Source organism: Coregonus lavaretus, assembly GCF_964263955.1.
Source record: "Coregonus lavaretus genome assembly, chromosome: 10".
Lineage (NCBI taxonomy): Eukaryota > Metazoa > Chordata > Actinopteri > Salmoniformes > Salmonidae > Coregonus > Coregonus lavaretus.
In genome coordinates this window covers 45442483-45558135 of record NC_139997.1, presented here as the reverse complement: position 1 = coordinate 45558135, position 115653 = coordinate 45442483, and the positions used below count along the sequence as shown (strand labels likewise).

The window sequence follows — 115653 nt, the reverse complement described above, 5'->3', positions numbered from 1 at the left end:
GACCCACTCCAATTCGCATACCGCCCCAACAGATCCACAGATGACGCAATTTGAATCGCACTCCACACTGCCCTTTCCCACCTGGACAAAAGGAACACCTATGTGAGAATGCTGTTCATTGACCACAGCTCAGTGTTCAACACCATAGTGCCCACAAAGCTCATCACTAAGGACCCTGGGACTAAACAGCTCCCTCTGCAACTAGATCCTGGACTTCCTGACGGGCCGCCCCCGGGTGGTAAGGGTAGGCAACAACACATCTGCCACGCTGATCCTCAACACGGGGGCCCCTCAGGGGTGCGTTCTTAGTCCCCTCCTGTACTCCCTGTTCACCAACGACTGCGTGGCAAGCACGACTCCAACTCCATCATTAAGTTTGCTGACGACACAACGGTGGTAGGCCTGATCACCAACAACAATGAGACAGCCTATAGGGAGGAGGTCAGAGACCTGGCAGTGTGGTGCCAGGACAACAACCTCTCCCTCAACGTGAGCAAGACAAAGGAGAAGATCGTGGACTTCAGGAAAAGGAGGGCCGAACACGCCCCCATTGACGGGGCTGTAGGGGAGCGGGTCGAGAGTTTCAAGTTCCTTGGTGTCCACATCACCAACAAACTATCATGGTCCAAACACACCAAGAAAGTCGTGAAGAGGGCACGACAATGACTTTCCCCCCTCAGGACACTGAAAAGATTTGGCATGTGTCCCCAGATCCTCAAAAAGTTATACAGCTGCACCATCGAGAGCATCCTGAACGGTTGCATCACCACCTGGTATAGCAACTGCTCGGCATCTGACCATAAGGCGCTACAGAGGGTAGTGCGTACAGCCCAGTACATCACTGGGGCCAAGCTTCCTGCCATCCAGGACCTATATACTAAGCGGTGTCAGACTGCTGAACAATTAATCAAATAGCCACCCAGACTATTTACATTGACCCCCTCCCTTTGTTTTTACACTGCTGCTACTCGCTGTTTATTATCTATGCATAGTCACTTTACCCCTACCTACATGTACAAATTACCTCGACTAACCTGTACCCCCGCACATTGACTCGGTACCGGTACCCCCTGTATATAGCCTCGTTATTGTTATTTTATTGTGTAATCAATATTTATTTATTTTACTTTATTTTATTTAGTAAATATTGTCTTAACTCTATTTTCTTAAAACTGCATTGTTGGTTAAGGGCTTGTAAGTAAGTATTTCACGGTAAGGTCTACACCTGTTGTATTCGGCGCATGTGACAAATAAAATTTGACTTGATTTGAATTAGATGAAAACAGTACTGGTTTATTACGTTTTTCAAATTCAAATGTATTTTCCACGTAGATTCCACGTCATAATAGGTTGACAAATGACGCTGAAACAACGTTGATTCAACCAGTGTGTGCCTAGTGGGTGAACACACAAAGGCACGAGTTCTTAACGTGATAAAAATATGTACTCTCTCAGCGCTGTATGTGTATCTTCTAAGCTACAATGAGCTACAGTGAATAGTTTACTATAGGAGCCTTGTGGTAAATGTACGGGCATGATTTGAAAGCTCATGGTCCAAAGGCTCACACCCAGACCCCCACCATGCTACCAGAAGACATAGAAGGCTAAAGCTGCCTAAAACTCTAGCCCTCCAGGATATATTTCTGAGAACACAGGGGGGCAGAGGAGTGCTAAAAACATCTTCAATCCACTACTCTAAGAAAAATAAAAAAATGTCCTCTTCCAACCCCCACTCTCCTACCCTCTCCCTGGCACAGCAACCCGTCACATCTTACATGGTTGCCAGCTTTGCAACACTGAAAAGGCTTTTTCAATTTTCTGTAAAGTTGAGAAAACATCCATTAAAAGATCATAATTTGTATACAATTATCACACATTGCCCCTCCCATCCATCTTGCATGTGAAAAGCATTTTTGGTCATGTGAATAAGAAGGCGGAAACCTTTTTAAAGAGCAGTCTACAATCCATTCCACACATTCAGCCAGTATGTCTATTTAGTAATTATTCATTAGAAAACATTCAACGTCACAGTCAATTTCACACTCGGCAGTCAAAACACAAAAGAGATTTGGCCTATTTACTGCAAGGAGGGCAATGCTGAGGGGAACGACAGAGCAAGAGAAAGCGCAACAGGGGGTGTGGGTGAGGGTTGGGTGGTGGTGGGGGGGGGGGGGTGTATTTGTCTAATCTGTGAACCCAAAAGCAAGTATTTAATATGACAATGAGCCGACTATAAGGAGAAGTAATGGTCTCAGACTTGTTGAGCTATGACACCTATAGTTATCATGAGGAAAAAAACAATGGAATATATTTTTTAGTCTTCTGATTTCATTACTATCGAATTGTTATTCTGATCCTCAAGGAAGGTGGGTAACTGGGTTAGGGATGTGGAAGGGGTGGGGGGTTGATTTCTCCCACCTTTGAGCCACTCTTTATTTTGCACTCTCCTCCCCTCCACCATCTCTCCCTCCGATCTCCTCCCAGCCCATCATCATATTAAACCAATGAGACAGGTGAACAATATCATTGAAGGCTCCCCATTTGAGATGTCAGAATCAATCTGACAATACAGAACCTCCCTTTCTCCCCTCCTTACCATAAACTTGGGAACTGGAGCCTTCTTATCCACATTGAAAGTGAAAATGTCTTGACATTCCATTCTCTCTCTCTCTGTGTGTGCGAGTACGCACATACATGCTTGTGTGAGAAAGAGTTTCTCTTTACACTTGTGTTTGACACACTCTTAAAGCGTTGACAACAGAAGGACCATTAAATTATACACATTACATTTATTATTTCCTATATTGCCAAGGTTCTTTCCAAATTGATATCAAGTTTGCACACTACTTCCCTAGTACACCTGACCACCCTGTTCCAGGCCTAAAATACTGAGCAGAGACAATTGCTCTGAGTGGTATTGCTGCATGCCAGGCCTGCCCCTGGCGCTCTGCCCATGTGTTGGTGCTCTGTTGGTATTAGGATGGGCAGGCCGGTGGTACGCCTCAGAGCGTAAGGCAGAGACTACAGCCATTCAGGGGGAATCTGAGCTGAGGAGAACACTCGGCAGATAAGAAAATAACTCCAGGGCTGCAGTCCAAACTCAAAGTAGACAGCCTTCGGCCCTAAACCCTCAGCCCTTGAATGGCGTTTTATATCGTCACATCCGAGTGTACCTTAAACATCCCTTGCCCAAGCGAGGGAGAGTGATGTTTGGAGAGGCAACGTCCTTCGTGGGGAAAAAAACTATAGCTATTAATGTACCTAGCAAGCTAACGTAGCTAGCTAGCACTCCTGTCAGGTAGTTAGCTACCCATAGCTGGCAAGCTAGTTTTATAGTTTGGTCATTTATTCCAATACATTTCAGAATTCCATATCAACTCCACAAGTGATCAAAGTTCTTCACTCGCTCCGTCAAGCTAAATCGAGGGACGAGGGGGCAACGTTTGTGAATTGGACCTCCACTTAAGATGGCAACTGCGTCCGGTTTGAGGGATGTGGAGAGAGGTATGGAGATAGAGAGAGAGGGATTTGGAGAGAGAGGGATGGAGAGGGATGTGTGTGAGAGAGAGAGAGAGAGAGAGAGAGAGAGAGAGAGAGAGAGAGAGAGAGAGAGAGAGAGAGAGAGAGAGAGAGAGAGAGAGAGAGAGAGAGAGAGAGAGAGAGAGAGAGAGAGAGAGAGAGGAGAGAGAGAGAGAGAGAGAGAGGAGAGAGAGAGAGAGAGAGAGAGAGAGAGAGAGAGAGAGAGAGAGAGAGAGAGAGAGAGAGAGAGAGAGAGAGAGAGAGAGAGAGGTGTCTGGGAGCACAAATAGGGGCTGAATTACAAGGGTTAAGGGATAGAAATAGATGTGGATAGAGAGGAATGACACAAGCAAAGGTGGAAAATGAACAACAAGACACCTACATTTAATGGCAGGCTAAAGCGGATTGTCCCAGGCTCCCCACTTTGGGACAGGATACTGTTACTCTGTCACAAAGTGGCCATTAGGCTCCTGAAAGAGAGCACTTCTCATGGGCCACAGACTGACACCACACATCACCCAGGGCAACACACACATGTTTAGGGGGCTCCAGGTGTCCAGAGAAACCTGAGCGTCACGGTTCTGTATCTCATCCTACAATGGTCCCTTTATATAGCTTAAATTATAGAGATCAAATACAGCATACTATAATGTGGTAGAAAACAATACTGTATACAGTATGTATTTTACCACTGTATTAGATATTTAAAAGAGTCTGGCAAAGGTTGAAGCTTCAGATGGTTGGTCTTCATAAGTGGTGAGCAAGGCACTTAACCCTAATTGCTCCTGTAAGTCGCTCTGGATAAAAGGGTCTGCTAAATGACAAAAAATTAAAAAGTAAAATAACATTGGGGAACAGTCATTTTTGCATGTGCGACTTTATCAATATGCCGTTCTATCAAACAGAGGGGAAGCACACAGACACACAAAAAAACACACACTGCAGAATTACCTCACTCATCTCCAAAGCCATGTGAGTCATGGTTGAATAGGTCTTGTAATGGATCAAACAACTTCCAACTATCGTCCCCGAGTTCACAGTAAAGGGGAACTCTCGTCCTGGGGCTGTTCTAGCAACCGAGCAGTCCTCTCATTCTAGAGCCACTTTTAGCCTCTGGCGACTCAGACACAGGTATGTCCCTTTGACCGTATCACCTCACTGTCACACTGCTTTCCTCTGTCCCTCTGACTCACATGCTCTCTGAAAGAACTGGCCAGGTTCTGGGGAGCGGTTCGTGGGGAGTGTCTCAGTGTGGACTAGTACTTCCTGCTGGAGTGTCACTCCGGTCCTGTCCATACTGAGACCATACTGAGTTAGTTGGCTCTGGAAGCTCTAAGATAGTTAATCATTCATGAAGCCTAGGCAGGAAAGTCTCATTCAGTGCTTCACCTGAGTGTCCACTGACACATACAGTGTGTGTATGTGTGCAGGCTTGCGTGCGTCAGTGTGTGTATAACACAAGGATGCAGAAACTCTATCTGCTCCAAGCCCCCCTCCTCATCCTCGTCCTCCTCCTCACACAAAATTACAGTGCAGGTATTGTGTTACTGATCTTTGATTAGGCAGATACATTTCTGACTAATTACAAACCACTCATAAATACCAAGGTGAAGCTACAGTAACGGGCCTGTTGGGATGAAACTATTGTCCTCTCAGTGCATCTTAAAGCTGCTGTCAATACCAGCCTGTGCTGCAGTAAGAGGGACATACAGTACTATGCTGGCTTTCCCTGTCATCTTTAAACAATATATATCAAGTTTGTTCTCATTTTCATTCAAACAGATCATACATGATTTAACTAACCATAAATAACATTGTTATCCAGAACGATTATTTAAGATGAAGAAAAAACGTATTGATGACCACCTTCCCTATCTTGTAGATTAGTACTAAGTAATGTGTTGGGTTGTGACAGGCTTGTGGGAAGCATAACATTGCCCTCTCATTCTGACTGTTTAAAATGTAAAGTTGAGCATCCTGTAAACATTAACATAGGCATCTTGCATTACAGCCACACTGATTAAACAGAGAGGAGACATTCAAAACAAAGAACATACATTTTAGCCACTACTGAAAATTAAAACAGAAGAGATAACTTGACTCCCACCATATCAACTTAAGTTATATTCTTTCCAAACAATGTTACATAGAGGCTTACATTCCCAGAGACTACTGTAACTTTTAAGGTAATTTATGGGAAACACTGAACCATTTTGAGCAGTTCATTTTCTCCCTACCAAACACCCACCCATATATTCACAATCACACCACACGTCCTGTGCACCCTGCCCATCTAGCCTGTGGTGAGGCTTGTCTAGCCTTAACAAGCTTTGTGCTACCTACCTACAGCTCTCTGATTTAGCATGAGTCCCTGTAAAATCCAATTACACCAGAGTCAGGGGGTTGATTTTCCCATTACAGATTTCATGCTGTGTTTGAGGGCTACGATTTGATAACCCCACACATAACCCCCCTTGCCCCTCTCTCATACATGAACTCTAATTTTCTACTCTTCCTGACACTTTATGTCTCTGTAATGGGGGGAACAAGCGGTATCCCTTAGTCATCAAAGTCCACTCCAGTCAAGCGGTAAGGTCATCATCTGTCCTACCTTACTCTCATTCTATCGTTCAATGAAATGGGATATCAGAACCCATACACACCAATGTTTTTCATTGTTCTACCTTATCATCAATAGGGGGCAGCAGTAGCCTAGAAGTTAGAGAAGCTGGCCTTTAACCGAAGGGTTGCCGGTTCAAATCCCAGGGCGTTGTGCCCTCGAACAAGGCACTTAACCACTAACCTTCGCCACACAATACACACACATCTCTTCCTGCAGCAGGGCACCAATGTACCCAAGACCCCCCACACACCACAAAAACACAGGTAAATACACATACACACACACACACACACAAAACCAGCTACACCAGCATATTAGGTAATATGTGCCTGGGGATGGAAACAGTGACCCCTTAACCTCTCAGAACATCATGGGTTAAAAATCAGACCAATTACAGCACAACTCTGCCTCCTTAAAGGGCATGGGACAAGGCATCACAGGATAGCCAAATTAATATTCACCTGCTCAATTAGTCCCATACGACTCAACATTCAACTAATGCTTTATTTATAGGAGCAAATAAATAGCCGAGGACAGAGCTGGACTCTAAAGGTCAAGACTAGCCAGGTTACTGTAGTAGCCTTCTGAATCTCTGCCATGTTCAGTGAGCAAGAGACGTTCTGCTAGGATACCATGGCCAAATGCATACAGCTGATAATAAAGTAATATAATGATAATGCAATAAAATAACAGTATTCTAAAACGCAATCATTTAGGTTAAATGCAATTTCACTGAGCTACAGTATGGAAATGCAGCTCGGTTTGTTTAGAGATAGTGGAGAAGGTTATTGGAGATATTGAAAAATTGTTCAACATGCATTGAAAATCAAATGACAAATCAAATGACAAATATCTTACCTTTGAGTACATGTACATGGTTTTATATAATGTGCTTAAAAAGGAGGATTCTTCTGGACAGGTTGTTCTGACAAGTCCAGGCCGATAGAAGCTGAATCAGATCTGGATAGGACAGAGAAGGAGGAGGGCAGCTCAGCTGTGTGTTAAGGGATGCTTGCTGAGAAGTGGGAGCCTGATACAAGGGCGAGAGCAGCTCTATAAACGTTAAATTAGGACACACATCCTTACCTATAGCACCTGGATTTATGGACATCCCATAATGCAACAGCCCTTGCAAACTGGCTGTCATGGTGTCCTAATTTTCTTCTTCTGTTTTTTTTAGGTTGGCCTCATTCCCTGTAACATTCTGCAGAGAGCACTAGACAGAATGCCTAGCAGACATAGACAAATCTCCAATGTGATAATATATTATTGCAATATACATAGAATCATACTCTGTGTAGTAAAAAGGCACACACTGTCATTCTAACACTTCTCTGGCTGGAACTCTTGATAGTACGCTTAAGGTTGCAGTATAGTCTACATCAGACTGATAATGATCCTACACAATATACAGTTGCCTAATCATTTTCTGCTGGCTGCTGTTGATAACATGTCATCTCTGTACCAAAAGTAGGCCTATGTCAGGTGGAGGGGAGGGGCAAGTTGCACAACTCAGAGTGTGTTGGCATTATTAACTTATGGGAAATACTTGTTCTGATGGGGGGACGGGGACGACGACGACGACTTTCCCATTCCATTAATTGACAGTGCTACAAAGTATTCAAATACAGGCATTCGAGTGGAGGGTCTAGGCCAGTGTTCCCCAACTGAATTTGGCCCGCGGGTGGGTTTATTTGCCCCCCTCCCCCAAGTTTTCTGAGCAAAGAAATTGGAATTGTCATTGTTGGCCATAAAAGACTGTAAAAACACCAGGAAATCTGCTCCAAGTGAAATCTGTTCCCAAGTATTCCCACCCATAATATAAAGACACGTGATCGTATACAAATGTAAGCAAGGTTTGAAAATATGATGTTTTAGTCAAACATTATATATGTTTGGGCTTCTTGCGGTCAATTTGGAGTCTACAAATTATTTGTAATTCTGTTCCGGCCCCCTGACCATCCGCTCCAGAAAAAGTCGGCCCGCGGCTCAATCTAGTTGATGGTCCCTGGCCTAGGTTATCTAAATACTTGTTTAGCGGGATCATTATAAGATCAATATCTGCAAACTGTTTAGTCCCCTTCCCTTAAAATGACCATCATTCCCACCTGTCTATGTTGTTTGCTGCTTTCACTGGTGTAGGCTCTGTCGCAGCCGGCCGCGACCGGGAGACTCATGGGCGGCGCACAATTGGCCCAGCGTCGTCCAGGGTAGGGGAGGGAATGGCCGGCAGGGATGTAGCTCAGTTGATAGAGCATGGCGTTTGCAACGCCAGGGTTGTGGGTTCGATTCCCACGGGGGGCCAGTATAAAAAAAAAAAAAAAGATGTATTCACTAACTGTAAGTCGCTCTGGATAAGAGCGTCTGCTAAATGACTAAAATGTAAATGTAAATGTGTTTATTTCACTGCTATCATTGCGCCTCCTCGAACACCTTCCGGGAAGGTCCTTCCCGCTGCATCCCATCAAACCGCGCGATCGAGCGCGCGGGGTCAAAATTCGAACCAGACAGTGACAGTGGTGCTGATGAACAGCTCCTTGCAGAGTGCAGTGGACACACTTAGGCAGTCGGGTGACAGAAGAGGGAGTTTTGAAACGGTTTGGAAGGTTAATGAATGGACTCAAACTCAACGTTGATTCTTTCAGAACAGGTTAGCAAGGGGTTGTTTACACAGGTGTTTTTTACATTTCATGTAACGTATCTGATATCTAGCTAGCTAGCTAGCTCAGTAAATACATTTCTCATACTAGCATTGGGAGCTAACTTGAAACGAGCTACTGTAGCTAGCAGTCAGGTATGGGTCAGGTAACTAACGTTAGTTGAAACAGCTACGTAGCTACTAGTGTAAATGTAAAGCTAGCTGTATCACTGTGGTTAGCTAGCTAGCTGTTGTCTGGCAGTGTGCCAGGTTTGTCAAGTAATGTTAGTTAACGGTGGCTATTTCTGCGCCAGCATGACAGCGATATTCAGAAATTCTGAAAGTAATGTTAACTTTAATCATTCATCACACCTCATCACAGGATTTCAGGTAAAACTATCTAATGATACATCACCAGGCTGTCACCGGTCTGAATTAACTCTGAAAAGCTTGGAACCTTCAAGTTATTGTTTGCTAGGAGCCTCTCTCTCGCTCTCTCTCTCGCTCTAATATATCTTTATTTCACCCCCCCCCCCCTTCTCTCTGTGTGTCCCCGAAAATATGCAGAAAAAACCCCATTACAATTAATAATTGTTGGTCTGAATGGATATGTCAGAGCCCATCAGCTCTGTTTTTTCAGCTCTGTTTCACTGTTGGGGGGGGGGGGGGGGGGGGGGGGGGGGATCTATCCCTGGGTGTCTGGTGGAAGGGACTTCGGAGGGGTAGCCTCAAAATAGATACAAGGGGACACTGCTTGTAGAAACCCTTGGGGGAGGACTTGCTTGACTGCCTGTCTAATTTGTACTGGTAAGCAAAGGTGGTGGACACATCGTTCACACATCAAACACTTCTTCCTAGAGTGGAGAGAGTAAAGAGAGTAAAGAACAGCTTTTCTCCTCATCAATCAGAGCTTAGCTACATCAGCTACGTTATTGCTCAGTGCACTGGACCTGCTTGTCTATAGCCTTCTCGTTGTGTTTATTTGGAGTTCACCTAGCGACATTGTTGACAGGGAAGTAGGGATTTTTATTCAGGGAAGTAGGGATTTTTACGTCAGAAGGAATCATTATTTTGTGCTAGCTGAATTGAGGGGTATTCTTTGTGGCACTGTTACATGGATGTTTCCCTCAAAAAGGTTTGTGTTTTTTCAGATTTTATGTTAAGTTACTTTTGAAGCAATCAAGTTCAGAGATTGTTTTCAGTCAAATTGTCCTTGAATGAACTACAGTCACTTTTTTCATGCTGAATATTCTGTTCCCACAGTAATGTAACTTTATTGTAATGTTCTCACTGTAGCCTAATTTCTTATGTTTCTTAACTAGTTTCTTAACTTATAGCCTATGGCTCATTGAATGAAAACCAGATCAGCTCTTCAGTCATTAGCCTACTTACAATGGAGTTAATTCAACACATTGACCAAAACCTGACTGTCAAATTAACCACAATCAAACTTGTAATTGTATTGCCTATTACAGTTTATAGACCGTGTTTTCACATTATAGAACTTATAGTTATTAACCATTCCCTTTCTGGTTTGTGGGCATGACACTGACCACACAGGGTCTCTAAGCAACACTTTGTTTTTATCATGTGACTAAACATAAGAATGGGCCAGTTCATTTTGCATTGCCCAGTGCACCAGGTGGGTGGAGAGCTCATTTAAGGACCAATGTAATGGTCTAAAATGTGTAAACTCCACCCACCCAGGGCACCAAGCCACGCAAAATGAACTCGCCCAATCTGCCTACTGATAACAATGTGTGGGTGGAGCTCAAATGTTACGTTTGTAACTGTGAAAAATAAGATTCCCCACGAAAGACGAACTATTGTGAACTAACCTAACCAAATGTAAGACGAGACTGATGTCATTTTATACGCAAAAAAAAAGAAGCTTTATAAAGGCAGGAGCGTGCATGTTATTTTAATGTCTGTTTAGAAGAGTCAACAGTATTAAGCCTGCTTTCCAGGCTCTTGCTCCTCTGAGGGAGTCTCCTTCACTAGAGCGGTTGGCTGTAGCGCAGAGGGTCTGGTGGTGACAGAGAGGCAGATGGTTCTTGTTTAACTCCCTTGACAATTAGCTGTCAATCAACCAGATTAATGCAGGCTCTGGTCATCATGGGGGTGGAGTGGAGTGGTTGGGGACAATCAGGTAACAGCCCTCTGGAAACAATAGAGCCACGTGCCGCAGGGCTGGGGACTGTCGTTTGAATGACTAATGATTATTCAACGGCCAGACCAACTGTTACAGACAATGTGCACAGTGTACCCGACCCTACTCCATACTGAATACTGTGGGGGGGGGGGGGGGGGGGGGGGGGGCTATGTATTTGTGATTCAGCCAATGGAGCAGTGGGCACCTGATGTTACATTACCTTATTTTTGAGTGTCTGGAACTGGAAAGTAAATCGTCATTGAAATAAAGGAAAGGGCCATTTGTGCAAATGGAGTTTGTAAAACTCTGTCAAAAAATAAACTAAATCAGAGAAGACACGCGATTCATGGGTTGCACCTTCGTCACTCGGTCGCATCGTTGCCATTGTTATCAACATTCTACAGATGCCGCAGCATATTCAAGCAATCTATCAATCAATCAAATGTATTTATAAAGCCCTTTTTACATCAGCAGATGTCACAAAGTGCTATACAGAAACCCAGCCTAAAACCCCAAACAGCAAGCAATGCAGATGTAGAAGCACGGTGGCTAGGAAAAACTCCCTAGACAGGCAGAAATCTAGGAAGAAACCTAGAGAGGAACCAGGCTCTGAGGGGTGGCCAATCCCCTTCTGGCTGTGCCGGTTGGAGATTATAACAGTACATGCCCATTAAGGCCAGATTTTTCTCCAAGATGTTCAAACGTTCATAGATGACCAGCAGGGTCAAATAATAATCACAGTGGTTGTAGAGGTTGCAACAGGTCAGTACATCAGAAGTAAATGTCACTTGGCTTTTCATGCATTGAGTAGAATGCTTAGCTGGGCATCAGTCCTAAAATGAACATTTAAAAACAATATTGTGACGAAACGTGCACCATGAATAAAGTTTCAGTCTGTGACCTTTCTATAAACTGAGGGCTGCAGGGGTAACTTAGCTCCCTTACAGTAGATGTTAAGCAGCTCCTTTGTCTGTCGATCAGGCTGCTGACCACTGAGCTGTCCCAGCAGACTGAGGAGCTGCTGGGGGACATGCAGTCTCTGTCCTGGCTCACCACCGTGGACGTACCCAGGCTGCAGCAGATGGCCACAGGCAGACTGGCCTTCAACAACACAGGACCCCAGAGCAGCCCACTGGAACTACACCCAGGTTCAGACCAGCACAGCAACATGAATACAGCACTAGGACATGACACCATTGTCCCTCCCCATAGCAACATACAGAACAGTTATCTTGGAATGAACTACCTCAACAATGAAAATGGAAATGTAAGTATTCCAATAGGTTCTGTTTTTGTTTTGTGTTGTATTTGTCTTCGTTATTTTTAATCACCCATGTTCTTCCCTTCATATGTGTCTTTATCTTTCAGATGACAGGAGGGTACCCAGGAAGTGGTCTGCCTGCCTCAGGATACCAGTCCTCCCCAGCCCACTACTACCACTCCCCCCAGCAGGCCTACAGCCCAGCTCAGGCTGTCCAACAGGTAACATCCACAGAAATGTTAAGGAATGTTTCTGAACTCTTATGAACATAAGAGTTTATGACAGAGAGATGCATAGAGTATTTGTCTGCATCTCTCTATAACTCGTAATTAATGCAAGGAGGGCCTAATATGTCTCTTGGTTTCCTTTTTCCCAGCATTCCTCCAGCAGCCTGTATAACAGCCCCTCCTACCATAGCCATAACCTGTATGAGCAGCAAGCAGCAGGCATGAGCATCACCAACCCCCACAGCAACCAGGATCTCCTACAACAACCCAATGCCTTCCCCAAACCTATCTACTCCTACAGGTAGTGCAGACTAACACATTCACTTGGTCATTTTACATTGACATTTAATCGGTACAGTTTTAAAACAGTTTGTAAAGGGACTATCAAAAAGCAGACTCAATTTGAACAATTGGAACTGAGCAAAAATGAAAATGGATGATATTTGACTGTTTTCACCAGCTGCCTGATTGCTATGGCTCTGAAGAACAGCCGTACAGGCAGCCTCCCTGTCAGTGAGATCTACGGCTTCATGAAGGAGCACTTCCCTTACTTCAAGGTGAGGAGCAGGGAGATGCCTCTTTACACACATGAGATTATCTGGGCTCATGGAAGTTTGGGAACATCAGCAACATTGTATATTATCAGTATGTGTTTAACTGATGTATGGTTCTCCACCATACAGACGGCGCCTGACGGCTGGAAGAACTCTGTGAGACACAACCTGTCTCTGAACAAGTGCTTTCAGAAGGTGGAGAACAAGCAGGGAGGCTCCTCCTCCACTCGTAAGGGCTGTCTGTGGGCCCTCAACCCAGCCAAGATCAACAAGATGGAGGAAGAGATGCAGAAGTGGAAACGCAAGGACCTGACTGCCATCCGCCGCAGCATGGCCAACCCAGGTGAGGATGGTAGAGCAGACGTGAAAAGACTAGCCATATTGTAGCAATTAGCCATTCTAATGAACAAACAGCACATAATGCTTATGTACATTTTACATTTTTTAAATTTTAGTCATTTAGCAGATGCTCTTATCCAGAGCGACTTACAGTTTTAGTGAGTGCATACATTTTTCATACTGGCCCCCCATGGGAGTCGAACCCACAACCCTGGCGTTGCAAGCGCCATGCTCTACCAACTGAGCTACAGGAGGCCACTGAGTGTTCAAAAAATTAAGAGCACCTTCCTAATATTGAATTGCAACCCCTTTTGCCCTAAGAACAGCCTAAATTCGTCAGGGCATGGACTCAAGGTGTTGAAAGCGTTCCACAGGGATGCTGGCCCATGTTGACTCCAATGCTTCCCACAGTTGTGTCAAGTTGGCTGGATGTCCTTTGGGTGGTGGACCATTCTTGATACACATGGGAAACTGTAAAACCCAACTGCATTGCATTTCTTGACACATAAACCGGTGCGCCTGGCATCTACTACCAAACCCTGTTCAAAGGCACTTAAATACTTTGTCTTGCCTATTCACTCTCTGAATGGCACACACACAATCCATGTCTCAGTTGTCTCAAGGCTTAAAAATCCTTATTTAACCTGTCTCCTCCCCTTCATCTACACTGATTGAAGTGGATTTAACAAGTGACATCAATAAGGGATCATAGCTTTCACCTGGATTCACCTAGTCAGTCAAAGAGCAGGTGTTGCTAATGTTTTGTACACTCAGTGTAAACTCATTGTTTACAGCTAATGTTCATGTCTCTCAGATGAGCTGGACAGGCTGATCACAGACCGACCGGACGGCTGCCGGAGGAAGCCTTGTGACCCCAGGATGACGTGTCTCCCCTCAAACCCCTGTGGTTCCCCTCTGTCTGGGCATCTGCAGGAATCCCTCCCCTTCTACCTCCAGGCCCAGAACCACACCCTCCTAGGAGACCCCAGCTCCCCTGTTCCCGGGCGGACCCCTCCCCTCCACGCTGTCCCAGACTACTCCCACAGCCCCTTCATCCAGCAGCAGCCCTACAGACAAGCCAACAGCCACAGTCTGTACAGCCTCCACCCTGATTTCACAACAGAGGTGGACGCTCTGGACCCCAGTATCATGGAGTTTGCCGGTGGGTTATTATGAGGATCGGAGGGATGTTACCATATGTTTAAAATGAAAATGGCATATTTGTTGAACACCTTTATCAAAACAGATAGTCTTGAGCATAACTGTCTGTTTTAACCCAAGGATGATTTGGTTAATGATCTGTTTTAACCGGTTATAATGTGTTTGTTTCTGTCTCTCAGGGAGCCTATGGGAGGGGATGAGAGAGGAGGGCTTCAGCCTGGAGACTCTGAGTACCTTTAACCACTCTCCTCTGTGCCTGTCTGACTGTGAGCTGCCTGGCCCCACCACTGGACAGCCCCTGGTGGACCTAGAGGTTTCAGGGCTGTACACCACCCTGGACCCGGCACCTGCTGTCCCCTTCCAGTACATCACCACCACAGAGGCTGGGGGCCAGGCCGTCGCCCTGCTCTGACTTTGACTGTGAAACACCAATATACACCAGGACAGATTATATGAAGAACACTGCTGTTGAACCTGCATGTCCCCACACCTACTGTATGAGAATCCTGAACGTTCCCCCACCTGACAGGATGTCTTGCCCCTTTTATGTCTATCAGATGTTTTTTTTAAACTGATTTCTGTTTCTCCACCAAAGCACTTAAGAAGCACACAAATCAGCTAGCATAGACATGTTTGATTGGGTCTATCAGATTTTTAGAGTGATGAGTATATAGTGTTTTTGTGTGTGTGATGGTTTGGAGGTAAAATGCAATGCCACTTTATTTCTACAAGAGCTGGAGTCAATGTTGTGAAGGTTGTCATCTGTGAAGATATGTAAAAGGTTGTCGGGGAAACTCATCTGTCATCTATTTCTTGTGGAGGAAAAGTCTTATTGATTTACTAGCTTGTGCAAACAATAATTTTTATTTTACCGGATTTGACTGTGGTATTGTAGCTTGATAGTCTATGTTTGTAGGACTACAGTACTGCTAGGCAGGCATTATCTCAGTGGTTTCTGTTTTGTTCATTTGTATTTATTTACATTGCTCTGAGTATATGCTCTAAAATTACTCTTAAAGCCATGCCTTACAACAATAATTGTATATTGTAATATAGAGGACTTTTACATGTTAATGTATTTTAGAAATACTAAACATTTTTAACTAAAGATTATTTATGTAAAGGTATTACAGATATGTTAAAAGCCTTAGCAGATTCACCTGTTTTAAACTGACAATAGACTCCTGTGCCTACAAGGTATTTCTCTAACTGTAAACATTTTCAGAATAAATATTTTCAGATGCCAGATTTCTTGCAGGTTTTTCAGTGTTGTACTTATTCACACAACGCACACAGTGCTGCTGAACTAGAATTAAACGTATGATGCAAGAGCACCGTCTACTGTCAGTCTAGGGTATTACAACAAAGTGTATATTTTCATAGCCATACCGTACCAGTGGTGGCTGGTGGCACTTTAAATCGGAGGATGGGCTCATAGTAATAGTCTGGAATGGATTGGAATAATTTGAATGGTATCAAACACACCAAGCACATTTCCATGTTTGATACCATTCCATTCCATTGACTCCATTCCAGACATTATTATGAGCCGTCCTCCCCTCACCAGCCTCCTCTGTACTGTACATATCCTAAGTACCATTTGTAAAAGGTGTTGTATAATCCGTATGTAAACATAATGCATAATAATGACAATGGTACAATTAGGCAGTATGAGGCCAATGGTTTTAAGTTAATTGTCTTTTATATTCTTGTTCCTCCCTCTCCCAAAAAGTTGTTTACAATTTATGTAACTCCTCCCTCACCTTCCCTGCAGGCTTTATTCCTATTGGATGACTGACTGTAATTTGAGATACAATATGCCCCAGCAGGTTTAACCAACTCAACAACACCTGTTATGATCACAGGAGGTTGGTGGCACTTTAATTGGGGAGGACTGGCTCGTGATAATGGCTGGAGCGGAATGGGTGGAATGGTTTCCATGTGTTTCATGCCATTCCATTTCCTCCGTTCCAGCCATTATTATGAGCCGTCCTACCCTCAGCAGCCTCCATTAGTTATGATACTGATGATTTGTCGCCACAGATGGTTTGTTTACGTTTCTACCGTTGTGGCTAGATGGGGTAGGCTTACAACAGCCCAATCTAGTGGTCGCGCCGGGGACAACAGTTGTTGACAACCGTAGCATTGTAGCTAAGCCTAACCCTAACCCTTTTCCTGACATTAACCTCATTCTCCTAACCTGCTACATTAATTCACCTGCGTTAGTTCTGCTGCCTTAATTACTGGTGTTTTTGAAAATTACTGCATTATTCTCTCAATCAGGGTTGAACCCAGAGCTTTCCTAAATGTGGTTGTGTGCAGTGGAGCTGATCAGGCTGAATCAACAGAACACACTGTTATTGTAGCACATCCACATTCTCTCTTGGGACAGTTAGATCTGTGAAGATGGCAGAGCAACAATAACGCTCAAACCAGGAACAAAACAAGTCTATTTGTAGCCCCGTCTGAGTTATAGAACTGGTTCCAGACTCAATTATTCTGAACCAGAAAATATACGGCCTTTTGTTATTAAAATGCTTACTGTTAAAGTAGTAAATTTTTTATGGAATGTAACTGATTCTGTGGAACCTGTTATTTTATAGCCAAGGTAACGGTTTCACTTTTTGACCAATACCAGGCCGTCCATTGCCAGTATAGCAGCTAATGTGCTATGCAGTGCTTATTTGAATTCCCTATAGTTGTGCTCTGCATCAGGGTTAAAAATCATATTTATAGATTAATTAATGGACATTGTACTCTGAGTTCCTCCTGATGAAGTCAAGGGCCACCTGCATTATGCTGATTGAGGTACTTTCTGTCCATCTGGATCATGCATACCATTGGCTGGCTCTGGCTGCTTGGCCTGTCTACTGCACCCCTGGTGGGCTCTGTTTTGTAAGTATTGCTACTCTGAGACCTGCGGTATCTATGGTTCTGAAACAAAATGGTTGACATTCATCACCAAGGTGGATGTTACTGAACACATAGGTAGTGGATGAAGTGTGTTACAGTATATGCATGTGTCAGTGTCTGTGTTCATGTGTGTGTCTGTGTCTGATACAGTGGCTGCCCGAGAGTGCCCACTTCCATGCGCTTTCGGGAAAATGCTATGAAAACGTTAAGACACATTGCTGCCGACAACGGGAAAACCATGCCCCATGGGGAACTAATTGCCAATAAACAGGTGAGACTGTATAGTTCATGTGGTGTGTGTGTGTGTGTGCATTCATGTTGGAAGTGTTTATCTGAGACCATCTGAGATCCTCTTGCTTAGCTTAGAACTGTGTTTGTGTATTCACAACACTTGCTTGGGTGTGTGCTTTTCCCATATTTTTGAGGCAGGAGGATCGTGGTAGGATCCGAGATCTCTCAACTCCTCATTATTGCAGAAGCACTATTCTCCTGTGGTTTATATGGAAAGTCCATTTTGCTCTCATTATTCTGGTATCTCATTAGCTCACCATCTCGATTCAACCAGTGCATCCTCTCCTCACAGTTCTGAAATTGAAAACCTTTGAAACCTAGAGTTGGGCCCTTCGTATGATCTCTGTGTTTGTATGGTTTCTGCCTCAGGTTTGCCAATGCCTTCTACTATGGCCTGGTCCTCCTGACCTCTGAGCTACTCCAGGCAGGAGATGTGTGTGGTTGTGAGTGATAGATGGTCTGCATGTTACTCTTTAAAAGGTTGAAACTTCCCTTTTGATAGTCACAAGCAGAAACTCCTACACCGCTCTAACAATGAAACATGTAAAACAGTCCTGCAAGCCTGCTTTTCTAGTTTCTTTTCTAGAACCTTTGACTTAATGTAAATGTTTTGTACCTCCAGTCATCACCCAAGGTGCCAAGATTGAGCCAAAGTGCGACCTGGAATGCAAATACTTGACGTTAGACGATAACAAAAAGCTACTGGGGACCACCTTAGCTGAATTTCCAACAACATTTAATGCATTTATTTACAGTAGATACAGTTCATCAAAGTAATTCAATGGAATGGAAGCTTGTGTTCTGCTGATATGTTGAGTGTGGCTCAATTAGTAGAGCATGGAGCTTGCAACGCCAGGGTTGTGGGTTTGATTCCCACGGGGGACCAATACGAAAAAGAATATATATATACAAAATGAGTGGGACATTCTGTATCTGTGCGGCCTTGTCTGTTTATTTTTTGTTCTGTCTCTGCAGGACTTTTTGTGATGTTGTTTGTGATCGATCAGATTGGCAGGAAGAAAAGCATGGCGATGTGCATTCTGCCCCTGTACTCTTGTGTTGGGAGGTAAATGCTCTCTTCACCTTGGCCATGTCCCAGATTTCAGAACCTTGGTAATCAAGGGCATTAACTCTTAACTGACCCAGTTAGTCCCTGATTGGCTGTAGAGACTACTCCCTTCTTCATTCCTGCTCTGCTGGCATCTCATCTCTCATACTCCCTCTCGCTACGGGTTGCTCTCACAGTTCATCTTCATCGCCAGAGCCTTCATCACTGGGGGATTCCAAGTTGTTTTGTCTGCACACCTGAGGTAAGCATATTTACATTTTTCCATCTGTAGATACTTGACATCTCAGCTTCTGCTGTTGAGGACATGAGGACGTTTTGTAGAAACTATTCTTCCTGTAGGTATATTCCACAGCCACCAGAGCTCAGGGTGCCCTCCTAACTCCCTTTATGGCACATTTAATAATGATAATGATCTAAGACATCCTGCCCCCTCACCGAGGGCTCCTCAGCACTGCTAACCTCCAGCTGTTTTGGCCCATACAGGCGCTGCTCAAGAAGTCTGTGTACCTGACACTGTCTGTGTACTGCATCTGCTGCCTGCTGGCCACAGGAGCGTCCGTGCTGTTGCCCATTGAGACCACAGGCTGGGCCTGCAGGAGACTAGTCAAATCACAGCCGGTCAGGAGATGACCAAAAGCCAGACGTCAAGTGGCTCTGAGGTTTCACCAACACATGCCAGCTATGGATAATCCTATAACAGCTGACGAGGACAATAGGGTGGGCTAAGGTGTTGAGAGCAATGGATGGGACTTGATTATTCCCACTTCAGTCTTTTCAAGTCATGTCCCATGGATGCCACACAAAAGGACATTAAAGATGGGACAGTTTACAAACTGGAACGCCACGCAGACATTATTGGATGGGAATAGACCTCTGTTACAGCACATTAGCAAGACTACACTTACATTTGCACACCAACATTTTTGAACGGGACTTTGATGATTGAGTATTTATAGATATTGTATGACCTGAGAGGCAGTGGAAACCTTTCAAATTTATATTAATTAATGATAATTATTTAGCGATAATTATTTAAATAATTTAAGAGAATGTAGATGGCAATAATAAATTCCTCCACATCATTTTCATCATTGCAATACAATGGGTGCATATCTGTGCAGGTGCAATATGACTTCTAAGATTTGTGTACTATTGTTCCTTGCTTGAAGTTTTCATTAAAATGTGCAAATAATATGAATATCAATAAATGTCATGATAAATATCCTTTGGTTTCTGGTGAGTGTAGTAGTCTAGTCTGGCCAGAGTCACCTTGACGACATTGGCCCAATGATAGCGCGCACGCAAACCGAAGCAGCCAATCATAAGATCCGGCAAAGTGTCAGAACAGAAGCGCATGTCATTTCTGCTCCGCATGCAACCTGGCTGCGATGTGTTTTGTTTGTCTGCACAATAAAATGGCATATGGCACAGATGGATGCAATTGCACACTTGCCTTTACAACTATTTACAAATGACTATTCTAAAACGAACTGTGAAGGATGGGCGAGGCAGAAGCCGGTGATGGATTTATCAGGATGGTGAAATCAGAGGCAAAAAATATTTAATGCGATCCTGAGCGTTTTCTTCTGTGCTGTACAGGGTCAATCTCGGCCCAGAGCAACGCGCCTTCCTTCCCCCCATTCAAAGGGCTCGCCTCCTCCGTAGCAGTAGCCAGCCATGGCCCTGGTAACCCTACAGCGCTCTCCCACCCCGAGCGCAGCATCCACCGCCAGCACCGCCACCACCAACGCGGGGGAGGTAAGTGAAACTGCGGGAGTTGTTCCGTACATAGGCGGAGGAAACGCCGGGGATGCGTCCGATGCTCACGTCCCTCATCCACTAGGCCCAACATTGCAGAGTACGCTTTCAGTTGTCAATATAATATTTTGCAATTTAGTGACATCTTTTATTTAACACGGCAAGACTGTTTTGTATGGACATCATTTAATAGACTTTATGGAATCCATCTGTTTAGAATGGTGAAATAGTCCAGCCCCGCGTTATTAGCTTCTAAACAAAATCTGAGCCGGGGATTAGTTACCAGAACAATGCATTAATTGCATGTGGCAGCATTTTATTTCTGCCTTCAGTTTGTGTGGTTTAAAGACAAATAGGCGTTTATACAGCTAGGTACTTTAATTAAAGCATTATCTCAGGACTTTGCATATATTTTTAAGTAATGACATTTGTTTAAATTCCTTGCTTCAGTTTGCATATGGAATATACTATAGAGTGAGATTCATCAGAATTGTGCAGCTACCTGCCTAGTGATGTGCGCCATGACATCATTAGCGAGTCAGGGATGTTGCGGTTGGTACCCGCTCCTTTCAAGGGTTTAAATCACTGTCAAAATACTGCCGTGGCAGGTGTGAGTTTTATATTTAAAAACATATGAGATCATAGATAGTGACATGGTATGGCCAGTAGAGAGCACTGATACACTGTATACAATGCAAGTGTATTGCACGTTTAAAACCTAATGTAAAGCATCTCCTTCTTCATGTCCCATAAGTTCAGTTTAAACATACTGTGGTTCATCACTCTGATTTTGCTAATAAAGCATATTATGCATTTGTTTAGACCATGACTTTCAAAAGCGAATGAATCCATCATTGCTTGAATTCCTGTCGAAGCAGGCAGTTGCGCACAAACACACACATGGCTGACTGCTGCAGAAATGATGTCATACTAATTACATCATTAAAGATACTGCTGCAGAAATGATTTAAAACTGAGTTGGTGACCTACTGTATATAAACCTGTATACCTCTCATTTATATCTGAAAGTATCTAGATTACAATTGCTACAAGTGACTGATTTTAGTTTGAGCTGTAGTATTAAATAGCCTCTTCGGCATCAGATCCACAGATCAAGCACAGTCTAGGCCTATGTGCTCTTTTCAACACTGTAACCTGTCATGGAACGCAGAGAGAGCTTTATACAGGTCTCTTACTTCATGCAACAAACAACAACCACTCTGCCCTCTGTCCTCAGGGAGGTACAGCATTGCACTCACTGCTACTGGTACAGAAGGCCCAATGTCTAGCCTATATTTAGTTACTTGTCCACAGATCAAAAGCATCACTTAGTGATGGTCTATATAGCCATAACTCTAAAGGAAAGGAATCTCTCTGATGTCTCCACCAGTCGATGGGAATCTTCTCAGTCATTGTACTATGACATTGTGATGAGGTATGGTAGCAAGGGGAGCATGGAAGGACATAACAGGGCATACGGGTCATGTGCTGCTGTTGCGCAATCCATGCTACTGTACTGTCTGCACAGCCTTGATGGAAGGGTTTCTGGTTCATGTTTCTAGTGGGCCTACAGTGTATGTAACATTTCTCGCTGTCTTTGTCTTGCAGGAATTAGGGCGTGATGATGACCGGAGAGCAAATCAGAGGTAAGCCTCCCCCTCCCCCATTCTCTCCCGAAAAAACATATATATTTTAATCTAGAAAAAGTAGTTTGTTTGTTTTCAAAGCACTCTTAAAGTACAGTGACGTGATCTATATGGAAAACATTCTTGCCCTCCCTAGGTGCCTGGCTAAATGACTATAGGGCTCTATGTCCAGCTGCATATTGGGGGTCGAAGGTCAGCTATTATATTTCCCTGAGAAGCTGTGCATGCACATGCATTAGGGGATGCAGTAATGTATATTAAGGATCTGTTGTGCTCCATTTGGGGGAGGGGTTGGTATACATTTATTTGGCCAGGAAATCTGTGTGTTTCCCAAGGCCTATGGACATTGACCCCTGACCCTGGTCCTGGTGTCAGTGGGAATTCCAGGACTGGCTTACAGTAGGAAGCCACCAGGAATGTCCTGAAGAAATAACATGGACACTGGTCCTGAATTACACATATTGTAGGCCTATGTAGGTAAATATGAATAATATATTATTCCTGCATTAATGTTATATCCATTAAGGAGCATAGTATAACTATTATTCAATTAATGAGCGCTTGCAAAAGAGATGGAACATCCCACACCATTGCAGTCCATGACAGTTCACATGGAATGTCCCCATCAGGGGACCAGATGTAGGCCTAGTTGTGTCAAGGGTAATAACAGTGATAATGGTCTAACCCTCAGTTACCATTCCCATTAACCGCCATTATACATTCCAACAAACCAGAAACACTATCCAGCTGTATTGCAGAGCTGGAAGTGAATAGCACAGGTGGAATCCTCTACTCAGCTACAGCAGGATGTGATGTCATGGTGTTGTGCCGGAGCTTGTTTTGTTCTAGAGTTTCTTCTGTCAGAGTTTCTTGGAAAGAGAGTTGATAATACCTTTTTGGCCATGCTGTTGTAGTAGGCCTAGTGTTGGCTGCACACTAATTTCTCTAGTCCAACCTGGCTGGGCCAGGGGGGTCTCAGCCTTACACAACAGCTTCCCCCATCTGGTAGACATGACACACACAGTGTGGGTTGAGATTATAACATTGATAAGGTAGATTAGATTCTTGGTGGTACATGGCAGATAGAGGAATGTTTGAAAGGTGGTATAGAGAGCGATTTTGATTATGTAAAATCTTGCTTCAGAGCTGCTTCTGCCTGCAAAAAAGGTAGGATGAGAAGGTAAAAACACAACAAATGATTGATATGAGTGGTTTTGCATCATTGCATTCTATTTTTTAGTTAAACGGCTAAAGCAAAGACATTTAACTTGATAGTGATAAATAGTCACCAGAGAAATGCTGTAGGGCGGAATAGTCACACCATTGATTATTGAAGAGTCTGTTTTTGAAGTGGCCCAGTCTACATTAGAGCTGCTCCTCTTGTCCTCTCTCAGACCCAGTGATGTCAGCGAGTCTGCCTCTCTGAGGGCCATACTGTATCAGTCAGGCAGAAACCTGAACCACATTTACCCTCCAGCAGCCCTAGGTTGTCACAGTACCCTGCCTGCCTCAGCCAGAAAACCCAAGCACCAGACAGGGTTATGCAGCAGCCAAAGGGAGGTGTGTGTGTGTGTGTGTGTGTGTGTGTGTGCGGGCAGACACTTTTAAAGGGAAGATCTCCTTGGTGTGTGTGTGTTGTCTAACTAGCAGCTTGCGTAAATTGCTTGACACTGGCATTGGATATGTGTTCTGTGAAGGAGTTATGGTTCATACAAAGTTAAATATGCCACTCAATGTGTAGTTTCCTTTGGCTCAGTGACTCATCAGAGATCCTTTGGGATCTTACACGTCAAACAGCCTCCACTCACTCTACAGATGTGTGCTCTGTAGACTGAAGCTGAGGCAAGCTAGATTCCCTGCCACCCAACCCAGCCAATGTTTTGTGTCGGGAGTTGCGGAGGGAGTTCTGATTGCTCAAGTGCGCACTGTGAGGAGGAGATAAGCTGCTGCTAATGGTCGGGGGTTGAGGCAGGAAGCAGAGCTGAACAGACACAGCAGAAGTCTGAAGTCTGATCCTCACAACCCAGACGGGCAGGAGGGAGAGACGGACGCACCAGACCAAGACAGGATACATCATCAGACTAGTTGAACCCTTCTGCACCTTTTTACAGGGAAAAAAGAAACCCAGGGCAATATCGGTTATTATGCTTTGGAAACCAAATTTGTTTTTGAGGCACAATTCTTGTGAATGTATTTTTTGCACGTGGATGTACTATGAAGCTATAAGGGTGGAGGAGATGTTGTGAAGAAGCCAGTAGACACCAGAGAGCTACTGAGGGAGAGATCCAGTAACAGCATCAGGATGCATCTTGTGGTGGAGCCTTCACAGGAAGCCGTGCTTACCATGCTGCCTCACTTTGTGGAGAACGCAGTCCTGACTCAGAGAGAGATCTGCCGAATGTAAGTCCTCCACTCACTCAAGGAGAAGCAATCCTGAGTGTATCTCTCACTGGCATTATTACCTTGATAAGAGGTAGCACAATGGCGAAGATGGTTTGAATGGTTGAAACTTGTAAGTGTGCACCCAGTATTTTCTGTATTAGTCATTGGTATAAAAGTGTAACATTTTATTTTTATAGCTCTGTGGGTTTTTTTCCAGGGTTGACAACTTATTTTTTCTTATACATAAATACAAAGTGTACTTTAATCTTACATTTGATCGTACTGTTAGAATTGCTTACAGGTATTGTTTTAATGGCTGTCTAGATTTCTTCTTGAGTGTTCCTTTTAGAAGTCTACAGTTCACAGCTGTCTTACGGTGCGTTTACACGGGCAGCCTAAGTCTGATCTTTTTCCACTAATTGGCCTTTTAACCAATCAGATCAGCTGTTTTGTCAATAATAAAATACATCAGAATTGGGCTGTCTGTAAACGCAGCCTTAGAAACATAGGGACAGGCTCTGATTGTTCTCAGTAATAGTGTAATGGACGGATCAACAGTAGCTGGAGCCTTTTCAATAAACCTCTCTCTTTAGGTCTATACATCCATCTGTGATTGATATTCAGTACATCCCATTTACAGTACATCAGCCATTTTGAAGATGAGCTATTATGTAACCAACTGATTTTTATATGGTACCCCACCCAACTCTGACCTCTTGACTGAGGCCACCCTCATCATCATCATCCTCCTCCTCATCTTTTCAGGACATTCTGAAAATGAACAATGCTACGTAATGATAACAGCGGGGCAGAAACAAAAGGTCTTGTGACGGACCCACTCTGTCATACCAGGCTTTGTTTGTGGTGGCAGAGCGAGCAGGCAGGCTGCCTGTTAACAAAGCCCAGCTCTGTTCCTCCTGGTCAATGTTGTGGCCAGCAAACGCCCAGCTCTGTTCCTCCTGGTCAATGTTGTGGCCAGCAAACGCCCAGCTCTGTTCCTCCTGGTCAATGTTGTGGCCAGCGAACACCTGGCTCTCTTTCTCCTGGTCAGTGTTCTGTCCAGCAGACGCCTAGCTCTGTTCTTCCTGGACATTGCTTAGTCCAAGGAAAACCTAGCTTTTATCCGGGGGTGGTCAGTGCCTCCAGCACATGGGTTAGGGCAGTCAGGAGAGCCCATCCCTGGCAAGAGAAGGGAGAGATGGATGGTGCTGGCTGAAGAGGGAAAGGCAAAGGAAATATTTCAGTGGTGGGCACAATTATCTGCCCACCGATAGGTGAGGAGACCTAACTACGTTCTGTCAGTTCATTAAGGTCAGGAGACCTAACCACGTTCTGTCAGTTCATTATCTGAGGGAAATATTTCATAAAGGAAAGGTCTGCTCACATTTACTTACTGATGAGTTCAGGAACATCCTTTCCTTCTAGTCACTGAACCTTGGAAAAGCAATTAACAGCCATCCCACCCTGCCTCTTCTTCCCACTGTAGCTCTGCTCTCTGATTCTACCCTCTGTGCATTCTACATCTCCAGGTCATTTGTCTCCATTCCTGGAGAAAAATAGCCTCACTCATTGACAAGTGAGAAGATTACTGTGGGTTGGACAGTTAATTGAACCACATCAGCCTTAGGAGAGTCTGCAGCAGGGCATCCACATTCCACCTGATCATTTTCAATGGATGTTTTGCCTCCCTGAAGTGAACGCACCGGTGATTGCATAGTCTGTCAAAGACATCATGGAAAGGAAAGTAGGCTATGGCTGGGTAGTTTTGTGACAACAGACATACTGTTCATCTGTAGATCTACTTAAATGGAGCACAACTAAACAGGGAAGAGACACCAGGCAGGTGTAGAAAGGAGTGACTATTTCAAATGTCCTCTCTGGTCTAGAGTAGAACGCCATACTACTTACTATAGGTACTGTGGAGTGCAGTGTGCAGTGTGCCACAGACCGTGCTTAAACTGTTGAAGCAGTACAATGATTTGTCCAACACGCTATTCAGATATGCTGATGATCTGTTGCCTATTTTCAGTACAGTATGTACTCTTTCTTTCACTTCTCTAATGAATGCTTCCCCTTCTGTGTGCTACAACATCAAACCACTAGAAACCCTATTTCCCTGTCTGTCTGTCTGTCTATGTTTCAGCCTCAGCGAGAGCTTCTTCATGGTCAAAGGAGCTGCCCTCTTCCTGCAGCAGGGCACCAATGCACAGGGACCCAAGACCCCTACACACCACAAACACACAGGTAAATACACTGGCACGCAACAAACACGCACTGGACCCATTGTTCAGTGAACCGTGACAATGCCACTGCTAAAGTTCTATGCAAAGACAAGGTAATATTTGCTGAGGTTGGCTTGGCCTTTGTGGTTGAGCCTGTATTCAACCCATATTCACTGAAGGATTACCTGGCCTTTGACTGCCCTCGAGGCAGGTACTTGTCTGCTTTTAGCTTTGATATGGTTGTCAAAGTAGGTCCAAGTGTGACCCTAGAGCCTTCCTAGTAACCCGGTGATGTCACACAAAGAAAGGGAGAAGACAAACCACACAAAAAGGGGCTTTGTAGATCCTGCTTGTTTGATTTTCCCATCAAGATGTTACATAAACTCATCAAGCTGGACAAACCAGCCTGCAACGCATCTGATGTTACCACAGTGGTGTGTATACGTACGGGTAGGCCTATGGGTGTGTACCTGTGTGTGATGCAGCATGTCTCATAACAGGGTTGTTGTTGAGATTAGTTAGATGGGGGAATGCTATCACCTCATTTGGAGTCCAAACACACCCCTCCCCTCTCCTCCCCTATGATATGCAGGTTAATCACAAGATCATCACCAGACGTTCAAGTCAATGTTTAGCTCTGATAAACCTGGCATGTATTTATCTGTGTGTTTACGCAAATGACAGACTGTTTCTGCATGTTTGTATCGGTTTAGCCGAGAGTTGTCCTTGAGATTAGATGTTCTGGTACACCATTCCCATTTATTTTCATGTCTTGTCATGAGATGTTCAGGCTCTGCTCTGCCATGTGTAACTTCAGTACAGACGTGTTGTTGTGACGGGTATTGGATCACCCTGCAGGTGGGCCTAATCAGAGGTACCAGTCTAAGTAGGGGCCTGGATAGCCGAGCTGGACACAGTTATACAGTATGTCTGATTAGGTAGATAGGTTTGCTTGATCTGGATTATGGTATGCGGTTCTCTTCTCTCCCAGGTGACTTACCTCGACACCTGCAGGTCATGATTAACACCATCCGCTCTGAGGACCGCATTAAACTGGTGAGTCAAATCCCCATAAGGTACATCTAAGATGTACATACCATCCATTTTGATTGACACAGATGCTACACAGTGTAACCTATTCCTCCTGCTGTTCCCCAGGCTGTACGGTTAGAGAGTGGTTGGTCTGACCGTGTACGGTACATGGTTGTGGTCTACACCAGCGGTCGCCAGGACACAGAGGAGAATATCCTGCTAGGGATGGACTTCACCGATAAGGACAGGTACCCGTCTTTCCTCCTTAGCCAGCAGTAATACAATACAATGTGGTTTGTTGTTATCGTAGGGTAATAATCTATTCCGTTGCATTATTCCTAGTAAAAGCTGCTCTATCGGGATGGTGCTACCACTATGGAGTGATACGAAGATCCATTTAGATGGAGATGGGTAAGTGCTACTCTTCTTCTTCTACATACTGAGTGTACAAAACATTAAGCTATTTCCATGACAGACTGACCAGGTGAATCCAGGTGAAAGCTATGATCCCTTATTGATGTCACTGGTTAAATCCACTTCAATCAGTGTAGATGAAGGGAAGGAGACCGGTTAAAGAAGGATTTTTAAGCCTTGAGGCAACTGAGACATGGATTGTGTATGTGTGCCATTCAGAGAGTGAATGGGCAAGACAAAAAATGGAAGTGCCTTTGAACGGGGTATGGTAGTAGGAGCCAGGCACACCGGTTTGTGTCAAGAACTGCAACGCTGCAGGGTTTTTCACGCTCAACAGTTTCCCATGTGTGTGAAGAATGGTCCACCACCCAAAGGACATCCAGCCAACTTGACACAACTGTGGGAAGCATTGGAGTCAACATGGGCTAGGATCCCTGTGGAACGCTTTCGACACCTTGTAGAGTCCATGCCCCAACGAATTGAGACTGTTCTGAGGACAAAAGTGGGGGGCTGCAACTCAGCATTAGGAAGGCGTTCCTAATGTTTGGTATACTCAGTGTATACCCTCACATACAGTACCAGTCAAAAGTTTGGCCACACCTACTCATTCCAGGGTTTTTCTTTATTTTTAAAATGTTCTACATTGTAGAATAATAGTGAAGACATCAAAACTATGGAAACCTGTAATGCATTTCAATTAACAGGTGTGCTTTGTTAAAAGTTAATTTGTGGAATTTCTTTCCTTCTTAATGCGTTTGAGCCAATCAGTTGTGTTGTGACAAGGTAGGGGTGGTATACAGAAGATAGCCCTATTTGGTAAATCTTCTGTATACCACCCCTACCTTGTCATGAAGCTGGTTGAGATTATGCCAAGAGTGTGCAAAGTTGTCAAGGCAAAGGGTGGCTACTTTGAAGAATCTCAAATATAAAATATATCTTGATTTGTTTAACACTTTTTGGGTTACTACAGTGAGGGAAAAAAGTATTTGATCCCCTGCTGATTTTGTACGTTTGCCCACTGACAAAGAAATGATCAGTCTATAATTTGAATGGTAGGTTTATTTGAACAGTGAGAGACAGAATAACAACAAAAAAATCCAGAAAAACTCATGTCAAAAATGTTATAAATTGATTTGCATTTTAATGAGGGAAATAAGTATTTGACCCCTCTGCAAAACATGACATAGTACTTGGTGGCAAACCCTTGTGGGCAATCACAGAGGTCAGACGTTTCTTGTAGTTGGCCACCAGGTTTGCACACATCTCAGGAGGGATTTTGTCATACTCCTCTTTGCAGATCTTCTCCAAGTCATTAAGGTTTTGAGGCTGATGTTTGGCAACTCGAACCTTCAGCTCCCTCCACAGATTTTCTATGGGATTAAGGTCTGGAGACTGGGTAGGCCACTCCAGGACCTCAATGTGCTTCTTCTTGAGCCACTCCTTTGTTGCCTTGGCCGTGTGTTTTGGGTCATTGTCATGCTGGAATACCCATCCACGACCCATTTTCAATGCCCTGGCTGAGGGAAGGAGGTTCTCACCCAAGATTTCACGGTACATGGCCCCGTCCATCGTCCCTTTGATGCGGTGAAGTTGTCCTGTCCCGTTAGCAGAAAAACACCCCCAAAGCATAATGTTTCCACCTCCATGTTTGACGGTGGGGATGGTGTTCTTGGGGTCATAGGCAGCATTCCTCCTCCTCCAAACACAGCGAGTTGAGTTGTTGCCAAAGAGCTCGATTTTGGTCTCATCTGACCACAACACTTTTACCCAGTTCTCCTCTGAATCATTCAGATGTTCATTGGCAAACTTCAGACGGGCCTGTATATGTGCTTTCTTGCGCAGGGGGACCTTGCGGGCACTGCAGGATTTCAGAGTTTCACGGCGTAGTATGTTACCAATTGTTTTCTTGGTGACTATGGTCCCAGCTGCCTTGAGATCATTGACAAGATCCTCCCGTGTAGTTCTGGGCTGATTCCTCACCATTCTCATGATCATTGCAACTCCACGAGGTGAGAACTTGCATGGAGCCCCAGGCCGAGGGAGATTGACAGTTATTTTGTGTTGCTTCCATTTGCGAATAATCGCACCAACTGTTGTCACCTTCTCTCCAAGCTGCTTGGCGATGGTCTTGTAGCCCATTCCAGCCTTGTGTAGGTCTACAATCTTGTCCCTGACATCCTTGTAGAGCTCTTTGGTCTTGGCCATGGTGGAGAGTTTGGAATCTGATTGCTTCTGTGGACAGGTGTCTTTTATACAGGTAACAAGCTGAGATTAGGAGCACTCCCTTTAAGAGTGTGCTCCTAATCTCAGCTCGTTACCTGTATAAAAGACACCTGGGAGCCAGAAATCTTTCTGATTGAGAGGGGGTCAAATACTTATTTCCCTCATTAAAATGCAAATCAATTTCTAACATTTTTGACATGCGTTTTCCTGGATTTTTGTTGTTATTCTGTCTCTCACTGTTCAAATAAACCTACCATTAAAATGATAGACTGATCATTTCTTTGTCAGTGGGCAAACGTACAAAATCAGCAGGGGATCAAATACTTTTTTCCCTCACTGTACATGATTCCATATGTGTTATTTCATAGTTTTGATGTCTTCACTGTTATTCTACAATGTAGAAAATAGTAAAAATAAAGAAACCCTTGAATGAGTAGGTGTGTCCAAACTTTTGACTGGTAGTGTAAATATACATGAAACTTTACACAAAGGTACGGTATGTGTCACAGTACATCACACAGACATCAAGCTGCATTCAGTCATACAGTCGACCATGAAGTATCTCTGATCGTTTAGCCCGTTCAAACAGCCCAGCCCTGTAAGTGACGCCGAATGAGTTGCTCTGCCCTCCAGTGGGCAGTCCAGTCAACTACAGGCATTTTCATCCCTCCATGTGGCAGACGAGTTCTTGCTGAGCTGTTAGTCATCCCGCTCTGTGCTGGAGGAATGTTCCATTGGGTTGTGTCCTGAATAGTCCCCTAAACCCTTGTAATTCAGCCCCTATTTGTGCTCCCAGACCTCTCTCTCTCGCTCTTTCTCTCTTTCTCTCTCTATCCATGAACCTAATCCTTTATCCTCCCATCTTCTCTCTCCTCAGAGGATTTAGTGTGACCACAGGAGGACGATCGCATGTCTTCAAGCCTGTTTCTGTGCAGGCCATGTGGTAAGTGTCTGGTTTTTTGATTTGATACTGTGTTTGGGTACTTCAAAATATAATTGTCTGGTGACCTTATATTCCCTGAAACCATATAGTGACAGTATTCTACCACGTTGGTTCCATTTTAATATCAACTATCAATGAGCGGAAAACCATTAACCAGTAGATTCATTATTCAGGCTGGTAACGCTTTGATACTGAAAACCTATTGACAGTGTTGAGTCCATGCACCATCTACTGGTCAATAGATGTCAGTACCATTACAATGTGCATGCACTTTTCTTTTCATTCTCAGCAGACTCATAATTTTCTCTGGGTTTGACAGGCCTTTAAATGTGCTCTGAATTTCCTGCCGTCATTAAAAAATCTATTATCAAAAGACTGACTCTCTGTATAATCAGATAAGTGTAACAGCTTCTGAATAGTTGCTGTTGTGAACCTGTATTATGACTGAGAGCTTCTTCTACCTGTGTGTCTTCAGGTCTGCCCTGCAGATCCTCCATAAGGCAAGTGAGGTGTCTCGCAGGCACAACTACTTCCCCGGGGGCATGGCCCTCACCTGGATGGGCTTCTATGAGAGCTGTATCACCTCTGAGCAGAGCTGCATCAACGAGTGGAACGCTATGACTGACCTGGAGACCATGCGGCCCGACTCACCTGCCATGTTCGTCGAACGGTAAGACCTGAATCATCTGGTTTCGTAAGATTCAGTTAAATTGTTTTTCCTATGATTCATTTCAATTTACAGTTGCACTACCTTCTGAGATTGGTAATCTGTCCATCAGATTCATCAGGGTGTTAACCGGGCCTTTTTTGTTTAAATCAAAAGTGATAAATGTGTTGGTTACATTCATAATTGAATGTATATATTGACTTATGTTGTGTTGTTCAGGCCAACGGAGAGAGAGAGAACAGAGTGTGCAATCAAAGCTAAACTACGCAGCATCATGATGTTCCGTGACCTGGAGAATGTCACTTCCAAGGAGGTATGTGTCTCCACTCACCAGGCTTTGTAGGGGCACACAGATCGGTTTGTTGTGACAACTAATTCTGCATGGTATAAGTCCCATAGTGCAGCCTAATACCGGTTATATCCCCCCCTCTCAGATCCGTGTGGAGCTAGAGCAGCAAATGAGCTGTAACCTGAAGGAGTACAAAGAGTTCCTTGACAACGAGATGCTGCTGATCCTGGGTCAGATGGACAAAGCCACTCTCATCTTTGACCACCTCTACCTGGTGAGAACTTTTCCCTAACTTTACATCCTAATTGTCTCTTTGTATCCCTAACACTAACTAGTAACTACAGTCCTCCTCGCTAACCTCTGAACTACTGCCACAACTCTATTACTGTAACCCTGGTGTAGTTAGTTAGTTTGACCTTTGTAACCTGATGGAGTAAGTTGTCTTGATATTCATTCCTCTGTGTTTGTGTCTTCTCTAGGGCTCGGAGTGGAATGCCTCCAATCTAGAGGAACTACGGGACTGTGGGTGAGTGGGAGTCTCACAAACACTAAAGCTATGTCTCTAGAACTGCTCCCTAACCACCACTGCTCCCTAACCACCAGCCCTGGCTCACGGACATAGTGTTGTATTATTCTGTATTCCCATGCCAAGGACAATAATGTACAGTATCGGTCAAAACTTTGGACACTTACTCATTCCAGGGTTTTTCTTAATTTGTACTATTTTCTACATTATAGAATAATAGTGAAGACATCAAAACTATGAAATAACACATGGAATCATGTAGTAACCAAAAAAGTGTTAAACAAATCAAAATATATTTTATATTTGAGATTCTTCAAAGTAGCCACCTTTTGCCTTGATGACAGCTTTGCACACTCTTGGCATTCTCTCAACCAGCTTCATGAGGTAGTCACCTGGAATGCATTTCAATTAACAGGTGTGCCTTGTGGAATTTATTTCCTTCTTAATGCTTTTGAGCCAATCAGTTGTGTTGTGACAAGGTAGGGGTAGTATACAGAAGACATCCCTATTTGGTAAAAGACCAAGTCCATATTATGGCAAGAACAGCTCAAATAAGCAAAGAGAAACGACAGTCCATCATTACTTTGAGACATGAAGGTCAGTCAATACGGAAAATGTCAAGAACTTTGAACGTTTCTTCAAGTGCAGTCGCAAAAACCATCAAGCGCTATGATGAAACTGGCTCTCATGAGGACCGCCACAGGAAAGGAAGGCCCAGAGTTACCTCTGCTGCAGAGGATAAGTTCATTAGAGTTAACTGCACCTCAGATTGCAGCCCAAATAAATGCTTCACAGAGTTCTAGTAACAGACACATCTCAACATCAACTGTTCAGAGGAGACTGTGTGAATCAGGCCTTCATGGTCAAATTGCTGCAAAGAAACCACTACTAAAGGACACCAATAAGAAGAAGAGACTTGCTTGGGCCAAGAAACACGAGCAATGGACATTAGACTGGTGGAAATCTGTCATTTGGTCTGATGAGTCCAAATTTGAGATTTTTGGTTCCAACCGCCGTGTCTTTGTGAGACACAGAGTAGGTGAACGGATGATCTCCGCATGTGTGGTTCCCACCATGAAGCATGGAGGAGGAGGTGTTATGGTGTAGGGGTGCTTTGCTGGTGATACTGTCTGTAATTTATTTAGAATTCAAGGTACACTTAACCAGCATGGCTACCACAGCATTCTGCAGCGATATGCCATCCCATCTGGTTTGCGCTTAGTGGGACTATCATTTGTTTTTCAACAGGACAATGATCCAAAACACACCTACAGGCTGTGTAAGGGCTATTTGACCAAGAAGGAGAGTGATGGAGTGCTGCTTCAGATGACCTGGCCTCCACAATCCCCCGACCTCAACCCAATGGAAATGGTTTGGGATGAGTCGGAAGGCAGAGGTGAAGGAAAAGCAGCCAACAAGTGTCAAGCATATGTGGGAACTCCTTCAAGACTGTTGGAAAGCATTCCAGGTGAAGCTGGTTGAGAGAATGCCAAGAGTGTGCAAAGCTGTCATCAAGGCAAAGGGTGGCTTTTTGAAGAATCTCAAATATAAAATATATTTTGATTTGTTTAACACTTTTTGGGTTACTACATGATTCCATATGTGTTATTTCATAGTTTTGATGTCTTCACTATTATTCTACAATGTAGAAAATAGTAAAAATAAAGAAAAACCCTTGAATGAGTAGGTGTGTCCAAACTTTTGACTGGTAGTGTATGTCAGGTCATTGTTGCATCTTTCCTTCAAAAGACCTACCAATACAGAAAGGTCTGTTGAAGGAACACTGATAGCACCACTGAATGAGATGCTGCCCCACTGCAACGCCACCACTCTTGTCAAGAGGGCACAACAGTGCCTCTACTTCCTAAGGCAGCTGAAGAAATTCAGCATGCCACACCAGGTCCTCTCCAAATACTTCCACTGCACCATCGAGAGCGTCCTGACCAGTTGCATCGCGGCCTGGTACGGGAATTGCTCCGTTCACTACGGCAAGGCCCTCCAGCAGGTGGTGAAGAGGGCCCAGTACATCACTGGGACCGTGTTCCCACCCATCCAGGATATTTACTTGAAACAGTGCCTGAGGAAGGCCAGCAGCATCGTCAAGGACACCACACACCCCAGCCACGAGCTGTTCACTCCCTTATCGTCGGGCAGACAGTATCGGAGCATGAGGTCTGATACCATCAGACTGCCGAACACTTGATCTGGACTGATCACTGGCACTGATTCTCTGCACCTTAGTATACATGCACTCACATACCCACACACACAGATATACACTGAGTGTACAAAACATTAAGAACACCTGCTCTTTCTATGACATAGACTGACCAGGTGAATCCAGGTGAAAGCTATGATCCATTATTGATGTCACCTGTTAAATCCACTTCAATCAGTGTAGATGAAGGAGAGGAGACAAGTTAAAGAAGGATTTTCAAGCCTTGAGGCAACTGACATATGGATTGTGTATGTGTTCCATTCAGAGGATGAATGGGCAAGACAAAAGATTTAAGTGCCTTTAAACAGGGTATGGTAGTAGATGCCAGGCGCACCGGTTTGTGTCAAGAACTGCAGCGCTGCTGGGTTTTTCACACTCAACAGTTTCCCGTGTGTATCAAGAATGGTCCACCATATATTGGGGATTGGAAATGATGCAGACAATTACATTGATGGAAGCTACAAGCTATCTGAAGTATTAAAGCTGATATACCCCCTATAAACATTTAATTAAAAAAATAAATATGGTCCACCACCCAAAATACATCCAGTCACTTGAGACAACTGTGGGAAGCATTGGAGTCAACATGGGCCAGCATCCCTGTGGAACGCTTTCGACACCTTGTAGAATCCATGCCCCGACGAATTGAGGATGTTCTGAGGGCAAAATGGGGGAGGGGGATGCAACTCAATATTAGGAAGGTGTCCTTAATGTTTTGTACACTAAGTGTACACACATCCACATTATTTGTTTTTGTTGTTGCATTATCGAGAAGGAACCTGCAAGTTAGCACTTTTTGTTGGACAGTGTATACCATGTGTATCCTGTACATACGACTAATAAAACTTGAAACTTTTTTTTTTCTTGATGCAGTGTGGGCTACATCCTCAACGTGACCAGGGAAATAGACAACTTCTTCCAGGGCACGTTCTCCTACCACAACATCCGGGTGTTTGACGAGGAGGCCACGGACCTGCTGGCCCACTGGAACGAGACCTACAACTTCATCGTCAGAGCCAAGTGAGTGCCTACTTGTCAAACAAACTAAACCCTACTTCTCGAACAGCTAACTAAAACACATGTCTTGCAGCATGTGAAGTATTTACCGCATAACATCAATAAAGGAAATGTAGGGTTATTTTATACACTAAAACTATGTGGAAAGCCTAGTCACTCTGGAAAATACTTATTCTAAATGCACAGGGTTTTAATGTAAAACATATTATTGCCCCACAGGAAGAACCAGTCTAAGTGTCTGGTCCACTGTAAGATGGGTGTGAGCCGGTCAGCCTCCACGGTCATAGCGTATGCCATGAAGGAGTATGGCTGGACTCTGGAGAAGGCCTACAACTTTGTGAAGCAGAAGAGGAGCATCGCTCGGCCCAATGCTGGCTTTATGAGGCAGCTGGCCGAGTACGAGGGCATCCTGGACGCTAGGTGAGTCCGTCAGGGTATACTGGGGTACTATACTGGTATATGCAGGTTTGTTCCAGTATATAACCAACTATGCTACACGAGGAGTTTCTGCCATTCATTCTCACTCCACTGCAGTCATGAGGTATTGGTTAGTGCTATCCTTGGGACGTCCCTACCCTAAACCACTACCCTTACCCTAAACCACTACCCTTACCCTAACCATAATCCTTACCTAACCTTAATTTCAACTTCAATGGGGTAGCATCAGAGTTGGGACATCCCAAGGGTAGCAAGGACCCTGAGGTATTTAACTTCATTATGCTCAACCTAACTCGCTGCCTAGAGGTCAGGTCAAATGTGACAGTTAATTCACCACAGTAGCTGTCTAGAGGGGGTCAGCAAAGGTAAGCAGTCTAAGGTTATTAGCGTATTATTAGGTTGGTAGAGAGACTGCAGATCAGTGTGACTGAATTATCCTTAAAAAGGCTTATTAGTGGCTAAGTATCTCGTTAAGTACAGTGAGGGGAAAAAAGTATTTGATCCCCTGCTGATTTTGTACGTTTGCCCACTGACAAAGACATGATCAGTCTATAATTTTTATGGTAGGTTTATTTGAACAGTGAGAGACAGAATAACAACAACAAAATCCAGAAAAACGCATGTCAAAAATGTTATAAATTGATTTGCATTTTAATGAGGGAAATAAGTATTTGACCACTGTGCAAAACATGACTTAGTACTTGGTGGCAAAACCCTTGTTGGCAATCACAGAGGTCAGACGTTTCTTGTAGTTGGCCACCAGGTTTGCACACATCTCAGGAGGGATTTTGTCCCACTCCTCTTTGCAGATCTTCTCCAAGTCATTAAGGTTTCGAGGCTGACGTTTGGCAACTCGAACCTTCAGCTCCCTCCACAGATTTTCTATGGGATTAAGGTCTGGAGACTGGCTAGGCCACTCCAGGACCATAATGTGCTTCTTATTGAGCCACTCCTTTGTTGCCTTGGCCGTGTGTTTTGGGTCATTGTCATGCTGGAATACCCATCCACGACCCATTTTCAATGCCCTGGCTGAGGGAAGGAGGATCTCACCCAAGATTTGACGGTACATGGCCCCGTCCATCGTCCCTTTGATGCGGTGAAGTTGTCCTATCCCCTTAGCAGAAAAAGACCCCCAAAGCATAATGTTTCCACCTCCATGTTTGATGGTGTTCTTGGGGTCATAGGCAGCATTCCTCCTCCTCCAAACACGGCGAGTTGAGTTGATGCCAAAGAGCTCCATTTTGGTCTCATCTGACCACAACACTTTCACCCAGTTCTCCTCTGAATCATTCAGATATTCATTGGCAAACTTCAGACTGGCATGTATATGTGCTTTCTTGAGCAGGGGGACCTTGCGGGCGCTGCAGGATTTCAGTCCTTCACGGCGTAGTGTGTTACCAATTGTTTTCTTGGTGACTATGGTCCCAGCTGCCTTGAGATCATTGACAAGATCCTCCTGTGTAGTTCTGGGCTGATTCCTCACCATTCCATGATCATTGCAACTCCACGTGGTGAGATCTTGCATGGAGCCCCAGGCCGAGGGAGATTGACAGTTCTTTTGTGTTTCTTCCATTTGCGAATAATCGCACCAACTGTTGTCACCTTCTCACCAAGCTGCTTGGCGATGGTCTTGTAGCCCATTCCAGCCTTGTGTAGGTCTACAATCTTGTCCCTGACATCCTTGGAGAGCTCTTTGGTCTTGGCCATGGTGGAGAGTTTGGAATCTGATTGATTGATTGCTTCTGTGGACAGGTGTCTTTTATACAGGTAACAAGCTGAGATTAGGAGCACTCCCTTTAAGAGTGTGCTCCTAATCTCAGCTCGTTACCTGTATAAAAGACACCTGGGAGCCAGAAATCTTTTTGATTGAGAGGGGATCAAATACTTATTTCCCTCATTAAAATGCAAATCATTTTTGACATGCGTTTTCCTGGATTTTTGTTGTTATTCTGTCTCTCACTGTTCAAATAAACCTACCATTAAAATTATAGACTGATCATTTCTTTGTCAGTGGGCAAACGTACAAAATCAGCAGGGGATCAAATACTTTTTTCCCTCACTGTATGTCTGTATAAAGCTTCCGAGTGGCGCAGCGGTCTAAGGCACTGCATCTCAGTGCTTGAGGCGTCACTACAGACCCCCTGGTTCGATTCCAGGCTGTATCACATCCAGCCATGATTGGTAGTCCCATAGGGCAGTGCACAATTGGCCCAGCGTTGTAGGCTGTCATTGTAAATAAGAATTTGTTCTTAACTGACTTGCCTAGTTAAATAAAGGTAAAATATTATTTTTTTAACATGTACTCTGTACATAATATGGTTATTCTAACCCAATCACTTTGTGCCTCAGTAAACAGCGTCACAACAAGCTGTGGAGGCCCGAGGGAGGGGAGGACAACCCAGATGAGGCGTCTGGCCAGTGTTGTGGTGGAGAGGAGACCCCCGTGGAGGATGAGGCCTGGGGGGGAGAGGGCTGCGGCGCCTCGCCCTGCCAGGGCATGGGCCTGGAGGTGGACGCCCTGGACCCTCTCAACTACAACTACTACTTCAGACGGCTGTCGGACACGGCCCTGGACAGCGAACCCTCCACCCCAGTGCGCGGCCCTCCCCTGCTGGGCATGGAAAGGGTGTTCATCGAGATCGAGGATGTGGAGAGGGACGCCCTTCTGGAGGACGAGGGCTTCCCCATGGCCCAGCTGGCTCTGCCTGGGGAGGGCACCGCCGCCCAGACCTGTGGGGGCCGCCTGGAGCCCCTGGAGGACATGAGGCTACGTCTGGAGTTCAGCACGGTGGAGGAGGAGGACGAGGAGGAGGTGCAGAAGGAGGAGGCGGAGATGGCCGCCCTGGCCCGGACTCCTGCAGGAGGAGAGGGAGCGACGGAGGACGAGGAGCGGAAGGATCAGGCCAACGTGAACCGCTTCAACAACGAGAACGCCAACAACAGTAACCGTCTGGCTGCCAAGCGCAGCTGCCCCGCTGCCTTCGACGTGAGTGGGACAGTAATTAGCTACCTGTATATATAAGAATTTTGATGTAACAGTTCGGTTACTTTTAACTTGAACTGGCTTGGGGTTAGGGTCAAGATATTAAGCCTATAATTGTAATGCTGTAAGTGTAGTGTTTCTGTCATTATTTGATCCCATTTCATTTCAGGGATCATCATCTTATAGGTGTCATAATCTGTGTTTTATTAGCTTCGAGACCTTAATCAGGTAATGTCCTTGGTCCATTAACCTGTCACTCTGTCTGTGCCTGACCATGCATTCCCACTCGCTCTCTATTTCTTCTGTTTAGGACAGTGCTAGCACAGGAAACCCTTACAAAGTGAAGCCCTCCTACCAGTCGTGTAAAGACTGCCTGCGTCTGCCACCAGGGCGGCGCTGTGAGCGCCCGGCAGGAGGACGCACCCACCGCCTTAACCCCACACGCCACTGCGGGGTGGTCCCCACCATCTCCATAGACCCCCCTGGCACCCACTTCGCCAACACCCCCACCCCCCACTCCCCCTGTGCCCTCCCTGCCACCATTGCCCGCCTGGAGGCCTACCGCCAGCGGCTGGTGTCGCCCATGAGCTGCGAGGAGCTTCCCCGAGACAGACACTGCTCCCTGGAGACTGAGGACATGGACGAGCTGCAGGAGGAAGAAGAGGAAGAGCAGGAGCCAAAGCCAGGCAGGGAGGCGGGGACAGGAGCCATCACAGAGCTCACGTTTATGAAGCTCAGCTTGGAGGGGGAGAGGCCAGCGGGTCAGCCTCCTGGTGTGGAGTTGCAGTCTGCTGGGGTGGAGATGGAGCCTCCTGGTGGTGGAGTGGAGACACAGCAGGAGGCCCTGGCCCAGCTACAGAGGACAGGGCTGGAGCTGGGGCGGGTGAGGCAGAGAGCAGAGCAGCTGGAGAGGCTCTTAGGCCTGGCCATGGAAGGTCCACTCTCAGGGGCTGGGCTGTCTGACCAGATAGACCTGAGCTTGGCGGTAGAGGAGATGGAGATGGAGGGGGATGTAAGGGTGCATTCTAAAACCCCCATCCCCTCTACCAGCTGTGCAGTCACAGTCGCAGACCCCCAGATGAACACCACCCCAGTGTCGTACCCCCAGTGGTCCACCCAGACTTGGACCCCTGTGTCCTCCCCCCACGGCTCCACCCTCACCCGGAGCTCCAGCAGCGACAGCCTCCACAGCAACCGCGGGGGACACCCAGACCTGGTCAGGCCGCGCACCCAGGAGATAGAGACCCGCATGAGGCTGGCCGGCCTGACCGTCCCCTCCCTGCTCAAACGCTCTAGCTCCCTGGCCAAGTTGGGAGGCCTCACTTTCTCCACAGAAGACCTCTCAGACCTGGCTGATGATCAGGCCCAGCTGTTCTCCACCGTGCCCCCAACCCTCTGAGCCTCCATCCACCCCCTGAAGCTGACTGTGTTTCCAGTGTCTCTCCTCCAGACAGGTTCCATGTGTCTAAACTCCAGACAGTGTCAGAGCAGAGGGAGCAGGTTTGAAGGAGAAGGGATACATTTGCCAGGTGTGCTAGAGGTGTCCTGGAGACATGCCTGAGACATATTAGCAGCATGTTGGCTGGAAGAAAGAAAAGTAACTAAAGAATTCCTATTCCTATTATAGACTGAGTGTACAAAACATTAAGAACACCTTCCTAATATTGAGTTGCACCCCCCCCTTTGCCCTCAGAACAGCCTCAATTCGACGGGGCATGGACTCTACAAGGTGTCGAAAGCGTTCCACAGGGATGCTGGCCCACGTTGACTCCAATGCTTCCCACAGTTGTGTCAAGTTGGCTGGTTGTCCTTTGGGTGGTGGACCATTCTTCATACACACAGCAAACGGTTGAGCGTGAAAAAACCCTGCAGCGTTGGAGTTAACACTCAAACCGGTGCGCCTGGCACCTACTACCATACCCTGTTCAAAGGCACAATCTTTTGTCTTGCCCATTCACCCTCTGAATGGCACACATACTCAATCCATGTCTCAATTGTCTCAAGGCTTAAAAATCCTTCTTTAACCTGTCTCCTCCCCTTCATCTACACTGATTGAAGTGGATTTAACCAGTGACATCAATAAGGGATCATAGCTTTCACCTGGATTCACCTGGTCAGTCTGTCATGGAAAGAGCAGGTGTTCCTAATGTTTTGTACAGGCAGTGTACATGTACTGTCTGTTTATCAATCCAAATAAGATCTACTATTGGAGAAGAACCACTCGAAGGAGCTCAATGAATGTGTGCAACTGAGCCTCTGTTTTGATTCATTCAACATCTCATGTGCCCCTGAGCATCTCGTGCCCCTGTGCATCTCATGTTTCCCTGAGCATCTCGTGCCCCTGTGCATCTCATGTTTCCCTGAGCATCTCGTGCCCCTGAGCATCTCATGTGCCCCTGTGCATCTCATGTGCCCCTGAGCATCTCATGCCCATGAGCAGACTGACTGTTGAAGATTGAATCCTCATTTACTGTACATTCCTCCCTTGTTACAAGCTGTTTTTGTGTCACCGAACAACTTAATCATATGAGCATCTTCCTGACTCTTCAAGCAAAGCATCTCAAGACTATTTTGGTCCAATACTGTTTTTGTTGGCTTGCCTCCTCAATGACTGGCTCAACCAGCCCTCCTCCATTGAGGTACTTAATGTAATAATGTCTTGAGAAGTGGTCAAAAGTCCAATCATAAGTCTAGTGTTACACAAGGTGTTCTCGTCGTGACTAGAGCTTCCTCATGGGGATCACGCATGCTATGGATGATGGGAAGAAACACAGTTAGAGAAGAAATATTGACATTTTCTCCTGGATTAATTTCTGTTTCTTTGAGGTAGTTTAGAGGGAGTATATAAACTTTGGTTTGGTTTAGTTTTGCCACAGCTGGACTTTCACCACCGCTGTGCAATGGCAATAGGTACAGTAGTTCAATGATCTGATTGAGAACTCATCCTCATGCTTGTATGGTTTGATAGGATTTGTGGGCAACTGAAAGAGTTCAAATGGTTTTGGGACAGGGTTTTACAACACTGCATTAATCTACTGTACCACTGATAATCCTCTGCCCCCCCCCCCCCCCCCCCCTTCTCTCCAGACCAGCTGTAGTCAAAGCCATAATGTGTCTGACACCATGACTTTCTTCCATCATCCCTTCATCACTCTCAAAAGGCAATCAAATACAGTAGGTCAAGATTTTCTGACTGTTTAGCATTGGCATCAACATTTATCTTCTACATGCTAGTACATACTCTCCTCCCCTTTCTGTTCACACCTTTGTGATACTGCACAGTAGATGTAGAAGCTTTGATAACCGGCTTTATTCAACTGTCATTGTGCCACAGCAACAGAGTAACATTGGACTACCTTTCTTTGTACTGTTAAAAAAACTCATACATTGATCTGCATAAGCTATACAAGACAACACCTTTGACTCTCTGAAGGCCCAGGCACAACAATGGTACTATGAAGTGGCCACTGAGTCGTTGCTATACATTGAAGCAGAACTACTGTTTGAACAGCTTGTTTTTGCTCTCCCATTTAGTGCCAGACCTGGGAGTGTCCCAGCAGTGTCTGTGATGTCTGCAGCAAAGCCTAATGTGATTTAGCTGGAGCTGTTTGGGGCAAAAAGAAAGAAGCAGCTTTTCTCAGCTTTTTACATTCGCATGGCAACGCTAACAGCCAATCTAGGAAGTTGGGACAAAAACAAGCTGAGGCGTCGGAACAGACGATTATCTATAGTTGCTCAGAAAGGGGTTATAATTCTGGTTTCTGTGGCAGTCTGTAGAGAGAATATCACTAGCTACTAGGAATTGATTTGTTTACAGCAGATATGAGGAACTTCCAAAGCTGTTGTAGAGCAGCAGTACAGTATGACAGGCCACTGACATCATCCCACATGCTGTATGACCAATGTTCCATTAACTTATCTCCTTTGTTTATCAGTTAGTGTATTTATTTTGTACATGTTTTAATTGTATAATATAATATGCAGGTGGTTGAGTTCTTTGTGGCCAGCCTAAGCTTACTTTGCCACACGGGTATTATTATGCTTTGAAAGTTGTTTTGTCTGTTGTAACTACTGCATTTGGCATGTTGAGTGTGCAAGGATAATGTGTGATGATGGCAGTGTGTGTGCAGGCGCATGCATATATTAAGATTTTATTACCACCATGGTTGTAATATGAGTGCTATGGGAAGATGGGAAAGGTGTCTGTGTATGAGTGCAAAATAACTGTTACTCCTTGAATTATACGTCATTGTCACTGATGCAATGCCCTATACTATACATCATGTAGACTGGATTGCTCTGGATAACAAAGAAAATGAAAATCACTCTTAATCAGCTGAATATCGCGGCATGTGTTACATTAGTAACTGTTGTTAGTAAGTGTGTGTTACTCAGAGGGTCTGGTCAAAGCAATTTGTATTTAATTTAGGTTCAAGCCACAGTAATGGCTTGGGTTCTGTGGTCAGTGAACACTGGGTGTGTTTAGACAGGCAGCCCAGTTCAGATTATATTTTTTTCCACTAATTGGTCTTTTGACCAATCACATCAGATATTTTTCAGAGCTAATCTGATTGGTCAAAAGACTAATTAGTGAAAAAGAAAGATCAGAATTGGGTTACCTGTTTGAACGTAGCCCTTGTGGATTTTGAGTTACTGCACTGTTTGCCTGTGTTCACTGGTGGGTTTTCAATTATCAAAGAGATTCCCACACAGGTAATAATGATTTGAATGGAATAGGGATTTGTCTCAAACTACCCCCTGTCCCTTCACTTTTAATCCAGTTCAGCCTATCAGATGTCTACCACTTGAGGTTAGTGTGGTCACCATTTAGGCGAGATCATTTGGGTTTGCGCTTTATTCAAACCTACTGTTATACTACCTTCTTGTGGCTGTTATAAGCATGATGTAATTTATGACATAACGGGTTATAAAAGTTTACAGAATATCCTATAATATTATAAAGAGTGGAATTCGATCTTGAAAGTTCAACTTTTTATTTCTTGATACTGTGATGGGGTTATGATGACATTATTATAGAAGTTATGTTTGGTTGGCCAGTTGTGCTCAGCTTTAGGCCATGCTCATAGCAGTGAACAGTAGGCCATGTGGTGGATTTAAGTGCTGTCAAAATGAGCGTCTTCACCAAATACTCCATCACCACTGATGCTATGCTTAAAGCTACTGCACTAGGTTTGATTGTTTGCGTCATTGTTTTGATTTTGTGTTTTTATATTTCTACATAAGTGCCTTAACCTTGGCCTTAGCTCTGGCTGTCCTAACTGCATTGTAGGCTTTGCAGAGTCATTGTGACTGGAAAGGCCACTTGCCCTCTGCCCCCAAAATAACAATCCTGATGCCCCTTGTAAGCTACGTCTTGGCTCACACAAACCCACAAAGTACACATGTTCACACACAAGCTCTCACGCCACACTTGCATATGCTTGACAAGCTCATCAGTTGCTAGGGTGATCTATTATTGAGACCAAAGTCTGAGGGGTTTATTTAGACAAATAAGCACAGAACTGAGTCTTATATCTACATTCCCAGGCATCTTAGGGTTCACCTGCCCTTACTGACAATCCTTTAACTGGTCAATGCTTTGAGAGTGTGATGGAGAAAGCTGGATATAGAGACATAGGAAGAGGGGGATACTTGCAGTAGTTCATGTCAAGAGTACAAGTTGCCATGTTTCCTTGATGTTCACCCCTTACCATAAGATGTTTTTGCATATAAGCCAAGGTATGAATGAGTGAAACCGCCTAATACATACATAATCAAGTTGAGTGATTTTTGTTACATTTGTTTTTGTACTTTTTTTGGGTGTTTTCTTTTTTTAAGCTGTGACTTATTGTTTGCACTGGCTATGTTGTGTGATGCCTTTTTTCTATGATATTTTGTTTTATTTTTTACATTTTGTTAAAAGGATGTCCAGTCAATGTGTATCATGGAAATAAATACTTTCCTATTTTCTGGCCTGTACTGGATCATACTGCACACTGAACGGAGAGGAGACCATCCATCATCTGACACTACATGCACATAGACCATTGGTTCCCAATCTTTTCTGAATCACACCTAGGGTTGCAAATAAATTCCATGGTTTTCCAGAAATCCTGGTTGGAGGATTCCGGGTTTCCTGCTTATCCTCTCCTGGACTCTTTTCTTGCTCACAGGGAACAGCAGTATCTGTTTGCCTTTGGCCTTTTGCACGGCCTTATTAGTTAACAACACAAGGCAGAACTCTTATTGAGTTAGTCAAATTAAGTAATTGTGACATTACGGGATGGGCAGGGAGGAGAATGGGAGCAGGAGGAGACTGGTGACAGTGGAAGAAGGATCCCTCCAACAAAAATACTCTGTAGTCCTTCAGGGCAACAGGCTAGACAGGCAGGCCTGCCGCTTACACAACTCAGACGGGTGAGTGCCTCCCTAACTCTGCTCTGCATCTCAGATGACATGAAGCAAATGCTGTAACATTATGACAGACATAGACTTTATGCATAGGTTACATCAATTCTAATTGAGCTTTGTTTGTTGATGTGTGAAAGTAGGATGAGTGTGTTCAGTGTTGCCCTTTTATTAGACAAAATTGTGTATTTGGTTGAATGTAAAGATAGTCAGGTGATGTGTTGATAATACTGGACCTGGGTTTGGGTTAAACAGATGAGGAGCAACGTTAGTCTCAATTCTCTGGGCTATTGACCAGAGCAGCATATTATTTGATGATATTCTGAGTGACACACACATTTTTGCATCCACGCGTCAGTCAACTTGGTGCATGTGCCTCAGTTGTTTATGTCATGATGTAACTCCTGGGTAAAGAAATTGACACACTCAACCATCCACTACGTCCATGGCCATGATGATTCAGAGCTATATTCAACTCCATGTTTGCGCCTCAATGGGCTGTTCTGAAGTTGGCCACAAAGGTATTTGTGTAGTTATCTTTTTATGGCCTACCACATATGATTGAATAGCAGCCTTTATTGTTACACTAGGCTCTGCATAGCGGTTACCTTTTTTACCTGTTCTCTTATTCGCTCTTTTGAATGGTGCATCATACTAGGCACTTATTTCCATAAGGGCCTGGGACTGTTTTTGTTTCAGAACAGTTTATGTTGGGACTTTCGGGAGTTGCTAATAGTTTGTTCTCTTTGAGTCACGTCTCTCATAAATGCTCGGTGTCCTCGCAGAGAAACTAAGGGAAGGAGGGAGGATATTTGGTTGAGGCTGTTGTCACAGACGCCTCCCACAGTTGCCAGCTGCTGCCATGAGAAGATCCTCGACCCTGCACACATCCATCTCAAAATAACCCCTTAGATACAAGCCGGAAGGAACTCTGCAATGCGCATATATATAACTCAAAAACCCAACCTCAGACAGGCAATTGCTTTAAATGAGAATGACAGATCATATGTGAATTTGGTTGGGTCGCCCAAAAAGTTAGATATTGCATCTTTAACATACATTCATTGTAAGTGATTATAAGTTCTTATTTCATAGAAATCTGGAAACACTGGGCAGTTACTTTGATAGCTGAAGGTTAAACGTGTTTAACGTGTTTAGATCACTTACTTCACTTAACAGCTGAGCCTAAATCAAACGCAAAAAATGATCTCATAGCAAATTCTACCATTATTAAAACATTGATCACTGCAGGCCTGGGTTTAATGCAGTATAACTGATATTGTCTGGGGGGCTTACTGGAATAGTGTTTAATATATAAGTAGCCCTGGACAAGTGGCTCTCAGCACCACTTAAGCCTGAAATAGCTGAAGAGGCAGCGGGGTAGGATTAGGGATGCAGGGTCAAGAGGTTCAGTCACCTGTCTGTCCTCAATCATGCCTGGAACATGGAAATGGAATTAAAGGCTACTGGATGTCTTCATTTGGTTTCCTTCAATTATATGTTTAGTCACTGTCCATGTTGTAGTCTACTAAATCAACACCCTATGAAAATAAAACATGTATTGCTACATTTGTAGGCAAGGCAGCAGCTACTCTTCCTGGGGTCCAGCTAAATTAAGGCAGTTATACATTTTAAAAACATTACAATACACTCATAACATATTTCACAACATATTAAGTGTGTGCCCTCAGGCCTCTACTCTACTACCACGTATCTATAACACAAAATCCACGTGTACATGTGTGTATAGTGCGTCTGTTATCGTGTGTTTGTATGCATGTGTCTATGTTTGTGTTGCTTCACATATGCTGTTAAGGACATGGTATCACATTTCTGTGTCATAGAGACAGTTACTGTGATGACACACAGTGAGCATTCACATCCAATAGGCCTATGCACATTTCAGAAGGTTTCGCCATGGTGTAAATGCCAAGTGTTTACTACAGACAATAAACCGACCTTGTGATCGTCATTTGAGGACATAATACTTCGTATTTTTGTTTGTAACCTAGAACTACTAAGAAACAGCATGCCATTTTAAAGCCTGTTGAGCTTTTGTTCCTCTCAAATAATCTCCCCTCGGCCATCCATCACATCAGTCGTAAAACTATGTCCTGACCAGTTCCCAGACTGACAATCCTGTTCCAAAGTCAAAACCCTTGTGACTCTGATCTGTTTTCCAGCTGACCTTTCCCTGGTCCTCGTTGTCATAACAATCATAAACAATCAATTGGTTTAATTCTGTCTAATGCCTTACTGTAATATTCGAAGAGTGCGCTTAGATCATGCTCTTACTGTAGATATCTCAGTATGCCTTACTGATTTATTTTCAATGGGAAATGGGCATTGGTTTTGTTCTGTTCATGTTCCAAACAGCCCTCAGTGTTTGAACTTGGCACCAGGCTGGTGACTGATCTATTATCCCAGTTGTCCTGTTTCCTTTTTGGCCCTGGCCTGTGACTCACCGGTGGCAGTGAGAGCCACTTTAATTATAGCGCCACAACATTCCAGCAGGACAGAATGAGGAGAGATAGAAATAGTTCACTGGAGAGAGTGGGGTGGGGTGGGGTGGGGTGGGGAGAAAGTAATATATTTTATTCCTATCCTATCTTCAATTTATATACAGAAATATGGAAAGTGAGAGAGAGAGATAGGGGGTGAGCGAGTCAGACAGGGAGAGGCTTGGCACAAGGCCTTCTGTCAAATTAAGAGATAGGCAAGCAGCATGCTACTGTTCACTCTGAGTCGTTCCTTGACCACTGCTGTGTCTTGACGTGTATCTCTCTCCTCCTATAGAGAAGAAAAAAAGAACATCAACCAATGGGTCAGAAACTTAACAAAGTGTTGGAAAAGGAAGGAGTCTCAACAAAAGCCTCCAATGGAGGTGAACAGTCGAAGCAGGGGGGAGAAGAGGGCCTTGAGGCACAGTCGGAGCCCAGTGAACAGGGCAGCGGTAGTCGTAGTGATGGGACTGGGAGCTATGGTATAGCAGAGGGACTTAGTGTCAGCAGCAGCCTGGCCACTGAGCAGGCTGCTGCCCTGACAGACACCCTCAGTAAGGAGCCAATGAGCCCCGCTCTAGGCAAGGAAAAGAGCCCTTTGACCGCGGGGGGAGGGAACGAGGGAGGGGACAGAGAAGACAGGGCTGTCACACGTAATACAGACAAGCCAGAAAGTATCCTGAGCTCTGAAAGGAGCACACAGCGCTCAGAGCCCAAAACACAGAAGAAAGCTGCGGATAGTAAGAAAAGGGTGAGTACTGGGATAGGAGCTACAATGGAAGGACAAGTGAGAAGTAAATACCCTGCTGGTGGTGGGCACAGAGACTCAGATACAGAGGACATGACAGATAGGTCTAACACAGAGGACTTGATCTCAGAACCTACCAAGGAGGACTTCGTACTTCTGGAGAAGGATGAATCGTGGATATCGTCTGATGTGAGCAGCGCGATTGCTGATAGCAGGGACAAAGAGAAGGAAAAGACACAGTCTTCTGTAAAAATAATAGTGGAGGAGGATACGACTTCTGCCGCTGGTGTGGATATATCTCAAGACCTTCCAATGTCGCCTACTGACCCACAGAGGAACGTTTATTCTGCTGTGGATGATCACAGGCTCAGTGAGGACAGACTTCGGAGAGCTTCAGGAAAGAAACACCAGGAATCACCTTTGGGCAACGAAACAAACAAAACACAGAATTTGCCACAAGTAACACGGGATGAGGATACAAGCAGCACTGTAAACACTTCTTGTGTTATTTCCAGTAAAGGCAGCAGTGGTTGCGAGGCACAAAACCAACGTTCACAAACAGACTGTTCGGAAAGAGCAGATCCACATTTGGCTGAACCGGCAGGCATCGGGTGTCCCCCAAAGAAGGCTGAACGAACTGAAGCTGTCAAAGCTATTTCAGAGAAGGAGTCCAGAATTACTGCAGTTTGTGATCTCAAAACAGGCATTCAAGGCAAAGAACCAGCCCTCTTGAGTACTGAATCAACTCATGCCAATTCCAAGTCAAATGATATAAATAATAAATTCCCTGATGATAAAGACTGCACTCGTGATGATTTGGTCTTATTGAATATAGAAGAAGAACGTGATGAGAAAACAGAGGCATTATTCGCGCTCAACACAAAAACGAAGCTAGACAAACGCTGGGAAAAGACAGATCCCGTTAAGAGGGGTTCACAAACTGATAAAGAGCAGAAGGCCACAGCCACAGTCCCAGATGAGCATCCACAGGTAAAAGACACACAGAGAAGGGAAGTAAAAAGAGACTGTGTCACAGACAACAGAATTGGGCCATGTGAGTCAAATCAGTGTGAACCTGAAGTACACATGTCATCTTCAACAGGTGTCCCAGGATATCTAAAACCACCACATCTTCCTCAGCCTCCACCAAGGCCAAAGGCCAAAGGTACAGACATATGTGGGAAATCTATTCATTCACAAATAGGTGTAAAAAAGTTTGATAATGTAGAGAGCAATGATGGTAGTGTCTCCTTGCAACAGCAAACTACAACTTATACTGGAAAAGCAAAAGCAGTATCCTCTTCCACTGACACATGCACCTCCATCACCAAGCATCGACATTTAGGTGATGAGCAGTCTCAGAGAAAGTCTGCCTCGTCCTCATGCTCATTAGAACAATGCAATGTGATTCCCTCCCCTCCTCTGTCTGTGCCAACTCTAGAGGATAGTGATGGGCAGAGCCAGACTGTTCCCATGCAGAGGGAGAGAGAGCCTGTCTGTTACACTCATGTCATCACCCCACCACCCATCACTCACCTTCTGCCTGAGAGGGAGATGAAGAACGCAGTGCCAACACAACATAACAACAGTATGGATTTCACCCAGCCAGAGGACAGAACGACAGGTGCCTCTATAGATCCTTCTGTTCCAGGGGAGAGGCCTAAACCGAAGGGGCCTCCTCCACCTGTCCCAAAAAAGCCCCAAAATCCCTTCGTTAAGATTCCAGCAACAACACGCTCTATGGATGAACAGAAAAGAGGTGATGATTATCACCACAAAGAGGAGAAGAAGAAGAAGAGGAGGAGACATCCACATCAAGTCTGCAAAGGAAATGCTTACGACACAGCTTCTCGGGACATGTGTGTGTTATGGGACGACACAGGTTCTGCTTACACTGTACCATCCAACGTGTACACGCCAGATAATTTTGATTCAATGGATGATTTTCCACAACGACAAAGGGCACCAACTAGAGAGGAAAAGTATAGAAATATCATCGATTTTGATGCTTGGGCAAGAATGGTCAAACTTGCTGCGGAAGAGGAGAAACCAAAACAACTTGACATGTTGGACGGACGACCTTTTTTGGAAAAGCAGGCTAAACTCAAAGGCCCACCTCCTCCAGTACCCAAAAAGCCCAAAAAGCCATTTGTTCCATTAGAAACGGTTCCAATCTCAGAGGACATAGCTTGGCCTTCAGATGACGAGGAGATACGAGAACTAGAGCTGGCCTTGTGTGAGAGAATGGAAGATGAAGACGATGACCCTGAACCCCAACCTGACACGGTCAGCACAGATGTCCGTTGGAAGAACCTCAGTGACCACAGTGACCGTAGAATCCATAGTGGTCTTGGTGAGCGTAGTGATCGTGAGTCTGTGGCTGAGCTTGAAACTGAGACATACAGGCCTGTGGCTGAGCTCATAAAGGAGACCAACCAGATGCACCAGAGGATCAGGCATGCAGACCGGACAGAACTCCTCACGGCCAAGTCCATGATCAGGCACGCAGACCGGACGGAACCCCTCACGGCCAAGTCCATGATCAGGCACGCAGACCGGACGGAACCCCTCACGGCCAAGTCCATGATCAGGCACGCAGACCGGACAGAACCCCTCACGGCCAAGTCCATGATCAGGCACGCAGACCGGACAGAACCCCTCACGGCCAAGTCCATGATCAGGCACGCAGACCGGACGGAACCCCTCACGGCCAAGTCCATTGACAGGGCTGTGGACCTGGGCCAGAGCCTGAAAGTATCACAGATGAAGAAGGCCTTCGATGTCACTAAGAAGCCAACTGAAAAACCACCAGAGACAAAGCCTGAACCCAAAAAAGGTAAGAAAGTGCTTTGGATCAAATACTCTCCCTGTCTGTCTCTTTTATCTATATGTCTCTCCCTCCCTCCCTCCCTCCCTCCCTCCCTCCCTCCCTCTATATGTGTGTGTGTGTCTCTCTCTCATTCACACACACACAAAAACGCACACACACATCCATGTGAGGAACTTGAGTTATAAAGAAGCTATTTCTGTCAGATTGCAGTCTGGTTTTGAGCACCACTTGCAAGTCAATGAGTCACACTTGTCCTTTGAAACTATGGAGCGTACTGTACGCATGAGAACGTGTTAGTCAGGCCTTTGGGTTCAGTCGTACTGTACATAGAACAGTCCTGTGTCCCGTGTGGATCAGTTCGTAAAGCATGACGCTTGCAACACTAGGGTTGTGGGTTCCATTCCCATTGGGGACCAGAACAAAAAAAGTACACAAAATGTATGCACCCACTACTGTAAATCGCTCTGGATAAGAGCGTCTGCTAAATGACTTAAATGTAATAGAGTACCACAGTATGAGTCATAATACCCATAAAACCTAGAGGTCAAACAGGGAAATGGTTCCAATCGTTTTTCCGCCATTCATTTTTCCCATAGGGGATTTTTAAAACACTTAAAACAAGGTCTGTGTTTCGTGTAGGCTTACCCTGGCATGACATTTGATAACCATGTAAATCTCTAGGACAAGGTGACTTTTATCAATATATTCGCCTGTATTTACCCCCCCCCCCAAAAAAAATGAAATGCTACAATTTTGTGAACTGTCTTGTGCTTGTTTTAAATTGACACAATACCTGCTGGCAAAGGTATCAGCTAGAGATGACATGCAGGCGCTTGCAGGGATTTGTAGTTTTGCATGATGTCTACTTTGATGCTAGTTAGCATTTTCGAATCTGAGAGTAAATAGAGGCAAAATATATTGATAAAAGTCACCTTGTCCGAGAGAGATTTACATGGTTATCAAAACGTCACGCCAGGGTAAGCATACACGAAATACAGCCCTTATTTTTAAGTGTTTCTAAAATCCTCTATGGGAAAAATGAATGGTGGAAAAACGGATTGGAGCATTTTCCCTATTTGACCACTAGGTGTTATGGGTATTATGACACCTCCACTGTGGGGTTCTATTGAACAAATTTACATTGACCAAGTGCAAACATCTGAGAAATGTGGTAAGCAGGATAGCATGAATGAATAAATGTGGAGCTGCCTGCCCTGCCATTCTCAGAATCACCACTTGCAGGCGCACTAAACAAAATAAAGGCCATTAGGTGACATTCAAGATGAGTATTATTTTCCTTGAAAATAATGGCACATTTTGTACTATTTTCTTTTGCTGTTGGTTTTGAATTAGCTGTCTTTGGGGTTATTGAAGTTTAACTTTATGTCCAATCTAGCAGGGCATGGGTTCAAGTGGGCAATTAAAAAATAAATTAGGCTAAGTCTGTAGCCAATACTCAATCATTTCTGAGACCATTGGCATTGGGCAAGTTCGTTTAGCATGGTCCGTTTCCCCAGGTGAGTGGAGATTTAACCTAAGGACCAATGGAATGGTATAAAATATGCAAACTCCGCCCACAACGGCACCGGACCTTGCAAAACGAACACGCCCATTCTTCCTCAAAAATTCTGTCCATGATCTAGGCAGTTTTTTAAAATTATTATTATAAGCCTACTTGTGACAGTGTTGGTGATGCTTTCATAGACTCACTTAATAATTTTCACTGGAGCAAAATGCTATTTTTTTTTATTAAAAGGGTATCTTTATCATATAAATAAGACAATTGTTATCCTAGAATTCCTCGTATGTAAGAGGCGGGGATGGAACAGGGCGTTGCTTCCGGTTCATAGAAGTGGAGTCTGGAGGGAAAGAAGAATACTCGAACGGCAAAACGAGTGTAACAAGGAAAATACTAACGGACGAAGGCTAAACTACCATATTCATGTTTTCATATTGATTACCTCGCGTTCACGGAAAATTTCGCATAGATTTAGGAGGTAAGGAAAATAGACCGGTCTGTATTTGCAGTAAACATCTTGCTGCTAGCTAACCTACCCGGCTGTGCACCGTTTATGAATGGTAACAGCCAGAGCCATGGATAAAATATGCACTTTTGTTATAATAGCTCGCTGGCGGTGTCTATCATGCTCCAAATTCTAGCCGATAGCATCTTCATGTAAATTAATGAGCATCTTTATCGATGCATTTATTAGACAACGCTTTAGCATGTCTTTGTTAACCTCATTTATTCTCCTGGGTGTTGATCTGCCTTTGAAAATCATTACTAATGAATTGCACATAAGGAAGTAGCTAGCATTTTTTCTAGCCACACAATGCATGGCTATTGTCCACCTTTACAGCGTATGGAATCAAGAATAGCCTGCCTAGCTATGCTCTATGGTCAAATTTTTTGGTTTATTATTACACTGTACTTCAATTTCTGCTTTGACCAATCACCTGTATTAATCAGAAGCATACATGCAGATTACAGCACAGGACCCAGTCATCTAGTTAATTAAATAATAGCTAGCTAACGTTACACATTGCTTAGATAGCTAGCTACATGATCTGTGGTAGCTGCTGTTAACAACGCGGGTGTATTTAAACACACTAGCGTTGCTTTCAATTGTATTGGGTTGCACAAAAACAGTCCGCGGGAAGCCAGAAGTTAAATACAATTCCATTTCAACTTACTGTGCCAGTGGGCAGAACGGTTGGTCATTATGACGGGGGAATTTGATACAAAATATTTAAAGGATCATATTATTAAACAGACTTTCCAAACGTTGGTCTGTTGTAGACCCACTTCTTCTCCGCTTACCTCATGTCAAAATAATAGTCCTGCACATGCGCCATAAGATGTGGACAAAAAAGGAAAAACTTGTTTTGACATGAGGTAAGCAGATAGGAAGTGGGTCTACAAAAGCCGCGTTTGTAAAGTCTGTTTAATAATATCATATTTTAGATATTTTGTCTCAGAAGGAAGTGGGTCTACAAAAAACCCACGTTTGGAAAGTCTGTTTTAATAATATAATCCTTTAGATATTTTGTCTCAAATTCCCCCCCCCCCCCCTCATAATGACCAACCTTCCTGCCCACCGGTACAGTAAGTTGGAATGGAATTGTAGTTAACTTCTGGCTTCCCGCAGACTGTTTTTGTGCAACCCAATACAATTGAAAGCAACGCTAGTGTATGTAAATACAGCAGTCTGTGGCAGTCAATTGTGTGTCCAATGATGTGCATGATGTCCAGTCTAATAGGTCATAAACTGATAATAGATGCCACTGTGGTGGGGTTGTCTCAGACTGATAACTCTAGTCTAGAATTGAACTGTCTACTGCACCTCTTCTTGCCAGGAAAGAGTAAGCATATGGCCTACCATTGACTGACCACAATTTATCATTTTGAACACAAATGCATTAATTTGGTTAGATAATGTGTCCTTTAGTCTACCTCCCAATACCTAGGGCCTACTATAGCAAATGTTTTGGATCACTTGTATAAATTGATCATGATCTGTTTCTATGGGTTTAGTTGCATGATGTAGGATGTATGCACACATGACTGTAAGTCGCTTTGGATAAAAGTGTCTGCTAAATGGCATATTATATTATTATTGTTATTATAAATTAAAGTCTATCAGGGGTGAGAAAATACATGATCCACCTCTGTTTAGCAGCAGAATATATTTGACTCTAGAACTTGCTGACAGACATAACTGTGACCTATAGATGCCATAATGTTGTGCATAGTAAACGTATGTATGACCCTTCCATTCCAGTTAGATGCACAGCTTCAACTGTGACTCGATAAGATAAATGGAAGGGTGATTCCATGTCTCGGATTGAAGTACTGTGAGATATGCTGTTCAGTCAGTAAAAGGATGAAGAAGACCATAGGGGTGCTGATATGTATGTTGGAGTGGTGCTACCCCAGAGTGGTGCTACCCCAGAGTTAGTGGTCCTCTGTAGCTCAGCTGGTAGAGCACGGCGCTTATAACGCCAAGGTAGTGGGTTCGATCCCCGGGACCACCCATACACAAAAAATGTATGCACGCATGACTGTAAGTCGCTTTGGATAAAAGCGTCTGCTAAATGGCATATTATTAGTCCTTTATGTGCCATTCTGCTCTCTGGAAAGTAGGTGATCATGCTGAGGGAAATTAGGCATGTGACGTGTGGAGCACATCTTGTTGGACGGTTCATGTATGTGAGAGGAGAGCCTCTCCAAAATGAATCATCAGGCCTGAAACTAAAAATGGAACAACGTGTTCTGTTTGTCAAACCCTGCATGTCCTTCTCTGACTGCATGATGCAGTTGTAGTAATGCAGGTGTTGGTCATATAGCCACAGTATCATAGGAATAGCTTATGTCCTGTACCCAAGGCTTTGACCCAGGAGGATATTTGAACAAACAGGATATTTTAACACTTGCTGTGTTAATGGAGGTTCCTGCTCCAAGAGAGATCGACGTGTGACTAGGAGGGTCTTCAGGACAAATGGATGCTATCCTATGTTTAGGCTAATATGATTTATATGAAATATAAATAAATAATGTATTATTTGTTCACTGGCCCCATTTCTTCAGAAGGATGCAAACCCATGACCTGAGTATACTGTATGAGTTGGGAGATGGGCTTGGTTGCGCTCAGTCAGAAGAATGTAACGCCGTAGCTCTAGAGCGAGGACAGCCCATTGATACATGTACCAGCTCCTTGTATAATAAAAACGACCTTGATTAAACACCTTTTATAATTGAAAGACCATCTCTTCCCTCCGCATGTAGTATACTCTGATTAGTCTCTTCACCACAGGGACAGCTTCTGTGTTATTCAGACCAGTTCTGTCTGTACTACCATTCAAAATGAGAGCTCAGAGCTCCCAACAACAAACTATCAGATTCTACCCAGTGCTTACATCAGGTCAATTGATAGGCTATTCACTGCATTCTGGTTATCCTTACAAGATTGTGAGGTCATCAGTGAACATTCTGAATAGATGTTGAAGGTAGCAGCATCTGGGTTAATACTAGCGCTGGGAATTGCCAGGGACCTCACGCTACGATATTATCACGATACTTAGGTGCCGATACGATATGTATTATGATTCTCACGGTTCTGTATGTATTGCAATTTGATGTTCCAAACATATTGCTCACTATATTTCTGCTGCAGAGATACTACAGAGAGCATGAGAAAATGAGTTTTGATATGTAATTTAAATAAAAGTGCTGAAAACATGTTGGCTCACTGTTTAAAAAGAAGATGGAGAACGAGCTATAGTATGAAAAATACCGGAATTTTGGTGTAGGTACAGCCGACCAACGCTATGTAGCAAAAAAGCGTTTTTATTTTTTACAAATCGATACTTTGGGTCAGTTTATATATCGATTATAATATTGTTCAAAATTAATATTGCGATATGTAACTGTATCGATTTCCCCCCCCCCCCATCACTAGTTAATAATAAAAGTAGAATGACTGATGGCGAGCATTTCCTTATAGTCTTGTCTATTATCACTGTCTGCCATGCACATTGTGACCACCATATGGGCTAAAGGAAGGATATAACTTCTGCATCCACTTCCTGTTAAGGAAACAAAGCTACGTCTGCAGGAAACCATCAGTCATCAAAAAACAACATCCCATATGAAGGATGGTGGGAGGATCAAAATTAATTGAATCCAAATGCCAACAAGAGTGAATGTTTTTATATGGGTGGCACACTGGCAAAATGCCTACTGCACACTGTACAATATCTCCTCAAGAGGATCCACCAGGTCAAGGTTTCTGATTTCAAGGTGCTGTATTGTGGCTATGCGCTGCTTTCTGTTGGGGGCTATGGGAGACCGACACAAAGAAGCCTTTGATGCTAAACTGTAATTGATTAAGCTCTTCCTGCAGTAGGATGAGCTCTTCTGATTGGAGCCTGCTCCCTGTGAGGCGTGATGGGAATCTATCATCTGTTGTTATGGAAACCGAGCTATACGCTAGCTAGACTGAGCTCTCGTGGAACTTTGTGGCCAGCTTATACCAACATTTAGCCTGCCAAAGGGAACATTTGGGCAATGTGAATAAAGGCTGGCTAAGTAGGCTAATAAGAAGGGCAGTGGATGTTGAGTTTGTCAAAATAACTAATCTTCCTAGGTTCATAGTTCATACACACAAACTCAGCCAGCACCTCATTTGATCAGATGCACAGAAAAGTAGACTACAAAGTCTGCCTCAATTCTGACTGGGAGCCAGCTCTGCCATCAGGCTTGGGACAGCTTAGCCGTGCTCTACCATTTTGAGGCAGAGATGGGGATAAATCTGACTTTATGAGACATTAGTGAGTCAATGGCAATGTCCTATTAAGCTTTTAATGTGTGCTCTGGCTGGAGTGGCTTCACATCAACTGAGCCTCAGTTTGTGTAGTGAACGGTGGCCACACCAGTTAGTTTTTAGTGTAATGTACACTCATAAGAGAGGGTCTAAAGATACATTTGAAGTTTGTAATATTTGTAATGAACAAATACATGTGAAGTAGTGCTGCTGAGGTGTTTAAAGTAGCTACTGAGAGGTCTGTCATAAACTGTGTCACTATCTATCGCCTTTTGTACACTTAACTACATGCCCTTAGTAACCCTGTTCTAGCATCTGTCTGACATCTCTCCCTGACTGTCTCTCCTTCTGATGGCAGATATGTTCAGGCGAGTGGTACGAGCGAGTAAGTTCCGTCATGTCTTTGGCCAGGCACTGAAGAATGACCAGTGCTATGACGACATCCGCGTCTCCCGGGTCACGTGGGACAGCTCCTTCTGTGCCGTCAACCCCAAATTCGTCGCCATCATCATCGAGGCCAGTGGGGGCGGAGCCTTCCTTGTCCTCCCTCTGCTAAAGGTGAGTGTGTCACTGTCAGCCAGTCAACTAGGCATCGTCATGGCTCCTCCTGTCTCATCAGCTTGGAATACTTCCTATCACTGTTGGCCTAGATCTCAGTATTAGTTACATTCAATCGCTCCATTCTGTTTCAGTGTGATTGGATTATTTGTTATTTCCTACGTTTTTGATTACTGACAGAGCCTATATGCAATCATGAAAATGAGACCACAAAATTAGATTACCATGCTATTTTACCATGCTGGATATGTGTATGTGCCAATCAATTCAAGATCTTTTTAGCAGAATGTGAGGGTGCACTGTAGTTTCACTGCAAAGGGGCTTGCCCACCTTTCGAACGACCACCAATTTCGGGACAATAGTGCTATATGCTGAATGGGTTTTAGATAACATTTCTAGGTGGTTTAATTCTAGTGACAGAAAAGTGAATATGAAAGAAGCTCCCAATGCCGGGGATTGATCAGTCTGACTAGAGAGCGGGTGTTGTGGGGGTGTATAGGGGAGATGTGTGAACAGCCACACAGCAATTGTCTGTGTGTGTCTCCTCTCCTCTCCTCTATTCAGTACCAAAGAGCTTGCCGCTGCTGTCAGCAGATTTTACCGTATATGGCTGTCCAGCACTTTGCATGTCAGGCTGCCCATGGCTCTACGCTGACCTTTTTGAAAAATGTAGGCGCACGCAAATACATTTTTTCTAGGCGCACTCATGCTCCTACACGGAACAAAAATATAAACGCAACATGTAAAGTGTTGGTCCCATGTTTCATGAGCTGAAATAAAAGATCCCCAAAATGTTCCATACGCACAAAGATCTTATTTCTCTCAAATGTTGTGCACAAATTTGTTTACATCCCTGTTAGTGAGCATTCCTCCTTAGCATTCCTCCTTAGCAGCAGCCTCTCTAGCGGTAGCAGCAGCCTCACTAGCGGTAGCAGCAGCCTCTCTAGCGGTAGCAGCAGCCTCTCTAGCGGTAGCAGCAGCCTCTCTAGCGGTAGCAGCAGCCTCTCTAGCGGTAGCAGCAGCCTCACTAGCGGTAGCAGCAGCCTCACTAGCGGTAGCAGCAGCCTCACTAGCGGTAGCAGCAGCCTCTCTAGCGGTAGCAGCAGCCTCACTAGCGGTAGCAGCAGCCTCTCTAGCGGTAGCAGCAGCCTCACTAGCGGAAGCAGCAGCCTCTCTAGCGGTAGCAGCAGCCTCACTAGCGGTAGCAGCAGCCTCACTAGCGGTAGCAGCAGCCTCACTAGCGGTAGCAGCAGCCTCACTAGCGGTAGCAGCAGCCTCACTAGCGGTAGCAGCAGCCTATCAAACTGCCTGCATTGGAATTTACTGTTACATATGTCTTGTTCTAGAACTGACCGCATTCCCCCTGGGGGAGAGGCCTGTGTATGGGGAGTCTAATTAGTGAACTTACTCGGTCAACAAACCCAAACTATCCCTCCCTCCCTTGATCTGTATTGTTACCCCTCCTCCTGGCAAGTTGTTACCGTGACAACAAAAGTAATGTCAGATGGGGAGAGCATGTTAGGCCCCAGGAGGTCAGACCAGTGATTAGATTTCTTCTCACATCCAGCATCTCATAACTGAGTTTTGAGCCTGATATTTCTATCTTTTATTAATAGCTGGTCGAGAGAAACACTGAGAAAAAGTCAGCATCAGCATAGCTGCAGACTTAACGAACCATTAACTACAATACATACATACCTCATTCATACAGTAATGTATAAGCTATCTCTATCCCTTAGCCAAGTACAGATGCCATAGCTCTGACTCTGGGGGGCGGACTGATTTCTTTATCAGGATGGGAGAGAAAAAAATGCTGAGGTCAGCAACAGCCTAGCCAGGGACCGGGCTAGTCACAAAGCCCTTTCGTGACGTCAGGCTTCAGATCAGTCCTGTGATGTGTACTGTCAGTGTCAGCTTGGATTAACCCACAGACAGAGGAGCAAAGAGAAAGAAGTGGGTCCTTCTCCTCTCATCACTCATTGATCCAGTGGACAGCAGAGGTCAAATGCTGACCCCCAGGTTCCTGATGTCACCTCTGATTGGATGGTCTTTTTTTTGTAAATCTTTTTTTTTAGGGGGTAGATCATCTTTAGTATTGCAGATAGATTGTGGCTTCCATCAATGTAGTTGTTTGCATCATTTCCAGTCCATCATATTTGTAAAAATATATTTTTGGTATATTTTATTTGATAATTTTCCACCTAACCCTACCTCCCCTCCCCTAATTGGAGTAAACTAATGGACAACAATACTTAGGCTTCTACTTCCAGTTTATACATACTAAACTCAGCAAAAAAAGAAACGTCCTCTCACTGTCACCTGCGTTTATTTTCAGCAAACTTAACATGTGTAAATATTTGTATGAACATAACAAGATTCAACAACTGAGACATAAACTGAACAAGTTCCACAAACATGTGTCTAACAGAAATTGAATAATGTGTCCCTGAACAAAGGGGGGGTCAAAATCAAAAGTAACAGTCAGTATCTGGTGTGGCCACCAGCTGCATTAAGTACTGCAGTGCATCTCCTCCTCATGGACTGCACCAGATTTGCCAGTTCTTGCTGTGAGATGTTACCCCACTCTTCCACCAAGGCACCTGCAAGTTCCCTGACATTTCTGGGGGGAATGGCCCTAGCCCTCACCCTCCGTTCCAACAGGTCCCAGACGTGCTCAATGGGATTGAGATCCGGGCTCTTCGCTGGCCATGGTAGAACATTGACATTAATGTCTTGCAGGAAATCACGCACAGAATGAGCAGTATGGCTGGTGGCATTGTCATGCTGGAGGGTCATGTCAGGCTGAGCCTGCAGGAAGGGTACCACATGAGGGAGGAGGATGTCTTCCCTGTAACGCACAGTGTTGAGATTGCCTGCAATGACAACAAGCTCAGTCCGATGATGCTGTGACACACCGCCCCAGACCATGACAGACCCTCCACCTCCAAATCGATCCCGCTCCAGAGTACAGGCCTCGGTGTAACACTCATTCCTTCGACGATAAACGTGAATCCGACCATCACCCCTGGTGAGACAAAACTGTGACTCATCAGTGAAGAGCACTTTTTGCCAGTCCTGTCTGGTCCAGCGACGGTGGGTTTGTACCCATAGGCGACATTGTTGCCGGTGATGTCTGGTGAGGACCTGCGTTACAACAGGCCTACATGCAATCTCTCAGCCTATTGCGGGCAGTCTGAGCACTGATGGAGGGATTGTGCGTTCCTGGTGTAACTCGGGCAGTTGTTGTTGCCATCCTGTACCTGTCCCGCAGGTGTGATGTTCAGATGTACAGATCCTGTGCAGGTGTTACACATGGTCTGCCACTGCGAGGACGATCAGCTGTCCGTCCTGTCTCCCTGTAACGCTGTCTTAGGCGCCTCACAGTACGGACATTGCAATTTATTGCCCAGGCCACATCTTCAGTCCTCATGCCTCCTTGCAGCATGCCTAAGGCACGTTCACGCAGATGAGCAGGGACCCTGGGCATCTTTCTTTTGGTGTTTTACAGAGTCAGTAGAAAGGCCTCTTTAGTATCCTAAGTTTTCATAACTGACCTTAATTGCCTACCGTCTGTAAGCTGTTAGTGTCTTAACGACCGTTCCACAGGTGCATGTTCATTAATTGTTTATGGTTCATTGAACAAGCATGGGAAACAGTGATTAAACCCTTTACAATGAAGATCTGTGAAGTTATTTGGATTTTTACAAATTATCTTTGAAAGACAGGGTCCTGAAAAAGGGACGTTTCTTTTTTTGCTGAGTTTATATACATTTCATGGACATGGGACATTTTACAATAGTTATCTATTTTTTTATTTTTTTATCCCACCCTTCAGCTACCCTCAACCCCTCACATCTATCTCTAAAAACCATCCAGTCTTTTGCTGTGATGTTTCACAAAAGTTCTGAACCTTTCTATTCTCATAGTTTACACAGATTCTAAATTTAAGATTAACAACTTTACTAAAAGTACTATAATATTATTGATCAACTGACCATGGCTTTTCAAATCACCCAGCAATGCTATTTGCAAAGATACTGTAGCTTTAAGTAAATTATGTGATTATTATTTTTAAGCCATTCCTTAACCTGCGACCAAAAACAAGCTTCATATGGGCAGTACCAAAACAAATGATCTAATGATTCTGTCTCTTCGCAGCAAAATCTGCAGAGCTGGGATGGTTGTATCCCCCTTATACATTCTATTGATCAACTCTATGTGAAGGAGATGTGTCGCGCTGCATGAGGCAAATGGTGAAGCTGGTTGAGAGAAAGCCAATCGTGTGCAAAGCTGTCATCGAGGCAAAGGGTGGCTATTTGAAGAATCTCAAATATAAAATATTTTGATTTGTTGAACACTTTTTTTGGTTACTACATGATTCCATATGTGTTATTTCATAGTTTTGATGTCTTCACTATTATTCTACAATGTAGAAAATAAAGAAAAACCCTTGAATGAGTAGGTGTGTCCAAACCTTTGACTGGTACTGTAAGTATAACTTTTCAATGCCTTAATATTTAATAATTGTCATTGTATATGAATGGTATTTTTTAGGAATGTTAGCCTGCGGAGTTTGTAAATGACCACGTACACTGAGTGTACAAAACATTAGGAACACCTACTCTTTCCATGACATAGACCGACCAGGTGAATCCAGATGAAAGCTATGATCCCTAATTGATGTCACTTGTTAAATCCACTTCAATCAGTGTAGATGAAGGGGAGGAGACTAGTTAAAGAAGGATATTTTAAGCCTTGAGACAGTTGAGACATGGATTGTGTATGTGTGCCATTCAGAGGGTGAATGGGCAAGACAAAAATACTTTGAACAGGGTATGGTAGCAGGTGCCAGGCGCACCGGTTTGTGTCAAGAACTCCAACGCTGCTGGGGTTTTTCACGCTCAACAGTTTGCTGTGTGTATGAAGAATGGTCCACCACCCAAAGGACATCCAGCCAACTTGACACAACTGTGGGAAGCATTGGTGTCAACATGGGCCAGCATCCCTGTGGAACGCTTTCGACACCTTGTAGAGTCCATGCCCCGATTAATTGAAGCTGTTCTGAACTCAATATTAGGAAGGTGTTCCTAATATTTTGTACACTCAAGGTATAATCCTGCCTTGGGGTTTTGATTATCGTAAAGAATATGAATGAAAGTGCTGAAAGAAAGTAATAGTTAAGACATGCCAGGCATGTACATGAACAATGCCAGGCATGTAAATGATCTATATTGTGTCACAGAGAGTACATTCTGTCCCCAGTATTCATTCAGTGGTGCACCGCTGCTACTAAAGTGTTGCCGCCACACCCAACAGTTTTGGGGATGGTAAAAACGCTTTCAGTGGAAACTTCATTGACTAAAACCAGACAAAGTTTGTAGAAAAGATCATTGACTTATATATTTTTTTATAATGTAATCTTTGAGAACAAGAAATCACCAAATTATAACCAACAATTATGAAACCAATCAAATCAAACAATGAATTTAGGACTGTATTACCGACCAGTCACGAAGGGCACAAGCCCAGGGGCCCCGATTGGGGTCCCCATTGATTTTGTTATAATGTTTGAGCATAAGAACATAAAATTGGCCATGGCCTCCGCGACCCCCTCCCCTTTCCGCGACCTTTGCCACCACTGCTAAAAAAGTTATTTAGGGAAACACTCGAGTAGTGTGTGTATATATAGATGTCCTTTAACCTAACGTTGTATTTGTATTCCTTCACAAGCCAACTCTTGGTCTTTGCCAGTAGGACTAGGGGCTCGGGGCTCACAGTTCACCGTTTCTCCCGTCATACTGAACCTCCTCTTTCTCTCTCCAGACGGGTCGCATAGACAAGGCCTACCCAACAGTATGTGGTCATACAGGTCCTGTCCTGGACATAGACTGGTGCCCTCACAATGACCACGTCATCGCCAGCGGCTCAGAGGACTGCACGGTCATGGTACGTACAGCTAGTTTTCACTGCTTACATCTTTAAAATGGTGACACTATGTTCAAGATGTCTTGGCCCAAGTATGAATACCTACCTACTACACATGTTTAGACTCTGTATGTGCATCTTACCTAATAAAGGAAAGCTCTTTACCCCATAGATATTTTGCAATGAACTCTGTGACATCTCTAAATAGGCCCAGTGTCGTCCAGGGTAGGGGAGGGAATGGCCGGCAGGGATGTAGCTCAGTTGGTAGAGCATGGCGTTTGCAACGCCAGGGTTGTGGGTTTGATTCCCACGGGGGGCCAGTATGAAACATTTAAAAAATGATGAATGCACTCACTAACTGTAAGTCGCTCTGGATAAGAGCGTCTGCTAAATGACTAAAATGTAATGTAAAATGTAAAGAAGACTATGAGATCGACGTGGGATCAATAGCCCTGTCTGTCTGTCAGTGTGCTGCACATGCTAGTGCTGCAGCCTCAGCCTCCCTGGTGTGCTCTATACACAAAGCATGTGTCATAGCGTAATCCGATCCACAGCCATAAGTGGATGGTGGGGCGTTGAGGTCATCCTGTCAGAATGTCTTGTGTCCTTATTTGGTCTTAGACAAATTAAATAATGTCTGGAGCAAGAGGTTGACAAGTCCACAGAGAGGTCCATACAATATTTGATCTAAATGTAGTTTATATGATACGATAGACCTTAAAGATGGAATACTAAAACATTTTAGAAAGGTCTGCTCTCTGAAACATATGTTATGCAGGTGAAATATGAAATGTTATGCAGAACTTATTCCTTTCTCATCCTTGTTTCTGCCCCCATCAGCTCTCTGCTGCCACCCTTAGACTAAACACTGTTAGTACATACTGCTAACATTAGACAAGCACATCCATAGTGTACTGACATCTAGCTAAGGTTGATTGTCTCAAGGGGTTGAGGAGAATTTAACTCTAGTCTGTTTGTGTCCATAGTTATAAATGAGAAAATGGCTATAAATGAGTAGAAGGCAATGGTATCATGACTAACTTCATCTCTCGCTGTCTCCAGGTGTGGCAGATCCCAGAGAATGGGCTGGTCACCCCGCTGGCTGAGCCTGTGGTGGTGTTGGAGGGACACTCCAAGAGGGTGGGCATCGTCACCTGGCACCCCACGGCCCGGAACGTCCTCATGAGTGCAGGTAGATACAGGTTTAATACACTGCTCTCACAAACAAATACACAGTTACATTTTCAGTGACATTAGATTGTCTGCAGGAGTATGCCACTTTCAGGATGGAGTTCATTTGTCACAACAGCTCTGAGAATAGGCATTGTATATATTTTCCACTCTACTGTGGGACTGCACTCTGCTACCAGGCAGTGGCATGTGGATTTTGACTGTTGTTTATATGTGTCTGTCCCACAAGGCTGTGACAACCTGATCATCATCTGGAACGTGGGGACGGGCGAGGCCATGATCCAGCTGGAAGACATGCACCCTGACGTCATCTTCAGCGCCTGCTGGAGCCGCAATGGAGCCCTCATCTGCACCGCCTGCAAGGACAAGAATATCCGTGTCATTGACCCCCGCAAGGAGAAGATCGTGGCTGTGAGTGGGCTGGGGACTCTGGGGGAGATATGTTGGCTGGATATGCACTCTTACTGTAGCACTCTGTCTCACACACACACACACACACACACCCTCCTACCAACACATGTCATTGGTGCTGAAACATGCGATCCTCTCTGACAGATGTGTTGTGTTTCAGGAGAAGGACAAGGCCCACGATGGAGCACGGCCCATGAGAGCCATCTTTCTGGCTGACGGAAACATCTTCACCACCGGCTTCAGCCGCATGAGCGAACGGCAGCTAGCCCTCTGGAACCCTGTACGTCACCTCCAACCGGACACACACGGAAATCTGTCAATGTGCCCTTGAGCGAGGCACTTAACCCTAATTGCTCCAGGGTCGCCATTGATAATGGCAGACCCTCGCTGTGACCCCACTCTCTGAGGGTGTCTCCGGGAGAGTTGGGATATGCAAAAAAAACACATTTAAAATTCACACGAGTAAAATAGGACATATATAAGAACCCACCAAATTATTATTTATTATACACATACAGACAGACAGACGTTCATGCACTCATAGATGCACATATCCTTATCTAACCACATGAAATGTATTTTTTGTTTTGACAGAAAAGCATGGAGGAGCCAATATCAGTCCACGAGCTGGACACCAGTAATGGAGTGTTGTTGCCCTTCTACGACGCAGACACCAACGTAGTGTACCTTTGTGGGAAGGTGAGGATGATATACAGTGGGGGAAAAAAGTATTTAGTCAGCCACCAATTGTGCAAGTTCTCCCACTTAAAAAGATGAGAGAGGCCTGTAATTTTCATCATAGGTACACGTCAACTATGACAGACAAAATGAGAGAAAAAAATCCAGAAAATCACATTGTAGGATTTTTTATGAATTTATTTGCAAATTATGGTGGAAAATAAGTATTTGGTCAATAACAAAAGTTTCTCAATACTTTGTTATATACCCTTTGTTGGCAATGACACAGGTCAAACGTTTTCTGTAAGTCTTCACAAGGTTTTCACACACTGTTGCTGGTATTTTGGCCCATTCCTCCATGCAGATCTCCTCTAGAGCAGTGATGTTTTGGGGCTGTCGCTGGGCAACACAGACTTTCAACTCCCTCCAAAGATTTTCTATGGGGTTGAGATCTGGAGACTGGCTAGGCCACTCCAGGACCTTGAAATGCTTCTTACGAAGCCACTCCTTCGTTGCCCGGGCGGTGTGTTTGGGATCATTGTCATGCTGAAAGACCCAGCCACGTTTCATCTTCAATGCCCTTGCTGATGGAAGGAGGTTTTCACTCAAAATCTCACGATACATGGCCCCATTCATTATTTCCTTTACACGGATCAGTCGTCCTGGTCCCTTTGCAGAAAAACAGCCCCAAAGCATGATGTTTCCACCCCCATGCTTCACAGTAGGTATGGTGTTCTTTGGATGCAACTCAGCATTCTTTGTCCTCCAAACACGACGAGTTGAGTTTTTACTAAAAAGTTCTATTTTGGTTTCATCTGACCATCCAAATGCACTCTAGCAAACTTCAGACGGGCCTGGACATGTACTGGCTTAAGCAGGGGGACACGTCTGGCACTGCAGGATTTGAGTCCCTGGCGGCGTAGGCTTTGTTACTTTGGTCCCAGCTCTCTGCAGGTCATTCACTAGGTCCCCCCGTGTGGTTCTGGGATTTTTGCTCACCGTTCTTGTGATCATTTTGACCCCACGGGGTGAGATCTTGCGTGGAGCCCCAGATTGAGGGAGATTATCAGTGGTCTTGTATGTCTTCCATTTCCTAATAATTGCTCCCACAGTTGATTTCTTCAAACCAAGCTGCTTACCTATTGCAGATTCAGTCTTCCCAGCCTGGTGCAGGTCTACAATTTTGTTTCTGGTGTCCTTTGACAGCTCTTTGGTCTTGGCCATAGTGGAGTTTGGAGTGTGACTGTTTGAGGTTGTGGACAGGTGTCTTTTATACTGATAACAAGTTCAAACAGGTGCCATTAATACAGGTAACGAGTGGAGGACAGAGGAGCCTCTTAAATTTCTGTGTGAGCCAGAAATCTTGCTTGTTTGTAGGTGAACAAATACTTATTTTCCACCATCATTTGCAAATAAATTCATTAAAAATCCTACAATGTGATTTTCTGGATTTTTTTCCCCTCAATTTGTCTGTCATAGTTGACGTGTACCTATGATGAAAATTACAGGCCTCTCTCATCTTTTTAAATGGGAGAACTTGCAAAATTGGTGGCTGACTAAATACTTTTTTCCCCCACTGTACTTGTTAGAGATGCATTGTATTTCCTAAGTCCCTGTCTTATCCCCCAAACCCAATATTGTCTCCCATCTGGATGGAGGATTAGTGACTTCGATCTTTCTGGGTGGATTTCACAGGTTTTAACAGTAACCTCTCCTCTGTTCAGGGTGACAGTAGTATCCGGTACTTTGAGATCACGGACGAGGCTCCATTCGTGCACTACCTCAACACCTTCTCCAGCAAGGAGCCCCAGAGAGGTGTGGGCTACATGCCCAAACGAGGACTGGACGTCAACAAGTGCGAGATTGCCAGGTAACAACCGTACACTCGGTGTGATAGCTTTGAGAACTTCTCCTTTTGTCCACTAGAGGGAGGACATGTTGCAGTATTTGAGAGAACAGTCCCAATGCCTTTGATTCTGCGGCTGTACATCCTCATCATGTTTTGTCTATTTTACTTGCAGGTTTTATAAACTGCATGAGAGAAAGTGTGAGCCAATCATCATGACAGTCCCCCGAAAGGTTTGTGTCTTTTACTCTTTGAATATTCTTTGACATTGATGCTGTAGAAAAGAGTGCAATTGTTGTCTAAATCGGGCAATATTAAAGAATAGATTACCACCACTGACTAGAGTACAATCCTAACTGATACCATTCTATCCATCTATCCATCCATCCCACACATTCAGTCAGACCTGTTCCAGGATGACCTGTACCCGGACACAGCAGGACCAGACTGTGCCATCGAGGCGGAGGACTGGTTTGATGGGAAGAACGGCGAGCCCATCCTGATCTCCCTGAAAAACGGCTATGTCCCCGGCAAGAACCGCGACCTCAAGGTGGTCAAGAAGTCCAATGTCCTGGAGGGCAAGCCAGCCAAGAAAGCAGCAAATACCTCGCCTGCCCAGAGCAAGGCCTCTCCACATCCATCTATAGTGAGTAGGACTGGACACTTTCAGTAACAACTGTCAAGATATATTAAGACAATATAGTGAATAAAACTGTACTTTTAACACAGCCAATAGACAAGATGTGTTAAAATAAACCAAGAAAATCAGCTACAGGAACACAGTGAATAGATTTGATTCTCAACAATTTGATATCAGAACAGTACTGGAACATTTTCTGCTATGGCATTTTAGCCACCAGATGGTTTGTGAAACAATGTATCTTGTCATTATTTAACTGGAAGTTCTTTCTATGCTTTATTGCAGCAAAATGAAGGGAAACTGGAGGAGCTACTGCAAGAGGTCAAGTCGCTCAGGGACCTCGTCACCCTACAGGACCGTCGAATTGCCAAACTGGAGGACCAGATGTCCAAGGTCGCCATCTAAGACTCAGCCCCCCGCTCAGGACCATTCATTGATTGGGAGATAAAGTGAACAGGGCCAGTTACTGCCAAAATATGAGAATTCGGCTTCATCATTCCGCTTGGCATCTTCCCAGCGACGATCCCCAAGCACACATTCCAAGATGAACTTTGTTTTTTTATCATCATGTGTACCCCTCACACTTTCCTCTAAAATACTTAGAGAAAAAACTGTTGCAATTCATAGTCTACCTTTTTACTGGGGATGAAATGCATTTAAATAACTGCCATTGTTTTGGTTGACGGAAAAGTCTTACCATTTTGTTATTGTTTTAAGTTGTGGTCAAGAATATTCTGATGTGAAGTTTGTACTTACTGCGATACTCTCAACAATACTATGTAGCCACCAGTATTGCCATATTCCCTTGATTTTTGTGCTGCCAAATTTTAATGGTGTGTGTGTGGGTGGTTGTCATTTATTTTGTGTCTTTTCTCCTGTTTTGCATTCCAGTTACAGACTATAGGGTAATATAATGATTTAGTCAAAGAGAAGGATTATCTTCGAACCAACGTAATCTGTTACACTGTTGCAAAAGGAAGAGAAAGAAATCAGAGTTTTTCCACCACGCCAGCTGCTCGTATTAAGCATCAGGTCACTGAATGTGAAGGAAGTCCTCCTGACGATACTGTTAGCTCTTCTGGGTGTAGATTTTAACAGTGGGGGTATCGGGAGGCAGTGGCGTAAACTGCAGCTCTCGCTGGTGTAAATGTAGTGGTGCCTCTGTCACGCTGTGGATGGTATTAGGGGTCAATCTGATGTCCCCCTCTCTGGTGCATTTTGTGGCATTGGAAAGGGACCACTCTCTCAGCATTTCTTTCACTCGACCATCTAGTTTATATAGTTCGGTGCATGCAATAAAGATTTTACACATGGAAATGTCTTCTCCACAATAAATCCCTTAAATTCTTTCTTTGCACTAACTTCTCTTTCTGCCTTTTTCACCTCTGTCCGTCTTCCTGGCTTGAATGAAATTAGCCACACACTGAAGCAGGCAGAGCAATGCACAGTCTGATGCTAGACAGATCTCAAGTAGATTTTAGAAACAATTATGTGAATATACAGTATAACATTGTATCTTTGATAATGCCACATAATCTGAAATTATCATAAAAAATGACAACTAGGACAATTCAAGATTCCAATAATTAGTCTAAGTACAATCATGAAAGGTCCTTTGGTCCATCAGCAGAGCGCCAGTGGCACAGTTTAGAGGGGAAAAACATTAAAAGCATAGAGTAGGGGTTTTCATTGCCTTGGCGGGCCCATAAATATGTCATTTTCTGTTCCTGGCTTCCTGTCCAGACAGAGGCTGCAGCTCCTGTGCTTCTGGTTGGGGGCTGTTCTCATCAGAAAACATGGAGGGAAGGGGAGTCAGAGAGGCTGTGTCTGGCATCCAGACACACCGGGAACCAGTGGGCGGATAAAGGGATGAACGTGGACTAGGGGGAATTTGTAGATTAGATGGAGTTAGATGAAAGGATAGAAGTGGAGGGATGTTCAAGGAAGATGAGGTGGATTTGGTGGGAACTTGTTTTTTTGGGACATGTTACCTACTTGATATGTTTTAAGCTACATTAGATTCAAGTCCTGCTAATATAGCATTTACATGAGTTAATGGATAAGGATTACTGAAAGGCTTACTAGGACACATTTCACTCCTTTATTTCCCTTCTCTTGATCACTCCTTTATTTCCCTTCTCTTGACCACCCACCTCTTCAAATCTTTTGCTGGGAAAACGGCCAGTTTGAAGGTCACTATGTGGGGTAAGTGTCCTCTTTTGTAGCTGTGTTTGTGTGGCTACTCAACTTTATGTTGTGTGTTAAACTTATTCTGGTGTCAGTATCAAATTCCCATGCTGTCTTTGCCAAATAACATTTTGAACAGTTTAGGTCCTTTAGGGGAAATATAATTTGTTGTTGTTTTTAATGGATCAAATGTCATGTTTGCCAATTTAGTGAATATAGTGCTCAAACTCCATGCAGACAATATTTTGCTTTACAAATCATGTGTGATGTAGTGTGATGAAGTACGCCTATGGCAAGAAAAACTGTCAGCCTGCAACTAAACTAGTGGTTGTGATTAATACATGATCTCTGAGACAACTACCTCTGTGAAGGGGGTTAGAGAGAGCCCAGAGCAACATCCGAGCACTGAAAGGAGCTGGTTCACCAGTGACTCACAAGAACAGGAAGTGGTGGTTTTCATGGAGACAGGTTTCAATACTTGCTGTCACATTTCCATTCTGTCACTGCACAGCAATGAGCCTGGTTACAGGACATCTGTAGTTTGCACTGCATAACAATGAGCCTGGTTACAGGAGGTCTGTAGTTTGCACAGCAATGAGCCTGGTTGCAGGAGGTCTGTAGTTTACACTGCATAGCAATGAGCCTGGTTGCAGGAGGTCTGTAGTTTACACTGCATAGCAATGAGCCTGGTTGCAGGAGGTCTGTAGTTTACACTGCATAGCAATGAGCCTGGTTACAGGAGGTCTGTAGTTTACACAGCAATGAGCCTGGTTGCAGGAGGTTTGTAGTTTACACTGCACAGCAATGAGCCTGGTTACAGGAGGTCTGTAGTTTGCACAGAAATGAGCCTGGTTACAGGAGGTCTGTAGTTTGCACACATAGCAATGATGCTGGTTACACGAGGTCTGTAGTTTACACTGTAACTCTCCCAAGCACCAGACGCTCTCCATTATCAGACTCCAGACATCTAGCATCTACCATAGAAGGACATATCTGAGACACCACCATTCCACTTAAATATTACTCAGCACCTCAGACACTTCTGTTGATAATTCTATGTCTAACCCACTTCAACTATCATATGAGAGAGTGGGCCTTTGGAAACTTTGATATTTTCCAAAGTATGATGTGGACTGTGATTTTTTTGGGGGGGGGATGTAATGAATTATCTACTATTGTGTGGATAAATGTCTGCTGAGTGTAGTTCTCTGAATTTCACATTCTTAGAGCACAAACTACATTTCATCTTGATGTTCTGGTGCCGTTTCGGCAATTTAAAGTATTGATTGGGGACTTTTTTCTGGAGGAATGTAACTGTGTTTCTGGGTGATTTGTGATGTTTTATTTGTGCATCCCATGATTGTATTTTTGTATTTTAATGTGTAAATGTTTGAGTGTAATGTGTATATTTATGTTGTATATACAGGGCACATTTGTAAAAAAGACCTAGGTCTCAATATGTTTTTCCTTAAAATGAATAAATACAAAATAAAAACTGTCCATAAATGCACTGCAAATTGAATCATATTATCCCCTAAACAATTTCAAATGAGGGAAAGGTAACAAACCATCTAGGCATCTCTGGGCTTGTCAGTTTCACACTTGAGTCAGTGTGAAAAACGCAACTTCTGCAGAACAGTGCACATTTCCTGTTTCTTCATATCAGGTTGAGAACCCTGTTGTGCTTCTACCATCAGCTCGTCAAGGCATGCCAGCATGTGCTTAACTCCAGCATCACCAATTTGAGCCTTATATCCTTCCACGTCTTCTACTACGCTTCCCCATCAGTGAGGTAAGACTTAAGAATTACTGACAGTAGGTGCCTGCGACAATAGAGAGGTTTTGAATACTGGATGTTGTGTGTAAAATGAGCCTTTTTCATTGGTTCCAGAGTTTGAAGATTTTTGCTTTTCTTGAGGTGCCTCAGATTTGTTTTATTCTTTAAATTATTAATTTTTATTTTATTGATGCTACCAAAGTAGTTATATGTACTTTAAGTCGCATTATAAAGCCTATGATACCTTTGAGTTCCTGTTTCATCCGTTACATGGGTGTGGTGCTAATTATGAGTAACATATTGTTTCACCATGTCATGCTGACGATGTCACCACCCACAGTGGCATGTCGCTTTGTCACAAACAACGGTTTCCTAAGGCCAGTTAGAACATCCATTAGTTGCTCTGCATGTCAGCATTGATAGTCTGCTTCCTGACGCCCCTGCCATATAGCAACAGATCTACGGATATCATTTGATATCCAATCGCATACCACATTCAAGCAGTAATGTGTGTACTGATTTCTCATTTCAGAGTTGGCACCATGATGTCATGGTCCAACAAGGTGTATCCTGTTCTGTTGTGGAGCCTGTTTCTGTTGTCTTCTGAGGGATCTCAGAACCTCCCACTCACAGAAGACAGAGGCAGTAAATCCACTGCACCGCCCCTGGACTCCACAGAGTCAACCAGGCCTCTGACTTCTCCTTACACACTGGCTCATCATGGCCCAGACAGTATCTTTACACCAAGACCCTCAGAGTTCACAAACAGCTCTACTATCATGGCCTCTGTTACCCAGGAATCCTTTGATAAACATGGTGATATGAGCATCAATACAGCAGCAACACAAAAGAGCGGTTCTTCTATGGTGGAAAACCATGAAGTGATGTACAACAGCAGTACCCAGAGCAACTCACTTGCCCCTGGGTTAGGCACAACAACATCTCACCTCCCCACCGACCAACCCACCAGCCAGACGTCCTCTTCCCATGGGACATCTAGCAGATCTGACGTCTTGTCTCTTGGGTCTAACTCCACCACCACTCCCAGCTCTACATCCATCACAGGACCCTCCTTCTCTGGACCACTCTCCACCACAGGGCATAGCTCCTCTACCAATGAGTCATCCTCTGCCACCTCCACCATGGGGCCCTTATCCATCTCTGACCTCAACACAATCACTGAACTTAACACCACATCTGAGGTGTCCTCCACCACTGGGCCCTCCTCCACCTCTGGACCTTTCTCCAACATTGTCTCATCCTCCACCCCAGGGCCTAGCTCTACCAATGTCTCATCCTCCACCCCAGGGCCTAGCTCTACCAATGTCTCATCCTCCACCCCAGGGCCTAGCTCTACCAATGTCTCATCCTCCACCCCAGGGCCTAGCTCTACCAATGTCTCATCCTCCACCCCAGGGCCTAGCTCCACCAATGTCTCATTCTCCACCCCAGGGCCTAGCTCTACCAATGTCTCATCCTCCACCCCAGGGCCTAGCTCCACCAATGTCTCATCCTCCACCCCAGGGCCTAGCTCTACCAATGTCTCATCCTCCACCCCAGGGCCTAGCTTTACCAATGTCTCATCCTCCACCCCAGTGCCTAGCTCTACCAATGTCTCATCCTCCACCCCAGGGCCTAGCTCCACCAATGTCTCATTCTCCACCCCAGGGCCTAGCTCTACCAATGTCTCATCCTCCACCCCAGGGCCTAGCTCCACCAATGTCTCATCCTCCACCCCAGGGCCTAGCTCTACCAATGTCTCATTCTCCACCCCAGGGCCTAGCTCTACCAATGTCTCATCCTCCACCAATGAGACTTTCTCAACCACTTCTCTACCCATCTCCACCACTGACAATTCTACCAACTCCTCTTCTGGGGTCCTGATATCCAAGATTAACACAAAGAAGTTCCCCATCTTGACCACCAAGACAACGACCACCATGACAACGTCACTTTCTAAAAAAGACATTGATCCATCAGGGGGAGGGGGTCTGCCCTGCTCTCCTACCCGACGGGATGGTCTGGTGAGCCAGTGTCTGATTGCCATTGCCTCCCTGGCTGCAGTGGCCACCTTCTTCATGGTCAGCTGCATCATCCTCTGCACCAAGTACTCCTCCAGGAAGCACCGCTACAGAGTGGGCACAAACCATCGGGGCACAGAGATGGTGTGTATCTCTGCCCTGCTCCACGATGACAATGATCCCCATTGGAGACCCCACATCCCCAAGAGCAACGGAGCCCTGCTGCATGGAACAGAGTTGGATAGTGACGAGGAGGGGGGAGATGATGTAACCCTCCACAGCTTCCTCCCAGACAATGAGCAACGACCAGAGTCTAGAGTCTAGATATGCAGACAGTGTCAGACTGTGTCACACTGTGTGAAGTGCTATATGGTCCAATTACACAGGGTACACAACTCCAAGCCTGAAGGTTAATGGTTATCCCAGCCATCTTAAAGTTTATCAAGGGTAAGGATTAAAAACAGAGACTGTGGGGGGCGTGTAAAACCTTTGTAGTTTTACTGCTTACTCTGGGGTAGATGAGGACTTTTTTTCATTTGATGAGACTTTGAATTGCACATCTGACTGGTCGACTGCTATCAATATACAAACTGTTGCTCTTAGAATATATTTCAGCTTCCTCTTTGAAGTTGTTGGTTGGGCCTCGCTGCACATCCATCTACAGCAACCAGTAGAGGAAGAGACAGAAACCACAAATGGAGAACCAATGATACGTTACTTTGTTGTGAGGTGTTTACAGCAAATAGTGACCAAGTTTGGAAAAGTCAGGTGGTCAATCATCCTCAAACGTAATGCAACCCAATGCAGCCTCTGAGTAGTTCTGAGTGAGATTGAGTTTTTGCACCATTGCACTGACATGATTCTGTTAATAGTGAAGTTCCCCTAACAGGATGAGAACAGTGATGTAAAAAAGGTTTGTTACACGGACAGTTTACTAGAGATATTTAGGATTCTATAATTGATTTATAGACCTGGAATTAAAGTTCATGTTATTTTTAAAGAGAATCGTTCCCGCACATACACACTTACAGAGCTATAAAAAAACCTGGACTGCTTATGATGACTCACTGTTCGTTTTGTCACTGGGTGCATGGAGCTATTTTGAGTTTTACGTGGTCAGAATGTTATAGCCTTCAATGTTCTGAGTGGAAATACATGATTTAAATATATATATATATATATATATATATATATATATATATATATATATATATATATATATATACATTTATATATATAAAGTACCAGTCAAAGGTTTGGACACACCTACTCATTCCTGGATTTTTCTTTATTTTTACTATTTTCTACATTGTAGAATAATAGTGAAGACATCAAAACCATTAAATAACACATATGGAATCATGTAGTAACCAACAAAGTGTTAAACAAATCAAAAAATATTTTATATTTTAGATTCTTCAAAGTAGCCACCCTTTACCTTGATGACAGCTTTGCACACGCTTGGCATTCTCTCAACCAGCTTCACCTGGAATGCTTTTCCAACAGTCTTGAAGGAGTTCCCACATATGCTGAGCACTTGTTAGCTGCTTTTCCTTCACTCTGTGGTCCAACTCATCCCAAACCATCTCAATTGGGTTGAGGTCAAGTGATTGTGGAGGCCAGGTCATCTGATGCAGCACTCCATCACTCTCCTTCTTGGTCAAGTAGCCCTTACACAGCCTGGAGGTGTGTTTCGGGTCATTGTCCTGTTGAAAAACAAATGAAAGTCCCACTAAGCGCAAACCAGATGGGATGGCGTATCGCTGCAGAATGCTGTGGTAGCCATGCTGGTTAAGTGTGCCTTGAATTCCAAATAAATCACTGATAGTGTCACCAGCAAAGCACCCCCACACCATCACACCTCCTCCTCCATGCTTCACGGTGGAAACCACACATGCGGAGATCATCCGTTCACCTACTCTGCGTCTCACAAAGACACGGCGGTTGGAACCAAAAATCTCAAATTTGGACTCATCAGACCAAAGGACAGATTTCCACCGGTCTAATGTCCATTGCTCCTGTTTCTTGGCCCAAGCAAGTCTCTTCTTCTTATTGGTGTCCTTTAGTAGTGGTTTCTTTGCAGCAATTCGACCATGAAGGCCTGATTCACGCAGTCTCCTCTGAACAGTTGATGTTGAGATGTGTCTGTTACTTGAACTCTGTGAAGCATTTATTTGGGCTGCAATCTGAGGTGCAGTTATTCTAATGAATTTATCCTCTGCAGCAGAGGTAACTCTGGGTCTTCCTTTCCTGTGGCAGTCCTCATGAGAGCCAGTTTCATCATAGCGCTTGATGGTTTTTGTGACTGCACTTGAAGAAACTTTCAAAGTTCTTGACATTTTCCGTATTGACTGACCTTCATGTCTTAAAGTAATGATGGACTGTTGTTTCTCTTTGCTTATTTGAGCTGTTCTTGCCATATTATGGACTTGGTCTTTTACCAAACAGGGCTATCTTCTGTATACCCCCCTACCTTGTCACAACAAAACTGATTAGCTCAAACGCATTAAGAAGGAAAAAAATTCCACAAATTAACTTTTAACAAGGCACACCTGTTAATTGAAATGCATTCCAGGTGACTACCTCATGAAGCTGGTTGAGAGAATGCCAAGAGTGTGCAAAGCTGTCATCAAGGCAAAGGGTGGCTACTTTGAAGACTCTAAAATATAACATATATTTTGATTTGTTTAACACTTTGTTGGTTACTACATGATTCCATAAGTGTTATTTCATAGTTTTGATGTCTTCACTATTATTCTACAATGTAGAAAATAGTAAAAATAAAGAAAAACCCTGGAATGAGTAGGTGTGTCCAAACTTTTGACTGGTACTGTATATATATTGTGCAAACCACTCATAATTTCTCTTTATACATGCTTCAGAAAATATGTATCCTTGCGAGCAATTTTATTTATTTGTTTTCTGCAGAAAAGCTTGTTCTTGTGGAAGTCTTGTTAGGTCTTGATAACAAAACCATCTGCCTTGATGTACAGTGAGCCAAAACATAAACTGTATGAAGTACATCAAATATGGTCAGGATCAGACGAATGTGTGATGAAATGTCCTTTACAATGTGTTAAATAAGTCTGTAACCTTCTGTATTGAGTGTCTGTGTAGAAAGTCCCAGACGTTCAGCAGATGTTTCTTGTGTCCTTGTATTGCCATAATAAGTCATAATACAAAGATATCATTGCTAAACCCAGACCCCCCTTCAAACCTCTCAAGCCCTCAGATGTTTGACTTCATGAAAGGCTTTTCTTTTTTAATTTTTCCTAGAGACACCACATGTCCAGTCAAACACAATGAAGAGGCTGCACAATTTAACTGAAAAGTGATCACAAAGGACTGGAACAAATGAATAGATCATAACAAAACTGTAAAGAAATGACAAAGTGATATTAAACAAAGGGCAGCTGGCTAATGACTGTGTCTGTGGTGATTCAAGCCAGGTGGCATTTCAGTTTTTCAAACATGGACCCTCTAGATTTGTCACTATAAAACTATACCCTATGGTTTGTAATATGCGCCGATATTTCCCTTTGTTTTACTATGTACTCATAATAAGTAGATAACACAAGCAAGCAGACCAAATAAAAAGGCTGGTTTATTTTTTACATGCTTTCAAGGCCCCTTTCTAACATCAATATCAAAGTTATTTCTTTGCAGAAGCAGAGATTTACATCTCAGTCCACATGCTTCATACACATCAACAGGCTGTATATTATAAAACTAGAATCACATTTTCATGCCAGGGAAAGCTGACTCTGAGGGATGTTGACAGAGATTATAAGACAAATGGAATCATAGACCTGACACTAGACTAGAGTATGTACTCTGTAACCACCTCACTTTCATTATGACCAAATAAAGGTTGGCTAGTCTTGATGAATCATCTCAAACATTCTGAGCTGTAGCTGTGTTTAATCTATACACAATCATATCTCTCTGCGTGTGCACACACACACGCACGCACGCATGCACACACACACACACACACACACACACATTCTCATTCTCTCTCTCTCTCTCTCTCTCTCGCTTGCTAGTTCTTTCTCTCTCTTAATTGTGGCTCCACATTGCGCGTGTTTAACTACTGTGATGGAAATTGTTATGTTTGTGCTTTTATAATAACCCATTTCTGTGTTCTGTTTGTGCTTTTATAATAACCAATTTCTGTGTTCATGCAAGTGACTGATTGAACGACTGGGAGAAATCCTCACTGTAGTATATGTAATTTGGCAGTACGCTTAGACCCTTGTTTTGAGAACGATTCCATCACACTATACTCCATAGAACACCCTGCTCATTGTTTTTGGCAAGGCCCTCAGCACGTGCCCCAACACCCCTACCCTCTTATTGGTGGTATGTCCACACAGAAAAGATTAACCCCTTCCTGTGAAAGACAATCACACTGTGGAGCTGCATGTCTGTTAACGTGGCTGGTCTGCTGTAAGTCATTAGGGTGTCAGAGGTACAGTGTGCCATAACTTTTGCCATAACTATAACCACTTGGGATCGTCACTATACTCTTAGAAAAAAGAGTTCCAAAAGGGTTCTTTGGCTGTCCCCATAGGAGAACCCTTTTTGGTTCCAGGTAGAACCATTTTGGGTTCCATGTAGAACCCTCTGTGAAAAGGATTCTACATGGAACCCAAAACAGTTATACTTGGAACCAAAAGGGTTCTACCTGTAATCAACAATGGTTCTTCAAAGGGTTCTCCTATGGGGACAGCCGAAGAACCCTTTTAGGTTCTAGATATAGATAGCCCCTATCTAGAACCTAAAAGTGTAGCTTCGGTGTGGAGAATGTGTATAATATGGGAGAGTGAGTAAGGTACAGTATGTGATAGAGTAAGGTATGTGACAGAATAAGGTATGTGACAGAATAAGGTATGTGACAGAATAAGGTATGTGACAGAATAAGGTATGTGACAGAGTAAGGTATGTGACAGAATAAAGTATGTGACAGAGTAAGTGCAAGGGGCCTTGAAAGCATGTTTATTTTTTACATGCTTTCAAGGCCCCTTTCTAACATCAATATCAAAGTTATTTCTTTGCAGAAGCAGAGATTTACATCTCAGTCCACATGCTTCATACACATCAACAGGCTGTATATTATAAAACTAGAATCACATTTTCATGCCAGGGAAAGCTGACTCTGAGGGATGTTGACAGAGATTATAAGACAAATGGAATCATAGACCTGACACTAGACTAGAGTATGTACTCTGTAACCACCTCACTATCATTATGACCAAATAAAGGTTGGCTAGTCTTGATGAATCATCTCAAACATTCTGAGCTGTAGCTGTGTTTAATCTATACACAATCATATCTCTCTGCGTGTGCACACACACACGCACGCACGCATGCACACACACACACACACACACACATTCTCATTCTCTCTCTCTCTCTCTCTCTCTCGCTTGCTAGTTCTTTCTCTCTCTTAATTGTGGCTCCACATTGCGCGTGTTTAACTATTGTGATGGAAATTGTTATGTTTGTGCTTTTATAATAACCCATTTCTGTGTTCTGTTTGTGCTTTTATAATAACCAATTTCTGTGTTCATGCAAGTGACTGATTGAACGACTGGGAGAAATCCTCACTGTAGTATATGCAATTTGGCAGTACGCTTAGACCCTTGTTTTGAGAACGATTCCATCACACTATACTCCATAGAACACCCTGCTCATTGTTTTTGGCAAGGCCCTCAGCACGTGCCCCAACACCCCTACCCTCTTATTGGTGGTATGTCCACACAGAAAAAATTAACCCCTTCCTGTGAGAGACAATCACACTGTGGAGCTGCATGTCTGTTAACGTGGCTGGTCTGCTGTAAGTCATTAGGGTGTCAGAGGTACAGTGTGCCATAACTTTTGCCATAACTATAACCACTTGGGATCGTCACTATACTCTTAGAAAAAAGAGTTCCAAAAGGGTTCTTTGGCTGTCCCCATAGGAGAACCCTTTTTGGTTCCAGGTAGAACCATTTTGGGTTCCATGTAGAACCCTCTGTGAAAAGGATTCTACATGGAACCCAAAACAGTTATACTTGGAACCAAAAGGGTTCTACCTGTAATCAACAATGGTTCTTCAAAGGGTTCTCCTATGGGGACAGCCGAAGAACCCTTTTAGGTTCTAGATATAGATAGCCCCTATCTAGAACCTAAAAGTGTAGCTTCGGTGTGGAGAATGTGTATAATATGGGAGAGTGAGTAAGGTACAGTATGTGATAGAGTAAGGTATGTGACAGAATAAGGTATGTGACAGAATAAGGTATGTGACAGAATAAGGTATGTGACAGAATAAGGTATGTGACAGAGTAAGGTATGTGACAGAATAAAGTATGTGACAGAGTAAGTGCAAGTGAATTCAATAAATTCCGAAAGGCCTTGATAGAGTTATTGTTTAGGAGGCCCAAAATGTTTCAGAGGGTTAAGTGCATGTAAGACGACAGAGGGAGTAAGCCAAGTGACAAACAATTTATCCAATAAAATGTCTGCGGTTTGTCAAGTCGCTGTCCGCAGTTAAAACCCAGAGCGGTGATTTTCTCCTCACTCTGAGCTCAGCCAGCCTGCTGCAGTGTTGACTCTGGCCTTGAGCATCCAGAACTGGGATCGGAGAGCTGAGTTGAGCCGAGCCCTTAGGCCCTGCCCCCACATCACATTAGACTACTGCCTAACAAGAACAATCTGTGTGGAGCCCAGGAGCCCAGGAGCCCAGTCATTTTCTGGGAAGCAAGGCAGCCAGAGAGGGAGGAGGGGAGGAAAGGAGAGGAGAGGGGGAAGGAGAGGAGAGGGGGAAGGAGAGGAGAGGGGGAAGGAGAGGAGAGGAGAGGGGGAAGGAGAGGAGAGGGGGAAGGAGAGGAGAGGGGGAAGGAGAGGAGAGGAGAGGGGGAAGGAGAGGAGAGGAGGAAGGAGAGGAGAGGAGAGGGGGAAGGAGAGGAGAGGGGGAAGGAGAGGAGAGGAGGAAGGAGAGGAGAGGAGAGGGGGAAGGAGAGGAGAGGGGGAAGGAGAGGAGAGGGGGAAGGAGAGGAGAGGAGAGGGGGAAGGAGGGATTTGTACCGATCGCAAAGAACTTAACGTTTTGTTTCTTTCTGTGCCGGTCAGAGAAACCTCCAGTCTGAAATCTGAAACTGTAGAATTACTGTTGGAGGAAGTGAGTCAGGCACATTTTCCCGTCCTCTCAGTTCATTTTCCCATCCATTTTCCTCAAACTCTAAAGCATCCACAGTTCTAGAGGAGCCTTTTCTGTGTGTGACCACTTCTGTAGGTGGTGAGTACAGACACTTTTATTTATTCACTTTATTTTATTATTCTTTCTTTTACTGTACATTTAACCACATAGGGTTTATTTCCAAAAGAGAAATAACGTTCTTATCAAATATGAGTTAACTTCAGTGGACAGATGTGACCTCACATGACCATTGGATTGCAGTGCAGTTTAGCTACTGTGACTGCATCATGACTTATGTCTCCAGGCTAGCAGCCCGCCAGCATGGAATCAGGATTGTTCAATAGAGTGCTCCAATAGGAGATTCTCTGAGACCAATGGGTTTCCCATATTTGCATGAGATTGTGCAGATAAATGTGTGGTGAACAAAGCTTTTATTTTTAAAAGAAGGTATAATTTGAAGTCGGACTAAGTCTTGTATTATTCAATCGTTTTAAAATGTTTGTATGTCATTGGTTTTCCACACAATGGCTGTGCTAAATGCATGACTGTTGAAACATGTCTGGTCATGTCCATGCATCTCAAATGGTATCTTGATCACTTCAATAGGGACTAATGCGTCTGTAACCATTATGTGTGCGCGCATCCGTGAATGTGTGTATGTACAGTGGGGGGAAAAAGTATTTAGTCAGCCACCAATTGTGCAAGTTCTGTAGGTTCAAGGCCTGTAATAGGTACATGTCAACTATGACAGACAAAATGAGAAAAAGAAATCCAGAAAATCACATTGTAGGATTTTTAATGAATTTATTTGCATATTATGGTGGAAAATAAGTATTTGGTCAATAACAAAAGTTTCTCAATACTTTGTTATATACCCTTTGTTGGCAATGACACAGGTCAAACGTTTTCTGTAAGTCTTCACAAGGTTTTCACACACTGTTGCTGGTATTTTGGCCCATTCCTCCATGCAGATCTCCTCTAGAGCAGTGATGTTTTGGGGCTGTCGCTGGGCAACACAGACTTTCAACTCCCTCCAAAGATTTTCTATGGTGTTGAGATCTGGAGACTGGCTAGGCCACTCCAGGACCTTGAAATGCTTCTTACGAAGCCACTCCTTCGTTGCCCGGGCGGTGTGTTTGGGATCATTGTCATGCTAAAAGACCCAGCCACGTTTAATCTTCAATGCCCTTGCTGATGGAAGGAGGTTTTCACTCAAAATCTCACGATACATGGCCCCATTCATTCTTTCCTTTACACGGATCAGTCGTCCTGGTCCCTTTGCAGAAAAACAGCCCCAAAGCATGATGTTTCCACCCCCATGCTTCACAGTAGGTATGGTGTTCTTTGGATGCAACTCAGCATTCTTTGTCCTCCAAACACGACGAGTTGAGTTTTTACCAAAAAGTTATATTTTGGTTTCATCTGACCATATGACATTCTCCCAATCCTCTTCTGGATCATCCAAATGCACTCTAGCAAACTTCAGACGGGCCTGGACATGTACTGGCTTAAGCAGGGGGACACGTCTGGCACTGCAGGATTTGAGTCCCTGGCGGCGTAGTGTGCTACTGATGGTAGGCTTTGTTACTTTGGTCCCAGCTCTCTGCAGGTCATTCACTAGGTCCCCCCATGTGGTTCTGGGATTTTTGCTCACCGTTCTTGTGATCATTTTGACCCCACGGGGTGAGATCTTGCGTGGAGCCCCAGATCGAGGGACATTATCAGTGATCTTGTATGTCTTCCATTTCCTAATAATTGCTCCCACAGTTGATTTCTTCAAACCAAGCTGCTTACCTATTGCAGATTCAGTCTTCCCAGCCTGGTGCAGGTCTACAATTTTGTTTCTGGTGTCCTTTGACAGCTCTTTGGTCTTGGCCATAGTGGAGTTTGGAGTGTGACTGTTTGAGGTTGTGGACAGGTGTCTTTTATACTGATAACAAGTTCAAACAGGTGCCATTAATACAGGTAAAGAGTGGAGGACAGAGGAGCCTCTTAAAGAAGAAGTTACAGGTCTGTGAGAGCCAGAAATCTTGCTTGTTTGTAGGTGACCAAATACTTATTTTCCACCATAATTTGCAAATAAATTCATAAAAAATCCTACAATGTGATTTTCTGGATTTTATTTTCTCAATTTGTCTGTCATAGTTGACATGTACCTATGATGAAAATTACAGGCCTCTCTCATCTTTTTAAGTGGGAGAACTTGCACAATTGGTGGCTGACTAAATACTTTTTTCCCCCACTGTATATGTGTGTGAAAGTATACACTGAGGTAAAGGGGGATACCTAGTCAGTTGTACAACTGAATGCATTCAACTGAAATGTGTCTTCCGCATTTAACCCAAACCCTCTGAACCAGAGAGGTACGGGGGGCTGCCTTAATCAACATCCACATCATCGGCGCTAGGGGAACAGTGGGTTAACTGCCTTGCTCAGGGGAAGAACGACAGATTTTTACCTTGTCAGCTTGGGGATTCGATCCAGCAACCAACGCTCCTACCCACAAGGTGAATGGGTGATAAATTATAATGCACTCCCATCCCCCCTTTCCTGAAGAATGCAATGGCTCATGTGGCCCAGCTTGCACACAGATGGAGTGGAAAAAGTGGGTGAAGGAGTGGGTCGGCTGGGATGATTTACAAGAACCAGGCCAGCAGTCTACTCCAGGGCCACATTCAGCAAGGCACAACTGTGGAATGTTCAGACATAAATATATTGTGTAGAACAGACCTGCCTCTCTGACATGTTGATTAAGGATTCATGACAGCTCTATTCATGACATTTCTATCTGCAATGTTCAGTTGGTTTAAAGTTTGGCTATTCTCTGTCATTGCGAAAGTAAGTGGAGGTCCTTCTTGTTATTGCTACCATACACTGTGCAGGGCTGTTTAGTTGATTGCTTTAAGCCAAATTACATTTCAGGGAAATAAGAGGGTCATGATGTATTTCCGGGAACCAGCATGAAAAAGAGCTGCTCACCAATTTGACAGCTCCAATGCAGTTACACCTCCAACATCGACTTAACAAAAACAATGATCTGCTGTGCAGTTTGCAGTTACTGTGGGTTAAGTCGAATCTGATTGAATTCAGGCCTTTATGTGCGTCTGTCTGTGTGCGCGCAAGTCATGTGTGCATTGTGTGTGTGCCTGCGTGTGACATGCTATGATTGGAATCCAGACCTTAAATCCTGCCTGCCTTTCATCAGCTCTCAGCTGCTGTCTGGGTTTTAAAATGCCATTTAGGGCTCTACAGCTATGGACATTTGATCAAGAATAGAAATTACTCATAAGGTATTTTCATTCATTGTTGATGAGTGAAGCCTTTACAATGTATTGTGCAACACTCACAAAAAGCTCTAGGTGTTAGCTGTCAATGTTAGACACAAGAACTGCTATATGAATCGAAACACCTCTGTCGATCGAAATCTGTGCAATTTAATAACAGTTAAAATGCAAATTGACAACAGTCACAGCAGCACTGACTGTATGTTCTTGTTTTGTTTTCTGCAAGTCCTACAGGAGATGACATTCCTCATGGCACTTCATCTGATTGGTCTGTCGGTGATGCTGTGGTCCAGCAGCCCCAGTCTGGCCACACCCCTCCCTTTCAACATTTCATTGGAGGGCAGTGCAGAGGGGGAGGAGCTAGACAGCTTCATTCCCACCCCTTCCCCACCTGCCACCAGTGGCCCCACCTCAGAGTCCTCAACCACCTCACATGGCTCCACCCACGTAGAGCACTTCCTGCTCAGCCAGATGGTTCACTTCCTGCAGGAGAACCTGTTCCTCATCCTAGTTTTCTTCACCCTCTTCATCACTATCTTCCTCATCCTCAGCTGTGCTTGCATCATGAGCCGCAAACGGAAGGTCAATGCCTACTACCCCTCGTCCTTCCCCTCTACGATGTACGTGGACCAGAGGGACAAGACCGGAGGTACCAAGCTTTTCAACGAGGTGCCAGAGAAACCCTCCAACGGGCAGCAGGCTGAGCCAGTGGACTCCAGCAAGAAGCTCCATCATGACATCATGAGGGCAGCCAAGAACCTCCGCACTCCCTCCAAGCCTCCCCTGGGCGAGCGAGAGGGAAAAGACTCCACACACATATCTGCAGCCGCAGAGAAAAGTCCTGAGGTGAATGTTCAGGCTGTGGGAGAAATCATAGAGAAAGACAACGAGCCATCGAATCCACCTGAGCTGAGTGAGGAGGAGGTATGCCAGCTCTCAGTCAGTGAGGCCCAACAGAGCAGCTGCCCTGAGCAGTCAGAAATCCTTCCAGAACAGACAGGCCTAAAAAAGGATGATGAGTCACTCACAGGAGCTGAGTCTCCATCTGGCCCAGGGCACTCACAGGCCCAGTAGGAAGAGGACAGGCAAGAGGACTCCACTGTTAAGCTGTCTATTCCGTTGATCACTGGAGAGAAAACAGCATTTTAGCCATGCTCTCGACACTATGTTTGAGCTCAATGGTTTGGACCAATTTTGCATGAGTGACTGACTATCTTTAAGGTCTTTGGATTTACCAAATGATGTCTGTTCAGTTCTGTGTAATCATATACTTGTTTTACTTCTGTTTCCCAGTAGCCATCTTTCAATGTCTCTCTCTAAAGGGTTAACGCTATGTAACCTGCCATCTTTCAATGTCTCTCCCTAAAGGGTTAACACTATGTAACCTGCCATCTTTCAATGTCTCTCCCTAAAGGGTTAACACTATGTAACCTGCCATCTTTCAATTTCTCTCCCTAAAGGGTTAACACGATGTAACCTGACCATACACCCCTATATATGCTGTCTTGTTTGAGGTTTCTGTGTTGTTTTTATTTGTATTTGTAAAATGGCCAAAGTAATGGTGCTGCCTTTTGTTTTTCTCTCTCTCCATTGGTAGGTTAGTGAGGTGTTAATCCTAGGTTAGAGATCATTTTCAGGGCAATTTGTAGTTGCTTTTTCTTGAAGAACAAATATGGATAAGTACAGGGTAAGTTAGCCTCTTTTAGAATCTTAGAGTGAAATACTTACACACTCATCTCTAACATGTAGGCTTATCATTCCTGAACAGTCCCATTACAAGTCAGAATGTTGAACAAACTTTATTTAAATGTACTTTACCTGTTGTCCGCCGATTTTGTCCTTATCAAATCAAATTGTATTTGTCACATGCTCCGAATACAAGAGGTGTAGACCTTACAGTGAAATGCTTACTTACAAGCCCTTAACCAACAATGCAGTTAAGAAAAATAAGTGTTAAGTAAAAAATAAAAAATAATTAAAGAGCAGCAGTAAAATAACAGTAGCGAGGCTATATACAGGGGGTACCGTTACAAAGCCAATGTGCGGGGGCACAGGTTAATTGAGGTAATATGTACATGTAGGTAGAGTTAAAGTGGCTATGCATAGATAATATACAGAGAGTAGCGGCAGCGTAAAAGAGGGGGTGTGGGGGACAATGCAAATAGTCCGGGTAGCCATTTGATTAGCTGTTCAGGAGTCTTATGGCTTGGCGGTAGAAGCTGTTAAGAAGCCTTTTGGACCTAGACTTGGCACTCCAGTACTGCTTGCCGTGCGGTAGCAGAGAGAACAGTCTATGACTAGGGTGGCTGGAGTCTTTGGCAATTTTCAGGGCCTTCCTCTGACACCGCCTGGTATAGCGGTCCTGGATGGCAGGAAACTTGGCCCCAGTGATGTACTGGGCCGTACGCACTACCCTCTGTAGTGCCTTGCGGTCAGAGGCCGAGCAGTTGCCATACCAGGCAGTGTTGCAACCAATCAGAATGCTCTCGATGGTGCAGCTGTATAACTTTTTGAGGATCTGAGGACCCATGCCAAAGCTTTTCAGTCTCCTAAGGAGGAATAGGCTTTGTCGTGCCCTCTTCACAACTGTCTTGGTATGTTTGGACCATGATAGTTTGTTGGTGATGTGGACACCAAGGAACTTGAAGCTCTCAACCTGCTCCACTACAGCCCCGTCGATGAGAATGGAGGCGTGCTCGGTCCTCTTTTTCCTGTAGTACACAATCATGTTGGCGGTAATCTGATACAAACTATCCACAGAGAAGCGTTATCAACCGGACTTCAGTATGCTGGTCTGTATATTTAATGTGACAAACACTTGCACAATATGACAGAGCCTAACTGAATCACAGACCGAAAGGCAAACACTTCCAGCTGATTGCAAGGAACCTGCTTCGGTTGACAACTTTCGGTTACATTTGGCTATTTTTTACATATTGTGCATCATGTGAAATGCGACATCTTTCAGACTGATATCCATGGTAACAGTCTAATGTTTAGACAAAGGTTAAGTTCACCATGAGCACCTCATGGTGCAGCATCTGCCACAACTTGAACTCAGACAGTATGTTTCCTACATTAAGGGAGGTATTTTTGCATTATAACACCTGTGTTTATTGTTTAGTTACTTAACTGTTTATCATTTCTCTTTAAACATTTCCATTAAAGGGCCAATCCGGAGTTCAAACAATAACAAAGCCGTCACCCCACCATTGGTTTTGGTAAAGAGCTGAGAGATGGGGCTTAATAAATAGAACCACTCTCAAATTCATAGACAGAGCTATGGATACAAGGACTGAACATCCATGAGCTCAAATTGATAGCTTTAACCATGTTTAGAAGCTATACAGTGTTTGTTTACATTGACTTTGTTCACAAACATTGGAGTAAAACAAGTGTATATTTCGGGTTTTGATGGGGTGCGACAGTTGAACTAAGCTCATGAAGCATTTGTAAGTTACATTCATCAAGAATCAATGGCTACATATCATTAATTTAAAGCTGCAATATGGAACTTTTTGGGGCGACCTGACCAAATTCACATCTAAAAAGCGGCAGATCTGTTCTATGCCTTTCATTAAGTTTAGTTTGTCTTTTACTTTCGGTTTTGTACAACAGCTTCAAACACAATATTTTTTGTTACTTAAAATGTAAATTATTTCCCAGCGGTTTAGATGGTACAATGATTCTCTACACTTTACTTGCTTCTTTTGTCACACACTGAAATTAGGCAAACTATTACAATTTTAGCAACCAGGAAATGGCAGAGCAATTTCTTCAGAGTGCACAGTCCAAAAGTGGATGTAGCAACTCTGGATTGGCCCATTAAGGGACAACAGTTGCTCTGCTGCAGACCCAGGTCCTGTGACAGAACTTGGGAAAGCACCCAACACAGCGGTCTACTCTACTGGTACTGTTCCATTACAATACAATACAGGCTGGTTAGTCCTGTGTGTGTAGTGTGGTTAAAAACATGACCTGGCACACAACCAAGCATTTTTGTAGAAGTGCTGACTAATGGAGAGTAAACTGTGGTGTTCTGGTTTCTTAATTTTCATAGTGTTCTTTGGTTGAATACAGTAGAATTTGTGAAGACAGTAAAGAGAGCAGCATTCTAAAATGTGTTGTGTGTTTGAGTTGGTATTTGATAAAAGCAGAACCACTATCTGAATTTATGGATGAAGTCAGAATGTATTTACATGGCTCTGGATAAAGTATGCCAATGATGCCATCTAGTGGAGAATAAAAGCATTGCTCTAGTTTCTGGTAGTCTGCACACCGCTAACAAATACCTCAAAGCTGATTACAGAGACTTTGCATGACTAAAAATAAACAGATATAACATACTACATACACGTACTACTTTATTAAATTTGCATTACAACCAGGAAGCCTTTTGCCTTCTGGTAGGCCGTCATTGTAAATATGAATTTGTTCTTAACTGACTTGCCAAGTTAAATAAAGGTTAAATAAAATAAAAAGTCTGAAATGTCACTAAAGAATCCAAATAGATACCTTAACAGTTTGCTACCATTTTACATCTTCCGACTTGCATTTCATCATCGCCTTTCCAAACATTTGTACTACATGGGTGTTGATGGGATACCTTTAGAAGTCTTATTCAATACTTCCACCACTGCATACAGAATCATTTCCCAATGGAAAACACCCCCAAACCATGACAAAATAAAGCTAATAAAAACAAAGCAAACTTATCTCGGCTCACCTCGCATTTCTCACTCCTGAAAATAAGGCTTACTTTGTACCAATCACCCGATCAGTGCCCTTAAATTGTGCGTTAACGTGACAGGCTACAGAGTAAAGATTGGGAAACCACAGATTGCCACAGGGGCCTGGTGTGTATACTGTGTTATCTATGTACGTTGTATGGGGGGACATAACCTGGACTCATATATAGAAGGATGGAGGAGTGGGGAGCCAGGACTACATTTGAGTGTCCCCTTGGCAGTAGGGTGCAGGACAGGGGTGTCCAGGACTACATGGGAGAGCCCTCCCTTAGTTGCTGGCTTTGACAGCCTCAATCTTGCCATCCTGCTGTTTGAGACGGTAGTCATGCAGGGCAGCTTTGATGGCATCCTCTGCCAGCACTGGAGAAAAAGGCAAGAATTTCAAATAGTTGTAAAAGATGTTAAAAAGGCACGTATGGTTTAGAACTTCAACTTGTTAGACGGGGCAGAACAGTATTAGATATTAGACTGAAATAAGGGCTTACTGGAGCAGTGAAGTTTGACCGGTGGAAGACTGAGCTCTTTGGCAATGTCCGTGTTCTTTATTGTCAGTGCTTCGTTAATCTGAAAGCCAAAAAGAGGGCAACGTCCACCAACCAATAAATAAACTCGATCCATCCATGATATGTAATGAAAGGAAAAAACAAACCGTGGTGGAAATGACTTGAATTGAGAAATACAAAACAGAGCAACAACAGAACAGTAAAACAGGAAGCAGAGGAAGTGTCATGGATGCAGAATGTTCACTCACAGATTTGCCCTTCACCCACTCCGTTACCAGGGAGCTGGAGGCGATGGCTGAGCCGCAGCCGAACGTCTTGAACCTGGCGTCCACAATCTTCCCCTGATCATCCACCTCAATCTGTAGATGAGTCACTTTATGCAACAGTGTCTTTTGTCCACATAATTGAATAAATAAACAATGTTGTAACATTACTAAATACATACTTGGTAACTAAATAAATAGAGCACGCTGCTTCTTGCTAAATCCTATCTGTGCTGTTATCTGCTTCTTTGGAACACAACCAAGACATGGTGACCTCATTCAAAATCCCAGGCCATCTGAGGTTCCTGTGAGGTTGCCATGGTGAGACAGAGGGAGTAATGAGGACAGGGGACCAACATACCTGAAGCTTCATCACATCTCCACAAGCTGGGGCTCCCACCAAGCCTGTTCCCACATTTTTGGAGGTCTTGTCCAGGGATCCAACATTCCTTGGGTTCTCATAGTGGTCCACTACCTAAACATGGCAACAAGGAGACAAAAACATATTGAAGAACTGTCATTTCCACTTAACTCAAGTTTATGATGTCCCCATCATGGTAATATTCTCTGCTGCATAGCTACAAACATTCACATAATATCATCCTTAAATTCATTCTGACTGTCTCCCAAAAAAGCAGCCTCAAGGCTGAGAGGGCTCTTGCATTCCCGTTATGTAAGGGGGAGTTTCAACGTTACACAAGGAAAATTAAAATAAACAGATTAGGACAGGGCTCCACTGTCCACAACTGTAGTACTTCTTGCTGCAACCTCCCTCCCCCCAGATGTAATCGCCATGATGCAGAGTCATTCTCTGCGCACTATTGAACAATGCTTTGTGTCTGACTATCCTAAATATTTGGTGAGTTTGTTAGGGGCCAGTTGGTACTGATAACAGTTGTTTTATTGACTAGCCTAAATCTCATAACTGTGGGAGCAGCCTTAAATGATCAAGCTCATGTTCCTTTTGGCCAAAGAAGGCTTTGTAAACATTATTGTAGGCTGTTCAGAATTAGTGATGAAATGTTAGCCTAAATCCAAATGGACAATTCCACCAAATAGATGGCATAATCTATAGGTTATTGTGTTCTCTAACACATGTATATAATACAGGTTCAACAGAAACCGAGAGTTACTGTGGAAATGTGATCTTATTTCACACGTTCTGTAGAAAAATCCAGAATCAATTAAACTGCGTATATTGCCAGGGCAGGTAGTACACTGGTGCTACCACTATGCTGCTTCAGAGCACTGACTGTCACCTGTAGCGTTAGTGTTACCAAACAGCTAATTTATGGAATTCGCTAAAACAGCTGAGGAAGGAACATATTAACCTTCAGGTATAGCTAGCTACATCAGTAGGACCTGCATCAACCGAGATACAGCTGGAGATTAAAATTGCATTGCCCGAAAAATTGTATTTTTCAGAAAGAACATTATCTAATATGTTAGCTAGATAGATATACGCTAGCTAACTAGGCAAGGCATGTGACGCATGTTGTTAGCTAAGCTAGCTACTTCGACCTCTATTTTAAAATATTTCAACTAGATACTCTAAGAGAAACATCTAAACAAATACATTACTAGATATTCAATGCTAAATTTACTTCTAGACAAGCTTACATAGCAACTAGCTAACGTTAGCCTAAGTTAGTTGTCAAAACAAGCTAGCAAGCCATTCACATTGAATGAGTTTACGACCTAAACAGTGACACGTGGCTTAATTTATCAGCCATCAAACACAGCTAGCTATACAGGTTATTTGACCTTCTTGTGGTAGGCGGCTTGGACCGTATATTCCGGGAAAGTGATCCTTCTGATCACAACAAACGGGGTGATGCACTTCTTTGCCATTAGACCCGCCATGTTCGCTGTTTGTCTGAAATGACGAGTCTGGAAGAAGGCGAGCCCATACCCTTATCATGCGCGTGACAGTGTAGGAGGAGGAGCTTTTGGACTGATCCCAGTGAATGACAGAGACGTGTATGGATTTGTAAATAATATTCAAATATATAAACTTTTTATTGTAGCAATATTCAACAAATATATCTAAAGGTTAGGTATGAGCCCTAAAGGCAAACACAGGGTAGTAGATAATTAACCATAATTAATTACATTGTGTAGAAAAACAAAAAAACGTTGTATGTGTTATGTATGTATGAGTTATAATAATAATAATAATATGTCATTTAGTAGACGCTTTTATCCAAAGCGACTTACAGTCATGCGTGCATACATTTTTGTGTATGGGTGGTCCCGGGGATCGAACCCACTACCTTTGCGTTTCAAGCGCCGTGCTCTACCAGCTGAGCTACAGAGGACCACAGTAGAGAGTTTATGTGACAGTAGAGAGTTCATGGTCGTGGTAGGAGAGGTATCCTATGTGTTATGTATGTATTAGTTATGTGACAGTAGAGAGTTCATGGTCGTGGTAGGAGAGGTATCCTTGACCTTTCATATCAGCAAGTCTAAAAATACACACAAAACAAACTAACCTTGCAGGTTTATTTCATTTCCTGAGTTTAACACAAGAGGGCGATATTGGTCAAGCTTTAAATATAGCTCTCCAGCTGTATGAAAATAAAGCGATATAACATTAGTAGTGCTCTCCACGGTGCTGAACACGCAAAGCGTGTGATATGGAAGCACACATATAGGATCCCCATCCCCATTCCTTTATGTAGTTGTGACAAATAACGAAAGGAAAAGTGAGCCATTGGTCAAGATGCAAGGGTGTTTCAACTCAGGGAACACTCAGTAGGCTGTATAGCTGCTGTCACTTCACACTGACATAGAAGGTGAGTCCTTTACTTTTCACCTTTTTATGTCAAAGTGCTTAAGGTAAACTCACGTTTGACAAAGACAAATAGTGAGAGGTTATTTGAGCACAGGACTAGCTGTAATTGTATGCTTTCAATGTGTTGTCTGATCATTTGTATGTACAGTGCATTCGGAAAGTATTCAGACATTTAAATTGTTTTGTCATTTAGCAGACGCTCTTATCCAGAGCGATTTACAGTTAGTGAGTGCATACATTTTTTTCATATTGCCCAACGTGGGAAACGAACCCACAACCCTGGCGTTGCAAGTGCCATGCTCTACCAACTGAGCTACACGGGGCCCTTGACTTTTTCCACATTTTGTTACGTTACAGTCTTATTCTAAAATGGATGAAATTGTTGTTTTTTCTAATCAATCTACACACAATACCCCATAATGACAAAGCAAAAACAGGTGTTTAGACATTTTTGCAAATTTCTTAAAAATTAAAAACTGAAATATAACATTTACATAAGTATTCAGACCCTTTACTCAGTACTTTGAAGAAGCATCTTTGGCAGCGATTAAAGCATTGAGTCTTCTTGGGTATGACGCTACAAGCTTGGCACACCTGTATTTGGGGAATTTATCCCATTATTCTCTGCAGATCCTCTCAAGCTCTGTCAGGTTGGATGGGGAGCGTCGCTGCACAGCTATTTTCAGGTCTCTCCAGAGATGTTCGATCGGGTTCAAGTCCGGGCTCTGGCTGGGCCACTCAAGGACATTCAGAGACTTGTCACGAAGCCACTCCTGCATTGTCTTGGCTGTGTGCTTAGGGTCATTGTCCTGTTGGAAGGTGAACCTTCGCTCCAGTCTGAGGTCCTGAGCGCTCTGGAGTAGGTTTTCATCAAGGATCTCTCTGTACTTTGCTCCATTCATCTTTCCCTCGATCCTGACTAGTCTCCCAGTCCCTGCCGCTGAAAAACATCCCCACAGCATGATGCTGCCACCACCATGCATCACCATAGGGATGGTGCCAGGTTTTCTCCCGACGTGACGCTTGGCATTCAGGCCAAAGAGTTGAATCTTGGTTTCATCAGACCAGAGAATCTTGTTTCTCATGGTCTGAGAGTCCTTTAGGTGCCTTTTGGCAAAGTCCAAGCGGGCTGTCATGTGCCTTTTACTGAGGAGTGGCTTCCATCTGGCCACTCTACCATAAAGGCCTGATTGGTGTTGATTGGTGAAGTGCTGCAAAGATGGTTGTCCTTCTGGAAGGAACTCTGGAGCTCTGTCAGAGTGACCATCAGGTTCTTGGTCACCTCCCTGACCAAGGCCCTTCTCCCCCAATTGCTCAGTTTGGCTGGGCGGCCAGCTCTAGGAAGAGTCTTGGTGGTTCCAAACTTCTTCCATTTAAGAATGATGGAGGCCACTGTGTTCTTGGGGACCTTCAATGCTGCAGACATTTTTTGGTACCCTTCCCCAGATCTGTGCCTGGACACAATCCTGTCTCGGGGCTCTATGGACAATTCCTTTGACCTCGTGGCTTGGTTTTTGCTCTGACATGCACTGTCAACTGTGGGACCTTATATAGACAGGTGTGTGCCTTTCGAAATGATGTCAAATCAATTGAATTTACCACAGTTGGACTCCAATGAAGTTGTAGAAACATCTCAAGGATGATAAATGGAAACAGGATGCACCTGAACTCAATTTCGAGTCTCATAGCAAAGGGTCTGAATACTTATGTAAATAAGGTTTTTATTTTTATTTTTAATACATTTGCAAAAAAATCTAAAAACCTGTTTTCGCTTTGTCATCATGGGGTATTGTGTGTAGATTGACGAGGGAAAAAATGTGTTTAATCCATTTTAGAATAAGCCTGTAATGTAACAAAATATGGGAAAAGGGAAGGGCTCTGAATACTTTCCGAATGCACTGTATATCTAGCTGATAATTATGAAGTAAAACGTTTGCTTTGTGTATATCTTGTTTAATCTCTATTGTTGCCATTGTCCTGGCTGGAAGAAGGTTCAGTGAATGGGGAGATGCAGCGTGAGGTAATACAGTAGGGGGAGTGCGAGTGCTTCTCAAATGAAATGTTTTATGTGTTCTCCACACTCTCATCCTCACAAGGACGTACTCAAGATAACGTCCTCGGAGAATGCACATGGAGCATGAGAGTGTGGAGCACGGTAGTATGCATATTTAGGGTGCGTTCGTAATTTACTCTTGCTATCTACTCCGATTTCAGAGCACCCTCATCTCAGTGTGCCAGAGCGCAGAATAACTGATGAATTTACGAACGCTCAACACCCGTTGAATATGGCCGGTGTCAGTAAACATTAGTCAAAAAATGTTGCCAGCAGCACAGTTACAGTCACCAACGATCTGGATAACATGAAAACAGCCTAACCAGCTCTGCTAGGGCGAGTAAATGGTCAGAGTGAGGTGTTTCTCATTTGTGTCTGGAAGTAGCAAGCAAGCTAGCCAACATTAGCCAGTTAGCTTGGGTGCTTGACTAACATTGTGAGGTCAGAACAGTCGGATCAACCTTAATCCTCAGCCAGAGCATCCAGTGTGCACTCTGTACGCTCCGAGAGAGTGTTGGAGAGACTACAGAAAGATAGGGAGGGTGTTGATCCAGCTGATTTCTTTAAGAGATGTCTGGAAACTGTGTATCAGGATTTTGTGGCCATTTACACAGATGGTTCAAAAGATCCAAGGAAAGGACGTACTGGGTCAGCATTTGTAGTGCAGGAATGTGGGGTGGAAGTCAGGAAACGTATTACAGATCATCTGGCTGTATATACGGCGGAGCTGATGGCCATACTGTTGGCCTTGCAGTGGGTGGAGGAAGTCAAGCCAGACAGAGTAGTTATTTGCTCTGACTCATGCGCAGTGTTAATGAGTCTCCAGTCCTTTAGCTCACATAGCAGACAATACCTGCTTTAATGAGGTGCTACAAACCCATGGCAGGATTAAACAGATGGGTATTCAGATAAGATTTACTTGGGTTCCAGCCCATGTGGGGGTGGAGGGGAACGAGGCAGTAGATGAACAGGCTAAACAAGCACTTAGTAGTGGGGATGTTGATGTTGAAGTGTCAATGAGCAAGGCAGAGGCAAAAAGACTGATATATACAGTGATGGTGCAGAGATGGCAGGAGCAGTGGAATATCAATATTAAGGGAAGGCATTTATTTCAAGTACAGAGGAAAGTCAGGGAGGGGAGGACGGCAGGAAGGGACAGAAGAGAGGAGGCTATATTTACAAGATTAAGGGTGGGACACAGCCAGTTGAATAAGACACTAAGCGTGATAGGAAAGCATCCATCAGGAAAATGTGATTATTGTCAGGAAATCGAGACTCTGGAGCATGTATTGCTACAGTGTGGGCAGTATCAGAGGGAAAGAGAGAGGATGAGATTAAGTATGTGGGAGAAGGGGATACAGGAAATTATTTTAAAGAATATATTGAGGAGAACGTCATTAGATATAGTATCACATATTTTGTTGTATTTTTTAAGAGAAACTGGGTTGGCAGGTAGGATTTAGTTTATCCCTGTCTCTGGTCCACACTCCAGTATGGTAGGTGACGGTAATGCACCATAACGTTGGATGCCAACTGCCGATAAACCCCACTGAAGAAAAAGAAGAAGAAGAAGGAATGCCTACTCTGTGAAGTGTGTGTGTACGTTAAGGTAATTCGCCCTTGCACTCCTTCTAAATAACGACATTTAAAAAAACTTTGGCAAAGGATAAAGTCTACAAAACGCAATCCACGCTGTTTGTTACAGATTATAGTTTTGGAAACAGAAAACTGTATGGAGATAAAATGTTTAATCAATGAGACAATTAGCTGAATGTCGGCCAAAATCCATCTTGCTCCATCTTCTCCCACTGGGCTTCCTCTCATCACCATGAGTAGCAAAGCCAAATGGATGCGTCACATTTGTACATCTGGTGAAATATCTGGCTCGTTGTTCTATCTGTGATAATAACAAAGTCAATATCAACATGTGAAGTAGCTAGCTAGCTGTAAAATCGCTTAAACAAACTGCACTATAAATTTAGAAGTTTATCTCACAGTGTTCAACTTGTAGTATGTTGCTATGTGTCATGTCTCCTCCCGTTGCTCCCCTCCGGTGCTCAGATTCGCTGGTCTACTGAGCCACCGGTCTGAGCGCACCACCTCGGCAACACAGGAATTGAAACCCAACGCACCCTAATCACCTCCAGTGCACCTGCACCTCATCATCTCATCACCACCACTATATAGCCCTGGACTGTTCAGTCATTGTTGTGTGTAATTGTTAGCGTTGTGTCGTTTACTCGCTCCTTGTTATTCTCTTTCTCATTGTTAAGTAAACCTTTACCTTGTTGATTCCTGCGTCTGCATCATCATATCCGCAGTACTCGTCACACTATGGCAACAACGGCCCTTTCACACATTTCCCACAGACACACAATGGGCATTGCCAGATGGTTGGCTGGTAAAATCGCCTAAACAAACTGCACTATCAATCTTGAATCCAAGATGGCGTAGCAGTGCGATCGTGTATGGTGTTGTGTCCTCGTGTAAATAGCCAGTCTTTTATTTGTATATATTTCCTCTATCTCAATTTCCATCATTTAACTAAATATACACTGCTCTAAAAAATAAAGGGAACACTAAAATAACACATCCTAGATCTGAATGAATGAAATAATCTTATTAAATACTTTTTTCTTTACATAGTTGAATGTGCTGACAACAAAATCACACAAAAATTATCAATGGAAATCAAATATATCAACCCATGGAGGTCTGGATTTGGAGTCACCCTCAAAATTAAAGTGTCCTTAAAACAATCAAAATGAGGCTCAGTAGTGTGTGTGGCCTCCACGTGCCTTTATGACCTCCCTACAACGCCTGGGCATGCTCCTGATGAGGTGGCGGATGGTCTCCTGAGGGATCTCCTCCCAGACCTGGACTAAAGCATCCGCCAACTCCTGGACAGTCTGTGGTGCAACGTGGCGTTGGTGGATGGAGCGAGACATGATGTCCCAGATGTGCTCAATTGGATTCAGGTCTGGGGAATGGGCGGGCCAGTCCATAGCATCAATGCCTTCCTCTTGCAGGAACTGCTGACACACTCCAGCCACATGAGGTCTAGCATTGTCTTGCATTAGGAGGAACCCAGGGCCAACCGCACCAGCATATGGTCTCACAAGGGGTCTGAGGATCTCATCTCGGTACCTAATGGCAGTCAGGCTACCTCTGGCGAGCACATGGAGGGCTGTGCGGCCCCCCAAAGAAATGCCACCCCACACCATGACTGACCCACCGCCAAACCGGTCATGCTGGAGGATGTTGCAGGCAGCAGAACGTTCTCCACGGCGTCTCCAGACTCTGTCACGTCTGTCACATGTGCTCAGTGTGAACCTGCTTTCATCTGTGAAGAGCACAGGGCGCCAGTGGCGAATTTGCCAAACTTGGTGTTCTCTGGCAAATGCCAAACGTCCTGCACGGTGTTGGGCTGTAAGCACAACCCCCACCTGTGGACGTCGGGCCCTCATACCACCCTCATGGAGTCTGTTTCTGACCGTTTGAGCAGACACATGCACATTTGTGGCCTGCTGGAGGTCATTTTGCAGGGCTCTGGCAGTGCTCCTCCTGCTCCTCCTTGCACAAAGGCGGAGGTAGCAGTCCTGCTGCTGGGTTGTTGCCCTCCTACGGCCTCCTCCACGTCTCCTGATGTACTGGCCTGTCTCCTGGTAGCGCCTCCATGCTCTGGACACTACGCTGACAGACACAGCAAACCTTCTTGCCACAGCTCGCATTGATGTGCCATCCTGGATGAGCTGCACTACCTGAGCCACTTGTGTGGGTTTTAGACTCCGTCTCATGCTACCACTAGAGTGAAAGCACCGCCAGCATTCAAAAGTGACCAAAACATCAGCCAGGAAGCATAGGAACTGAGAAGTGGTCTGTGGTCACCACCTGCAAAACCAGTACTTTATTGGGGGTGTCTTGCTAATTGCCTATAATTTCCACCTGTTGTCTATTCCATTTGCACAACAGCATGTGAAATGTATTGTCAATCAGTGTTGCTTCCTAAGTGGACAGTTTGATTTCACAGAAGTGTGATTGACTTGGAGTTACATTGTGTTGTTTAAGTGTTCCCTTTATTTTTTTGAGCAGTGTACTTTCCTGCAACCCGTCTAACCCAATGTGGAACGGATTATATATATATATTTTTTTTATCAAGAACCTACGGCTGAAACTAGCCAGCTAGTCAGCTAACTAGCTACTTGCTATTAGCCACCGTTAGTGGTCTTCACCACAGTCCATGGCCTGCACTACCTACCAGCCAGCTCTAGCCTGGACAATTATCGGCCAGTCTGCACAGCGTGCTATCGACCCAGAGCATATCGGATTTTCTGCCGGAATCACTGGACCTTAACACCGGACCATCGCAACTAGCTAGCTTCAACCGAATGGCTTTTGTTGGCTAATTACCACTTCCCGACATACCAGTTAGCCTTGAGCTAGCCTCGAGCCAGGCCCATCTCCCGGCTATCTACCTCTCTGTCAACCGGACGGGACCTCCTAGTGTCGACACGGAGCCCCGCCGATCCATCTCGCCTGTGCTTTAGCAGCCTACGATCTGCTCCCGGACTTACTTAGTGCTGTTCACTGGACCTTATGATCACTCAGCTACACAGCTAATGCCTGCTGGACTGTTCCTTTACATGGTACCCCATCCTGTTTATCTGTTTAGCCTCAGCCCAAACGTTTGTCGCCATTACCAGTTGTTATCTTAGCCCTCTCGAATAACACCTGTGATTGCGTTATGCCTCTCCCATGTCAATATGCCTAGCCTATTGCTGTTTGGGTTAGTTCTTATTATACAATTTCACTGTAGAGCCCCAAGTTCAGCTCAACCAGCCTCAGAGAGCTCCTTTGTCCCACCCCCCATACACACGGAGACCGGCTCAATCGATACCTCTAGTGATGCTATCTCTTTCATAGTTACCCAATGTTTAGGTGTACCTCCACTGTACTCATATCCTTCCATATCCTTGTCTGTACATAATGCCCTGAATCTATTCTACAACGGCCGGAAATCTGCCCCTTTTATTCTCTGTACCCAACGCATTAGAAGACCAGTTCTTGAAACCTTTAGCCGTATCCTTATTCTATTCCTCCTCTGTTCCTCTGGTGATGTAGAGGTTAACCCAGGTCCTGTAGCCCCCAGTATCACTCCTACCCCCCAGGCGCTATCATTTGTTGACTTCTGTAACCGTAAAAGCCTTGGTTTCTTGCATGTTAAGATCAGAAGTCTCCTCCCCAAGTTTGAGTTATTCACTGCGTTAGCACACTCTGCCAACCCTGATGTTCTAGCAGTGTCTGAATCTTGGCTTAGGAAGGCCACCAAAAATTCAGAAATGTCCATTCCGAACTACAACATTTTCCGTCTAGATAGAACTGCCAAAGGGGGCGGAGTTGCAATCTACTGTAGAGATAGCCTGCAGAGCTCTATCATACTATCCAGGTCTGTGCCCAAACAGTTTGAGCTTCTACTTCTAAAAATCCACCTTTCCAGAAATAAGTCTCTCACTGTTGCCGCTTGCTACAGACCCCCCTCAGCCCCCAGTTGTGCCCTGGACACCATATGTGAATTGCTTGCCCCCCATCTATCCTCAGAGTTCGTACTGCTTGGTGACCTAAACTGTGATATGCTTAACACCCCGGCTGTCCTACAATCTAAACTAGATGCCCTCAATCTCACACAAATTATCAAGGAACCTACCAGGTACAACCCTAAATCCGTAAACATGGGCACCCTCATAGATATCATCCTGACTATTTTACCCTCTAAATACACCTCCGCTGTTTTCAACCGGGATCTCAGCGATCACTGCCTCCTTGCCTGCGTCCGTAATGGGTTCGCGGTCAAACAACCACCCCTCATCACTGTCAAACGCTCCCTAAAACACTTCAGAGAGAAGGCCTTTCTAATTGACCTGGCCCGGGTATCCTGTATGGATATTGACCTCATTCCGTCAGTAGAGGATGCCTGGATGTTCTTCAAAAGTGCTTTCCTCTCCATCTTAAATAAGCATGCCCCATTCAAAAAATTCAGAACTAAGAACAGATATAGCCCCTGGTTCACCCAAGACTTGACTGCCCTTGACCAGCACAAAAACATCCTTTGGTGTACTGCATTAGCATCGAACAGCCCCCACGATATGCAACTTTTCAGGGAAGTCAGGAACCAATATACACAATCAGTTAGGAAAGCAAAGGCTAGCTTTTTCAAACAGAAATGTGCATCCTGTAGCACTAACTCCAAAACGTTTTGGGACACTGTAAAGTCCATGGAGAATAAGAGCACCTTCTTCCAGCTACCCACTGCACTGAGGCTAGGAAACACTGTCACCACCGATAATCGATCGAGAATTTCAATAAGCATTTTGCTACGGCTGGCCATGCTTTCCACCTGGCTACCCCTACCCCGGCCACCAGCTCTGCACACCCCGCTTCTCCTTCACCCAAATTCAGATAGCTGATGTCCTGAAAGAGCTGCTAAATCTGGACCCCTACAAATCAGCTGGGCTAGAGAATCTGGACCCTTTCTTTCTAAAATTAGCCGCCGAAATTGTCACAACCCCTATTAATAGCCTGTTCAACCTCTCTTTCGTATCGTCTGAGATCCCCAGAGATTGGAAAGCTGCCGTGGTCATCCCCCTCTTCAAAGGGGGTGACACTCTAGATCCAAACTGTTACAGACCTATATCCATCCTGCCCTGCCTTTCAAAGTATTTGAAAGCCAAGTTAACAAACAGATCACCGACCATTTCGAATCCCACCGTACCTTCTCCGCTATGCAATCTGGTTTCCGAGCTGGTCATGGGTGCACCTCAGCCACGCTCAAGGTCCTAAACCATATAATAACCGCGATCGATAAAAGACAGTACTGCGCAGCGTCTTCATCGACCTGGCCAAGGCTTTTAACTCTGTCAATCACCACATTCTTATTGGCATTCGTTTCTCAATTGACTGCATCGCCTGGTTCACCAACTACTTCTCAGATAGAGTTCAATGTGTCAAATCGGAGGGCCTGTTGTCTGGACCTCTGGCAGTCTCTATGGGGGTGCCACAGGGTTCAATTCTCGGGCCGACGCTATTCTCTGTGTATATCAATGATGTCGCTCTTGCTGCTGGTGACTCTCAGATCCACCTCTACGCAGACGACACCATTTTGAATACATCTGGCCCTTCATTGGACACTGTGTTAACAAACCTCCAAATGAGCTTCAATGCCATACAACACTCCTTCTGTGGCCTCCAACTGCTCTTAAACGCTAGTAAAACTAAATGCATGCTCTTCAATCAAACGCTGCTTGCGCCCGCCCGACTAGAATCACTACTCTCGGCGGGTTTGACTTAGAATATGTGGACAACTACAAATACCTAGGTGTCTGGTTAGACCGTAAACTCTCCTTCCATACTCACATTAAGCATCTCCAATCCAAAGTTAAATCTAGAATCGGCTTCCTATTTCGCAACAAAGCCTCCTTCACTCATGCTGCTAAACATGCCCTCGTAAAACTGACTCTCCTACCGATCCTTGACTTCGGCGATGTCATTTACAAAATTGCTTCCAACACTCTACTCAGCAAATTGGATGTAGTCTATCACAGTGCCATCCGTTTTGTCACCAAAGCCCCATATACTACCCACCATTGTGACCTGTATGCTCTCGTTGGCTGGCCCTCACTACATATTCGTATATTTGTTGCCAAACCCACTGGCTCCAGGTCATCTATAAATCACTTCTAGGCAAATCCCTGCCTTATCTTAGATCATTGGTCACCATAGCAACACCCACCCGTAGTATGCGTTCCAGCAGGTATACATTGAGGGAAAAAGTATTTGATCCCCTGCTGATTTTGTACGTTTGCCCACTGACAAAGACATGATCAGTCTATAATTTCAATGGTAGGTTTATTTGAACAGTGAGAGACAGAATAACAACAAAGAAATCCAGAAAAACGCAAGTCAAAAATGTTTGCATTTTAATGAGGGAAATAAGTATTTGACCCCTCTGCAAAACATGACTTAGTACTTGGTGGCAAAACCCTTGTTGGCAATCACAGTCAGACGTTTCTTGTAGTTGGCCACCAGGTTTGCACACATCTCAGGAGGGATTTTGTCCCACTCCTCTTTGCAGATCTTCTCCAAGTCATTAAGGTTTCGAGGCTGATGTTTGGCAACTCGAACCTTCAGCTCCCTCCACAGATTTTCTATGGGATTAAGGTCTGGAGACTGGCTAGGCCACTCCAGGACCTTAATGTGCTTCTTCTTGAGCCACTGCTTTGTTGCCTTGGCCGTGTGTTTTGGGTCATTGTCATGCTGGAATACCCATCCACGACCCATTTTCAATGCCCTGGCTGAGGGAAGGAGGTTCTCACCCAAGATTTGACGGTACATGGCCCCGTCCATCGTCCCTTTGATGCGGTGAAGTTGTCCTGTCCCCTTAGCAGAAAAACACCCCCAAAGCATAATGTTTCCACCTCCATGTTTGACGTTGGGGATGGTGTTCTTGGGGTCATAGGCAGCATTCCTCCTCCTCCAAACACGGCGAGTTGAGTTGATGCCAAAGAGCTCGATTTTGGTCTCAACTGACCACAACATTTTCACCCAGTTCTCCTCTGAATCATCCAGATGTTCATTGGCAAACTTCAGACGGGCCTGTATATGTGCTTTCATGAGCAGGGGGACCTTGCGGGAGCTGCAGGATTTCAGTCCTTCACGGCGTAGTGTCTAACCTATTGTTTTCTTGGTGACTATGGTCCCAGCTGCCTTGAGATTATTGACAAGATCCTCCCGTGTAGTTCTGGGCTGATTCCTCACCGTTCTCATGATCATTGCAACTCCACGAGGTGAGATCTTGCATGGAGCCCCAGGCCGAGGGAGATTGACAGTTATTTTGTGTTTCTTCCATTTGCGAATAATCGCACCAACTGTTGTCACCTTCTCACCAAGCTGCTTGGCGATGGTCTTGTAGCCCATTCCAGCCTTGTGTAGGTCTACAATCTTGTCCCTGACATCCTTGGAGAGCTCTTTGGTCTTGGCCATGGTGGTGAGTTTGGAATCTGATTGATTGATTGCTTCTGTGGACAGGTGTCTTTTATACAGGTAACAAACTGAGATTAGGAGCACTCCCTTTAAGAGTGTGCTCCTAATCTCAGCTCGTTACCTGTATAAAAGACACCTGGGAGCCAGAAATCTTTCTGATTGAGAGGGGGTCAAATACTTATTTCCCTCATTAAAATACAAATCAATTTATAACATTTTTGACATGCTTTTTTCTGGATTTTGTTGTTGTTATTCTGTCTCTCACTGTTCAAATAAACCTACTATTAAAATTATAGACTGATCATTTCTTTGTCAGTGGGCAAATGTACAAAATCAGCAGGGGATCAAATACTTTTTCCCCTCACTGTATCTCACTGGTCATCCCCAAAGCCAACACCTCCTTTGGCCGCCATTCCTTCCAGTTCTCTGCTGCAAATGACTGGAACGAACTGCAAAAATCTCTGGAGCTGGAGACACTTATCTCCCTCACTAACTTTAAGCATCAGTTGTCAGAGCAGCTTACCGATCACTGCACCTGTACACAGCCCATCTGTAATTAGCCCACCCAACTACCTCATCCCCATATTGTTATTTATTTTTCTCATTTGCACCCCAGTATTTCTATTTGCACATCATCTTCTGCACATCTATCACTCCAGTGTTAATACTAAATTGTAATTATTTTGCACTATGGCCTATTTATTGCCTTACCTCCATAACTTACTACATTTGTACACACTGTATATAGATTTTATATTGTGTTATTGACTGTACGTTTTGTTTATTCCATATGTAACTCTGTTGTTGTTGTTTTTATTGCACTGCTTTGCTTTATCTTGGCCAGGTCGCAGTTGTAAATGAGAACTTGTTCTTAACTGGCTGTTCTACCTGGTTAAATAAAGGTGAAAAAAAAAAATTATATATATAATTTTTTAGGAGTTTCTCACAGAGTTCAATTTGTAGTATGTTGCTATGGCAACAACGGCCCTTCCCCAAGATTCCCACAGACACGCATGGGGCATTGCGAGATGATACTTGAAGGGAAACTGAGTTGAATAATTTGGTACAGTGTTTAGATTGAGCACATCTATGCGAAATATATACTTTGTCATGACGATATAAACGAATGGATGTTCTAGACAATCAATCAATCACATTTTATTTATAAAGCCCTTTTTACATCAGAAGATGTCACAAAGTGCTATACAGAAACCCAGCCTAAAACCCCAAACAGCAAGCAATGCAGATGTAGAAGCACGGTGGCTAGGAAAAACTCCCTAGAAAGGCAGAAACCTAGGATGAAACCTAGAAAAGAACCAGGCTCTGAGGGGTGGCCAGTCCCCTTCTGCCTGTGCCGGGTGGAGATTATAACAGTGCATGGACATTAAGGCCAGATTTTTCTCCAAAATGTTCAAATGTTCGTAGATGACCAGCAGGGTCAAATAATAATCACAGTGGTTGTAGAGGTTGCAACAGGTAAGTACATCAGGAGTAAATGTCACTTAGCTTTTCATAGCCGGGCATTTAGAGATTGAAATAGCAGTTGTGGTAGAGAGAGAGAGAGTTGAAAGCAGCAGGTCTGGGACAGGGTAGCACGTCCAGTGAACAGGTCAGGGTTCCATAGCCGCAGGCAGAAGAGTGGAAACTGGAGCAGCAGCACGACCAGGTGGACTAGGGACAGCAAGGAGTCATCAGGCCAGGTAGTCCTGAGGCATGGTCCTAGGGCTCAGGTCCTCCGGGATTGGAGGGAGAGGGAGAGAGAGAGAATTAGAGGGAGCATACTTAAATTCACGCAGGACACCGGATAAGGCAGGAGAATAACACCAGATATAACAGACTGACCCTAGACCCCCAGCACATAGACTATTGCAGCATAGATACTGAAGGCTGAGACGGGGGGGGGGGGGGTCGGGAGACACTGTGGCCCCGCCCGATGATACCCCCGGACAGGGCCAAACAGGCAGGATATAACCCCACCCACTTTGCAAAAGCACAGCCACCACACCACCAGAGAGATATCAACAGACCACCAACCTACTTCCCTGAGACAAGGCTGAGTATAGCCCACGAAGATCTCCTCCACTGCATGAGCCCGAGGGAGCGACAAACCAGACAGGAAGATCACGTCAGTGACTCAAACCACTCAAGTGATGCACCCCTCCTAGGGACGGCATGGAAAGCACCAGTAAGCCAGTGACTCAGCCCCCGTAATAGGGTCAGACGCAGAGAATCCCAATGGAGAGACAGGAACCAGCCAGGCAGAGACAGCAAGGGCGGTTTGTCGCTCCAGTGCCTTTCCGTTCACCTTCACACCCCTGGGCCAGACTACACTCAATCATAGGACCTACTGAAGAGATGAGTCTTCAGTAAAGACTTAAAGGTCGAGACCGAGTCTGCGTCTCTCACATGTGTAGGCAGACCATTCCATAAAAATGTAGATCTATAGGAGAAAGCCCTGCCTCCAGCTGTTTGCTTAGAAATTCTAGGGACAATAAGGAGGCCTGCGTCTTGTGACCTTAGCGTACGTGTAGGTATGTTCAGCAGGACCAAATTGGAGAGATGGGTAGGAGCAAACCTATGTAATGCTTTGTAGGTTAGCAGTAAAACCTTGAAATCAGCCCTAGCCTTAACAGGAAGCCAGGAAGCCAGAGGCTAGCACTGGAGTAATATGATCAAATTGTTTGGTTCTAGTCAAGATTCTAGCAGCCGTGTTTAGAACTAACTGAAGTTTATTTAGTGCTTTTTCCGGGTAGCCGGAGAGTAGAGCATTGCAGTAGTCTAATCTAGAAGTGACAAAAGCATGGATTAGCTTTTCTGCATCATTTTTGGACAAAACGTTTCAGATTTTTGCAATGTTACGAAGATGGAAAAAAGCTGTCCTTTAAATATTATTGATATGTTCGTCAAAAGAGAGATCAGGATCCAGAGTTACGCCGAGGTCCTTCATCGAAATGTAGAGCTGTGTGTCGTCCGCATAGCAATGAAAGTTAACAATGTGTTTACGAATGACATCACCAAGAGGTAAAATATATAGTGAAAACAATAGTGGTCCTAAAACGGAACCTTGAGGAACACCGAAACGTACAAATGATTTGTCAGAGGACAAACCATCAACAGAGACGAACTGATATCTTTCCGACAGATAAGAACTAAACCAGGCAAGAACTTGTCCGTGTAGACCAATTAAGGTTTCCAATCTCTCCAAAAGAATGTGGTGATCGATGGTGTCAAAAGCAGCACTAAGGTCTAGGAGCATGAAGACAGATGCAGAGCCTTGGTCTGACGCCATTAAAAGGTAATTTACCACCTTTACGAGTGCGGTCTCAGTGCTATGATGGGGTCTAAAACCAGACTGAAGCGTTTCATATAAATGTTTTGTCTTCAGGAAGGCAGTGAATTGCTGAACAACAGCTTTTTCTAAAAATGTTGACAGGAATGGGAGATTCGATATAGGCCGATAGTTTTTTACATTTTCTTGGTCAAGGTTAGGCTTTTTCAAGAGAGGCTTTATTACTGCCACTTGTAGTCATTTTGGTACACATCCAGTGGATAGGGAGCCATTTATTATGTTCAACATAGGAGGGCCAAGCACAGGAAGTATCTCTTTCAGTAGTTTAGTTTGAATAGGGTCCAGTATGCCTCTTGAAGGTTTAGAGGCCATTACTATTTTCATGAATGTGTCAAGAGATAAAGGATAAAAAAACTTAAGTGTCTCCATTGATCCTAGGTCCTGGCAGTTTTGTGCAGACGCAGAACAGCTGAGCTTTGGAGAAATATGCAGATTCAAAGAGGAGTCCGTAATTTGCTTTCTAATGATCATGATCTTTTCGTCGAAGAAGTTCATGAATGGCTGCTGAAGTGAAAGGCATCCTCTCTTGGGGAATGCTGCTTTTTAGTTAGCTTTGCGACAGTATCAAATAGAAATGTTGGATTGTTCTTATTCTCCTCAATTAGATTGGAAAAATAGGATGATCGAGCAGCAGTGAGGGCTCTTCGATATTGCTCTGTACTTTCTTTCCAAGCTAGTAGGAAGACTTCTAGTTTGGTGGAGCGCCATTTCCGTTCCAATTTTCTGGAGGCTTGCTTCATCGCTCGGGTATTTTCTGTATACCAGGGAGCTAGTTTCTTGTGACAAATGTTTTTTGTTTTTAGGGGTGCGACTGCATCTAGGGTATTACGCAAGGTTAAATGTAGATCCTCAGTTAGGTCGTTAACTGATTTTTGTACTCCGACGTCCTTGAGTAGGTGGAGGGAGTCTGGAAGGGCCTCTAGGAATCTTTGGGTTGTCCGAGAATTTATAGCACGGCTTTTGATGGTCCTTGGTTGGGGTCTGAGCAGATTATTCCAGGAGGCCTGTAAACAGTAGCTATAAAAAGTGATTGAGTAGGCTGCATAGATTTCATGACTAGAAGCTCAAAAGAAATGTACATTTGCTATCGTAAATGTTAGCAACACCACCTATCTCCAGTAGACAAGTATGCCCATACCATCTACTGGCTGATTTGGCGATCTGGAGTGCAGGTAATTGTTTTAAAAGTGTTATGAAATGTGATAGTGTGTTATCCCCTATCTCCAGTGAGGAGAACCATGTAGCTATGACCATACCTCAATGGCTATGGCACATTCCTACAAGATTTCCTGATTTTACAAATTGACCACTTAGAAGTTAAATCATGGGGCAATTTTTTATTTTACCCACTGATATAACATAGGCTTTCACCAAATTGACAAGAGTTTCATGATTTTATTGTTGGGGGTGGATTAACTCTTTAACTGCTAGGCTACCTGCCGACCATTATGGCCAATATACCATGGCTAAGGGCTGTTCTTAGCACGACGCATTGCGGAGTGCCTGGATACAGCCCTTAGCTGTCGTATATTGGCCATATACCACAAACCCCTGAGGTACCTTATTGCTATTATAAACTGGTTACAAATATAATTAGAACAATAAAAATAAATGTTTGTCATACCCGTGGTATACGGTCTCATATACCACAGCTTTCAGCCAATCAGCATTCAGGGCTCGAACCACCCAGTTTATAATAAATATTATACAACGGGTGGGTCTTATCCTGAATACTGATTGGTTAAAATCATATTCCAGCCGATGTCTATTCCACATACAGTGGGGAAAAAAAGTATTTAGTCAGCCACCAATTGTGCAAGTTCTCCCACTTAAAAAGATGAGAGAGGCCTGTAATTGTCACGCCCTGGCTCTGGGACTCTGTTATGTTGAGCCAGGGTGTGTAGTTTCTATGTATTTGTGTTCTAGGTTCTTTATCTAGCTCATGTGTTTCTGTGTTGGCCGGGGTGGTTCTCAATCAGAGGCAACGAGTGTCAGCTGTTGCTTGTTGTCTCTGATTGGAAACCATACTTAGGCACAGTGTTTTGGTGGGATCTTGTTCCGTGTATGGTTTGTGTCTGGTTACCTAGGACTTCACGTATCGTTTTGTTGTTTTGTTTCAAGTGGTGAATCAAATAAAAGTATGTTCACTCATCACGCTGCGCATTGGTCCACTTCCTCCAACGATCGTGACAGAAGATCCCACCAAAACTGGACCAAGCAGCGTGTCCAGGAGCCAACGCCAGAGGTAACTCTAGCGGATATCCACCTCGACTGGGTCAAGCAGCGTGTCCAGGAGCCAACGCCAGAGGTAACTCTAGCGGATATCCACCTCGACTGGGTCAAGCCGCGTGAGGAGGAGAGAGGTTGGACCTGGGAGCAGAGGATGGAGAGTCTGGCGAGAGCCATGGAGGCCATATCCACGGGGGAGAGACAAGCCCAATACATTTTTACGGGGGGGCTCACACCGTGGACGACGGGGCTGCTGGAGGCAGATAAGGGGCGAGTTAGTGGACGAGGAGAGAAGGCCACAGGGTTACGGGAGCCATTGGCGAGTAGAGGGAAGGAAAATGTAGAGGCACGGCGAGAGGTACTGAGGTGTGTTGCCAGTCCGGTCCGGCCCGTTCCTGAGCCCCGGGTAAGGCCAGTGGTGTGTGTTCCCAGTGCGGTCCGGCCTGTTCCTGTCCCTCGCACCAAGCCTGTGATGCGTGTCGCCAGCCCGGTCCGGCCTGTTCCTGCTCCCCGCACCAAGCCAATGGTGCGCGTCGCCAGCCCGGCCCGGCCTGTTCCTGCTCCCCGCACCAAGCCAATGGTGGGCGTCGCCAGCCCGGCCCGGCCTGTTCCTGCTCCCCGCACCAAGCCAATGGTGCACGTCGCCAGCCCGGCCCGGCCTGTTCCTACTCCCCGCACCAAGCCAATGGTGCGCGTCGCCAGCCCGGCCCGGCCTGTTCCTGCTCCCCGCACCAAGCCTGTGGTGCGCATCGTCAGCCCGGTCCGGCCCGTTCCTGCTCCCCGCACCAAGCCAGGGGTGCGCGTCGTCAGCCTGGTCCGGCCCGTTCCTGCTCCCCGCACCAAGCCAGGGGTGTGCGTCGTCAGCCTGGTCCGGCCCGTTCCTGCTCCCCGCACCAAGCCTGTGGTGCGCTTCGTCAGCCCGGTTCGGCCCGTCCCTGCTCACCGCACCAAGCCTGTGGTGCGCGTCGTCAGCCTGGTCCGGCTCGTTCCTGCTCCCCGCACCAAGCCTGTGGTGCGCGTCGTCAGTCCGGCACAGCCCGTGCCTGGGTCACCGGTGCCTGGTCAGGTACCGGTCAGCTGCTCCACATCGGAGCCTAAGCAATCCGCTCCACCGATGTCCAGTCCAGCTCCAGCCAGCGGGGCCAGGCCGGACCAGGGGCGCTACGGGGGGATTGTTGGAGGGTGGTGGTCAAGCCCGGAGCCGCCTCCGAGGAGGAATGCCCACCCGGCCCTCCCCTGTTCGGTTTATGTTTGGCGCGGTCGCAGTCCGCGCCTTTGTAGTTTCTATGTATTTGTGTTCTAGGTTCTTTATCTAGCTCATGTGTTTCTGTGTTGGCCGGGGTGGTTCTCAATCAGAGGCAACGAGTGTCAGCTGTTGCTTGTTGTCTCTGATTGGGAACCATACTTAGGCAGCCTGTTTTCCACAGTGTTTTGGTGGGATCTTGTTCCGTGTATGGTTTGTGTCTGTTACCTAGGACTTCACGTATCGTTTTGTTGTTTTGTTTCGTGTGGTGAATCAAATAAAAGTATGTTCACTCATCACGCTGCGCATTGGTCCACTTCCTCCAACGATCGTGACAGTAATTTTCATCATAAGTACACGTCAACTATGACAGACAAATTGAGAAAAGAAAATCCAGAAAATCACATTGTAGGATTTTTAATGAATTTATTTGCAAATTATGGTGGAAAATAAGTATTTGGTCACCTACAAACAAGCAAGATTTCTGGCTCTCACAGACCTGCAACTTCTTCTTTAAGAGGCTCCTCTGTCCTCCACTCGTTACCTGTATTAATGGCACCTGTTTGAACTTGTTATCAGTATAAAAGACACCTGTCCACAACCTCAAACAGTCACACTCCAAACTCCACTATGGCCAAGACCAAAAAGCTGTCAAAGGACACCAGAAACAAAATTGTAGACCTGCACCAGGCTGGGAAGACTGAATCTACAATAGGTAAGCAGCTTGGTTTGAAGAAATCAACTGTGGGAGCAATTATTAGGAAATGGAAGACATACAAGACCACTGATAATCTCCCTCGATCTGGGGCTCCACGCAAGATCTCACCCTGTGGGGTCAAAATGATCACAAGAACGGTGAGCAAAAATCCCAGAACCACACGGGGGGACCTAGTGAATGACCTGCAGAGAGCAGGGACCAAAGTAACAAAGCCTACCATCAGTAACACACTACGCCGCCAGGGACTCAAATCCTGCAGTGCCAGACGTGTTCCCCTGCTTAAGCCAGTACATGTCCAGGCCCGTCTGAAGTTTGCTAGAGTGCATTTGGATGATCCAGAAGAGGATTGGGAGAATGTCATATGGTCAGATGAAACCAAAATAGAACTTTTTGGTAAAAACTCAACTTGTCGTGTTTGGAGGACAAAGAATGCTGAGTTGCATCCAAAGAACACCATACCTACTGTGAAGCATGGGGGTGGAAACATCATGCTTTGGGTCTGTTTTTCTGCAAAGGGACCAGGACGACTGATCCGTGTAAAGGAAAGAATGAATGGGGCCATGTATCGTGAGATTTTTAGTGAAAACCTCCTTCCATCAGCAAGGGCATTGAAGATGAAACGTGGCTGGGTCTTTCAGCATGACAATGATCCCAAACACACCGCTCGGGCAATGAAGGAGTGGATTTGTAAGAAGCATTTCAAGGTCCTGGAGTGACCTAGCCAGTCTCCAGATCTCAACCCCATAGAAAATCTTTGGAGGGAGTTGAAAGTACGTGTTGCCCAGCGACAGCCCCAAAACATCACTGCTCTAGAGGAGATCTGCATGGAGGAATGGGCCAAAATACCAGCAACAGTGTGTGAAAACCTTGTGAAGACTTACAGAAAACATTTGACCTGTGTCATTGCCAACAAAGGGTATATAACAAAGTATTGAGAAACTTTTGTTATTGACCAAATACTTATTTTCCACCATAATTTGCAAATAAATTCATTAAAAATCCTACAATGTGATTTTCTGGATTTTCTTTTCTCATTTTGTCTGTCATAGTTGACGTGTACCTATGATGAAAATTACAGGCCTCTCTCATCTTTTTAAGTGGGAGAACTTGCACAATTGGTGGCTGACTAAATAATTTGTTTCCCCACTGTATAGCCCCGTGTAGCTCAGTTGGTAGAGCATGGCGCTTGCAACGCCAGGGTTGTGGGTTCGATTCCCACGGGGGGGCAGTATGATAAAATAATAATGTATGCACTCACTAACTGTAAGTCGCTCTGGATAAGAGCGTCTGCTAAATGACTAAAATGTAAAAAGTTACCACGGCTAAATCTGTGACATTTAAATGCCTGTTTACTCTGTTCCATCTGACTGTGTAATCCACTGTCTCATCAGCCCAGCCAGGCACTTTATAAACTTGATCTCCACTATAAAAAGCATCTAGAAATTATCTCACATTTCTTTTAGACTAACATTTAGTTTTCAACTGCGGAGATTTGTATAAACCTTGCTGTCTGTCTCTCCGACATTTGCAACATTGATTCAGTATTTAAATCCCATACTAATGAACATGTCGGAGTCGAGATGAGACAGATAGGCAGGTAACTTTTCTCAGCCAGTCGAAATCATGAATCAGCATAATTTTTATGGATATATACAAAGAACTATCAATAGAAAACAGGTCAAATGAAACGAAGTGTAGCTAGTTTGCTGTCTTTCCAGCTTCACTTTGAAGTGATTCTGTTAGCTGTGTTGTTGGCTAGCTCCTCTAAACTAGTATCCTGACGAGAGAGCACATTTTCTATGCCAGGCAAAATCGTGCATAATTAGTTCATTGTTATGGATGTGTCGTGACGTGACTTTAATGTATGACTGTTATTTATCGAATCACCTATCTATGTTTAATTGTCACTTGATTAAATTAATCATGTAACAATTAACTCATTAGGAATTTGGGGCACCACGGAAGAAGTTGTTTAACGAGTTACCATCTCCCGAATTAAACTCTTAGAAGATATATACAGTGGGGAGAACAAGTATTTGATACACTGCCGATTTTGCAGGTTTTCCTACTTACAAAGCATGTAGAGGTCTGTAATTTTTATCATAGGTACACTTCAACTGTGAGAGACAGAATCTAAAACAAAAATCCAGAAAATCACATTGTATGATTTTTAAGTAATGAATTTGCATTTTATTGCATGACATAAGTATTTGATCACCTACCAACCAGTAAGAATTCCGGCTCTCACATAACTGTTAGTTTTTCTTTAAGAAGCCCTCCTGTTCTCCACTCATTACCTGTATTAACTGCACCTGTTTGAACTCGTTACCTGTATAAAAGACACCTGTCCACACACTCAATCAAACAGACTCCAACCTCTCCACAATGGCCAAGACCAGAGAGCTGTGTAAGGACATCAGGGATAAAAGTGTAGACCTGCACAAGGCTGGGATGGGCTACAGGACAATAGGCAAGCAGCTTGGTGAGAAGGCAACAACTGTTGGCGCAATTATTAGAAAATGGAAGAAGTTCAAGATGGCGGTCAATCACCCTCGGTCTGGGGCTCCATGCAAGATCTCACCTCGTGGGGCATCAATGATCATGAGGAAGGTGAGGGATCAGCCCAGAACTACACGGCAGGACCTGGTCAATGACCTGAAGAGAGCTGGGACCACAGTCTCAAAGAAAACCATTAGTAACACAC

The 115653-nt window shown here is 44.4% G+C and overlaps 4 protein-coding genes, 1 long non-coding RNA gene and 1 pseudogene across 7 annotated transcripts; 5 read left to right on the top strand and 1 right to left on the bottom strand.

The window, feature by feature from the left end:
- Positions 1–2980: 2980 nt before the first annotated feature.
- On the top strand, positions 2981–14886 carry LOC311136361 (forkhead box protein N4-like; the record flags this gene model as incomplete). Its single annotated transcript, XM_084170468.1, has 8 exons — positions 2981–3009; positions 11914–12199; positions 12301–12414; positions 12570–12721; positions 12881–12977; positions 13104–13317; positions 14128–14475; positions 14654–14886. The coding sequence occupies 8 exons, from the start codon at positions 2981–2983 to the stop codon at positions 14884–14886; spliced, it is 1473 nt and encodes a 490-aa protein (XP_084026594.1).
- Positions 14887–24339: 9453 nt separating this feature from the next.
- Positions 24340–40904, top strand: LOC311136436 (protein phosphatase Slingshot homolog 1-like; annotated as a pseudogene). The gene is made up of 14 exons: positions 24340–24551; positions 26677–26777; positions 27747–27811; positions 27914–28035; positions 28130–28198; positions 31302–31367; positions 31843–32037; positions 32254–32347; positions 32469–32597; positions 32803–32849; positions 35941–36087; positions 36304–36504; positions 38872–39508; positions 39816–40904. The product of its transcript is annotated as a protein phosphatase Slingshot homolog 1-like (transcript).
- A 12917-nt stretch (positions 40905–53821) lies between these two features.
- On the top strand, positions 53822–71982 carry LOC311136646 (coronin-1C-A-like). Its single transcript, XM_084170852.1, has 11 exons — positions 53822–53989; positions 58674–58873; positions 64697–64819; positions 65861–65990; positions 66219–66400; positions 66561–66680; positions 66995–67099; positions 68803–68948; positions 69100–69157; positions 69325–69570; positions 69850–71982. Exons 2-11 carry the CDS (start codon positions 58676–58678, stop codon positions 69967–69969), a joined length of 1428 nt encoding a protein of 475 aa, XP_084026978.1. The 5' UTR covers positions 53822–53989; positions 58674–58675; the 3' UTR covers positions 69970–71982.
- Positions 71983–74670: 2688 nt separating this feature from the next.
- On the top strand, positions 74671–76694 carry selplg (selectin P ligand; the record flags this gene model as incomplete). Its single annotated transcript, XM_084170467.1, has 1 exon — positions 74671–76694. One exon carries the CDS (start codon positions 74671–74673, stop codon positions 75871–75873), a length of 1203 nt encoding a protein of 400 aa, XP_084026593.1. The 3' UTR covers positions 75874–76694.
- A 6103-nt stretch (positions 76695–82797) lies between these two features.
- Positions 82798–89033, top strand: LOC311136653 (transmembrane protein 119-like). Its single transcript, XM_084170864.1, has 2 exons — positions 82798–82828; positions 86240–89033. The coding sequence occupies exon 2, from the start codon at positions 86251–86253 to the stop codon at positions 87085–87087; it is 837 nt and encodes a 278-aa protein (XP_084026990.1). The 5' UTR covers positions 82798–82828; positions 86240–86250; the 3' UTR covers positions 87088–89033.
- A 17519-nt stretch (positions 89034–106552) lies between these two features.
- On the bottom strand, positions 106553–107652 carry LOC311135565. 2 transcript variants are annotated; one of them, XR_014613786.1, is made up of 2 exons: positions 107449–107652; positions 106553–107143 (listed from the first exon to the last, which is right to left on the bottom strand). It is a non-coding gene; the product is annotated as an uncharacterized lncRNA (long non-coding RNA). The 2 variants fall into 2 exon arrangements; XR_014613787.1 differs by having other exon boundaries at positions 107445–107644.
- Positions 107653–115653: the final 8001 nt, after the last annotated feature.

Coding starts and splice junctions, on each gene's coding strand:
- LOC311136653 (XM_084170864.1), top strand. CDS start 86,251: ATGACATTCCTCATGGCACTTCATCTGATTGGTCTGTCGGTGATGCTG.
- LOC311136646 (XM_084170852.1), top strand. CDS start 58,676: ATGTTCAGGCGAGTGGTACGAGCGAGTAAGTTCCGTCATGTCTTTGGC. Junction 64,820..65,860: donor CAGAGGACTGCACGGTCATG/GTACGTACAGCT, acceptor CGCTGTCTCCAG/GTGTGGCAGATCCCAGAGAA. Junction 65,991..66,218: donor GAACGTCCTCATGAGTGCAG/GTAGATACAGGT, acceptor CTGTCCCACAAG/GCTGTGACAACCTGATCATC.